Here is a 102,892-nt window from a genome sequence, read left to right as displayed (position 1 = left end):
CACAGCGTAGTGTGCCGGCAGCTGACGACACCGACGAATATTGGCCAAGATTGTTGATTCTTACCCTTTTCTTCTGCACATCGTATCCAAAAAGTAAATGTCAAGAAAATGTAACCGACTGGTTGAAACAAGCGTTTAAATCTCAGTTTTAGTCAGCCCGTGCCATGTTTTCCCAATGCAACCTTAACGGGAGCAGTATCCTACTGCGCATGCGAACGGGGGTTGACTGGCCACAGGCGGACTAAATAAGCGATTTAAACGCTTGTTTCAACCCGTCAGTTAGATTTTCTTGACCGCTAAAATGTAAAACATCTGAGAGCAGGGGTGATTACCGTTACTTTTTGGATACGATGTGCGTAAAAGGGTAAGAACAACAATATATTGGCCAATATTCGCCGGTGTCGCACTCTGCCGGCACCCAACGCAGTGGAACCTCATCTCAGAGCTATACAGCGGAGGGAGGGGTTCCGAATGGAGTTTGAGCTTATGAGCTAGCCTAGGTTAATGGCAAATGGCCTCGCATCACCTTGTATGTGCGTCACCCGAGTGTGGTCTGTCTCACACCAGTCCTCCATCGAACCTAATAACGGATGGGGGAAAATCACTGTCGCTGCTCTACAGGTAGCCTATAGTGCGGAAAGCCTGGTGACGCGAGGTTACTTTCGCTCGCAAGTAGACGCCTTCTCGCAGCTGTTGTTGGACACCTTTGGTCGACCCCGCCTCACATTGTTGCTCATACAACCCGATCAAAACCCTGCAGCCATCATCACAGACATAACGGACACATTTACCCTGCAGCCATCATCACAGACATAACGGACACATTTACCCTGCGGCCATCATCACAGACATAACGGAAACTTATTGAAAAGGGCGGCTAAAAGAAACCATGAAAGACCGCACGCAAGAACTTAGACACGTAAGTTACCGTTTGATTTTTTCATTACCTCAGTTATCAGTTTTGGTAATTGTTTCCACGCACACATTGAAACAATCATGACATTAAATAGCCTATTAAAAGATAATTTGTTTGTTGAATAGTTGGAAATAGGTTGCCCTGTTTGAGCAACAGTTGTGACACATCTGCATAATGTCTACATTTAAGACCTATTATTTTGGACCTAGCCTATTATTATTGGTTTAAGTGAATAAAGTCAACGTGGGATAAAAATAGCCTATGCCCAATCAATCAGTTATTTATGAATACATGATGTTTCTGGTCGCAAAATTTTATGTTTGGGGCTAAATATATAGTGGAACAAATTAGAATATGCACATAGCCTATTAGTTTTAATAATTGGCCTTTGAAGCTATTTATTAGATCTTATCACCCATGGCCCATGGGTGTGTTACTCCACTAATTCATCCCATGAGAGAAGGCTAATCCTAATCCAGTATATTTGGCAACAACAGTGCGCGTATAGACGGTCTTATCTAAAACATCTGTAGTGTTTCAGAGATAACAGCCTACCCCCAGAGTTTAACATGCAAGTGTTCAAATTCTGACAAGATTAGGATTATTATTCTCACTCTACAATAGTTTTTGTTGAGTAGGGTGCGCACCTTCTATCTATCTATCTATCTATCTATCTTTCTATCTATCTATCTTTTCGTGCGTGTGCGTATATATATATATATATATATATATATATATATATATATATATATATATATATATATATATATATATATATATATATATATATATTTTTTTTTTTCATTTATTAACTATTTTGATAAGTGTTAAATGTCTAATTACATGGTAGTCATTGCTATGGAGTTCAGTAACAGCTCTCCCTGTCCCCCTAGCTCTTTACTAAACAGAAAATACATTTTCAGGGTGGAATACCAATTTCATAACTCATGCTGTATATACACTACACAGCATAAACACATGAAGTTGGAAGTGATGGGGAGAAAACAAAAAGCAGACACATTTGATTTGGAACACTATAAAGGTGGAGCTGATACATGGATTTTCCTGATTGGATGAATAGAACCCTGTTACTGTACAACACTCTGTCTAGTGTCTAGTCCAGTGGTTCTCAACCTTTTCAGGCCTTGACCCCCCCAAAATAATCATATGTGAACTGGGGACCCCCCATTTAGTTTGACTTCGTTCCACAGATAAATAGTGAAAATTGAGAAATATCTTCTCAATTTTGGCCTCTTTCTTATATTATTTGACAATTTGGCCAATGTTTTAGTTTGTTGATTACTTTTGATGCAGTATTTGGTCTTTTTCTTTTCTTGAGGTATTAAAAAGGTCTTAAAGTCCTTAAATTGTCACTTCACTGTCATCTGGGGACCCCCAAAAATCATGTGGAGATCCCCCTGGGGGTCCCGACCCACAGGTTGAGAACCACTGGTCTAGTATATAGCAACTTACTATCAGAATATTAACATAAATGTTACCAAAACATCACTTACAGCACCTTTAACATATCCGCAGATGATTCTGTAATTATGTTTAGATGCTTGCCTGACAAGTAGCTATAGCTGCTAGGCCATTTAACTCCTATTTTTCTAACTAATTCTGCTCCTAATGTTGTTGCCGGTTTGAATCCTTCCTATCCTTCCTTTATATTACAATGGCCTTATGGGTGGGCAGATAGTGGAGGTCACAAACATAACATGCTCAATATGGGCACAAAAAGCGTCATAAAAACGTGGCGTCACAAAACAAACGTCACATGCCCACGTCACATGTGTGGCGTCACAAAAAAACAGACTTCACGCAAACACGCATCACAAAAAACAAGGGAACCAGGGGACCTGGTACTGCCAGACCCCTAGTGGTTGAAATCTGAATGGCCGGAAATCTGAATGGCCGACAGAGCACTACTTCACGCTAAGCTTGGCCAATCAAAAAGAGGGACATGTAAGCACCATATATGGACAAAAACGTTGCACCGGGAGGAAAAGAGGAACTCCATAATTGGACAAGACTGGCATGGACAAGACTGGCATGACATCAGTAAAAGGGACCAATATAAGTGGCAGAACACACAATGTAACTTTATTCAACAACACTTGAAGAGGCTGCTTTTATTCACCATTGTCTGTTTGTGAAATGTTGAGGTGGACCGTATGTCAGAAAGGAGGACCAAAACATTGTTTAAATGCTGCTGTTCCCGTGGAACTCGAGATTTACGTCTTTGGAATTTGCATTAACATGAATGACAGTGATCCGATTGAAGTCCATATCTTCAATATATTGTCTTTACGCTGGAGGAAGTTGCCTCCAGTGACGACTGGAAGAGGAGAATGTCCCCTTGTGTGCCACAGATACACAGCTATACTGGTAGAAGATACTATTTACATCTGGGGAGGGAGGCCTTACTGCAACGACAACGTGCTTTATGCATTTGATGTCGACACCCACAGGTGGTTCAAACCCAGGGTTTCTGGGACTGTTCCAGAGGCAAAGTGGGGACACTCAGCCTTTGTCTTGGGGAAGGTCATGTATATCTATGGAGGATCCACCCAGCTGACTAGATACACTAATGACATCTACAAGTTGGACACCACCACATTGGTCTGGTCTTTAATTAACACCAGAGGAACTCCACCACCTGTTTCATCACATCACTCTGCCGCCATCATCGGGACAAAGATGTTTGTATTTGTGGACTACAATAACATCACAGTGTTTAACACAGAGACCAACTGCTGGCTGAACCCACCTTCTATACAGCCTCTCCCAGAAAGACGCTTTGGTCATTTAGCCTTTGCCTACAATGGAGAGCTGTACATATATGGTGGATGCAACAGGAAACACTTGATTGATCTGTGGAAATTCAACTCAGTGACGTTCACCTGGAAGACTGTTCAACTCAAAGGAAACGGCCCTTCTCAGAGGTATATGATGTGCTGTTGCATGGTCGGAGATCGTATCATCCTCTTTGGAGGATACGACACAACCCACACACCCACTGATGGTCTGTACATCTTAGATTTAAGTCCAACACTGAAGACACTATGCAAGCTAGCAGTTATTCACTACGGTGTGGAGCAGTCAGAACTCCCACATGACATCAGGTGGGAACTTGCAGCCATGACTGTAAAAACCACTAGAAAGGTTCACATGCTCAGTGGAGCGCACATCTCTGCCAGCAAGTGTGACCAGTCTGGAGTTTGACTCGGTCGCAGACGGGTGCGACCGACAAACAGGGATGTCTGGTCAAAATAGACTGTTGTGTATTTGTTGCCGGACCCAGGGGGTCTGGCTTACATGAGGCTTTGTACCTGTTTTCTCCATACATGGGCATGGTCACTTTGTCCTTAGGCCCCAGCCATAAAAGTCTGTCCCCCTTTCGTCCATACATGGGCATGTTTTGTACCTGTTTTCTCCATACATGGGCAAAAAACAGGTTTTGGTCACTTTGTCCTTAGGCCCCAGCCATAAAAGTCTGTCCCCCTTTCGTCCATACATGGGCATAGACACAGGCTGACACGTCATGTGAAGTCTGGGTCTGGCAGAACCAGGTCTCCTGGTCTTGTTTCCCTTACAGTCAGATGTGCACTATTAGCCCACGGGTTCTCAACATAGTTTGATACTGTATGCATTAGGCCACAGACCCTTTTTTGCTTTTTACCACTTTTCTTTCCACTTTTCTGTGTGTTATCACTGCTGTTGTATCCTATTGACTCACGTGCCAGTGAGGAGCCCCTGCCGGGAGGACATAGAGCCTCCGTCCTACTCCTCCCGCTCGACACTCCCTGCTGACAGGTTCCATCCCAGCCTGTAGGAATGCATACAGTGACACATATCACCCTTCCTGCCCGGCTTCCCTTCCCCGAACACGGGCCAATTGTGTTTGTATTGAGCTCGACAAAACCGGATGCACCGCGGTGGATTCGAACCCCTAGACTCCATGACGGTGGGCACCACCCGAGCGCCGTACGGACCCCCGTTGTTTTGTTCTTTCTTTTTTTTCTGGGACCCTAATCCAGTGGTTCTCAACCTGTGGGTAGGGGGTCCCCACATGATTTAATGAATTTAATAACTTTTAAGATCTTTTTAATACTTAACACATTGAATGCCAAAAACGGTCCGGACCGTTTTTGAGGGTCCAAACGAGAAGTGCCGAAAACGGTCCGGACCGTTTTTGACCCAATTCTATTTTTATACATGTGGGCCACGTGGGGCGCTAAAACGAAACTTTGACATCACCCAAGCAGTTTCTGAGAAGAAGAGGCTGGATGTGGCTCCATGTCAAAAATCCTTCCGGTCGGCGTTTTCAATGTTATCTCCTTGATTAAAAGCTTAATATCTCCATTTCTTTTTAATGTGGTGGAAACGAGCCGTTTTCGATCGGCGATCACGCTGCAATGGAGGGTCGCGTTGGAAATATTATTTTTCCAGGCGTTAGTCGGGACCCTCCGCCGTCTCGCACGCACGCTTTGTTTACATGCATTTCCGCGTCGGGGCTTCTCACAGCACGAAATGTATAACGCAAGTGGATGGAAGAAATGCTGGCACTCAACGTATAATATTTTAATAAACCTCTGGCACCCAATGTGTTAAAATTAAAAAAAGAAGAAAAATAAAAAGACCCTAACTGAATCAAAAGTAATCAACAAACTATGCTATAAAAACTGGTCAAACTTTGGCCAAATTGTATTCAAATAATATAAGAAAGAGGAAAACATTTTGAAAATAGCCAAGCTTGTAGATCGGCTATTTTCACAATATTTGTCTGTGGAAAGTGCTTGTCAGGGTGGGGAGTCCCCAGTTCAAATGTGATCATTTTGTCAAAAATCACACCCAGTTTGAGGGTTGCATGTGTAGCAATTCTCTATTTTAGTTTTAGTTTTTTTTTTAATCTATTTCTATTTATTTATTTTTATATCTGAATAGATTTTTGAATTCATCATCTTATTGTCTCCGCCAGGCCGAAAGGCATTGCGAGAGAGTATGTTTTGCACCCTGTCCGTCCGTCCGTCCGTCCGTGTTTGTGTGTGTGTGTCCGTCCGTGTTTGTCCGTCCGTCTGTGACCAGCTAATCCGCGTTGGCTTGATCGCAGCGAAACTGTGCACACACACTCCCTGGATGCCAATTCAGAACCTCTGCCCCAGATTTTTCACATGGGCCTGTTATAGCGCCACCAGGAGGCCGCTGTTTGCAAAACAAATTTGTTGACAGTACTCCTACAGATTTTGTCCAAAGTCACAAAAATAAATACACAGAATAATAGTCATTAAACGAAACAGGTTTTTCAGATTTTTCATATTCCATCCTGATTGGCTAAGAATGGCTTCCAATGTTTGCAGGAGTGCTCCGCTTAGAACAAAATGCCTCAAATCATGAACACAGCATGCAATTTCCGTGAAATGTTACACGTATATTCCGACTAGGCCGAGGAAGAAATGCCACTTCAAGTTTTTTAAATCATCCTCATGGTGGTGCTATGACAGGCCGATTCGTGTTTTTATCCGTAACTGCACCGATCTGTTTACAACTTTGTAGGTGCACTCCCTAGAGGCCATGTATCCACATTTAACTCGTTACACGTGATCTCTATAGTCATGAGATCAAGACGGATCTGTTTGATTTTTCATATTCCATCCTGATTGGCTAAGATTGACATCTAAAGTTTGCAGGAGTGGCCCGTATTGAACAAAATGCCGTAAATTATGAACGCAGTGTCCGATTGCCGTGAAACTTTGGAAGCACATTCACATTACGTTGAGGAAAGAATGCCAGTCTTTCAACATTGCCCTATTATAGCGCCTCCAGGAGGCCGATTTTTACAAAACTATTATTCCATTTCATCACGCAAACCGGTACACATTATCTCTAATAGTCAAGTGATCAAGACGGATCAGTCCGATTTTTCACATTCCATCCTGATTGGCGAATTCAGAACATTGCTGGCCCAGACTAAACTACCTGACCTGGCGGAGACCTCACTTTTTCCTAGTTATCATTATTATTATTAAACATTTTGTCCGTGTGCATATTTAGAATGAGTGACCGCCCGTCTAATTCAGTTCAATAGACAGGTGGCACCATCTTTACTTTAAATGGTGTGACATCAAGTTCTCTTTTTATATAGGCACATGTATGCATGCTGTATACAGAATTACGGGGTCCCCCAGGGCTCTATACTTGCTCTATACTTTTCCCCTTTACACCAAATCTACACCGAAAATAGCCTGTTGTCACAAAATATTCGCCCCAGAATATGATGCTAGGGTTCATATGGTTAAATAATGTCTGTTTTGCCATACACATCTCTCAGGTACCCTGGCACATACAGTACACTGAGCACAAAGCCACAATGTCCTGGGTTTGAATCATGTTACACCAACTCTCTATCCTTCACTGTTCTACACTGCTACATCCTCACTGTTCATTTGTATGTTTACTCTCTCAGAGTTACATTAAGCCTCAGGGTTTATGCTGTGATACTGACATACCTTAAAACCATTACGTGATACATACCTTAAAACCAGGGACCTGGTACTGCCAGACCCCTAGTGGTTGAAATCTGAACGGCCGGAAATCTGAATGGTTTCTAAACTACGTCACGCTAAGCTTGGCCAATCAAAAAGAGGGACATGTAAGAAAACGTTTTCGTCCATATATGGACGAAAAGGAGGGCAAAAGGGGACCGACAAAGCCTCATGTAGGCCTGACCCCCTGGGTCTGGCAAACACATGTGTTTTTAACAAGTTCTTAAAACCATCAACTGACTCAGCATTTTTTATCGCCAAAGGCAGAGTGTTCCACAATGTAGGAGCAACTGCAAAGGCCCGGTCAAGGCCCGGTCAACTGCAAAGGCCCGGTCACCCTTAGTTTTAAGTTTGGTCGCGGGTATATCCAGAAGGCCTTTGTCAGAGGACCTGAGAGATCTCACATTGGGCTTTGAGTGCAGTAAGTCCGTGATATAAAGTGGGGGGAGCCCATGTAGTGCTTTGTAAGTTCTTGAAATGATTTTAAAATCAATTCTAGCCTTAATGGGCAGCCAGTGAAGTGCTGCCAATACTGGTGTTATATGTGCTCTACGATTGGTGTTGGTGAGAATTCTGGCAGCGGTATTCTGTACTAGTTGTAGTCGATGAATAGAGGAATGGCTCAGGGAAGTATAGAGTCCATTACAGTAGTCAAGACGGGAAGAGACAAAGGCATGTATGCTTTTTTCCAGGTCTTGAGAAGTAAGGATTGGTTTGATTTTTGCAATATTGCGTAAATGATAGAAACAAGACTGGGTAACCTTCTTTACATGGAACTCGAAGTTCATGTGGTTGTCAAAAAAGACACCTAGGTTCTTTGCATTCTGTGACACGTTGGATGCCAGAGAACCAAGGGACAGCTATTGCATTAGAAATACTCTCCGGGCCTATAATGAGGATTTCTGTTTTGTCTGCATTGAGCTGTAGGAAGTTTTGTGCCATCCAGTTTTTGATTTCTGTTAAACAGTCACGCATGATTGTGATTTTGCTGAGGTCATTTTGCTTAAAAGACAGATACAACTGTGTATCATCAGCATAGCAATGATAAGAAATACCTTCAAAACTGTTTATAAGAGCACCAAGGGGTAGCATGTAGAAGGAGAACAATACTGGACCAAGGATGGAACCCTGGGGGACCCCAAAGGTCAAGGGAAATGAGGAGGAAACGAAGTTGTCGATAGCGACAGCCACGCTTCTCCCTGACAGATAGGAGGAAAACCATTCCAAAGCCAACCCAGTGAAGCCCACCCACTGTTGGAGCCTATTGAGAAGGATGGAGTGGTCTATGGTGTCGAATGCTGCACGTAAATCCAGCAGCAGCAGCACTGAACACTCACCAGCATCGGCCCTCATAATGATGTCACTGGGAACTCTAAGGAGTGCAGTTTCAGTGCTGTGTTTTTGACGAAAGCCTGACTGAAATTTGTCAAATATATTATTGTTATTGAGGAATAGTAAGAGTTGGTTACAGACAACTTTTTCCAAGACCTTTGAAATGAACGGGCGTTTAGAGATTGGTCTGTAATTGCCGTGGATTAGTGGATCAAGGCTTGTTTTTTTCAGGAGCGGTTGAATAATTGCATGTTTGAAGTGATGGGGCACACAACCAGAGGATATAGAACTGTTAATGATAGACACAATGTAAGGGCTTAGGCTATTAAAGACAGCTTTTAAGAGTGAGGTTGGAATAGTGTCAACAGGACTAGAGGAGTGATTCATATGGGAGATAATTGGTGTAAGTCAGATCATCCAAGGAGATCGTGTTTAACTGGCACAGTGAGGAGGATGGTCAGCTATGTTTATACTAGGCGGTGTTATCTTGGACCTTATATTGTCAACTGTGTCTATAAAAAATGATAAGAATTGTTCACAGTCATCATCAGAGAAGACAGGAACTGGGGGGGGAGCTGGGTTAACAAGAGTGTTAATGACAGCAAAAAGAGCTTTTGGCTTATTTTTGTTGAGGTCGATCAAGTTGGAAAAATATGTAGATCTTGCATTATCAATTTTCTGATTAAAGGCAGACAGAAGATCCTTCATGTGGATGAAGTGGACTTTTTCCAGTGACGTCTACCTTTCTGCATTCCCCTTTTAGGCTGCGGATGTGGAGGACAAACATAGATTATTAAAATGGCAGACGAGGTCGTTGGTATCAGTTGGAACTGTCACATCCTTGCTAAGGTCTGAGAAAATAGAGGAGAATTTTTCAGCAGAGCAGCTGTTGAGAGTACGACAGCAGATTGAACATTTGGTGGGTTGAGTCTCGGCAATAAAATCTATATTAAAAAGAATATATTTGTGGTCCGAGAGGAAGAACTCACCCACACGTAGAGTACTGAGGTTCAGACCCAGCGTAAAGACCAGGTCCAATGTGTGACCATGGTCATGCGTCGGCCCATACATGCTGAGTTAGATTTAATGATTGGGTGATACTAATAAACTCATTAGCTGAGTTGTCGGAGGGATTATCAATATGAAAGTTAAAGTCACCTGTCAGCACCAAGTTATCAAGTTTCATAACAACAGAGGATAAAAATTCAGAACATTCTGTTAAAAACTTGCTTTTAGAGTCTGGTGGGCGATAGCACAATAAGATAAAGAGAGGATTAGCAGATCCATTCCTAACTAGGAGTGCTTCAAAAGTATTAAAATTATCAGTGCCCACAGAGCGGCAAGCAAACTGTTTAGAAAATACAGCCGCTAAACCACCTGCACGGCCCGACATCCTAGGAGCATTAATAACACTGCAGGCAGCGGGACAGAGCTTATTCACGGTTACATTGTCTTTGTCTTTCAGCCAAGACTCTGTTAAAAACAAAAAATCAAGGTGCTGAGTCCCTGAAAATGAAGGGCTTGTTACAGGCTGACCTGGCATTAATTAAGGCCATTTTGAATGGAACAGACTTAATGGGGGGAAAAAAGCTATGTAGGCAGTAGAGATGCGCGGATGGGTTTTTTTGTCACCCAAATCCGCGTTAACAAGTTCATTATCCATCCGCCATCCACCCGCGGTAATTATATCATCCTATTTATAGATCCGCACCAACCGCACCAAATAATTGTTATTTTCCTGACGTTAGTTTTCTTATAAACAATGTCACTCACCACTGTCGCGATGCAGTGACTGTATACAATCCACAACCATGGTAACTACAAGCGCACGTCTTCATTCAGTTCATTGAGTTACTTTCGCTTTCAACCACTTTGTTGCCATGTCGGCTTTTAATAAGCTTTTTAACGCACACAGTGAAATTTAGTGCTTTTTAAAAGCTATTATAGGTCTATAGATTGATATCATTAATTTAATTCCCGCATTATTTCACCCGCGGTTTATCCAATATTAATTAATAATTATATTTGATTGACCCAAATCCACCCAAACTGCGGTTAACTGCGGCAACCGCGGCTAAAACCGCGATCCGCGCATCTCTAGTAGGCAGGGGATGTGAGTGAGGTTTGATGGAGTGACTGTGCGAGGGCCGGGGTGATGTTGTTGAGTGAAGAGTGTCTGGTCTTGAACAGGAATGGAGGACAGAGGGCAGACGAGGGATATGGAAACAGCATGACTCAAAGGGAGATGCTCATGATTATCGCAAGGTGAAACTACTGTGGTGGGATCATGCTGGGGTGCATGTCACTTAGATTTGAAAGCAATGAACTGAATGTAGTAGTTAACCACTTAAACCCCATATGGTTGACCGAAGTCCCTCAGGGGTTTATGCAAGGATATTTTCTCTTTTCTGTTATTGTGGGGAAAGCTTTCGCTGAAAATAGCTGATCGACAAGCTCACAACGAGTTGCAATGAAACGTGTGAGTTTGTCGATCAGCTATTTTCTGCAAAAGCTTTCCCCACAATATGAATGATGGGGTTTAAGTGGTTAAAAGCTTGGTGCCTTTTGAATTAAGGTGCAGGCCATTTATTATAGTTAATGTATACTTAATGTATTACTTTATTATTAGATGACTATTTCTATGCATTTGATGTATTATCTTGTGTTGTCCTTGCTTATACTGTAAATCGCTCCGGATTAAGAGCGTCTGCTAAATGCCTAAACTGTAAATTGTGTGTGTGTTTGTGTGAGAGAGAGAGAGAGAGATCTTGACTGAGCTGCCCTGAGTCTCATACGAGAGACAGGCCGTTGTCAGAGCTGCGTAAGTGGTGATTAAACCAGGGAGGGGAACAATCACACCTGCCTCACTTCTCAGCAGAGAGAGAAAGCGAGCTATGAATTGGCCCCAGGGGTGGCATTGATTTGGCCTTCCCTACACAGCCCCTGTAAATTGTGTGTCTGTGTTTATGTGGGTCCATGTATGTTAGCAAGATGTGTTTCTCATAGCTTAGCTTGTCATGTTGAGATGTTGATCAGTCGAGATGTTGTCAGAGTCAAGAAGAGAAATGTTGACAAAGCACCAAATATATGGTTCAATTACCTAGCCACCAGGTTAAAATGGCTTCCATCTGATTGAGCGGGGGGGGGGGGGGGGGGGGGGCATGAACACTGCCCCCCCCCCCCCCCCCCCCCCTGTGTGTGTGTGTGTGTGTGTGTGTGCGCGCGTGTGCGTGTGTGCGTGTGCGTGTGCGTGTGTGTGCGTGCGTGCGTGCGTGTGTGCTTGTGTGTGTCTACTAGTGATGTGCGGGTCGGGTTTTTTCATGACCCGCCCCGCCCCGCCACGGAACCCAACCCGCCTCAACCCGCCCCGCGAACCCATATATAAATCTATGGCTCAACCCGCCCCGCGACCCGCGGTGGGAATATATATATATATATTATATAGCGCTCTTTTAAGTACCCAAAGTCGCTTTAAATGTCTACAGTAGCACAACATTTTCATGGGCTAAATAAACAAGCATGTTGTTCAAAATAGGTTTTTTTTTTTGCGTGTGAGAGCGGCTGACCCGCTCACCCGCAGCCCGCATAATTGCCTCTGAAATCCTGACTCGACCACCCGCGACCGGGTTACGGGTCGGCCCGCTCATCACTAGTGTCTACAGCTCAAGTACTACAGTCCAAACATGTTCATAAAGCTACATTATCTCTAATCTCTCAATAACTGATATGGTCATATGTCCACCTTCTTCTCCTGTTCTCACTCTCCCTGTTGGCCCAGGAATTATTTAGTGACAGATGGCCAGATATGATGCGCAAGTTGCATTTGTCAACTTCCCTCAAGCTCATACCTACCAACGTAGCCCAAGACATACTGATGAGGTTATTACAGATTTCATACTCCACAGGGGTTGTCAATCAATCAAAAGTGATTGTTTATCATTTGATGACAGTGGGTTCTTTTTTACCTCCTGTCTCATGAATGCTCCACCCTTTTTTTCTATGATGACTTCATCTATCGCTCTCTTTCATGTTTATTATTGCCCCTCCTATTCTCTACCCTAGCCTGGTAAACCATCCCGTCGCGTGAATTCACATTATCATGTATTTTCTGCAGACCGGTCTGGCCCTAAGTATATGGGCGTCAGGCTATGTGACCATCCGTTTCTTAATAGCTCTCTCTTTTCGTTCATCCTCTCGGTAACGATAACTTCCTCCATTGTTTGTGATGTTCTGCTGGTGATTCACAATGAATCAGATGGACCCCTGTCCCCCTCAAATCCATTCTTCCTCATTTCCTTTCTGGTGGAACCTTGTTAGAAAGTGTGTGTGAGTGTGCGTGTGAGTGTGCGTGTGCGTGTGCGTGTATGTGTGTGTGTGTGTGTGCGCGCACATGCACGCGTGTGTGTTGAGTGACACATTAACTAAAAGGATCAATGTAGATCCCTAACCCAAAGGCTTGTGTGTGTGTGTCTGTGTGTACAGGTTTGTGTTTGTGTGCCTCTTCAACTCTCCTGCCCTTTGACATTTCATAATCCATTTGTTTCTTTTTCTTTACTTTAGTTCTCTTGCCTTATTTGTTTTGCCTCTTTTTAATTCCTCTTTGGATTTATTTGATGTCTTTTATCTCCAGATCATCTGTTCTTGACCTCCTCCTAGCTCTCAGATTTGATGTTTGATGAAGGAAACATATGGTTGTTGTTGTCCGTGAAATGAACAGAGAGAGCCTATTGCCTAATCTTTGAGGTGCCATGGTTCTATTTCCCCTACACATGGTTCTAAACATGATCATAGGGTATTATTATTAGCCTACATAAGGAAGAAGAACCTTTTTTTTTTTAAAGTGTACAGTAAGTGTTGAAATTATATTTGTATGTGGACACACCCACCAGTTCATTAAGTATACCTGGTTCTCACCTTAGCACCTCCTCCACCACCTTAGCACCACCCACCTGTCCTAGTCCCTCCTCCTCCTCATGCCCACACCTGTTGTGTTATGATAATGAGGGGGAGGGTATATTTTTACTGTCACTAAAGGGCTGTTTTTCTATTGGCACGTTTGACCCTCAAGGTTTCAGCCTCCAGGTAGAAACTCAAAATAGTCAGAGAAGACACAAAACACCATAAAAACACCACCAGGGGGCTTAATGAAGTTCTATCAACCTCATAGACACATGAAAAACTGAAAAAGTGCAAAACCATGGCACCACCTCTTTAAGTATACCTGATTGGTACCTTAGCACCACCCACCTTACCCAGCCCCCCCCCCCCCCCCCCATAAACATTTTAGCAACAGAAATCATGTATGGGGGTCCCTGGCACGAAATATTTTCAGATGGGGGTCCACGGACAAATACATTAATTTGGGAAACAAAGAGAAGTACAACACCCTTCAGCCAGTTAAAGGTAGAAGCAGGCATGCAATGCTCATTTGGTATGTTCTTGCACTCTATTTCACATCGCTTAACACATACACTGCAAGTCACACAATGGACAATTGATATGCATCTAGGCTTATTCCTATGTTAATTCACTAGGTGTGAGTCGGGAGCCGTTGAAAACTTTGTTGAGGTGTGAATGTAAAGTAGTTTTAAATCTATGCGTGTGCCTGCGCGTGCTCCTGGTCAAATAGGTTCATGCACGGCGTGCAAGGCCGTCCTGTGAGCATTGCACCCCTGGGTAGAAGGGCTCGGTGCTCAACAGGGACAACTTGAATAAGAAATAAAAAATTCAAAAATGCCTTAGTTTGACTCTGAGGAAGACGTAAGTCTAAATGTCAGTCAACCCTGCAAAATAATAAAACGTGCAGACCCAGTTGAGTGCTCCAGTATTCTATTTGGGTAGTTCTTTCTTACTTTAATGTGGGGGTCCTTGACATGACAAAGTCTGAGAAAAACTGGTCTACAACAGCTCTGACAGCTGGGTACCGACAGTCTTTACACATTATTTGATATGGCACTGGACATCTACAACAGCAAACAAGCACTTCACAGCCTTTATGTATTAATGCTGTTTCAAATGATACAGTAACTCAGGGGTTTCGTACAGAAGCGATAGAATACAGTATGGGAGCTGATATAAAACATCTCACTGTGCTCTCATTTTGTACATTCATTAGAGCCATCTCCACCATTATTTCCTCGAGAATACACACATTTTCACCTAGTAGGAATACTTTATATCTAAGTCGAAACGTGGAATATTCGTCTTGTGTTTATTATTGAAAAAATGTTAAGTCTCCAACTAGCTCTGGCGACCCAAACGGTGGTTGAAACGCTATGACTTGAGTTGGTCCCGCGTCTGTAAGATCCGGTGAAGCAAATGTCAATTTCCTGCCTTCTTCTGAGCAGTGTATGAAAAATATATAGGTAGTCCCGGTATCTTACAGACGCCTGTAGTTCCTCTGTGATGTGCGCCGCACCCCAAGGTACTTGAAACTGTCCCCCGTTGTTCGTGAGAGGTGTGTAAGAGACCACTGCCTCTGTTTACAGAAGTCCAGGATCATCTCCTTGGTCTTTCCAATGTTCAGGAAGAGGCACCGTACCGAATGATGACTGTCCTCGTTATCATGTGTGCTAGATGAGAATTTATCTGGGGGCAATTGTTTTTGTTATGACTCTCATTGACTTGTACATCATGATCCGACAACATTCACATACACACGTTTATCAACACAAAACAGATTGCATTAATGAGCCATGAAATGAGTGTGACCAATCCTCTCGGATTTCACCAGAGACCTGTCTGCCTTTTTGCAAAGGTAGTGACAGTAACACAGACTCCCAGTATTTACTGTTGGCGAGCATGCAGTGTTTGCGTAATAGTTATTTATTAAATGCATGAACAGATCGCCTATTCAACAGATAAGCACCACACCATCTATAGACGTGCACCAGTGGGTTACACTCTGTAACCGTGGCTCACATATCACAGTTCAATCCGGGAACGCATCTCTGTCATTTTAGATTTCTTTGGCTATTCAAAAATAGCAGATCTACAAGCTCATAGCGCGGCACTCTGTGCTGCGCTGTGAGCTTGTAGATCTGCTATTTTTGAAAAATCGTAAAAATGTGTGCAAATCTTTGCATATATGTTTTTTAAAGCGAACATTTGTAACTCAAATCTTTGCTTCTGGGGGTCCCTGGAACAAAATACTTTACAAATGTTCGCTTTAAAAAATATGCATTCAAAGATTTGCATACATTTTCACGATATTTTTTTTTTTTGCAGATCTACGAGCTCATGGTGCGGCACTGTGTGCCTCGCTATGAGCTTGTAGATCTGCTGTTTTTGAATAGCCAAAGAAATCTAAACAAGAACGAAATGACAAAAGTCATATTCTACCAGGTGCTCTGTGTGTGTGTGTGTGTGTGTGTGTGTGTGTGTGTGTGTGTGTGTGTGTGTGTGTGTGTGTGTGTGTGTGTGTGTGTGTGTGTGTGTGTGTGTGTGTGTGTGTGTGTGTGTGTGTGTGTGTGTGTGTTTTCATAGACCTGATTACTTGTTTTTCGGATTGCTTGTTTCTCGCCAAACCTGGCAACATTGAACGCGACGGTAAACGCTGATAGTTCCCTGAGGCAGCAGCAGTGCAACTTGCACTGTCTGCAACTGTTGCAGTGTGAATGAGGGGAGCGGAGGGCGGTTACTGCGGAGGACAGGCCGTCTCCCCATTGGCTTAAAGGACGGGCCGACGGAGAAGTGTCCCCATTGGCTTAAAGGAGTGAAGGACAGCCATGACAGCCAACGATGAATAGGTGGCGACTAGGTGTCGAATGATGACGATTAGTCTGACTGTTTGTAGACTCAGGCGCTCTTCGAGCACCTGGTAAAAATTACACAGATGCGTTCCCGGTCTTAACGGGTTAAGGCCTTGAGATGTAGTTAAACACAAATCATGTTTGACCTCATTAGGACCTCCTTTAGTAACTCAATCCATCATTTTCTGGTGCTCATGTCAGAGTGGAAAATGAATAACAAACATTGATGATGAAACATCTCTAGAAGCCAGGGGGGCTTCTTGAGATGTAAAATACCAACTGTCCTGATCTCTCTGTCACACTTTGATTCCCTCTTCCCCTCCATGTGAGTTCTCTTTTCATCTGACATGTTATCTCTGTCTTTTCTTTTTTTCTGACCATCCTGAATCCCCCACCCCCCCTGCCCCCCCTCTCGTTCTTTATACCCTCTTCCATTCCTCCACATCATTCTCTCTCATCTTATTTTCCTCGTCTCTATAATTGCGTTAATGGGTCATTGGCACTGTCATCATGATCCTTCATGGTCAGTGAGTCACAGGGTGGGTTGCTGTGAGAATATATATTCCACAGGGGAAGAGGGACAGCCCGTGGGGATGGAAAACGCCATGGCAGGCAAAGCGACAGTGCTTCTCTTTTCCCTGCCTGTGGTCTGTCATTAGGGTTAAATTGAGGCTTTATACGAGATCTCCTCACTCAGTCCCACCAGCGCTGTCGGCAGGCGCAGACCTCCCGTGCAGCTCTGTAGTCTCACCCAGAACAGACTGTTAGGAACAAATAAACGACTCCATGAATATCCCCATCAGCATGCGAGATAAGCGTTCACGTGTGAACTTAGCTGCTGGCAAAATGCCAAACCTGGAACCTCTTTTTTTGATTTTTGATTTTATTTTGAGCTGAGGCTGTGGTGGGGGACTAGGATGACCCAGGGGCAGATAAAAGAAAGATAGATAGAAGATGGGCTGTGGGGGGGGGAAAGAGAGATTGAATGAAGAGGATCGGATGATATTGGATCAATGAAGGCGAGGTCGGTCTTGACAAAGGGTAGATGAAGGGTGAAGATGAGGGTAAAGACAAAGTGAAGGAGGGAGAAGAGAAAGCCAGTCAGAGGTAATCGAGTCCATGTTGTGTGGGCTAGCTAACAAGATTGTGCAGAGAAGCAGAGTACGGAGGCAGAAGGAGAGAGAGAAGGAGAGCGGTAGGACAGAAAGATGGGCGGGGAGAATGGGAAAGAAAGGGAAAGTTAATTAAAGCTAAGTTGAGAATCGTTGGGAAAAGGAAATTAGGGTGTATGCGTTACACATGTATGCGCAAACACACAACTGCACAGTTTCACAGATTGATAGATGTGGTGGCAGTGTGGTGGTACCTGAGACAGTGATGTGCTGTATCTACTGAACACTTCCAAGTGGCAGGCTAGACTGTCCTTCAAATGTTCAGATTTGCAAGGACAAACAGAAGAGATAAGCTCTCCGGGCAGAATTTCCAAATGTCTTTTTCTTTTCTCAGGGACATTTGAAAAACGATATGCTTTGTATTTTTGGTCCTTGTGCGTATTTGAGAGCTGCTTATTCTGTTAACAGTGTTAAATCCTTATTTTCCATTAGTCAGTCAGCCTACAAGTCCTGCAGTCAGACAGTTGGCATGCCCAGTTCATTGGGAGAGTTTACCAACAGCGCAGTGACATGCATAACTCAGAAGCTGTCGTCTTCTCCTAGCCTAACTGAGCAGATTCAATCCTGTGTAATAGGTATTGTTGCCATTACTAATTGACCTCATACAACTATCATGTTTTTGGTGTGTGTGTGTGTGTGTGTGTGTGTGTGTGTGTGTGTGTGTGTGTGTGTGTGTGTGTGTGTGTGTGTGTGTGTGTGTGTGTGTGTGTGTGTGTGTGTGTGTGTGTGTGTGTGTGTGTGTGTGTGTGTTCTCTACACACACACACGTCACACACATGTCATTTCTAATTGGACCTGCTTGAAGCTGCTTGGATTGTCCGCCACACAAAGCTATGGGAAATAATGTCTGCTTTGATATGGAAAGGAAGGATGATGAAGCAGGATTCTATTAGCCTGGCATTGGCCAGACTGATAACGTGGATTCACTCTCACCTCCCGGTATCAGTCTGGACTTCGGCCCATAGGGAGCGAGTATGAGAAATCAGAAAATGATCGGGCCAATCAGTGACTGCGTCCATACACGTACAACAGTGAAAAGCATCAAAATCATTCTCAGATTTCTCATACTCGCTCCCTATGGGCCGAAGTCCAGACTGATACCGGGGAGGAACGTGAGAGTGAATCCACGTTATCAGTCTGGCCAATGCCAGGCTATAGGATTCTATATGGACACGATCGTCTTCTTTACTCTCTCCCCTAGCTTTCTGATCTATTTTCAGATTGTCTTTGAATGTGTGTAGGGTTTGAAAATAGGGTACATACTAAATGTTCACGATTTCATTCACACAAACATAATCTATTACGCATACACTTGACCACTCTGTCCTCTGACTGAACTTGCCATAAGCTGTACTGTATCTTACAGTACCTAAGGGAGAGATGGCATAGTGAAGCAAAGTTGAGTCTGCACTTAAACCAGTTTGTATCCATCCCATTCTATTGCCTTAGATATCTGTTGCTTCTTCTCTTTGCGTGAACCTTAGAAAGGACTTTGCTTGCTACATGAACTGTATTTATTGATTGCTCTTTCTCTTTGCTTACTCTATGCTGGGCTGGCAGGGTGCCAAGAGCAACTCTTTAATCTAATAAACCGTACATAATCAGACCACCACTCCTGCCACGCTCTTTAATCCAAGTGTGAGTCTCAGAGGGGGAGAGCAGTTATGATGAGTTATTATCGCCTACGGGGGCCATACAGTATTATGCCTATAGTGTATGTATGCCTATCTGCATTCTCCACAAACATGTTATCTACATGTGTGGGAATGTGCATGCGTGCTTGTGTCTGACTCAGAGCATCTGCTTTGTGTGGAGAGACCAGTCCAAATGAATTGGGTGAGGGAAGAGTGAACACCAAGCCTTATTTTCCCTGTCTCTGGTTCTGCAGGGGTGCTTCTTGCTTAAGGCTTTTCTGTTGCACTCCAGAGCGAAGCCCGCTAATTACCTGTAGCCCCTATGTCGCTCTGTGGAAGCAGAACCCATGCACACTCTCCCCCCCTTTTCCTTTTCCTTGGCTTGTTTAATTTGTCTTTGGATAGTACAGCGAAGTAATGGGGAGGGTGAGGTAATGACATGCAACACGAGTTTTCAGCTGAATAAAACTCAAGACGGTGCTCTGCCTGGGAGCTAGAATGAATAAAGACACCAAGGTTTCATCAGTGAAAAAAACAAGCATAAAAGTAATTGAGGATATTAATTCATTGCAGAGTGAAAACGGTCCGACACACAGGCACCAGCACTTCCAGGTATACAGACAGTGAGAGCAGAATGTAATAAAGGTCACAATAAAAAAAAAATCCATATGACAAATACAACGGCATTCATAATCAGCGCACGTTCACACATGATACTGTACCTAAATTAAATGTATAGCACTAGTAAATTGCAGGCATTTCAAGCAAATGTGAACCGGGTTTTAGTAGTTGCCAATTCCCCCATGCATACAGTGTACAGGCCCTGTCACTGCCGATATCCACCTGTTGTCCTGGGGAGGGTGTCGACAACCACGTCTCCTCCGATACACATGGATTTCGTCAGCCGCTTCTTTTCATCTGACAGTGAGGAGTTTCACTGGGAGGGAGAAATCCATGCGTAGGAACACACTATCCCTCCGATTTCTGCTCCCTGTTGAACGGAACAACCTGTAGTCACTAGTGCAATGACAGTGAATGCCCTCCCCTGTTGGCTTCCCACCTGCAAACATTGCCAATTGTGTTAGTGGAGTGCCCGGCACTGTGGGGGAACATTGTTCAATGTACTCATGTCACATTAATGTGCTCATATCATGTTGACGTTGTTCTCTCTCTGTGTGTGTGTGTGTGTGTGTGTGTGTGTGTGTGTGTGTGTGTGTGTGTGTGTGTGTGTGTGTGTGTGTGTGTGCGTGTGTATAAGGAGACAACCGGGAAGGAGACAACCGAGCAGGAGACAACCGAGCAGGAGGATGAGGTGGCTGTGGGCATGGAGAAGGGTTTCATGGATGAATTCTTTGAGCTGGTGAGACTTTCTCTCTCTCTCTCTCTCTCTCTCTCTCTCTCTCTCTCTCTCTCTCTCTCTCTCTCTCTCTCTCTCTCTCTCTCTCTCTCTCTCTCTCTCTCTCGCTCCCACTGACCCATTTTGTGGGCTAGTAGTACACTCATATTTTACCATCCGTTTTGTAGAGCACAGCATCATTAGCATGGGCATCATTCCCATGCTAATGATGAATCTATTAGTGTTGGTTTTTCAGAATTCTGTGATCGATCTTTTGCCATCTCTGTCCTCTGGGGAGCATTGATATGATTTATAGCTAATCGATGTTGTTGCTTGTGTGGAGTGGATCGTTGGGTGTTTTATTTCATTTCAAAAAGCCATTATTGATTCACAGCCAACACAAAACAATGCTTCTGCAAGAACCGCTCATGCATGCATTTGGTGTTTGTGAGTGTGTTTTCTTGTACACGCTGTGTGCATATGGTGGGGACACAAAGTGAACATCGTCAAGGCTCTCAGACTGGCGGACTATTTCAATGTACTGTAGCACCACTTGACGTCTCGCCCCAGAGAGACGGAGGCTTGCTGTGAATCATCATTCATATGGAGCCAGGCTAACTTCAACATGAGACAGGTTGCTCTCTGAGAAAAGTGGTCTCTCTAATCCCATTTTAATGGGCTTGTATCTTACATCTCCCCCAGTGAGTGGCTTACATACAGTAGATGTACAGGAAGGATCATTTATTGGGGGTCTTTACTGCTGCTTTGTATCCATCTTCATAATCTTGCATGTTTAAAGATACTAGGCCGTTGCCTGTTAGGAACACATGCAATACCCCCCCATAGAAAACTATGCATTTTGGCACAGTTATACCTATAACATAATACAAACACAACAGGTCTTACATCTGCATTAGGCTACTACATCACACTTACTATAACATGGTTGTAACAAGTTCTAGTCATGCCATAATAAAAAAGGAAATGCTTCAGCCATACATCAGATATGTATTGTGTACGTATGTTTTGCAGTTTGACATTGGCAGTTGTTTTCAAAATGTGAAAAAGTAAATAATAAAAGTATGCTTTGGAAAATAGTATGAAATAATGTTAAGTAGGCTATACATGATTTGAACCCCCAAAATGCACCCTTCAACTTATTGTTTATGCCATAATGACATCCACAGGCTTTATAGCAATTGTTGAAAATAGGCCTTAAATGTGAAATGTTCTACAAGCATGTTCAAATCGGATACAGCAGAGGTCTTCAACAGGGGGTCCGCGACTCCTAGGGGGTCCGTGGAGGTACTGCAGGGGGTCCGCGAAATTGTTGTTAGATTAGATTAAAAAATAAAAATGATAAAACATGTTTAATATATTTCTTATTTTTTCAAAAATGTCCATTTGTCTTTAAATGTTTATGTTTAAAATAAATCATGATTCTGTCCATTTCGAATAGCTTCTATACTTTTTGTGCATTATTGTGCTATTGACAGATTGTTGATAGTATTGACATTGGTTCTCAGTTAATAAGGTATGTTTATAAATGGCATTGGTACGGACACCCTACTCATTGTACCTTGTACATATGTTTAAAATAAAAGCATGAATTCATTAATCTGTAACCTTTTAATTTTAATAGCTTAGTATTGAATGCACAATAACATGGTCTGTTTATACATATAAAACACAATTTTATACATAATTATACAATATATGTTGTAGCCCCCCCACCCTACGAGGTAGGGCAGTGTTATTCAACTGGTGGCCCGCGGGCCAAATCCGGCCCCAGCGGAGCTTTCTTGTGGTCCCTGGAACATATTCCATGTTCCAATGTAAAATTAAATGCAAAGATGTTTTACTAGATGGTTGGTTGTACAGGATGAACATTTTGAATTTTGGTTGTCATGGAAGCGTCTCGTATGAATGAAAGTTTTTTTCATTCGTTTTGAGCACCCGGTGACCCGGGTAATAAGAGCACAAGCTCATATGATGTGTTTGTTTATCTTCCATCTTCTCCTAATGCATCCATTAGCGTGTATGTCTTAGTTTTGTGTGGACTCTCCTTTTATGTACTTTTGTATGTGTGTGTATATTTAATTTTTTAACAAATTGAATTTAACTCCGTATTTCTCACCATTTTCCAAAGCATGCCCACTCTTCTGGTTACCCAGGCCAGTACTAGTTTAGTCATATTGGCATACTACTAGGCTAAGTAAACAACAACCATTCGGTTTTAAAAACAAAATTTCATTTCATTTCATTTATTTCAATTATGTTTTACATGATCACATACATTATTTTTTCTTTTTTAACTTTTTTGTACATATTCCATAATTGAAAAGGAACAGGAAGAAGATAAATCTTATTTATACCTGTCCCTTTGTGCCATTAAAATCATCAAATATCCTACCAACCAATACATCACCATGATTCATCAGAAAATAATGAGTAAACTAAACAGAAAAAATAAAAACAGAAAAAACGAAAATTTAGAGAACAAATAACGAAAGTACTAGAAAATTAAACAGAAATAAGCAAAAGATTAATGTAAATGAAAATTAACATTCCAATTCATACTTTATAATTTTTCCCCTTTTGAACCATTTCTTAAACTGAAACATTGTTGTACAACTCTTCAAGTCCTTGCTTTGCGCATTCCATAACTTTATACCTGTAACAGAGATACACATTTGTTTTAATGTCGTCCGGGCAAACAGATGTTTAAAATAATATTTTCTTCTGTGAAAAAAATCAACATGCTTATTTCACATACCATGTTTTAGCCAGTCTGGGAACTGAGTCAGTGCACCCTGGCTTCTATGCTGCTTGCCTGCTTTTCACTTTATGTTGTTTAGGCTACATCATGGATTCTGAAAAAAACTGCCTGGTTTGTACATAATCTTCTGTCACACTTAATAGCCACCCTTATTTTTTTCCCCACTCAGTTCTATACTTCTGACGTCTCAGTCTTTAGTCTTTCCTTTAGACATTCAACTTAAGTTCTGAGCCTGTCACATTATCACGCTTGCAGGTTTGTTGTGGTTCGAATGGAGGGAGGGTGTGGGGGGGCAGAGACCGTATCTTAGCAACTCTGAAAGCGCTAACTCTCATTGGTTGTGTCATGAGTAAATGAGCCAATGAGCTGCCCGCAACGAACTGAGGGCATTTCCAGACACCAGAGTCCAGACCCAGACTCGCACTGCACAGCTCACTGACAGTCACACAGCAAGGAGAGAGGGGGGAGAGCAGAGTGGGAGCAGGACAGCAGAATTACTGTAATTTCTCAATTAAATCGCCCTGTCATTCATATTGATTCTCCGACCTCAAAAAAACGGAACAAAGTGCGCTCCGTATCAGTTCCGTTTCAATATTCTTATTAGACAAAAAGGTAGACAATACACCACGAGCATGACAGGACATAGGGCACAGCATAGCCCAACATAACAATACAATAAAGACAGACACACAAAAGACAAATCGTAAAAGACTTCACACCAAATACAGTATATGATAATCATCACAATGTTTCTGCCAACAACCTCACTCCCATATAGAGCTCTACCATTTGTATCCATCCCCTGCCTCCCACTTAGTATGGCAACTAGCTGACATCCTCCGTCACTCCAATACACAAGACATTAAGCCACTTCCGTATCAGTTCAATAGGGGACACGTCTTTTAGTTTACAAATATACGGAACGATTCCGTATTTTACGGGACGGTTGGTAACCCTACTCGTACCCATTATCAGAGTAGCCTACCCGTATGTCTGAGCCCCTTTAACGCCCATATATGGAGATCTATGTATATGTCTGCCTGTGTTCATTTTTATGCCGTATAAATATGGATTTGGAGTTCCATGTCGGCCATGCCCAAATATGACATCAGTACTATGACGTCAGGGTACTCCTATAGATGGAGTAAGCGGGCTAAAAGCCCCCGGTCTCTCAGGAACCTAGAATCACCCCTGAGATGATGTCATCAGTGGATCTGTTGGAGTGGGCAAACTGCTGTTGGACCCACAGCTGTGGACCCACAGCTGTGCTGGGAAGAGAGGAGCAGATGTAATCCTTAACTAGCCTCTCTAAGTACTTTGACCAATGTGAAATTAAACAGCAATGTCTATTTGTGCAGGTCTTACGTTTCCCGTTGCCAATTCCATCACATCACTGCCAAACTATACCAATCCAGACACATTTTGGCCCTCTTTTTTTTCCATACAAATTTCCCATCTGTTGGACTAGAGCTCATTAAGGCAAACGAGGAACGAGGGATCACCTTGTATAGTATACAGTATTTTTTTGAGAAGAAGGGCTATCAGTAGGATGGAAAGATGGAGCGTTTGAAAGTAGAACAGTGTCGAGAGAGAGACATACAGAGGTAGAAAAAGAGTGATGGCGAGGATAGCAGCTTGAGGGAGTAGTTATGGGAGGGAGAGTGGGAGTAATCAGACTCTCACCCCAACCGAGCTCGTTAATTAACGATCCAGTGGAGAACTTGGCAGGACGGCAGTCAGCTGAGAGACCACTGTGCTCTGCTGTCCTTCACTCACAACATAAACATTACCCTGGAGATGTGCATAGTAGTGTGCATACACTAGTTACAGAATGCATTTGCCCTTTTCTGCATACTGTACATTTGCATCATGTGTGTTTAATAAAGAGTAAGTACCACTGTGCAGTGTTTGCATGCATACTTTCCATGTGACAAACAGTTTAGAGCAGGGGTCTTCAACAGGGGGTCCGGGACCCCTAGGGGGTCCTCCGAGTTACTACAGGGGGTCCGCCAAATCTTTGTGTGATATTATTTTTTTTACATTAACCACTTGACCCCTAGCATCCCTTTTCTGAGGAGAACTTTAGCCAAAAATAGCAGATCTGCTGCGAGGCGTTGTGAGCTTGTAGATCTGCTATTTTTGGCTAAGAGTTATAGGTGTAGATGGAAAAAAGAGCAGCAAAAATGTATCTGAAACACAATTTTATACAGTATAGAGGGGGTCCCTGCTTCGTCTCTCTCTCAGCTAGGGGGTCCTTGGCCTGAAAACGTTGAAGACCCCTGGTTTAGAGGAAGATGGATATTTTTGAAAATAATTGTGCAACATTGCAAAAACCCTTTCTTCAGTAACAATGGCTATGGGGTTATCAGTCTACAATGAACACAGATGGTAGATGGATGCAGTCATAAATGAGACCTGTAACTTCTGCTAAGCCCCTTGGCTGCTGGCACAACACCTTTACGTGTGCTCTTTCTGGGCGTCCATCTCTGAAAGTGGGCGTGCGTGCGTGCGTGTTTTGTGTCTCTAATTCAGGGTATAGAGATCATCTTAGATACTGGAGGCTCCTGAAATCACATGTGGATTATCTAAAGCAGTTATCACACATAGAAGAGGTTGTGTGTGTGTGTCTCTTTGTCTTCTTTTAAGTATGCATGCATGCATACATACACGCACGCACACGGAAGTGTGTGTTTGACCTCATCTTTTTCTGACCCTGATGAAGACCTTCTAGGTCGATACGCGTTGGTCATATTTTGTTGCCTTGCTCTAAATACATCTATATATTTTTTCACTTACTCCACGGTGCCATGGAATTCTTTTCTTTGTAAGTCTGCAGTTCACACCTTTTTTGGCAAGCAGTACTTCTTTGGAAACCCTTTTTTGATCATCTTTTTCTTTTTGCCCACTCCAAGTGAGATGTTCTGCATAGTAAATTCAAGGGTCAAAATTTTGTTATGGACGCATAAGGGTCCATTTCCATTTGGGTACATTTTTCCACTCAAATTAAAGAATTAAAACAGAGGATTGTATGTAGCCTACTATTGCGAGTTCAAGGTGAGATGAAGCTGAGAAACATACTATGACTCAAGGCATCTTTATTAGGCTTCATCTGCTGCTCATTTGGTGACCGCCCTCTCTTCACCTTCACCACCGTTCATCAAACTCTCTCACTTTATAATTCCTTGCACTTTCACTTCTCTTTCACAGACAGAAACGGACATGGAGACGAACCGCACACACATGCACGTGCACGCATGCACGTACACGCATTCTTCACACAACACACCTAGGCACTCGTGTCTCCCTCTGGTCCTCTTAAACCAATTATGTCCTTATTAAAAATTACAGATCCCAATCATCAACTAATTAAGTAGATGATGGAAGACTAATGACCTGGATTGAGTGGTGGCAAGAAAAGTAAGGCAATCTAAAGAATGTATGGAAGGTGGTATTGAGGGAGAACAACAGAGCCTAGAGTTTGTAGAGAGAGAGAAGGAGGACGGGTGGAATACAAATTGAAATAATAATCGTAATAAACGTTTTTATAGCACTTTTCAAAAACAAAGGTATATGAATAAATTGACATGAAAAAAGGAGCAGCATGAAGGAAGGCCACACCTTTGTTTAAAAAAAGAGTTTTAAGAAGGGAAGGCACAATGCTGGGAGATATTAAAGCAAATCTTCAAATCATCATATCTTGGGTTCTGAACCTTTTTTTCAAAAAAATTAAAATAATAATATTTCATTGGACGTTTAGACGTCCTGTGGCACCCAGGGCTATTTAGACGTCGGACGTTTTAGACGTCCTGTGGCACTGAATGAGTTAAAACAAACAGATTTATCCTGCAGGCAAACAGCAGGAATGCACATTTAGGTGATATCTTGTAACAGAGCAGATGCATGGAGGAGGAAAGTGATTGATGGAGGGGGGTAAATGACAATGATGGATGCAGATATTGATGAGGTCATTGCCAGATGAGGTCATTGCCAGTCGCGTGGTTCTTCCAGCTGTTGGCTGAGCCAGAGACAGATAGCACAGGTGGTAGCAGGTGTGACAGGGACGATGGAGGAGACTGCCTGGCTAAGAACGCTTAACCTGGTGCATAATTGACGCCAGACTCTCAGTAGGCCTCTATTGTGTAGGGCAGCACTATTGGATCAATTTCCTTAATTACACGAAAACATTTTTTATTTATTTAGTTCAAACATTCAGTGGCACATCAAGTATAGGCTAACTGGACAGGACGTAGCTAGCTCTTATAACAATCATTAACAGATGCAGGGCTCTGGAATGTTGTGCTTTGGTAATATTTGGGATTTGTTTTCCCAATGGTGGCAGTAAAATGTTAGCCCGGGACCAAACAAATCTGCCTGTGGGCGAGGCTAGTAAAATGTTAGTCCCCTTTGCCTGCCCCATTCTCTCCATAAATCTTTATTATTTAAAGAGCTTCACTTGTGCTCTGTCTCGCTCTGCATTTTTTAATGAGTATAAATTCATCTGTCTAGTGTCTACTTGCACTGATGGAGAAGTCAATTGAAGCAGGGAGGTCCTTTGTTAATTCACAGTTCAAAAGTTAAACGCAGATCGAAATGTAATATTTTATTAATTTCCAAAAGAATGACTCATCTTGCAGTTCACCAGTCCTGCCACCAAAACAGAAGGGAGACCTTTTTTTTCCCGCTTTGTCATAGTGACAGACAAGTGAGAGAGGCTGTCTAAGGCAGGACAGAGCGTCCTGCCTTAGACAGTCTCTCTCACTTGTCTGTCATCACATGAAACAAAGAGCCTCGGGTTAGATTCAATCCTGGCTGCAGGAAGGACTATAACTTTATTTATGTGCTGTGTGCTCTTACCAGGTGAGCTCTAGTCTAGCCTATCCACAGTCTGGCTCAACTAGGCTTACTTGTGTTTTGTTTTTATATTTCTAAGAAAGAATCCTAAACCTGGAGCTTGAGGATGACAGACGGTTGGTAGGCCCTACTGTGTAAAACTACAAAATGTATGTGACTCACTTTTAGACTAATTTCCTTAATTACACATTGAAATCTCATTTCCTATGTAGGCCATGTGTTGTAAACACACAAGTGAGCACCGGCTTGCTTTCGAGTATTTCCAGTGAGTAAAATAGGCCTACCTGTGCTAATTATATTATTCCCTCTGCACTATGTGCTGTAAATAGTGATTGTCTGGCTGAAAGAACTCCAAATTATTGATTAAGACAAGGAAGCAATTATATAAATAAATGGACATGGCCCAGTTCACATTAATGGGCCTCATATTGATGAGGATGTCTGTAAGTGGGTTAGTTGATAGCATTTCAATCGAATGGGATCCTATTAGCAGCGGAAGCAAATTTGAATTGGGTTAATTAATGTGTCTAATTCCATGTGGCACTCACATGCATGAAAAAGATTTTGCTGGGTCTACTGTTGCAGAGAAATGATGACAGAGGCTAGATCAAATAGACTTCATGAACCTGTGCTACGATGCTCTCAGTGTTTCGCTAGCATAATGACACACGTTTAGCCTTTGTCCAGGGTAAGTGAATTTGTCTGCCTCACTGTATCGTGGCTATTGAAAAGATTCTCATTCCTCTCTCGCTCTCTGTCTGTTTCTTTGACTCCCTCCTGCTCTTTCTTCGCTCAATCCCCACCTCTCTCTCGCTATCTGTCTTGTCTCTCTTTCTCTGTTTGTCACTCTGTCTCCCTCTCTGACCTCCCTACCTCCAGGTGGAGGAGATTCGTGGGTTTATCGAGTCTCTGGCTGAGAAGGTTGAGGAGGTGAAGAGGAAACATAGTGCCATCCTGGCCTCGCCCAACCCTGATGAGAGTAAGCGTGTCCATTTCTATCTCAATATGCCTAATCTATACTCCATCACGCAACAGTGTTAGCCTGGTAAACCCTCCCTCCGGAAATATCATTTGTAATTTATTTCAGGAGTGAGTCTGGCATGATCGCCCATTCTGCAATTTTGTCTGTGGGCTGGAGTTGGGCGGGAGTAATACCGTTGACTGACAACCCCTTCAGCCAATCAAAAGTATCCCACTTCAGCCAGTGCATTTTTACCACTTCCAGACTAATGTGACGCAACGGGACTTTTGAGACGGCCATGCCCAAAATAGGTTGCCTTATTCGGCCTTAAGTTTGAGAGCTTTTTGAAGTTTTAAAACAGCGGAGAAAATAGCGCACAGAAAAGATGGCTGCCGTTCGTGTTTTGTCGGCTGCATTCAGGCTGCACTCGGTGCCATTCGGGCTCACTCGAACTTGCCACCTGATTGGCCAACTTTCGCTGTCAATCACAGAACGATGAGCAACGACGCTGATAGGCTCGGCTTTTTGGTAATGCGCTAGAAACGCCCATACAAGCCTTCAGGCCAGACTCCTTCCTGAAATCAAATGGAAATGAGATTTTCCGGAGGGAGGGTTTACCAGGCTACAACAGTGTTGCTTGCTGACAAAGCTCAGGTCTTTTGTGCAAGCGTGAGAGAAAAATCCAAAGCGTTAATTGAAGACAGTGTACTCTCTCTCATCAAGTGCTGAACACAGGGAGGCTACAATTAACTAAAAATCGATACTTTGATTATGAAATGATTTGACCGATTATACATTTCAATTGTGTTTTAAAGACGAATCTTTATTTATTTTGTCTCGCTGTCAGGTTGCATTCATACACAGTATACATACATCTACTGCTTGCAAAGTCACACATAATTCCCTCTAGTAGCGATCGTTTGATAACATATTCTTGCATTAATTTTTACTAGACCCGCATTGTCTGTTCCAAATCTGCTCCTATAACAGAAACATGCTTTATGAGCCTTTAATGAAAAACTGAATGTTTAATAAGGTCCTAAAAAGACAGTAATGACTCATAGAGGCTTTTAATGGAAAGTAGCAGGAGTATAAATCCAGCACACTTTGTAGCTTACTTATGAATCGCTCACCAGCAGCAAAAAGACTGATAATGGCAGCAGATGCCACAGAACAGAGAAAACATGACTATTATCAGGCCAAAGAAAAAGAGAGACATGGATGATTTGTTGGAAAAAGAGACATTCTTCATTCTTCTCCACGATGCTCTTCTCCACGATGCTCTTTCTGTATACTCTCTTAACCCATTAACACATTCCATGCCAGAGTTTAATCTCATAATGTACTCACCAGTGCCAGCGTTTTATTGTTGTTTTTTTGTTTTTATCATGTCGCCACAGACCTCGCTAAATAAGTTAAAAGTGCGCGTTCATTTGGTTCTAAACACACAGCGGATCCGTGAGAAACGTCCAGCGAAAACAGTTTCCAAATGCGAGCCGCCATCTTGAAGCTACAGCCGATACACGCTAAACAGTGATCAGCGAGGAGAAAAACAACAACCGAGTAAATCGAGTTTTAAACAGGATCCCAGACAGGAAGCGGATACGATCGAAAAAACCGGAACCCGAATAATTCCGTTTCCGACCGGAAACCGGAAACGGAAATGGATCAAAAAAATTCGGAAAGTGCACCTTGGGCGATTACAATGGGAATCGGCGGTTCGCGTAGATCTACGCGACTGGCACGCTGCGGCTTTAAATAGGTTCGCGTAGATCTACGCGATTGGCATTCAATGTGTTAAAAATGACACATCTGTGTCATTTTTAGATTTCTTTGGCTATTCAAAAATAGTAGATATACAAGCTCATAGCACAGCACCGAGTGCCGCGCTATGAGCTTGTCGATCTGCTCTTTCTTTTTTAAATCTTGAAAATGTGTGCAAATCTTTAGTTTGAATTTATATATTGCTTCTGACTTTGTCATCTCTCTTGCTCCATCCCTTCTTCATTTGATCTCTTCACACATATTCCGCCCATGTATGTGGTGACACAAAGGCGATTGAACCTCCTCCATCCTGCTCCTGCAGGAGGATGAAACTGGAATTAATAGTAATCCTCCTCTCACCCACACCCCACATACGGTCCCTCCTAACGGAAGAACAATCGATTTGCTTGCTCCAGCAGACATCAGACGAGCTCTTTAACTAGCCAGGGTGTGACACTCAGGCAGGGTGGGAGCAGTATTTAAGATATAGGGACAAGGCTATAACCTGTCGTGCCTGGGATCAATGTGCTGTGCTGATACGCGTGTGTGTGTGTGTGTGTGTGTGTGTGTGCGTGCGCCTGACTCTGCCTAACAAGTGCACATCAGTCAGTGTCTGATGTAAATGTCAGGGTCGTTCATTATTTTGAGGTCAATATGTTCTCGCCTTCTGCTTGCTGCAGTGTGGCCACCGGCAGCGTAGTATGATCGGAGTAACCTTAATGGAGGGACTTTGTGCAGAGCTGTGTGTGTGTGTGTGTGTGTGTGTGTGTGTGTGTGTGTGTGTGTGTGTGTGCGTGCCAGTATTTATATGTTTTTGAGTGGTGCTAGCTACTCCAAGGACTGACTTTGTGTGTGTGTCTGTCCGTCCGTATGTTTGAGCACGGCCGTATGTTTGAGCACGGCCTCAACAGCTGCGGCTGATTGCAACACAAAGATGCAGTTACACTAATTATAAACAAACAGGAGTGCCACACACACACACACACACACACACACACACAGACACGCACACGCACACACACACGCACACGCACACGCACACGCACACGCACACGCACACACACACACACACACACACACACACACACACACACACACTTTTGGGTAAAAATACTTAAAATGAGTAAAATACTTAAAACGAGTAAAAATACTTAAATATGACTATAAATACTTTAAAGTTCCTAAACTGAGTAAAAATACTTAAAATGAGTAAAAACACTTAAAATGAGTAAAAATACTTAAACGATGTTAAAATGAGTAAAAACACGTAAGTCAGTAAAAACATTTTAAAGTACTTAAAATGAGTAAAAAATACTTTAAAGTCATCAAAGTCTGCAAAAAGTAACTCATTTAAGTCAAAGCACTTGAAAGTTACTAAATTGAGTAAAAATACATTCACACACGCGCGCACACACACACACACACACACACACACACACACACACACACACACACACACACACACACACACACACACACATACATACACACACACATACTAAAACAAACTATCTACAATTTGAGTAAACGTACTTTAAGTACTTAAAAGTAACTTACGTGAGTTAAAGTATTTAAAAGCTGTTTCTGCCAATATAGTTATTTTAAAGGCTTAGGCTAATAATAGCTTAATGAAATGAACTCATGAAAGGCACCACTCTCTTCACACTGGGTATGATTTTTTGTTTTTATCTCCGCCAGGTCGAAACAGTCAAGGGCGGGGAATATGCTTTCGCCCCTGTCTGTCTCTGTGTGTCTGTCTGTGAGCAGCTAATCTGGGACACCGCTTTACCGTTATGCGTGAAACTTTGCATGCACACTCCCAGTAGGACAAGGAAGAACCTCCATTATTTGTCAAACAATCAAAAACATTGTTCCCTGGATTCCTTGGATCATGAATCAACTCCCCATATAGGCCATGCCCATACTTGTCTGCCTGACAAGTATATGCCATTTTGTGCCCTTCTCTCTGGAGTTATGTGATCAAGATAGATTGATCCATAGGGATAGCCACAAACATGAACAGTTGCACCGTCTGTCGTACAAACTTCCCCTGCAACTTCCTCGTGTCCTGACAGCCACACACCACAACTGACACAGATCTGGGTAGGCATCCAGGCCTGGCAGATATCTGCGCACTTTTCTAGTTTTGTTTTAGTTTCTTGTTTGTTTTTTTGCCAGGCAGTCTAGAATAGAACAGGCAGTGTTGGTAACTAACTGACTGATTAGTGATTACCCATGTTACCGTTAAAACACCTACATGAGTCATTACTCATTACTCCCTCATGCAGTGTGCAAACATGCAGCTATTTGCAGGAGCCAATTTCCTCATTGCGCTTTCCCCATTTTTACACATCCATTTTCATTACCTACGGGCAGCGATTTTCAGGCTTTTTATCTTTTGCTCGTTTTAACTTTTATTCTGAACCTTATATGAGTTCTTATATTCAAATGGCCCATCAAATGATATGCATGGCTTTGGCAATTTGTTTTTCCAGTAAAGTTTTTAATTGCTCCCCTTTGCCTGACCCTCCATAAATCTACATGATTTAACTAGAGCTTCACTTGCACTCTGTATCACACTTTGGGCTCTATTCAGAGCCAGATTTGAACAAACCACTAATTAGGGATTTCGGACTAGGCAAGAGGCGTTTCCCCGCAAAATTCGGTATTCTATGGCACCCCCCTCACCCGCCAAACACCTGAGCTACCCGTTACATTATGCATAGGTGTGGTTTGGGCGTTACAATGATAAAACCAATCACCGTGCCAGAAGCCATTGCCTTTAAGAGAAGACTGCGCTAGCCGTCATCCCGATCCAATATATGCTCTAGCCTATCTACCTGTCTGCACTGTTGCCTGGTCTGATTATTATAAGCCACATTGGGCTTGTTTTCCTTCTTTTTTTTTTTTTTATCCAAATACATTTTTATATTAATTTGTAGCCTATTGTGTTCACAATAAGCTTGTCATATTAGTCAGATCCGGAATAGTATATGAAAGCCATTTAAAATATGTATACTATTGGTACACACTGGCTGCTCCCAAATAATTAATTACATCATGTTGCGACAACGCTCCTACGTGGTACACAGACAAACAGTAGCACATGGGTATAATAAATTGGACAGTTTTAGGAAAGGTCTATAGCCTATGTACTCACGTTGGCTGTTATCGTTCTATTTCCACCGTTCTAATGGATTCCAGGGGTGTGTAAACATCTCTGAAGTTGCTCCATAGTTTCCTCTGAAGTGACGCAAAGTTAACTTACATCCATATTGTCCCCGTTATCTTTCATCATCCACCTTTGTTCAGTAATCCCGAACAGAGCTAAACTTTAAGTTTACATCAATCAAAGCCTCTCAAACCCAGACACATTGCTGCGATGCGTATGTGCGTCGCCTACCCAAAATAACAGACATACAAGCTATCAACGGCGCTGCGTCATGTCGTGTCGACAGTTACAGATCTGTTATTTTGGGCAGCATACAATGAGGCGCGCGCGCGCCACGGAGTAGCCTATCACTAAACCAAAAACATTACATTACGTGGTCAACAACATACTAGACATGTAACTTGCTTGGAGCTTTTAATGCAGTGGTTCTCAACCTGTGGGTCGAGACCACAATGGAGCACCCAACGCCTGGCGAGCTTGTAGATCTGCTATTTTCACAATATTTATCTGTGGAACCGAGTCAAACAAAATGGGGGGGTCCCCAGTTCAAATATGGTTATTTTGGGGGGTCATGAACGTAGCGTTTGCATGGGAGGCGTTGTGAGCTTGTAGATCTGCTATTTTCAAATAGCTGATGTATATGTTAGAGTGCTCATGTGGCCCATAGTCGCTTGACTCTCTTCTTTTGGGCTGGTTTTCCTAGACCTGGTTGCTTGTTAGTTGTTTTTCCTCACAACACTGGCACTGATGATAACTAGACGGCAGCCGTCATAGAATCAAAATGACCCCGCTGGGAGTGGTGGTGGCGTTTGTGGTAGAGTGACCATGGGTTTGTATGAAGAGAGATAGCGCATTTGCGGTAGAGTGAGCATGGGGTTGTATAGAGAGAGATAGCGCATATGCGGTAGAGTGAGCATGGGGTTGTATAGAGAGAGATAGCGCATATGCGGTAGAGTGAGCATGGGGTTGTATAGAGAGAGATAGCGCATATGCGGTAGAGTGAGCATGGGGTTGTATAGAGAGAGATAGCGCATATGCGGTAGAGTGAGCATCGGTTTATATGAAGAGAGAGAGCACATTTGCGGTAGAGTGAGCATGGGGTTGTACAAAGAGAGAGAGGCATTTGCGGTAGAGTGAGCGAGCATGGGTTTGTATAAAGAAAGAGCGCATTTCACACACAGATCATTCATATATTACCAAGATTTAATGAGAAATAAGGCTTCTTTAGAAAAATGACTGACGGGCTGGGCTGGGTCTAATTTGTCAATTATTAGTCGAGCCGGGCTGAAATATTTAGGGGATATGAAAGCTCTAGTTAGTAGTTTGAAGTGCTCATGTGGCCTTAGAGTTGCTTCTTTTTGTTTTCATAGACCTGCGGACTGCGGTTGCTTATTTCTCTCCAAGGCTGGCAACACGGCTCATGGTCCAACGCACAAAGCCATTGTAGTGTCTGTGTGCACTTGACGGGTGATTTTATAAACCAGCGGGTGCTTCTAGAATCCACTATCCCCCGTCCCCAAGCCGTACCCATGTGTGTCTGTAGAATTGCAATGTGGGGGATATAGCAACAACACGCCCACGGGCACACCTCCACGCGCAAATAACGCCGTCGGCATAATGGTGACGGGTAGAGCAGGTGCTAGAATAACCTATTGGGGCGGCGCAGGTCCATTATCCCGATTTAACGGGGAATTTTTGGCCTGAGAATGGGGCCCTTTGTCTGGTATCCTCTTCCTCTCTCCCGCACTATGTCAGCAGCCTTTTTACTTCCTTTTGTGACTCGAGAGCTTTTATCCTTCACACAAAGGTCTCTTTCCCTCTCACCCTCATTATAATGACTTCCAGTCAATATAAGGATCGCTCCCAGACTCCCAGTGCTCTTGTATAAAGCTTTTTTGCTCTTTGTTGAAGAAACTTAAAAACACCAAAAAAACGCACATACTGGCCTGGACGGTTGGCGTAACCGTCTGGCCACCTAGGCTGGTAATCCAGCCTGACAGCGTGTTGCGGGTTCAACTCCCAATCCCAGCGGCCTTTGCTGCGTGTCACCCCCCCCCCCCCCCCATCTCCCTCCCCATCTCCCTCCCCATTTCCTGTCAGCCTACTTTCCTATCAATAAAGATGTTACGTTTAATGAGATGAATACACCCAGTGGATTCCCAATCCCACCGGGTGAATTCCTGCCCCCACACACATGCACTGTCTTATGTCGGCAGCATCCCCCCCCCACCACACACACACACACACACACACACACACAGAAAAACACATGCAGCTTATGCATAAGATACCCTCATGCCTTCATCAGCCAATAATCCCATGTCACAATTGTATCCACCATGCAAAAAATGTTTACAATTTCACAAAGATAATTGGAGTGTGTGCAGTTATGCATGCAGGCGTACGGGTGTGTGACTACATAGTTTTGTACAGTACAATTGTGTGTGTGTGTGTGTGTGTGTGTGTGTGTGTGTGTGTGTGTGTGTGTGTGTGCATGCGTGCGTGGGTTGAGTTGAGCTTTCACATGTCTGTGTGTGGGCAGTGATTCAAGGAAAAGCTGTTCAGTGGACTCAACAATGATGACATATTAGGTCATATCCATCAGACCAGAATGTGTATTGACCCATAGACTAGCACATTGATGAGTACAAAGGTATATCTACATAAAATGGAAGAGACAGAGCAAATGCATTGCACTGCAGCTAGAAACCTTTGTGTTAGATATCCTATATCCTATCCATAGTTTTCGTGTTCATATTGGCCTTTCTTTTATATAAATACATTTTATCATGGCACTAATCATCCTCGCCTAGCCCCGATTCTCATCATTTATGATCTATATGGGGTCATGTAAAGAATGTTCTATTTTAATCATTACATTTAGGAGCTGATTGCTCAACCGGTGGCAACGTCCACAGAGTGTCCAGTAAAAACACAAAATTGTCCGTTCAATGAAGATTTATTATTCACACCCACATCCTCTTTCCACCACCCTTTTCTTGTACATTTGTGTGGTTCTGGTAACAAAGGAAATAAAGGCATTCACATATGACTTAACCAAACAATCAACAATTTAGAATTATCCAAAAAATAGGCTACATGAAATATTAATATAAAACTCAAAACAACATTTGCATAAACAAATAGCAAAGTGATTGAAGACACAAATACTTACAATTAGTTGCACGCACACTAGGGAACAAAAAATGTCCAAGGGGGAAAACAAACAGAACTAGAACTGAGATGTTTCTCCAACAGAGGACTAACATAGAATGATGCAACCTTGTTCATACAGCAGGCTCTAATCAGGCATCAGGCACTGATCAAACAGGAGGCCTAATTGACCACACCTGGCCTGTGGGTCACGGTGACATGAGTAGGTCATGGTGACATCAGCCAATTAAGAATGCCTGAACATGCCAAAACATAAAATAAGTAACAAATATAGTCTGAGGGCAATGATTACTGGCCTTCTGTACAGGTCATATGTGAGAGTTGTCATCATGTAAGGTTAAAGGTCAATGATGACTGCTTCCCCTCTAAAGGCATCCCTGGGCATCAGTGGACTTTAACACCGCTCAGCAGGAGATCATACAACTGTGGAAAAGATCAGAGACGTATCTAGGAGTTCTGGTGCTTTAAGTGATATTTTTTGGTTCCAATCCCCCCCCCAAAAGTTAAAGCTCTATTCTGATAGTAATCATATACAGTGTTTGTTCGGTAACAAGGGTCTCCCCGTCTCTTCAGCTCTTTAATAAACAGAAAATAAATGTATCTGCTTCAATTTATAGTGTTCTACTGCTTCCAATATTGTCTGCTGTTTATCTTGTATCCGTATTAGTTCTCTCTACTGATTGTATTAAATCTCTACTTGAAGCTGAACACTGACTTGTAATCATTCTTCCTTGGCTCCAGCAGTTATTTTAGTTTGTTTAATTAACTAAATTCTGGCACATCCAATTGTTTTTAATGTATTTATATTGGACCCATAGTCCCCTGGTGATACGGTTATATAAATGTGTGTGTCGCCTGCGTAACTATGGTAACAGTGTAGTTGTGAGAAGAGGTCTACAGTCCTGGTTACTAGTTGTGTCAGTTATTTCTGTACATTCCAGTTATAGCCTACTCTGAAGACCTCAGATGCAAATACATTTCTTCAGCAAAGCTCTCTGAGGCTTCGTCCACACGTACACGGGTATTTTCATAAACGCAGATTTATCGTTTTCGTTTTTGTAAACCTCCGCGTCTACACGGCCCCGTTTATAAAAATCTCTCTGTCCACATGAAAACGCATTAAGACGGTAAAAACGCAGCTGTCATCGCGAGACTGTCTATTCACAGCGGTCAACAACTGTAGTCTCGCGATGACAGACAAATATATCTTATTATTAAAGATTTATCTTTAATAATAAAATACAAACCAATGCGCTGTTGCGCCTGGCCCAGGAATTAAAGTGCTACGTCAATGCTGCGCCATGCCATTCGCTCCAAATGACACACTTCAGTTTTATTCATGGATTACAAAGGAAATAATGAACTGATTGCAATAATATAAAATTCTCTCAAATCAGTAACAGGTAGGTGATACAGATGTGTCCATCAAATATGGTTTTATTGAAAGGCAATCCAAGGTTAAGAGCTTGGAATCCAACCTTCGGGGAATGTCTGACGTTGTGTTTTTATCACGGGTGCCAGTAGGCTATTATTATTATTATTGTTAATAGACAGGCTACTTTGCAACATATATGTTATAGAGCAACTTAAGTGCTTGCAGAACATAACAAATTATTATATATTATTATTATTTGGTCCCTCCGTCCCTGAGTCCCGATGAGACAGACGAATCCACAGCGCCTATATTTATTTGATTAAAATGTCAATAAAAATATGTATTCTCTAAATATTAATATAATAATATTTCCTGAATTAATGAACTTGGTAAAGTGTCTCGTAGGGTCGGGATGACATGTTGCTATAGTCATTAATTACCCCAACCAACATCGAAGCACCCGTGTGCATTAATCCTTAATTAATCCTCCTTTTATTAAATAAAATAAAAGTTTATATCTGTCTTGTAAACTTTCTATCTAATCTCTGAAGTGTCTATGTTACTTCTGTGTATCAATTATGATTTGATTACCACTCAATAAAATGCTATGTTGAAATGTATATGTTGAAATGTAACTTTTGGATCTGCGGCGCGCACGTGTGTGTGTGTGTGTGTGTGTGTGTGTGTGTGTGTGTGTGTGTGTGTGTGTGTGTGTGTGTGTGTGTGTGTGTGTGTGTGTGTGTGTGTGTGTGTGTGTGTGCGGCCGTGCGCGTGTATGTAGGGGGGGTTGCGAGTTGCGACGTCGCCTGCCAGCTAGGTCGCCAGCTACGAACAGTGTGCCAGGCTCCCGACCGACGCACGGACCGCATCGGCCGTGTGTCCAAGCAAGCTATCCGCGACCCCCCCCCCCCCCCATTAACCCCTCCATCCCGCCCCATTTAAACAATGTTTAAAAATACCCATTTAAGCTCCCATTGTGAGCTTGTAGATCTGTTATCTATAAAATATGGCTGAAGTGGTTGATGTATAGTTTATAATATAATAATTTATATCTGCAAAGTGTAGGATTATTATTATTATATTATTATTCGTTGCCTAGTCCAATACAAACCAATGCTTGAGTGCGCTCCAGCGGTGCGCCCACAGCCGTCTGTCTGTCTGTCTGTCTGTCTGTCTGTCTGTCTGTCTGTCTGTCTGTCTGTGTCTCCGCCTGCCTGCCTGCCTATCAAATGTCCGCGGCCGTAACACACACGCACGCACGCACGCACGCACGCAGTTAACCCAGGCGTTATTACCACACGTACCCCCCCCCCCCCAGGTGAATAAATAATGATAAAAAAAAAAAAAAATGTTATCAAAACACCTATATCTATATGGTATAATGAACGTCAATTAATGTATTATCCCTATCCCCTAGCTGCCAGATTCATATTTACGCACACGCCAAACGCACTGCCTAATAATCAGATACTATATACTATATTAGGCTATATATAGGCTACTGTCAGCTGACATCATAGCTAAAGCATTATGGCTACAGACAGAGCAGTCAGCGGTCTTTAGATGATAGATGCCAGATGAATAGAAAGATATTTAGATAGATTTATAGATAGATTTATAGATAGATTTATAGATTTATAGATAGATAGATAGATAGATAGATAGATACATGGTGTGTGTGTGTGTGTGTGTGTGTGTGTGTGTGTGTGTGTGTGTGTGTGTGTGTGTGTGTGTGTGTGTGTGTGTGTGTGTGTGTGTGTGTGTGTGTGTGTGTGTGTGTGTGTGTACAAGCTGTGTGACGTGCTGATAGCCTATTTTGTGGCCAAACTAGCAATAGAATACATTTCCAATCTTCCAAAAAAAAAAAACAATGATCTCAGACATTTCATAAAAGCTAAATATAAGATATAACACCGGTGATAAAAACAATGTATTGACACAAGGAATTAACAGTCACACTTTTGTGGATTACAGTAAAATTGTAATGACAAATTCCAAGATGAACTCTGCAGCCGCACTGAGGCGATCCAAGCCGTCAGACATTCTCCGAAGGTTGGTTTCCAAGCTCTAACCTTGGATTGCCTTTCAATAAAACCATATTTGATGGACATATGTATCACCTACCTGTTACTGATTTGAGAGAATTGTATATTATTGTAATCAGTTCATTATTTCCTATGTAGGCCAACCCATGAATACAACTGAGGTGCGTCATTTGGAGCGAATGGCATCACGCGGCACAAATTGTCTTCTTTGAATAGACTATCATCTTATATAAACACAATAGACACAAGGAATTGACACTCTCACATCTGCTGATAATAGGAAAATTATAATCACAGACATTCCTGGAGAATTAGAAGATAGAATGTTGTGTGCCAGGCTGTGGGTGTGTATAGATATAACCAACAGCGCATTGGTTTATATTGTATTGGACCAGTGCGCAACGAATAATGTTAATAATATTATTATAATAATAATAATCCTTGAATAGCAAACATTTCTCCACCACAATAAAGAATATGATGAATGCACATATAGGCTATTATGTTGCATAATCCAATTAAAAATGTCTCTAAAAACATGGCCTGAGTACATTTACTCAAGCACTGTACTTAAGTACAAGTTAAGTAAACTCGTCCTAACTATCTTGTGGCCTCAAATTAGTATTTTGTGGGCTCGAAATACAAATTCATCCGAGGCACGCATTAGTAATTTGAGGCTGTCACAGTCACTCCAGCGCAAGGTGACCAGCTCCCCTTAAAGTTAATTAAACCATAACATGACATGTTGTGGATATTCAGCCAAACTAGTGTGATTGAAAACGTAGGCCTGCATTCTTCATGTCCTCAACTCAAAGTAAACGGTGGATTATTTCTTCAAATAGACCGTCGGCGATCACAGAGGCAGCGAGGTTACGAGGTAACATGGGTGATTCACATCCAGTTGTTTTAGTTTATATTGGATGTGATTTCTCCATCGCAATGCTTTCCCATCAAACAAAGTAGCCTATAGGTTAAATAGCCTTGCCTACTGTATAGTATAGATGTTTTACAGACAAACCATAGATAGACTATCTACTTCAGAACGACGTCAGCATCACCAGCTGGCTCCTGCCCAATGCGCAGCTCTCCACCGGAGCACAAACAGTCCTGCAACTTTTACTACACTCACTATTAAATGGTGATTATTGAATTAGCCTACGAGAAGATGCACACATTGACAAAAATATGTTGTGGCTCTTTGGATGCAAAAAAATATTCTATTGTTTCTCGACGTCATTGCTGACATCTCGCACCTGGCTGTAACTTTTGGTAAAGCCTTTTCTGTCAGAGCGCAAACCTTCCTACCTTATTGATTTTTTATTATAGTCCTACAGGGTTTGCCAGTGGGATTACCATATTCTGTGACGGTCACGGTATAAACTTTCTTTTGTCAAGAATGATACCATCACATCGTACCGAATGGATTAGGTTTGTATTTTAATTTAACCCATTAATAGAGCAGTGCGCAATGTGCGCTCTGTTGAGACCTGACTGCTGCTGTTTTGAAATAAAAAGCCCATAACACCATGCACATTCATGAGGGATAGCCTGCCCTGGTCAGAATGTCACAATCTGAACATTTATGGAGTGAGTGATTAATGAATGCTTAAACATTAATGGATAATGGCTGGTGTTTGGTGGGAGTTACCCATCTCCAATCTCCTGCTGAAGTCCTGTGATCAAAAACACACAACGTGAAGAAGAGCTCCTGCGCTTATGTCGGTTATATATAACTGTAGGATACCCAAGTTGAGAGACCGCTCTCTCCATGAAAATATTCCAGCTAAATCCTTTAGATCTGTATGACTGTTATGGCACCTTTTAAATGGGTGAATGATTAACCATCTAACTTATAACATTGTAAATATGTTAGATTGTTTTTAAATCGCTTGATTTTAATTGCTTGTAGGCCAATTATGTAATTATGTCACTTGGAAATATTTGATAAATGAGTGCCTGTGTCCCACAACCCAGTAGCCTATTAAATGGCGATTTTTTTAAATGATAAAAATGCAGATTTGAATGCACATCACTTGTTGGGGTGCTGGGTTAAAAAGAGCAGCATGAAAAGGTCATTGTATGAAATTTACTGGAGCGACGAGTCTACACGTTTGATTTGATTGTTAATTATGATTGACAGAGTAACATAAATTTTGCAAAATGTTTCTTCGGTGCAAACTCAATTTTGTTTATTCATAGGCCTACAGAATATAATTTGTTCCTATATGTAGAACATAGCCTACCATTAATGGAAGACAAGTGTATGCGCGGTCAACATGCAATGACAGTGAGGAAAGGAATATTAAATAAATGATGTAGGCTATAGGCTAATTATTATATCATATTATATTATATTACAGTACTCTCAACTGCGCATGCTTATAATGTGAAAAACTCCGTTTACGCCGCCCACACGGCGACGCATAAACGCCGTTTTTAGAAATCTACACTGTGGCCGGAGTTTTCAAAAAGATGCGTTTACATGGACCAAAAACGCGTTTGCGTGTGGACGAACCGCCCAAAACGCATATAAAAAGCTACGTTTATGAAAATACCCGTGTACGTGTGGACGAAGCCTGAGAAGTCTTTTATTCAGGGTATATTATGTTCTTGTTTTCCATTTGAGTTTTCAAACTTTTTATAATTTTTTTATGAATGCAAGAAAAATGGCTTTTATTTCAGCATGCTAACTTTCCAGGAAGAGAAAGGCTGTAGTTTCTATTAACTTGGAATCCCCATAGATGAAGAAATTTCTAGGCAGGTTTCTGAACTGTACATAGTCCAACCCCAATGAGCACCTACATGTTCATGTTACTGATTATAGAGAATGTGTTATTATTGTAATCCGTTCTTTATTTCCTGCGCAATGGATTAATAAAACTGAAGTGTGTAATTTGGAGCGAATGTCATTGCGCTGCACGCAGCACAAATCATTGTCTTTGCATAGACTATCATCTTATAAACACAATTGACACAAGGAATTGACACTCTCACTTCTGCTGATTATAGGAACATTTGATTCACAGAGATTCGTTGAGAATTAGGAGTGAGGGAGACCTCTTAATGTTGTGCGCCCGGGCATTGCAGGCGCGCTCTACCAAACAAATTTGGCATAGCGGGTGATTTTAGAATCCGCTATGCGCTTTCCCATATGTGTGTGGGCAAGATAGCAATTTTAGGGATAGCGCAACAACACGCCCATGGCCACACCTCCAGGCGCAAATAACTGAGTCGGCATCATGTACTGTATAGCGGGTAGTGCGGCCGTAAGATAATGTTTGGGGACAGCGCCAGCTGCCTTGTGCGTAATTAACGGGTAGCGGCAAGTGCCAAGGGATGGTGCAGGGCGGAAGATAGGGCACTGAGACTATCATCTCTTACATGCCTCTCATTTAAGTATTTTTTTTACCACTGTTGCTTCATCAATTCAATACTCTGCTATTCTAATCTAGACTGCCTCAGGAGGTGCCCGGACCGCTACACCAGCCGTCCGGGCCCTTCAATGTCATTTTAACTAAAACACATCTTTAATCTTAATTTTCCAGTAGAGTGGGTGTCTTGGAATGCTCTTCCTGGCTTTGTGTGGAAGTGTCCTTGAGCAAGACACTTAACCCCTAACCACTCCCGATGAGCAGCTTGGTACCTTACATGGGGCGTCAGTGGCTCAGGGGTAGAGTGGCCGGGTAGAGTGAACTGGAAAGCGCAAGGTTCCCAGTTCGATCCCGGGCTCGGGGGCTCCCCCAGAGTTAGTGTCGAAGTGTCCTCGAGCAAGACGCTGAACCCCTAATTGCTCCCGATGAGCAGGTTGGTGCCTTGCATGGTTTCCTCCGCCATCAATGTATGGGTGAATGTAATGCACAATCTATGTAAAGCGCTTTGGATAAAAGCGCTATATAAATGCACCATTTACATGGTTGGCTCTACCGTCGGTGTGTGAATGACATTTGCAAAGCGCTTTGGATCAATCAAGGTGCTGTAGAAATGCAGACCATTTAACATCTATGTCCGAGTCTCCTATTTCGGACTCATAAATTGCTTTGATTGAGATGTACAAGTGGAGAGGCTTGTTTAAATTGTATCCTTGAGAGTGTTAATTTAGTCTCCCTGCTCTCCCACCCTAGCAGTGTATAGTAGTCTGTCTGTCTGTCGGTCTGTCGGTCTGTCGGTCTGTCTGTCGGTCTGAACAAATATGCCCATATAGCCATGCTTGTCGCCCAGCCTGGCCATACCTGACGTCACAGTACCGACGCGCGTGTGTGTGTGTGTGTGTGTGTGTGTGTGTGCGTGCGTGCGCAGGTCTGTGTGTGTGTGTGTGTGTGTGTGCGTGCGTGCGTGCGTGCGTGCGTGCGTGCGTGCGTGTAAATAACCTCTGCAATGACATGGCAAACTGAAAATAGCATTTCAGTTATGTTCTGATTTTTAAACAATAAATCAGATTGTATGAAGTTACTCAATAGTTGAGTAGTCTTTTCCACTACAACAGCAAAGGTTGTCGGGATCGGGATTCGAACCCGCGTCACGCTGTACACTAGCCTTCTGGGCCCTTCAATGTCATTTTCACTGAAAAACATCTCTTTAATCTCCATTTTCCAGTACCTGATATTCCATTAGACTCTATCTCATATTCAATCTCAGTTTTGTCGGGAAATACAGTGCCTTCATCTTGCAGTGATGTTTGGTGATTTGTGGTATAAGTCTCTGCCTGTCCCAAACAGCAAACATTATGGACTCTGGTCAATCAATGAGAGGAGCAAACACACTGAGCACTGTCAATATGTTTACTGAGGGAGGCAGACACAAGTAGAATAGAAAGGAACCAAAGGACAGTTATGGGGGAAGAGATAAGGCCTGCAAGCCAGAGATTGGAATGACAGCACTGACTCTGTATTAGAATCTGGGGGAAAGATTTTGTCTCGCTGTCTTGTTAATGTCACATCACTGTGACATTGGCTCTTTGACTGAATCACACACTTTTACATGCACGTGTGCACATACAAACATGCACACATGCAAACATGTGCACGTGTGTGTGTGTGTGTGCGCGCGCACACACACACACACACACACACACACACACACACACACACACACACACACACACACACACACACACACACACACACTGCTTGTCTTCTATATAAAGTTCAAGTTGCACTGACTGAGAATTTTATTTGCACAGTTCTGCATTCTAAAATGCTAATGATAAATGTTGTAACGTTAATTTAGTTTTTTCTTTTTTTCTCTCTATGAAAAAAATAATTTTGCCTTTTGATGGCAAGAATGAAGAATTTTGTTTGCACAGTTCTGCTACAATACTGATACTGTTATAACTTGCATGAATATTCACAGTACATAAGCACACTAGCACTTCATATAATTTGTTCACTTCAAGTGTGTTGATTTAGTTTGTTTGCTATGAACAAAATAATTTCTTATGGAAATTGGTTTTGTGTTGGATAAAGGACATCACAATTACATTTGTCAAACCAGATGCATTGTTTGAGTGTTATAGCACAAGTACTAATTTTCATCAGGAGGCTTTTATAAATAGAATGACACTAATATAAAAACCAAATCAAATTCAAGGAATTAAAGGGATACTTCACTTTCGGCGGGGGGAAACATTTAAAAAATATATTAAAAATAAATGAAAAAAGTAATGGAAAATTCATGGCCCCCTCACGCATTAGAGTGTCCTACTAATGTGTGAGGGGGCCTTTATTTTGCCATAACTTCTTTCATTTTTTTTTTATATATATTTTTAATGTTTATTTTATGTGAAAGTGAAGTATCCCTTTAAACATCATTATAATCATGTGAGGACTTTTGATGAGCACTTTAACCATCATTTGAGTCTTCTGGATTTTTGTTTTGTTATTTGTTATTGTTACTGATGCCAGTAGCCAAAATGAAATCTGGATTTACTCTCTTATTTGACTGAACCCAATACTGTTGGATAAATGCTAAGAATGGAGCTAATTCCATTTGGAGAACAGTGAACACCCAGGACATCCAGAAATGTATTTCCAAAATATATTGCATGATTGCAATTTTAGCTCATCACCATGCTTTTTCAGCCTTCATCCCCTTCTCCTCTTTTGAATGAGAAAATTCACTTTTGACGCGAAGTGCTCTTCAATTTGCTGTCCCTGAAAAGTATTCCCTAATATCTTTCTGAACTACGTATATTCACACACTGTTTATAACTTGATTTGATCACATAAACTTAACACGCAGTCTCATTATTTGCATTGCTTCTTTTGCCTTCACATTTCTTGCATTTTCATTGCATTGCCCGATCCTTTCTGTCTGTCTCTCGTGATAATAAACATACATTAACCACTAAAAATAATAAGCACATATGTTAATCCATGAGGAATTATTTATATCATTATGTAAAAGTCATTCATTTTGATTATACAGTAGTTATCATTTTTATGTTATTGTCGTTTTTATTGTTTTTATTGTTCGTGGTGTTTGTCCAGTGTTTGAGTGCTGAATGTTTTGCTGGACCGCAATGGAAACAACAATGATATTTTTAGTTTTTTAACCACATTGACGTTTTTCAATTGAAGTTGTGTAATGATGTAGTTTAAAATCTTCAATAAAATCATCAATCAATCAAAAATCAATCAATTAAGTGAAGATAACTCTCTGTTTTCTCTCGCTGCAACTTGAAACATTAAAAAAATAGTATCAGTGATACATGCCATGGTGATACACAACATCACCATGGCAACACAGTCTTAATGATCATGGCAACAAGCGTGAAGATTGAGAATCACTAAAGAGGCGTGCAGTGTGTGACTTCTCTGTGAAGTCACAGCTCAATTGACTCTAATGGTGCCCTCTAATTTCAGTTCTCCCTCATTCATCAGTGTCTCCTCTCTTCCTTTGTTCAGACAAGCAGTAATGATGTTGAAGAGGCACTTGATTGGGTAGTTTGCACTCTAATGTGTAATACAAATTGGAAATACTCCAGTAAAGTGAAAAATACCTCAAAATTGTACTTAAAGGAGTAGTTCATCCAAAAAATGGCTTGTTTTCTATCAATTGCTCACCCCATGAAGCCTTGAATTCATGGATTCTTTTTTGTTTTTGTCGCATTCCTAAGCCAGTAATTTGATTACCGTCTCCTACTGGCTAATGTATCCGGTAGGAGACACAAAGTAGACTCTTTGTGTCTCCTACCGGAAATACACCCGGTCATCAAATTATTGGCTTAGGAATGCGACAAAAAAAAAAAAATCCATGAATTCAAGGCTTGTAATTGATAGAAAATAAGCAAATTTTGGGGTGAACTACTCCTTTAAGTACAGTACTTGAGTACATGTACTTAGTTACTTTCCACCACTGCCCGAGATCCACATGATTAGATTGTTTTAATGCTACTAGCTGTGTAACGCCCGGAGCATTTGACCTCACAGACCAGGTTAGAGGTTGCTATGGTTACAGAGAGATGAGTGAAACACTTTTCTATAACTTGACACCCAATACTACAGTGTACTGTGTGCAGAATTCTCATATCTACACATGTGCACAACAATAATGTTGTGGAAAAGCTGGTTAAAATGACTTGTAATGCAATCATTCTGACATGCCTTTACATGATCAATGTAATTTTTTTGTTTTGTTTAGTTTTTCTTCACATTTATTTATTTTTTGCAATGGTTCACATTCCTGCCGCTATTTAGGCGTTCACACCGAAAGCTATCAAATTAACAATACTGAGATGGAGTAATCCACACCATTAAGAGGTAATTTATTACTAACTAATTCAATTTTGAAAGTAACCTTGCGCACGCACACACGCACACGCACACACGCACACGCAGACACACGCACACGCACGCACACGTACACACACGCACACACACACACGCACACACAGGCACACACAGGCGATACAGATACCTACTTATACATTCCATCCCATTCCCCAGAGCTTCAGCTCACTACTCACCGCTCCAGATAAAGCTGACCCTGAACATGCAGCATTCTAATTGTAGTAGTCCTTTTCTTTTTTACCACAACACATGCTTTTTTTGCTACACCACTTAACTGGGTTTCATTCTTGCTCATTTCCCCAAAGCTATTCTGACTTGATTTGCCTTTTTCTTTTTTTCGCTCCATAAGAGATTGTTTAAAATCACCGATTGTTCTCATCCCATTGAATCGTAAATCATATTTTGGGAAAAGCGTTAGTCCCAACTGCCAATCAAAGTGACTACTGGACAAGAAAGAAATGTAAGCTATCTATATATAAATACACATAGCATAAAAGGCAGCAGGTACTGTATGTACATGAGGTTAGACATAAGGTGCAAAACGTAGCAACAACAGGTCCACATAAGAAAGGTTTGCTGCACACCTTCATGATTGATGGAGGCTGAACCCTATTGGTTTTGATGACCCCATGACCTTTCCAGCATCTCATTGGTGGATTTTAATGAAACTTGCTGAGTGCATTCAGCTCCCTAGAGGATGAACGCCAACCACACGAGTGAGCCCCATGGTCTTTTCTCTAGTGTCAACCTTAGGCCAAAAGGCACTTTGCAGCCCTGAATGGCGTCTACAGAAGAACGCTACGAATGGCACTTGATGTCGCATGGAGCAGACAATTAGAAACGTGGATCAGAGGTCTCCCACGGGTCACAGACAAGGTCAGAGAGAGAAGGATGAGGTACTGTGTCAGGTGCCCCCGGAACTGGTATAGCGAGCGAATGAACAGTGCTGGAGCCGAGCCAAGGCATAGCTAGGAAGGGAAAGAGGTGCGCCACCTATGTCATTGGTTCTCAAAGTGGGGTCCAGGCACCAGGATACCAGCTGGGGTTCCCCCAGCAAAATGTGTTTTATGCATTTTAACCACTTTAACCCTGTAAGACCTGAGGCCGATTCTTAAAATGTTTTCTAAATCCTAACAGTTTTTTGGAAAAAATTAAAATGAAATGTTTTCAAGATTTTTCAAAAATAGCAGATCTACAAGCTCATAGCGCGGCACTCGGTGCCGCGCTATGAGCTTGTATATCTGCTATTTTTGAAGAGCCAAAGAAATCTAAAGTGACAGGTCTTAATGGGTTAACCATATTTTATGCTTTGGCTATTCAAAAATAGCAGATCTACAAGCTCATAGCGCGGCACTGAGTTGCGGCACTATGAGCTTCTAGATCTGCTATTTGTGCAAATCTTTGAATATGTATAATTTTAAAGCGATTTTTTTTTAACTCAAAACTTTGCTTCTGTAGGTCCCTGGCACAAAACCTTTTCAGATGGGGGGTCCGCCGCCAAAAATATATGAATTTGGGGGTCCTTTACTTGGAAAAAGTTTGAGAACCACTGACCTACATAGACAGTGCAGTGTGACAGCAGATCGCCAAGAGCGGACGATGTAAAATGATCTTGGGAAATCTTATATTAACCCATATTAACCCATTGAAAACGCATCTCTGTCATTTTAGATTTATTTGGCAATTAAAAAATAGCAGATATACAAGCTCATAGCGCGGTGCAGGTGCTACGAGCTTGTATATCTGCAATTTTTTGAATAGCCAAAGTATAAAATAATGGTTATAGCTGAAATCTAAAATGACACAGATGCGTTCCCGGATTGAATGGGTTAACAGATGCAGTTAATACTGTACGTCTGGCATTGATCCTATGAGAAGTGTTTCTCACTCCCCATAATGAACCTCTCCTCCCACACCAGCACACAGCGAATCCCCCAAAGTACCGAACTCATGCAGGGGGGGGGGGAATACATGGCACTTTATAGCTCCCGGAAATTGTCATTTTGCCCGTCTGCTGCACGGTAATACCAATCTGCCTGCTCCAGCATTCGTCTTGACATATGCTCATATCATACTTGCAAAAAATGATTGGTTTCAGATACCTGCAGCATGCTTTTAGGCTTTCCTCTCCTTCTCTTTTCTTTTCCTTCTGTGTGAGTTTTGTTGTCTGAATCAAATGAATGCAGAACCATGCGGAAATAAACAGATTATAGTAATAGTCCTTCTGGCAAGCTGGAGTGCATGTCTGGTTGAATATTCTTGAGTGGAATAACTTTAACAACCATATGTTCTGCCTAACCTTGTTTGCATATGTAAATTTCCTTCTCTTGTGGCGTTAAGATGATACATTTCTTTTTCAGTTATATGTCTGGAAAAGTGTGTGAGAGAGACATGTATTTTAGAAAGATCCGTCTTCTTTCCGCTTTAACACCCATTTCCATTCTGCCTACTTCCTATCTGTCTTTCCCTTCTTCCATTCATCATGTCTATTTCTCCGTTTCACGCATGCTCATGTCATGTGCTCTTTCTGTCTAACCACTTGTATGCAGATAGATAGCTTCAGGCTTTTGCACCAGCACAGAAATAAACTCCTCTAAATCTACCTTGTTAAATGGATTATCTTTGAACTGAATTTATTAGCTTTAATCTGTGCCTTTCTTACACCTCCAGAGCTTTTAGTAGCTGGTTACAAGGACATTGTGTTGGTCCGTGTTTGTTCGTTCTGCCTTGTATAGACAACATCAAAGGGCACCTGTAGCTGTGCACCTACTGTACAGTATATGACTCACTAATGATGTGGAACTGAGAATTACGGTGAACTTGGCTGCCTCTTGTCAGATTAGGGCTGGCTGAGATAATCATCCAATTAGTTCTCAATTGTAGGATGGGATATTTGGGGTAAAACTGCATTGGGACTCATTGGCTCATCAATTATGAGCCAGGTACTGTACACTGGGTAGTTAATAAGTAACAACTATTTTAGTGTTTGGTATCTCTGGTAATGTCAGTATTAGTTTATTCCTTCAATTAATTGTATGTTTGAGGTATCCGAGTGGCGCAAGGGTAAGGGTTTCTACCACCATGGGGTTTGATTCTTCCACGATGCCCCAAGCGTCCCAACAAACGCAATTTGATGTGTTCGTGGGTGGGAAGCTGGCAGGGGAGGATGATCTGTGTCGCCGTGCTTGCGACTCCCACAGATTGGTTGGTGTGCCTGTTCAGCAGGGAGCAGGACTGGGTGTTACTCTGCATGTTGAACAGTGAAGCTCCTCGCTGTCAGGTGAAAAGAAGCGGCTGGCAGCTGAGGAGATACCAAGACCCCACATCAAACAGTAGGCGTTGGCAGTGACAGGGACTATACACATGGGGGAATTGGCAATGACTAAATTGGTGAGAAAAAAAATATATACATACAGTATATAAATTATGTTTGGAAAAGCTGAGTGAATTCTTGATTATCATTTTTTTATAATTTATTTTTATTCCCTCTTTTCTCCCAATGTATTTGTTATGCCAATTCCTGAATTACACATACATTTTTGTGTAGTCTTGTCACTGCTAGCGCCTAATGGCTCACCTGCGATTGAGGACATAGTGTTTGTGGAGAAACACATACTCACTGTTCAACACGGAATGAACTGTTCCTCCCCGTATGGACGTTCGGCCAAGCCAGAGGCACCGCGACTCAAATTAATGAGGGACAGAACTGGGAGCAGACAGTGACAGATGCAGGGAGAGACTGTCACTGTCACTGTCACTTTCTCTGTCTATAGTGAGTGAGCAAGAATAAGACCAAGATACCACTGCTGGGGGTGGCTGGTGGCTCAGCCATTTAATGAACTGATCATATGCTTCTTGTGAGTCGCAAGGACCTGAGTTTGAATCCATACAGTTAAAAAGTGGGTGAAAATCTTTGTCGTAGTAAGCTCCCACCATTTACTGTTTTCAGGAAAATGGAAATAATAGAGAGAAAGAAAACAAGTCAAACAGGTTGGGTCAAATATTCCTAAAATGAGTAGAGTGAATTTACAAACATTCTGTATTTACATCGGCTAGAAAATGAAAATGGCAGTGTGATGCGAGTCTTTCTCATAAGCATAAAGCGTTACATGCCAAAGAAAAGTGTTCCTTTTTCTCCTCTCCTCTCCTCTCCTCTCCTCTCCTCTCCTCTCCTCTGCTCTCCTCTCCTCCTCTTTTCTTTCTTGCAGAGACTAAGGCTGAATTGGAGGATCTGATGGCAGACATCAAGAAGTTCGCTAACAAAGTGCGCTCCAAATTATTGAGTAAGTACAGTATGCTTTCATCTCATCCCCTCTACTCCCATGTTAACTCCTTCCCTCTCCTTCCCTCCTCTCATCTATCTATATCTATATCTATACATTTTTTGTGTGCTTTTTCTGGTGTTTCGATATAACTTTTTTTTTATTGTTTGCTAATTTCTCAAAGCAGATCAAGTATACCAGTAAGCCAGAAACGTTGGTGGTGAAAGCAAATAAACCAAGCATCAATAAATTATTTATTTTCCTTCAATGATTAGTTTCTTATTTTTATCTGGTGTATGGGCGACCCTTTTTTTGTACTAATAACTTTACTTTAATAACTTAACTTTATGCCTAAAGTAAAAAGAAAAAAAAACAGAAAGAAAACCTCTTATTCCTTTGCATACTACTTTGCCCAAGCAACTGGGAGCCACGGGAGAGGGCCCAAGAGCCACATGCGGCTCTAGAGCCGCAGGTTGCCTACCCCTGCTTTAGTTTATTTCAGTCAATTTTGTGGTAACATTACAGTCAGGGTGGGGGGTCCTCAGTTCAAATATGATTATTTTGGGGGGTCACAGCCTGAAAAGGTTGAGAACCACTGGCTTAGATGAGGAGTTATTTTGTTGCATTGGAATTGCTGAGGTTTTAGACATATTTTTGTTTGTTCAAGACAGTATATTTAAATTTAATATTTTGTGGTTATTTGGTTATTTTGTGCTGCACCACTAGACTATAAAGATATTAATTTAGTTTACTCGTTTTGAACCAATGCTGCACTAATTTGACTTGTGATAAAAACAAAAGCCATATAAAAAATTACAGCAATTCATTGATGTGAAAAATAATAAATTTACTTTTACTTTTACTTGTACTTAAGTATTTTTAAAAGCATGTACTCTTGAATACTTAAGTATATTTAAAAGCAAGTATTTTTTTACTCTTACTTGAGTAACATTTTGACTGAGCTACTTTTACTTGTAGTTGAGTAAATTTAACCAGGAGTACTCTGTACTCTTACTCAAGTACTGGGGTCGAGTACTCTGTCCACCTCTGATAATATGTTATGTATAATTTATGTGTAATTATGGCTCACTAGCTATCAGTAAGCCCTTGTAACATCTCGCACTTTCATTTCTCCCACCATATCCCTCTGCATCACTGCCTGTCTCATTCACTCAACACTGTCTCCCAGTCTCAATAAAACATGATTTCACTCTTTTCCACACGCTAGTATTCACTGTGTGATTAACTATACATGGATTTCCACTGCTTGCCCCTATGTTTTCCTCTTACTCCTAGGGCTGCAACTATCAATTATGTTATTAGCGATTCTATTGATTACTGTTTCGATTTATCGAATAATCGAAAGGTTTTTTAATGTATTTCAAAACATTTTATATACCAACTGTGAAATTCTGAATCTAGTTCAAAAGGAAGATGGGTTGTGAATGAGCAGGTCCTCACAGCATGGTGTAATTCAGTTTCCTTTAAAGGTGATGATTGATGGCCTTGAGCCTGTAGAGACAGCTCCTCTACTAGGATTGGCAGGCAAAAAAAATAACGTCATGAAACCTAGCGCCCCTGTTCTGGGGCAAACATTCGCCGAAAATACATTGCATTGCGACATTCCCTTTCTGGTATTAATGACATTCTGTCACATTCTGTCACTTTGGATGTGTGATTATTGTGCTTAGGCAATATGTCACACTCAGAGCACTTAGAGCACCAAAATAGGATGTTCATGCTTCAAGCAATAATTGGAATGCAATACCGAACAGCCATTTTCATGTGAATTATGTGCAGTCAACTTCATTTCTTTTTTTCACACACCAATGCATATAGGCTAGTAACTGTCTCAGCACTCATTTCTCAGCATCACCTTTGACCCAATGATTCAATTTATTTTCACTGGTTCATTTTCAGATATCCTGCATACCATTGAACAGGAGGAGGCGCAGAATAGATCCTCGGCTGACCTGAGGATACGCAAGACACAGGTATTTTATTATTTTTTTCCCATTTCACCTGACAGAACAGAATTGCACAAGCTTTATTGATCCCTGGAGAGAAATTCAGCAGCGACAGCAGCCAGGTTGCAACACAGGAAAGACAAAGGTAAAACTAAAATAAAACAAAACCATATAAACAACTTAAGATAATGGGGCTAAATCTGTCTGTCTGTCTGTCTGTCTGTCTGTCTGTCTGTCTGTCTACAATTAATGTATGAATGAATTCAGTATATATACCGTCTCAAAAGTATATCAACAATATATTATGTACAATATATGAATATGTACTGTAGACTAGACGCAATTAACATATTTTAAGGATAGTAAGGTTATTGTAGCTCGATCCAAGATGTTACAAGACATGCACAAGTGTAAGCTGCCAAAGCTTGTTAGCTGCCGTACAAACTTTATACTATCTTATTTCAGCATTATTTTCTACATACTGTACACCATGTCTACTAAGACTTCTCATGTCTTTTCTTTCTGATCATTGTCAACCTGCACTGTACATATAGCAAGTGTGCATAAGTGAAGAGTTGTGTTTTGTTGCTCCCTCCAGCACTCCACACTGTCCCGCAAGTTTGTAGAGGTGATGTCAGAGTACAACGCCACCCAGTCAGACTACAGGGAGCGCTGCAAGGGACGCATCCAGAGACAGTTGGAGATCAGTGAGTAGACCTGGAGGGATACGTTTCTTTTCTCTTTCTCTCTTTGTTGCAGAAACATTACTTTTCCAAATGATGTACAAATGATCTCAGGAGTCATGTGAGAATGAGCATTAAACAGGGTTCTGATATTCTATACTGTTTGCCGGTAATTGGCTTCCAACATTAGTGGGAGCGGCACATTTCTTACAAAAAGTGCCATATAGTGTTCCATCCAATCAACCCCAAATTGAAATCGGCATGTTGAGGGGCCTGTGTAGGGCACACCTCCAAAAAGAAGTTTCACTTCAGCCCTTAGGGGGCTCCACGAATGCAAAAGGTTGCACCATATGTACAGCTAGTAAGAAGAAGCACGCACATCTGTTACCAAATAAGGCAGATGCTGAGCTGAAGAAAAACCGCTCGCACACTGCTGGACTGGAAAAAATATTCCCCAAGATTCAAGAAGTTTTTATTTGTCACTGACTTACACAAGTACAATCGGCAAAATGTTGTTGGGACTTGTCCCGCAGATTGTGCTACATACATAACATACAATCTATTAAAGCAGGAAAAGAAGAAAAGAATAGAATGACAAAATAAAAAATTATATATACAAATGTACATTTAACAGTAACAGTAACTTATCATAATTAGCAGCGTTTCAGTGTGCAGTCAATTTCAGATCAAAAACTGAAATGTTCATCCAAATGTGCAAAGTGAGCATGGGCAACCTCAGTGAAGTTAGCACCCCATATGATGAAAATATGAATAAAATGGTGTCATCATTCTTTAGTGCTGGATTTGTGCTGCATTGTGCCGTAAATTGTATGCTGGTAATCAGTGTTGGGGAAGCTACTTTGAAAGCGTAGCTTGTAAAACTACAAGTAGTTCACCATGGCAGTAGCTTGATTAAGCTACATTTCTACCCCTGGAGGAATGTAGCTTGTAAAGCTACAGCTACATAGAAAAAGTATCTCAGATACTTTTTTTCCCCCCCAGCGTTAAATTGAGAATGTACATGAAACAAAATATAATATCCTACAAAAAAGTCACTTGCCAGCAGAAATATTCCTCTCAACTGAGTTTTATTTTAAAAAGTTTGACATTTTCTATAGCAAACATCTGTGTTCCTAAAGATGACCGCTCATCAACCCTTGGGCATGTGATGGACATTTTCCTCACTGTATTTTTGCCAAGAACATAAATGAGTGGTCAATAATATTACCATCAATAAAATACTAATGCATACTAGTCCAGTAGACACGATGGAGAACACATGCTGTGTTTTTAAAGAGGGAGAGTGGTTAGTCATCATCCTTCTGAACTTTATTTTATTTTAAAAATATAGTAAGTAGGAAAGCTGAGAGGGAAGGCGTAGATGGAACAATTTGTAACCCATTTTCCAAAATTGCTTTAAAAGTCAAGTGTATTATTGTTATTATTTCCATGACCATCTCTGCACTTTTGTCTACTTTCTACTTCAATTTCTCCACTTTCTAAAATGAGATGGCTTTGAACTTTTCAAAGCGGTAAAGACAATCGGAAACGGTGAGAAGAATTGTCATGTTGACATCATCCACCGGTCATTACTCATAAGCTTAAAAAACTCGGGCTCAGACAGATTTTTCCAGGCCCAGTCATAAAGCACGTATCCGCCACTGTTCGGTACCTGGTTTAACAAGGTTTGAATACCTGTCTGGCAGTGTCTTTATTAGAGTCTTAATGTCAATGGGCATTTGGGAAACCCAGCCAGCTCTTATCATGTTAAGTCAAAATCAGGTCATTCATTGGCATGGAAGACATTTTTTTTAATGGTTCTCTGCAGTGACATTTCTGGGTGGGGTCTGGGGACCCCCAGGGGTCCTTGAGGGGGTTCCAGGGGGTCCCTAGCAAAATTGCTTAATAGCCTCAAAATATGTTTAACCTAACCACTTTAAACCTATTTTATACATCAGCATACAACAATGGACAGCAGGCATCTTGATGAGAGTGCCTGTTGTGAATATGAACAGTGTGGATAATTCAATATCATGACGACAGCGGCAGACTGGCCATTTGGCGTACCGGGCAAATGCCCGGTGGGCCACTGGGCCAGTGGGCCACTGGGCCAAAAAAATATATATTTATTTTTATTTTTTTCGCTCCCGTTTTAGGATTATTACGGTCATTTCCGGGTTGCGCGGCCCAATTACTAGTTACTTTAATGTTTTGGCTGGGATGCTTTCCAGCAGGGGCCTCAGTGCGGCTTCAGAGTTCATGTGCAGGACTGTTCTGAAACAGTGAAAACCCCCCCCCCCCAACTGGGGCGCTCAAAACCATATAAATATTGATATTAAAAAAATTATACCAGCACAAATTCTGACATAATTTGTATTCATATTTCATCATATGGGGTGCTAACTTCACTGATCTCATGTGTAGATGTACTGTACAAAGCAACAGGATCAATCAATGTGCAAGTGTCACATATATTACATCATATATATATCAACATGTAATTCCCGAATTACGTGTTGACCTATACTGTATGCTCTTCACCAGAGTCTGATGGAAAAAAAACATGAGAACAATGCATTTCCTCCACACACCAGTAGCAGATGTGTCCTGTTCATGAGCTAACTACTGTATGCATGCTGGGAAAAGGAAGATGCTTTCCTGTCAAATTTGACTTTATTTAGTTTGACTTTGATTTGCAGTCATTCGTCTGCTATAATTTGGCAAACCATCCCCTACCAACAGAGTCACTTCACTGAATTACTGAGTCATTACAGTAACACAAGACAGTGAGATAGAACTTCCCTCTTCCGTCTCTCCTCTCTACATGTCTTCATGTTGTCTGATGTGATGCAGATGTTGGTCACGTTAATATGACAAAGAGCACACGATTTGTACTGTATGTCTCCGTGACAGAAGAAGTGGGGAACACTGTTTTGTGTGTGGGGGCTTCACAGGTGTGTGCGTGCGTGCTTGTGTGCATGTGTGTGTGCGTGCGTGCGCGCATGCGTGCGTGCGTGCGTGCGTGCGTGCGTGCGTGCGTGCGTGCGTGCGTGCGTGCGTGCGTGCGTGCGTGCGTGCGTGCGTGCGTGCGTGCGTGCGTGCGTGCGTGCGTGCGTGCGTGCGTTCGTGTGTATATCCATGCAGGCATGCAATTGTACAGTATGTATGAGTGTGCACTGTGCACATAATGAGCCCATGTGTATGCCAATGCCCATGATGTAGTTTGCACCAGCTCTGATCCAACCCCCTCTCATTCCTGTCACACTGCATCATTAATAGGATTTGTCAGGTATTATCTTCTATCCCCAGGTTCCTGGACTCGGCACTCTGCTACCCTGGAGCTACCTAACTAGCTAGCTGGCTGAGTGGCGGGCAGGATGCATAGTGCCAGGCCAGCTGCCCCTAGCAGGCATTGGGACAGTCAGCTCATATATAAACATACAGTTGTACACACACACACACACACACACACACACACACACACACACACACACACACACACACACACACACACACACACACACACACACACACACACACACAGTGTGACTCATGTGATGTAATTTCAGGGGGAAGTCAGTTATGTTGTGGGCAGAGAGTTGGTTTATTTGCTCTTGTCATCTGCCTAGTGCCAAGAGTGGACTCAGGCAACCAAGTCTGTATGTATCTAATCTTTCAAGAACAGATTCTGCTCTAAAAAACAGCAGAGGGCGCTGTTTTTCCTTTTCATTTGGCGATGGGTTCCCAGATAGTGTGCGTGCGTGCGTGCGTGCGTGCGTGCGTGCGTGCGTGCGTGCGTGCGTGCGTGCGTGCGTGCGTGCGTGCGTGCGTGCGTGCGTGCGTGTAGACATACAAATCCTGCTCACTGTATACACTTAAGGCTACTAGTTCACTTTGCACAAAACAAGATGCTCTAAAGACGTTATTATACTAATAATATGTATTCCAGTGTGTCCTAGGAGAGCTTATTAAGTTCTCACCTCTTTTCTCACTGGACATCATGCCACACATAATTGTGAATATTATTTGCATTACCACACAAAAATATAACTCTGACAGAGTTAAATTAACGCTCGGAACGTTTGTACCACTATGGTATTGCAGGCCAGTGTTATAGCATAATGTAAACTTGCCAAGGACGCATTAATCACATACTTCCCGTGTGAAGTGAATCACAAAGCATGTTTGCACCTCTGTGTGGTCTGTGTCCTCACTTTCTTCCTTGAGGGTCTCGCTCGACTACGCTGTTACATAACAATGGAGCTGAAATACTAAGGCTACTAGTAGCAGCATCGCATGAATGATTTAACAGCCCATAAACGCTATGGGTGAAGTGACACTTCTCTGCTTCATATTAGGTTGTCTCCGGTTTAAGGTCTCCATGGTAACCACCAATAAGAGCCTCCCTCTGCGCCTGTCTGAAGAAGCCAACAAGGATTAGAGTGTGTGTGTGTGTGTGTGTGTGTGTGTGTGTGTGTGTGTGTGTGTGTGTGTGTGTGTGTGTGTGTGTGTGTGTGTGTGTGTGTGTGTGTGTGTGTGTGAGTGTGTTTTAATTTCAATATATATAATAATAATACAATTTGGAGTTACGATTCAAGGTTTCCACCCAACAGTAACGATATTAGTTTGAATGAAATAACTACACCATGCTGCATACTGTATGTACACACATACAGTACACATGTAGACACACATTCACACACTATTAAATTAGTATTCTGTTCATGAAGGCAATCATTGGCCCTGTGGGGGCACGCACAGCCCTCATCACTCACCATCAACCTACCTGCTCTGTGACCAAACCTCCAGCGTAGCCCGCACGCACGTACGCACGCACGCACACACACACACACACACACACACTCACTCATTCTGATTAGATCTCAAATATCGATTAGATTCCATCAGGTGAACTCTGAGTGGCACTACTTCTGCTGCCGGGTGACAATTGCATGCTGTCTGTCTGTCTGTCTGTCTGTCTGTCTGTCTGTCTGTCTCTCTCTCTCTCTTTCTCTCTCTAAAGAGAATATGGATAAAGTAAGAGATGTCTGTCAATATGTCTGTCAATTTGTCTCATTAACTCCCTGCTACACGTTCCTCTAGCACTGTTAGTAGAGAATTCCTTGTCCTAGAGACCTGGTGGCGATGAGGACATGTCGATCATTCTCCCTTTAACCACTATTTCAAAAATAGTGAAAATAGCAGGTCTACAAGCCGACAGATTAAAAATAAATATATTTGTTTGTAAAAATAGGGATGCAAGTTGAAAGTGTTTTGATTGATTGATTGATTGAAATTTTTATTAGGCAAAAGAATGTAAAACAACACAGTTACATTAATAATGCTTTTGTCTAAAAGGCCCGGCCAAAAAAGTCCTTGCGGACTTGTTTCCGTTGGGGTCCTTGAGTTAATTTCATAGACATATATAGTAGCAACCAAACAGTTCAAAAATCAACATGAAAATACAGATAATACAGAAAAAAATACCACTATGTACAAAAAAAAGCATTTAAAAAATATATGTACAAAAAAGGGGGGGGGGGCATGGAAAAATAAAAATTATATACAAAAAAAAGCATGAGGAAATACAAAATATGTACAAAAAAGAGGAGGGGGGGGGGTCGTCTGTCTACAGGGAAACTGGTACTAGCTCCTCTTTCGAAGGAGCTAGTTTTTAAAGCTACTTTTTAAAGTCAGACCAATATTCTCACCGGGTTCTTTGGATAGTGATGGATGGATACAAATGCTGGTGGAACCTGCTGGGCAGATGGATAGAGGGCAATGAGCATAGCTATCATCATCCTTTAATTAATCCCCAGATGGGCACAGAGGAGAATAGGGTGTGGCTATTCACTGAATTTTTATTAATGTGCTCATTATCCCTGTCAGGTGTAGCTTGAGGCACCTGTTGAATTCAATGACATGGACACTGCACTGCTCATTGCCTGGGTCTTTAGCTAAGAAGTCACATTCCTACCAGAACCCTCTGACATTTGTTTTTACAGCAGAGCCTTAGGCCAAACCACCTAGAACAGGGTTTGTATGTATGTTTCCCCTCAAACGTAGACCAATGCGCCAATCTGCTATGTGCATGGCATCACTAAACAGAACCACCTTTAGCCATGAATGCCCGGTGAAGTAAAGGAAAAGTGAAACTCGAAGATTGTGAAAGTTGGGGTGTAGTTGAAAATCTATGCATTTTTCTTTCAGTTACACCAACATTGTTCTTGTGAAGCACTTTTGTTCAACTTCACAGTAGTTGTGCATTTATAAAGATCGCTGATCGCTATTTCCATTTGGCCAACTGACCTTCACCACACTAGGACATGCACACAAGCAGCCATCCTCCAGTGCAGCCTCGCCTCTGAACACTGCATTGCGATATGTGTGGGTTCACACACATAGTACTGTAACTTATATCAATAGCTAAAGGTTGGACAGGAAGGCCACGCCTTTGTTAGACTATATGTCTTGTTTTTGTTTGCACAGCTTTTTTATTATTTAAAATGTCTCCTCAATTGAATCGTTCTGTCAATTCCCCTCATGTGTACAGTGGTCAAAAAAGCATTATTTTACACGCTATTCAAAAATAGCAGATATACAAGCTCGTAGCGCGGCACCGAGTGCTGCGCTACGAGCTTGTATATCTGCTATTTTTGAAAAATCGTGAAAATGTGTGCAAATCTTTGAATATATATATATATTCTTTTAAAGCAAACATTAACTCAAATCTTTGCTTCCGGGGGTCCCTGGAACAAAATATTTTGAGATGGGGGTCCGTGGCCAAATTCATATCATTTTGGGGATCCTTGACATGTAAACGTTTGAAAACCACTGATATAGAAACCGTTTTCAGAAAACCGTTAGTGATGTAGAAGACATTTTGCAGAATCGGAACCTCAGGCCTCAATGGGTTAATTGGAGCACCTTGCCAAGCCAGAGGCACAGGTACAGGAATCGAACCCGGGACTCTGTGGTGGTGGCCCACTGTTTTAACTCTATGTCACCCTGACCCTGATATTTAACTCTATGTCACCCTGATACCCCAGCCCTCTGACATTTAACTCTATGTCACCCTGATACCCCAGCCCTCTGACATTTAACTCTATGTCACCCTGATACCCCAGCCCTCTGACATTTAACTCTATGTCACCCTGATACCCCAGCCCTCTGACATTTAACTCTATGTCACCCTGATACCCCAGCCCTCTGACATTTAACTCTATGTCACCCTGATACCCCAGCCCTCTGACCTTTATGACAACAATACACTTATCCAAAATGTAGATGTTTATGACTCTGTGTGTGTGTGTGTGTGTGAGTGTGTGTGTGTGTGTGTGTGTGTGTGTGTGTGTGTGTGTGTGTGTGTGTGTGTGTGTGTGTGTGTGTGTGTGTGTGTGTGTGTGTGTTTGCACTCTTTAGCTGGGAGGAACACAACAAATGAGGAGCTGGAGAGTATGTTGGAGAGTGACAACCCAGCTATCTTCACATCAGGGGTGAGTAATAAAAACAAATTCACAGAGATTCAACACATGCACGTGGCACTTACACTCTCTCATCTCTTTCATCTTCTCTCCCCCACCCATTTTCTTTGTCCTTCTCAACCTTCTCAGATCGTCATGGACAACATCACCCAACAAGCAATGAATGAGATAGAGACACGGCACACTGAGATCATCAAACTGGAGAACAGCATCAGAGAACTGCATGACATGTTCGTGGACATGGCCATGCTAGTGGAAAGCCAGGTGAGACCCAAGAGGTGGCAGGGCCTCGACGTAGTGAGGCCAACCAGTGGCCATGTAGATTTGCCACATACCTCTGCATTGAATCCAGTGGGAAAGTAGTGAACAGTGCCCATGGAGTAGTTGGGGTTCAGTGTCTCTTGCCCAAGGACAGGTTACAGCCAGGAGGAGCCCGGGATCCAACCAGGAACCTGGTTGGATCCCTGGTTCTTAAACGTCCGGTCTACCTCCTGAACCATTGGTTCCGAGGCGTTATGTTGGCCTAGCAAAAGTCTGAAAATTCACAATGCCAGTGTAGTAATCAATCAATCAACAGCAATGTCCACACTTTCAAATTCATTCACAAAATTCATTCAAAAGTGTAGATTACTTCAGAGCTATGTAGGCTAGTTAAGAAAGAAGACAATGTTGTGCCAAATGTACGCAAATTACCTCATTTAAATACTTGCAAATAGCACCAGAGCACCAAATTAACTTGGCAGCACAGTGCATTTCTCTCTTTGCACGTGCCTTGAGAATTACGCATTTTCTTTTTGACTTGTGCAGATTGTACTGTGGTACTGGCACTACATATACGATTGAGTCCAAATAGATGAAACACACACCTGTAGTGATGGGATTCCAGCCAACTGAACTCCAAAAATGCTCCAGGGGCGCTGTGTGCTGTGACTTAATTAAAGTGGGCAGCTACACATTTCTACCATTAGGTCTGCAGTCTATTTGTGTTGCTGCATGACTGTGTGGGGAAAATCCCTGGAGAGAGTAGAGACCAATTGTTTTTCTTGTCAGTAATACTGGGTCTGAAATGAATCATGCAAAGGATACTGAAATAGAAGAGTTTATGTGAGAGAATAGATGAATGAGAATGAGCATTGAGGATGAATATGAGATCACACATATGAAGGGCATACCCTATGTATTGTAATGACTATGCACCAGTGGATTTCCCTTCATAATTATAGTGTGGGAGTTGTTTTTGTATAATGTCTACTGCAGTGTTTATGTGTATATGGGGGTGCATATGTATCCATGTTATGCCTATGTGAGAACCTATAACCATAAAGAATGTATGTAATTTAATTATTGATCAAACTAACACACTTCCATGACTAACATTGAGTATTACATCAGCTTGGACTTTGCCTTTATATACTATTTTTGTCTTCCTTAGCTGTGATCTTTGTCGTCCCACCTGCATATCGTCCAAACCCATTTCTTTCTCTTGTCATCTTCCTCTGTGGTCATTGTCTTCCTTTTTTCTCTCCCATTTACCTACTGAATCTAAGTTGCGACCTCCTGCTACTATGGCAAGGTAATTTCAGTGTGATTTTCTTTTTCTTTATTATCTACATTAATAATATTGTGGCATGTATAGTGTTCCTTTTTAATGTAATACTCATTCACTGAAATGATGATAAGACAACAACCAGTGATACGTTTGATCAGCTTTACTGCAGGTTTACAAGGGGTAGCATTAAAAACTAGAAGAAGTGCTCCTCGGAGCACAGGTCTCTGCTAGGTTAGGTAGGTTATTGTAGGCCAGCAATGTTCGGAATACAGTCATTATAGAGGTGAGTGGAATCTGTAGACGTTGAGGGATTAATGTTAATGAAGTTTTCACATGACTATGGACATAATGTGTACCGATTTGCGTGATGTTTGGACAAAATGTGTAGGAGTAAAAATCGTTGCTGGTGGCGCTATAATAGGCCAATGTGAAAAGGGTGCCATTTCTTCCACAGCCTTTCAATGCAATTGGACGCTGCGTTTCACGGCAATTGCACGCTGCGTTCATGATTTGAGGCATTTTGTTAAAAACGAGCCACCCTGCAAACTTATGATTCCAATCTTAGCCAATCAGGATGGAATATGAAAAATCGGACAGATCCATCTTCACATCCATCTTCAGGCCGATGTGAAAAATGTGGGCAACTGGTTCTGCTCTGGCCTCCAGGGAGTGTGCGTGCAGTTTCACGCCGATCGGTCCAACTGTGCCGGAGATTAGCTGTTAACAGACGGACGGACGGACGAACACACACACACGCACACACACACACACACACACACACACACACACACACACACACACACACACACACACACACACACACACACACACACACACACACACACACACACACACACACATGGACGGACAGGGGCGAATACATAGTCTCGGCCACGCTTTCGGCCTGGGGGAGACAATAATGAGCAGAGCATAAAAAGAGTAGAGCAGTAACAGGTGCATCCAATAATTGCAATAATTATGCAGCATAGCCAATCACTACAATGCTCTAATTAAATGTTCTCACAACATTACAGCATGCACGCATGAGATCATGAAACTGATTGTCTAAATGTCATTTGGGAGTTCCCTCTGTTGTTGACTCCAAGCTACTTTTAATGATAGTGGTTTGATCATTGATATCGTCGCTGTTGGGTGGATACCTTGTAATTCCAAAAGTATTACTTTTCAGGAAATAGAAAAAAGAAAACTGTGTTCCAATGGATCTAATGTATTTATTATTTAGTCACAAGCTTTTGTTAATACTTTTCATTGGTTCAATAATTATAAAACCCACAGACAGATTTAACTTTGTGAGCTATTTGTGCTATTTTTGTGAGGCACTGTAGTATGACGAAAGGGGCATTAATTTACACAAAAACTGTGGGGTAAAAAAGTAGAAATATGGAGATACAAGGTTTCAGCTTGACACGAATGATATATGCAATAATTGTGATTGTTTGTGATGAATGCTGGTTGAGAGAGTACTGCAATAGTTTGAGTACAATTATACAGCACCGTCAAAGGAAGCGCTATACGAATGTAGAAAGGACAGAAAAGCAATAGGGGGAAATGGAAGCCTTAAAAAAATGCATACTTTTTTTCACTTGAGAATCAGAATCACCTTTTTTTGTCACATCACAGGTTTAGCGGTGTAAAGAAGCGGGTGATTTTCTTTCTTTTTTTGTGCGCACTCCATTTGTATTTTGTTCATGAGAAGGGAAGAGAATAGAGGAAGAGCAAGGAGAAAAGCACAGGATAGAAACAGGTCAAATAATCAAAGATACACATACTGTTATGACATACGTATGTCACAGTTATATACATGTACTGTTACTGTATGTACATGAGGTTAGAAAAGAAAGCATCATATGCAGATGTGTATGTAAGGTGCAGCCATAAGGCAAGGTTAAAAGTAACGGGTGCAATAGCCTACATAAGGTGCCGTTCCTTAGAACAGTAACAGGTATGAGACATAGGTTTTTGTACAACAAGGTAAGTCCACATTATGTAAATCCACATGAGATAAATCCATCAAAGTAAATCTACATGAAGGAATGTAATCTACTTTTCACTGTCTGTTCTTTTGAATTACTACTGACTCTGCACATACTGTAGACTACTAGGATGTACTGACGAGAGACTTATAAAAAATATGTCTTGTCTTGTCTTGTCTTATCTTATCTTATCTTATCTTATCTTATACTCTCTTCCTGCAGGGGGAGCTAGTGAACAACATTGAGCACAGTGTTCTGCAGGCCCAGGAGTATGTGGAGCAGGCCAAGGAGAGCTTTGCCCAGTGCAAAAAGACCAGGAAGTTCAGCAAACGGGTGAGACACAAGATGCACACAGTCTACGACTTGACTCTCACCACGTTTTTTTTCTCTGCTCCTTCTCCCCTTCTTGCTATCGCTTCTCTTTTCTTCTCTTTCTCTGTATGCCCATTGCCCGCCCCCCCCCCCCCCCATTGCTATCCCTGCTACCTCCTACCCCCCCCCCCCCCCATCACATGCTGCCACATCCTCTCTAACCAAACGCTTCTAGGGGGAGATGATAGACCGTATAGAGTACAATGTGGAACATTCTGTAGACTATGTGGAGAGGGCGGTGTCTGACACTAAGAAGGCTGTTAAATACCAGAGTAAAGCACGGAGGGTGAGTCTTATCAAGCATGGCATTTGTACCACAGAAAATGAGTGTCATTGCGATGTCTGCATGATCAGTAAGCGCTTATATGTAGCATGCGTGTGGTGGTCTCATTTTGCATAATATATACACCAACAGCATTATCCAAAAACGCAGTTATCAACTGGATCATTACCCTCATCATTTAGCAACCTGTTGCCACAAATAGTCAAGAGATGCAGTATAATTGGACGGACAACTCTGCCACCTCCTGGTTCATATCTGTATTGTCGCTCATGTATCTCATAATCCAAATTGACTGAGATTGATTGAATATAATGTTCATGATTATCTCCCCCATAACCTGAACCAAATTCAATCTTATGATTATAGTGTGTAATGACATTGTTTGTTTCATCGCTTGTAACATTCTTTGGTTGTTTCTTTTTTCTTTTCTTTACACTCACTTGATCTGTCCTTCGTCCATTTATCATCTACTTAACTCATCCCTCTCTCTCTCTCTCCCCCTGCCCCCTATACAGAAGATGATCCTGATAGGAATTTGTATTGCAGTCTGTGTGATCATCTTCACCATTGCCCTAGCAGCTGGACTCAGTTAGATCCCTCAGAAATCAACAGATCTTTTAGTTTAGATTGTGAGACAGGGTTTAGAGACCCTGTGCCCTTCGTGGTACAAAGGCCCAAGACCTTCTGTCCATCATGGGTCTGTCCCAGTCTACCTCACAGGAAACGCATTACGCACTCCCATAATCTTATTTATTCAGTCATTTGGGTGTATAGTTTCCATAATATGGACAGTAGTCAGTACCTACAGTACTGATAAACAGCATGTTACAGTATACTTGATTGCGCACTGGTATTGCGTACTGAAAACAGCAGATCTACAAGCTCACAATGCATCCTGCTGCAACTCATTGTGAGCTTGTTCCCCGCTGCGCAACGAAGTATAACGTGGCTTAACCTGTGACAATTTGCAAGCGGGAGCCCCATAGTACTATTACAGGAACTCTCTGCACTGCTTGTCATTCATTCATCAATTGTATATTCATTTTCTAAGATGTCGGCATGAAAGAGTTGTTCACTATGAGGAACTCCTCTGCTGTTTTTGGTGCCTGTGCTTGTGGTGGTTGTCATGATTTATACATAGATTTGTTATGATGCATGTTCTATCTACATAGCTTATTTCTACAAAGCCATAGATATCCAGATTAGGCAAAAAATGTAAGATAACTTTGTAAGATAAGATAAAGCAATATTTACAAAATGCAGGTACGGTATGTCACTTACAGTACTTTTTTTTATTTGAGAAAACCAAACCAACACATTTTTCTTCCAGTATTTATATTCAGACTATGCTGATGAGAAACCTGATAATAATATTGTCTCTGTGAACACAGGTTTCACAAAAGTAAAAGTTAGTTAGTTTGTAATTAGCAATAGTAAGACCAGTGACAAAGACCAGCAATAGAGGTTTACTGTTACTATCTAAGAAGTATAGATGCTAAAATATAGAAACTGTCCAAAGTGAAGTTTACTCTAAATGCAAACATCACTGTCACTCCTCCATAATAATCATTGGCACAAATGGTTTTCTTATCATCTTTTTGGTCTTCTTACATTTGATTAAAGTATTGATTGATATACAGCAAAATCTGCAGTGTTCATTTAACACATGTGAAAATTGTCCTGGCCCATTTGTACACTCCCAGAGTAAGACTGAGGATTTGACTGTGTAACACATAATTTAGTTGGATCATTCTAATCATTTTTTTCCTACTCCCCATTTGCTGCCGTGGATTAATTGTTTCTCTTCTTGACATGCAATGCAGAAGAAAATAATGATCATTATATGCTGTGTGGTGCTAGGAATTGTTATTGCCTCTGTTATTGCAGGGACAGTGGTCTAACACCCCCCCTCCTCTACACACACACACACACACACACACACACACACACACACACACACACACACACACACACACACACACACACACACACACACACACACACACACACACACACACACACACACACACACACACACACACACACACACACACACCTTAATATCTCTATACGTAAAGAAAGAGTATAAGCTGAAGGCATACGCAACACAGAATTCCTGTTGTCAAGAATGCAATCTACAGTATAAACCTAGATATACACTCTACACACAGTGTACAGGGCAAGAGGTGTTTTTCGCATGAGTTCCTTGTAAATCTGTGATGCTGCAAAAATGTGATTGTTGATTGTTGTTCAAGGTACGATGTTTATAAAAGTTTAATAATTGAAGGAAACTGTAAAAGAAAATGCTATGTAACAAAATAGTATTACATTCCAACTTCCAGATATACATTTATTTGGTTGTAATGTCTATTTTGTATTTCAAAGGCACAGTGACACGTTACCTGCAGTGTTTCCAAAGCCACGGCTATAGGTATACCTTTGCTGAAGCATCTGTTGGTTTATTTTGTATTTATTTTTTATTTTTTTACCCACCCAACCTAACTTTATCTGGTGACCTCTACCTCCCTTCAAAAGCCCTGCATGGTTCAGTTGATGGTAACTGTTTTGTATTCTGTGGCAAGTGGAAAAGAGGACAATTATGCTGCTGTGGGTTGTACTGTTTTATTGTCTAAATTTGTCACCCAGCCAAATTGTTCCACATACTGTAGGTGTTGATCTCATGCCTACTTGGCCCTTGGAAGCAGTATTCCATCTGGCCTCATCACTTGCAGAGTGCATGTGTTGTGTGTGTGTGTGTGCGTGTGCGTGCGTGCGTGCGTGCGTGTGTTGTGTACAGTGTGCGTGCGTTTGTTTGTAACTGTGTGAGTTATGAAAACGTAAGCAAGTGAGTGCTTGTTACTAACCACATGTGTCTTTGTTCTCTATAAAGTGTACATTCCTTCAAGGTTACAAAGCTCTTTAACACTGCCAATATGTTCAAATGACATAAGAAGATTAAAATGGTTGGTTTGATACAGTAGTTCTGTAATGTATGTGAGAAACTCTTATTTCGATCTTGTTCAACCCTATTGTAAGCTTTCAAACCGACTGTATCTTTTTGCTGTGCTCCTCTTTTTGTTTGTCCGTACATTCAATCAATCGCAAAAACAAGCATGAATTCAAATTTGCCATGTAAAAGTCTTTCATATAAGTTTGCCAAATATGGTGACCAACTACAGCCATGTTGCCTACTCAACTTGTTGCCTTTGTGTTGTGATGACATGGTTTTATTTACTCTGAATATTTGCTTGTTTTGATCTTATTCGTTTTTTCTGAAGTAAAGTTTGTCTTAACATTTAATGTTGATTTTGCGCTTAGTTTTTAATTCAAAGTCTGAGACTGAACAGAGATTTGGTTCTTCCTTGGCCTACTGGGAGAATGCCTTCAAAGTTTCTCGCCGATCGTATTTCGTGCAAAATGGAATGGGCCCCTACCTCAAACTTTGAAAGTCAGTCGTAGACACTAAAAATAACATTCTTTGTATGTAGTACATTAGTTTGTGGTTTCGAACCCAACCATGGTCTTCTTGCACAATTTAGGCTACAAGATGGCTCCTTGAATAGTGGTTAAACCACATTGACAATTCAATTAAAATCAACTTGACTGACATATTACTGACACATGTTTCAAATAGTATTTTTGAAATTAGGGGTTTGAATGTTGGTTTGGTGGGGCAGTCAGGACAATTAGTGGGGCACTGCCCCCCATTCTTATGCCTAGAACTGGCCCGCTTGCTGGGCAACATTCATGTTCCTCGGAGTCTAATGTTATAGCCTACTAGGAACATTAAGTATAGTTCAATCAACCTATTAAAATCGATTGAAGTATTTTTGCTTAAAAATGCTTACATCAACTTTAATGGGAAAATATTCAATATTATTATTTTGTAAAAAAGAAAAGAAAAGTTCATTGAGGTAAAATGTGCATTGATGAAACATCCGAGGATGATAGCAGTCAGGCAACAGGTCAAAATATGGACATGAACAAATTGGTTCTGTTGTGTCTGATGTCACATACCCATAGGGAGAACCCTGCCCCCCTAATTTAGTCATTATGGCAATTAATTCCTCCCCACACACATTTATGTGTATTGTGCTGTTGTATCCTATACCGGCTGGCTCACCTGCCAATGAGGAGCCGCCGACGGGAGGACAATCAGGACAGAGCCTCCGTCTTACTCCTCCCGAACAACACTCCCCACTGACAGGTGCCGCCCCAGCCCGTAGGAATACGTGCAGTGACAATTATCACCCTCCCCGCCTGGCCATTTTGTGAACGGAATCGATGTCATGTGAGCGTTTGACTTTAATTTAAATGACTATAGTATGAGATTTGGGGCATTTAAGTATAGTATGTAATAGTATTGTATGTTTTTGGCTAAATTGTATACTATTGTGTATTTTGGGTGACATAGAACAATATGTTTTTGGATGACATACTGCACACATTAATATGGTAGTAATATGGTATAGTATGTCAGATTTTGGGTGACATACTGGTAGTATAGTATATTCTTATACAATACTGTTTTCTTGTATAGTATTGTATAACTATTTTGGACAAATAATCAAAAACATGAAGATAAAGGTCAATTTCAATCACATTTTGTGAGTATTGAATTTGGAAAATATTTCAGTTTGATTTAAAATATTTAATATTTTCTTGCAACACCACCCACCTACCGACAGTCATGGTAAATTATATAAATTAATTAAAACTGCTGAGAAATACATGCCTTTTGAGTTTTTATTTTTGCTATTATTATTCACTAACACAAACCCATGGATGCTAATAAAATAACACGTCCCGAATAAGTTATATTTAAATAAAACATGGCATTGTCTAACTTATTCCTCCATAATACAATAACAAACCTATAAGGTTACAATAGTTTTGTTTAAACTTCAAAAATACCTGATGAATGGTTTCTGCATACAGTGCAATAGTCAGTTATTCAAGCTTAATACATTAACTGAATTAAAAGGAATTTGGCAAACTATACTTTGATTGCACCTGCACACTGACTCCACTGCCATACATAAATTAAAATGTTAAGTCTATTTATCATAAGTACAAAAATAAATAATCAGAAGACGAACGTATCCTTTTCATTTCTTAAAGAGAAAACTCTGGACATTTCCATTACAGAATCTCAAATACATTCCGTTACTACCAAAGAAACAAACTGCTGGGAAATATCAGTTTACATGTTCTGGCGACATTATGGTTTCATGGTTGTAACTTCCTTCATTAAAACACACTTTGAGAGCTAAGATCATAAAAGCTTAAGCTAAACCAAGCTTGATAACAGGCTGCTGCTCCTGTCAAGCAATAAGCTATTCAAGAATGAATACATGTCTATAGATTAAGATTAGAGGAATATTACCATTTACGATTTAGGCATTTAGCAAACAGTCCAATATTTAGAATTAATGTCTGTATATGATGTTCATAAGCATGATTAGTACTGTAAATATTACAGGAATAATGTCTCCTATTGCATCCAGAAGAAATTCATACCCACTACTGTAGCTGTATAGAAAAATAAAATCACTTCTCTAAACCCAGCTTATGACTGGAGTGAGAGGTCTTGTCACAAAACAAAACATTATTTACACACAACTGTGGTAATGAAATGGATAAACATGTCCATGCAAGCAAACCAACATGCACTCGTATTCTCCCCCCTCGCTCTCTCTCTCACGCACACACACACACACACGTATGCAGAATAACAGAGTATAGTAGATACAATTCACATCAGTAGCATTAGTTAGAAGGGCATTTCTTAACATTTTCAAGCATTAATACCTCATATCCATTGCCAAATATTGGTTTTACTATGCTGTTTGGAGGAAAATATCTTGCCTGAATAGTTAAAGGGAAATTCGACATTAAATACATATATACGCTGTATAAAAAGAGCAACTGAAGATGTAGAGGTCTTCTATTTCCACATTTGTGGTGGACAGCTAGCAAAAATGTCTAATGGTGATGTCATCACAGGATATTCCTGTTGTAGTCACAATGGAATATTAACAGTGAGCTTTCATACCAATGCACATCTTTCCGTGGAGGTCTCTTTGAATTGAAGACTAATGGTAAATGTTCACACAGCGTTTATTTACCAACTGCCACTGACTTTAACCAAAGGGGATAAGGCCGTAATGATGAATAAATAAAATATTACTCTGAGCAATCTGAATGGTAGAGTATGTTAATAAAATACAAATATCACACCTGCAGTGGTTGAACATCTCTCCCAACCACTTCTGGTTGGTCTTCTCTTCTATTGAGAAATGTCAACTCTGGTGTCCACCACAACATCTCATACCTATTGGTTGACAATGGCAATAAAGTTATTTGAAGCAGACGGCCATAGATTTTCAATCTTTTTTTCATGTCAGCACAAAATGTGCTCCAGGCGGCGTTTTTAAGAAAGCACATTATGTGGACATGGCCTATAGGTTTCTTTTTAAGAGTCTCCATTTTGCACCTGCACCCAGTGATCAAGGATAAATCTATCATTACGTATCTGATTTTCCAATATCCTCAGACCTGAATAGCCCAGAATCATCACCAAAAGACATGTTATGTGTGGCTGTGATAATAAGCATAGGTTTTTGGGGGTGGATGACAGAAACATAACTGAATCACATCAACCATTTATATTATCCACATAAATGGGGAAAGAATGACGGACAATGAATGCTGACAGGTACTGAGGAGCAGAGAGAGAGGGGTTGGAGAGTAAAGCGTTAAGATGGGTTTTCAGCTGTGCTCGTGCATCACCCAGCAAACAACTGCGGTGTCAGTGGTGGCGGAAGGAGGTCGCTCTCCACATTATCAGAGTCAATTGCTGATGCTGCTGCCGATGTCTCAGGGTCCGAGGCGGGATTCTGCGTCTCCGATGGAGACCTCTCCAGGAGGTCCTGCACCTTGTGCTCTACTCCATCGGTCCAGTCAATGAGATCGCTCTCGAGCTTGTGAGCCCCCTCCATGACCCGCTCCTGTCGCACCCCCAGCCCCGTCAGCAGGTCTAGTCGCTCATGGACCTGGTTCAGGGCCGTGGTGCTGCTTGAGGGATTGATTGAGGAGGCGTCTGAAGGCCCTGGCCGCTGGGGAGATGTCTGGCCAGACATATAGAGCTCAAAATCCTCAGAGCTCAGGTTCAGAGACTGGCCGTCCAGCTTCTCAATGAAGGCCACGGCACAGCACTGGAGGAGGTTGTCGGGTGCAGGGGAGATAGATAAGATTGTAAACATCAATCAAAATGGGCTTTTTCTTAAAAATGTATTTACACACCAAAAGGTGAGGCCCGTAAGCACATTGACACATACAGTCTTACCAAGTTAGTGAAGTAGTAACCATCTTCTCCAGTCATGATTCTGCTGGGGTTGCAGTAGCGGGTGATGTACTGGATGTTGGACTGAAGTCGTGGAGGATTTGCCTTCAGCACGATGTAGATGAGCGTGGGGAGGAAGTCATCTGCAGATGCTGCCTCATTCTTGGTGGCATTGATGGCATTGAAGATGTGCTTGCTGCAGCGAGTGATACATGCCAGCTTCTCCTTAGGTACACGCTTTGAGTCCATCTCAATAACATCTGGGGGAAAAAAACTTTTTTTTCAACGTGTTGCTGCACAAAAAAGTGTTGTTTAACACTTTTTACAGTTGAAAATATATATTTTATCAATACACAGTGTTGATTGACAAAGTATATAGCCTTAATATACAGGTTTCAGGGGATGAAAAGAAACCTCACCTGTGATGGCTTTAACAACACTATCAGACACCGCTGGAATCTCCTCATCCACAGGAACACACAGCATCTCAATGGTGACCCAGTGCAATGCCCTGTGACATGGCAAAAGTTGGGATTAAAATCTCCCCAACCTATATTTAGTCAATTTGCTTGTAAACATGTTGTATTTGGACGAAAGAGTATGTTGACAGCTGATCCACTTAAATAACATAGTTTCCTTTCCCCCTTAATTGTTTTTTTTATTAAAATCGTGGGACACATCGGTAGATGACCAGAAAGTGTGTCGACCACAAACATGCATTTGCAACATCTCGGTTTGATTCAAGCTGGAGATCTGGGCTGCACATTGTTCTCCATCTCTACCCTCAGTGTCCTGTCTCAATACACTATCTACAGTAAATCAAGAGCCTAAAACAAATAGAGATGAGGTTCTTATGCGGGACAAGAAATGTATTCATTCATGCCACAAAGGAAAATCCTTGACATAGTAGTTCACTTTTCCAGAAGGTGGCATTCCCGTTTTCCTGTTCCAGGTCAGTTTCTCGTCATTTGATTGGAAACACACAACGCCTTCATGTGTTTCAGGTTCAAATCTGCTGCTGAGCCAATCAAATTAACATATAAGAAACTGACCTGGAACAGGAAACGGGAATGCCACCTTCTGGAACAGGAACTACAGTCATGTACAGAGGCGATTATCATCATTAAAGGACAACTTCACCCATTTTCCACCGATTTTCAACCTCTTCATATAATAGGTCCTCTAATGCTCATTATAATATGGTAATGGTACTATACCATGAGCATTAGTGGGGACCAGTTATACGTATGAAGATGGGTGAAGTCGTCCTTTAAGTGAAACAAGCAAACCTTTAGCACCAAATCTGAGCTCACACAGCAATCAACAGAAACACATCTGGGTAAAATGTGTGTGGAACCGTGGCTAACATTGGCATATCCAAGAGAGACTTGCTTCTATTTAGCCAATCTCAAAATAGATTAGATAGCTATTCACATGTTTTCACGTGTTTTACCGCTATGGTGCAACGTGCCAATCACATGTTTCACGTGTTTTTGATTATTTTTTTTTAACTGGAGAAAAAAAATTCAGAACCCAAGATATCATTATCTGAAGATTTGCAGCTCCATCCACTCCTTGTTTAACTTATAACTGAAAAAGGCTGTATCTCGCTTCCTAAGCACTTTTTTTTTTACTTTGAAAAAATCTCTGGCACTGGGACAACATAGACAGAAATAATTCTGGCACTCAGTGAGTTAAAAAAAAACTGGTTTGTGTAAATACAGGCACATTAATTCCCCATGTCTTTGAAATCATGCGAAAGGCAAAAGGTACAACTGGTCTAGGATAAGGGAGTTGATAACACCATGTTTCTGTACGGTAAGGCACCTGATTCTCTTCTGAGTGGTCAGGTCCTTCTTCTCGTCATCTGTGGTTTCAGGACAGAAGGCTTCCTCGTATAGACGAGTCATCATATACTTCTCTACTTCATCCATAACACTCTCCACATGATCCGACGAACCTGGGGGCAACACATATACACACACGCACCATGAAGGACCATTCACTCTTTGCCACTCATGTGTGTCAATAGAATTCAGACTTTCATACACAGGTAGTCATAAACAGGACAGCCTGTACCTTTGAATTGGCCCAGCAGGCGTTCTGAGAGGTTCTGGTAAAAGTCCTGGACACATTCTGACAGCTCATCAGCACCCACGTCCTAGAGAAATGAATGGTTCAACAATTAACTCTGATCAACTATTTGTTACAATCATAGCAATAGTAAACATGGGTAATAATATGTCATAAATAGTTTTTGCATCATTTTTAAGACTATGTATTGAGGTATTTCTGTTTCACAGGACAGTGAAGACAGAGAAGATGGGCAAAGATTAAGGATTTGCTGTGCGGTGTAGGTCCAGTGTAGGACCTGTGGATAGTGCATGAACTTTTGGAACCACCAGGTGTCACCCCTGAATTTAGTACATGACAAATAGCCTGGGATCAATACCGTTTTTTACCGGCTTTGAATGCTATCAATGCATTGAATGGGAGATTATCACGTTTTATCAGACCATTGAATGGGTGAGTAGGTGACGAGTAGGCGATATACTGACCTACCCGCGATTTATCAGACCATTCATTGGGCGTAATCAGGAGCTACTGACCTACTCGGAGGCGGAGCAGTCTCCACAACATGATTTACGATTCTGTGCCTATCGGTACATAACTCCAACGGCGCTGAGTGGGCTCAAGTGAACGTCACAGCGTTCGGGACGGCAACTTGCTCGCTTTAGCTCGCTCGGTGGTCCCTCACGTGGTTCCAGTTCGCTTGAGACTGCGCGCCTCCGTCATGGTCCGAAACCAAAACCCAAACTGAACTTTTTAAGTCATCTCCGTTGGTAGGTCATTATGTCTTGATAACACCCAATGAATGGTCTGATGAATCACGGGTAGGTCAGTATGTCGCCTACTTCGCCCATTCAATGGTCTGATAAAAGGTGATAATGTCCCATTCAATGCATCGATAGCATCCGAATGGGGTGACCGTTTCGTGTTTCTGATCCGGTCTGGAGCGGATATAACTTTACGTCATCAGGCTGCCGGAACACAGGAACAGAACCTCCGGTGCTGTGCACCTCCAAAATGATTCCACTAGTTTAATATTTCTCGTTTCTTTTGGTATAATAATCGTTTGGTATGTCCATCTTTTATTCTAACTCGTAGCGCGACTAGCGAGACTTAACTAATTGATTCGCATTATGTGGGGAACAAAAACAATGCGACGCCAACCGGAACACACCACCGGAACACAATTTTATTTTATTTTATTTCTAAACCGGATCACACGGCTCAGTTTTAGAATGAATACCAGGCTCCGTGGTGGAAAGGATGGTGACGCGAGGTTACATGACAATACTTTTTCCATGACTTTTGTGAATTCAGGACCGACTTCAGTCAAACCAGGAGCGGAAGCTTTTTCATCGCTGTTTTATTGCAAAATAACATAAAATGGTCCGAAGTATGAGTAACAGCCTCATGAATAAAGCGAGTTGTGCTCCAGCAAGAGCTCATCTCTGACAGCTTGTTTGCAAATTACCAATACATTTTAGGTAAGAAACAGGCCATGCAGTTGCTCAATCTTAAAGTAATACTAGGTAACGTTTTCAACAAAACTAAAGTTAAATTGTATATCTTTTGTCAGTGGCAAAAGTTTCACAACACCCACTCCATGAATTTCACCCCCGGAAGCCTTTTATTTATATATTTTCTATTGAACGGTGAAGGGGGGGACTTTCCCGGGAAAATGACGTTCCTGGCCAACGTCATGACGTCGTGGCCGACGTCCCCAGGAACTACCGCAACGGTTTCCTGTTTGGCCAGGAACTACCGCGGTAATAGCAAAAAGGAACCTCACGCTGATGTTAAGAGAATGTAGGATTGGAAGATCGAAAAAGAACAGAAAAAGAAAGCACAGCTCATGGTAACTAATGCTCCACTGGCTAAGAGAAACGATCCGTAGATAGTATAAAACAATTAAAAGATCGCTTTTTGAAACGCTTCCGGCTTCCGGTGAAAACGAATGGAATTCTGGGTAATCGAGGATTACGGAAATTGTATGCAGTGACGGTAGTGACCAGCAGAGGTTGCTAAAAATCGTTATTTGGGATTCTGCATTGTACAACTTTAAACTATTCCACAAATGGAAACACAATTGGAGTGGTTATTAACCATTCGCATGACAGTTCTCTGGTGCCATGGAATTCCTAAATGTAAAATAAATAATAATAGTATAATATGATATTATTATTGCATGGGTTCAATGTGATCATTACACCCTTAATTTCTGACACTCAAACTTTCTAAAAAGTTGATCCTCGCTCCAGGCAAAATGATCCACCCTGCACTCTATGCAACAAACAGGCATTTTAGGCCAGTGTTTCCCAAACAATGGGTCGGGAATTTTTTTTGAGGGTCGCGAGTACATTTTTCAAAAGAATTTCAGAGATAAAATAAAATGAATAAATCCATTTAAGACAAAGAAGAAATAGTGAAAATAGCACAAGCTCACGATGTGTTGTGAGCTTGTAGATCGGCTATTTTCACGAATAAATACTGCTTAAGTGGTTAATTCATCATGGATTTTGGGTGAGGTTTGGGGTTAGGCAAATGTATCTTTTGGGTCTCATCTGAAAAGGTTTTGGGAACCAATCGTTTAGCTCACCCTTTTGTAGACCATACTCTCAGTGAAGGCCCGGCACTGTTTAAAGATCTCCCTGCCTGGCTTCAGGGTTTGAGGAAGTCAATGAACTCCCGAGTGGTGCGGTCTGTATCCACTGAGGGTTGTCTGCGCTCAGCAGAACTGGGACAGGACTGCGTCTCCACAGGGACCGGGTCTACATGAAGAGAACTGATGTTAGATTAAAAAGGTAAATATACCTGTATCTCTCTCTCTCTCTCTCTCTCTCTCTCTCTCTCTCTCTCTCTCTCTCTCTCTCTCTCTCTCTCTCTCTCTCTCTCTCTCTCTCTCTCTCTCTCTCTCTCTCTCTCTCTCTCTCCTCTCTCTCTCTCTCTCTCTCTCTCTCTCTCTCTCTCTCTCTCTCTCTCTCTCTCTCTCTCTCTCTCTCTCTCTCTCACCCACCTAACCACACCTCTGTCAATACCGTTTCTGCTAACCTCTCTAGACACAAACACCAGCCCCTGAGAAACACACCATCCCCTGAGAAACGGCTCCAAGTGGCTGACAGGCCCAGCTTTATGCACAGGCTTTAGGGGCTGCAGACCGGGGCACCAAGCACTGGAGGGCAAAAAAAAAGACCGGACTATTACAGTAACAGCGGGGGGAAACTAAATCGGTGCTGAAATGCTCACCCACTAATGAAGCGACTTTTTCTTCAGCAGCAGCCACTTCAATACTCCTCTCCATAATTTTATCAGAAAAAAATAGATTAAATAATTAACAATTCTCTAATAATTAATTTGACTAGGGTACCAAATGCAATAAATGCCTGGTAGTGTGCCTCCTGTTGCATAATTACTACAAATAAATAAACAACAATATATACCAAAGAACTATAGGTTGTGAGCTTCTTGGAAGCAAACATCTGCTCTGGTGATTTTTTCTTATGAAATAAACGTACTGTCTCCCATCGCTAATTAAAGTGAGCCATCACAACTTGTTCCACACAAATGTATATAGTGGGGAAAGCTTCCACATGTTTAGTAGAAAGTCTACATCAACCAACATAACGATGATTAAAAAACAGACTGCCAGGGTATAGTGTCTGATTTACAACTTAACAATAGCATAGTTACAAGCCAACCATTTAGTCGTTATGCCTCCCCACACACATTTCTGTGTTGTCACTGCTGTCGTATGCTACTGATTCACCTGCCAGGGAGAAGCCCCCACCAGGAGGACGTAGAGCTGACAGGTGCCACCCCATGCCCAAAGGAACACATGCAGTGACAATTATCACCCTCCCTGCCCGGCTTCCCTCCCTCGAACACGGGCCAATTGTGTTCACACACAGACGCCCGACAAAGCCGGGATGCACCAGTAGGTGGATTCGAACCCACAACCTCCGTGGTGGTGGGCCGGGACTTTGCCACTGCGCCACCCAAATGTCATCTTCCAACACAAGTTCTAAACTCCTAATTTCTATTATAAGACACTGACATTTTGAAAATATGCCTGATCAGATAGACCTGGCTCTGTGCAAAGTGTGCATGACTTGTCACATGCCATTATCAATGGTTATCTTCATGGTTAACCATGTGACCTCCTCCCCAATAGCACGAGGATCTAAGAGCTGTCTCAACAAGAGGAGAATAAAGTAACTATTACCAAACAACATCAACTAAAAACCCAAATTTGATATTTGATCAATATTTGAGGACACAAACAAGCAAAGGAAGCAAACGACAATCATGTAAATGATCTGCAATTGGTAATGTAGTAAATGTACAACCCGTTATAGATTAATACAGTAGATCATTTGTGTACCTCTTTTGGGTGGCGTTTTTGAAGATGGTGTGAAAAACTTTGTGACTGTATTAACTTTGCTGGACTTCTCTTTGGTTTTTCTTTCTTCAAACTTGCTGAAGGGGGTAATGGCGGCTGGCTGTGCTCTCTGTTGTCTACTGCTGGCATAGGCCTCTTCCTCTTCCTTCTGCAATCTGACAGAGAAACATCAAATGGTCACTACATCAGTTTGATGGACAAAGTGTCCAGTGTCCAGAGAAAAACATATTAACACAAATACACACCTTTCAGCCAGTGCCATATCTTCTTGAATCTGTTTCTGTCTGTCTCGCTGATTGTCCTCTCGCCAGCACTTTGAGCACAGCCCATGTGCTGTGTTGCCGTAGAAACCGCATCCCTTCTTGCACAGTAGTTCCGACTGGTCCAGATGGAAGCCACGGCGTTCTGACAGCTGGCTCATCCTCCCTTTCTCAAATCTAAGAATAATGATGTGAACGTCAGTAGACTGTTTTGAGAAGTATTGAGAAGCCACATCATCATAGCAGCCTTCTTCAAAAAGGTCATGTAGACCAGGGGGTTCTTTCTTTGGAGTGTAAAAATGAGTAATAGAATTACCCAAGTCTTCTGAAGCCAATCACACTGTGAGTTGAAAATACCTACTCTGTATATTTACACCATGATTTATTGCATGCTCTGCAAAATCTTCCCCACTTCCGTGTTTACAACCACAGGGTCTGTATACACTCCTGTGTACACATTTTCAGAAATGTAATAGGAGTCCAAATGTTGTATTTTTATATTTTCTTCTTTTCTTTTTTATGTACAGTAGCATAAATTGACCATGAAGTCCAATAGGGCTGCAACAGTTAACCACCTTTCCTGGCATCCCTATCTCAGGCATGTCATAACAGGCAGAAATTTCGTTTTAAAAAAAGTCAATCTACCAGCTTGCAGATGGGCTAATTTTTGTATTTGCATTTATTAAAAGACACCACATAATGCACCCTTTAGAATAGATGACAGAATTATTATAAGCATTTTTTTAAAGAAGGGAAAAAAAGGATGCTAGCAATGTTCAAATATCAACGTGTATTTTTATTATATTATATATTATTCAAATAAATATAGGCCTATCAATTCAGGGCAACCTTTACACGTTAGCATGCCCACTGCCAATACTTGCAATTATTTAAAACATGATGAACTTGTTTACTAAGTCCACGTGATAACTATAGTCTTTAACCAAATAACGGGGATATATGCTGCTGTCAAAAAAACAACTTATATCTGGTTTAACGTGAAACGAAGCGAGATTACCAAGTAATCCTGTATGGCAGCCACTATCCAGTGGTGGAAGAAGTACTCACATTTTCTACTTGAGTAAAAGTATCAATACCTCCATGTAGAAATAGTCTGTTATATGTGGAAAATAGCAGATCGTGGTGAGCTTGTAGATCTGCTATTTTCAAATAGCCAAACTAAAGTATATAGGGCTGTATGTTTTGTAATAATAATCTAAATCTACAAATTAACTAGTAATTAACATTCTCAAATAATTGTAGTGGAGTAAAAGTACAATATTTGCCTCTGAGATGTAGTGGAGTAGAAGTACAAGTATTGACAATTGGAAATACTCAAGTAAAGTACTGTCAAGTGACAGTAAATGGTACAGTACTTGAGTAAATGTACTTAATTACTTTCCACCACTGCACTTGGCGTTAGCCAAGGTTAGCTATCTGACACAAACTTGACAACAACACCGTATCAAACAAACTCCTCACCTCTTCAGAAGGTGTGTGAAGATGATGTCCTTATGGATAATATTCTATAGGTTCGTGCTGACAGATGTATCTAATCTCACACACACACACTGGCCTCTTCTCCACAGAGTATAAGCTACGGCTAATTAGCTTGTTGTGTGTCAGTTAACGTTACTTTAATGCTAACAACACCAGATGGTATTTTTGGGGTTCGTGTTGTCAGTCAAATATGTTCCCCATAAAACCGTCCGCACTGTCAGTGAGCTGTCAGCTAGAACTATAGAGCTCTTCTATTCTAAACTGTTGATGTTATTGTTACTGAAGTGGAAGGTTAGCTTCACAGCCATTTTGCGTTCGCCACTGCGCCTGTCTCTCTCTCAGTCTCTGCTGTTTTCTGCTGGGTGGGGGTGGGGGGCGGTGTTGCCATATTTTGTGAGAGAAATAAGCAACCAACAAGCCCAAAAGAAGCAATTTAGGGTTTAGGCTAGCCGTAGAATATGACTCTCGTAGATGTATTTTATGATTCTGATATAGAATGAAAATGTCAGAATCATAAAATACGGCTAGGTTAAGGTTTAGGCTAGCCCTGAAAAAACATGACTGTCATACAAGCGTCATGTGATGTGAACCATGGCTAGGTTTAGACCATGAGCACTTTCGTATGGTTACTTACACACACACACACACACACGCACGCGCGCGCGCACACACACACACACACACACACACACACACACACACACACACACACACACACACACACACACACACACACACACACACACACACACACACACACACACACACACACACACACACACACACACCAGGGGCGTGCTTAATGATCAGGCAACCCCTAGGCAAACCCCAGTATGAGGCCCCTGGGTCGAGAGAGAGAGAGAGAGAGAGAGAGAGAGAGAGAGAGAGAGAGAGAGTGTGAATGTAGATTAGATTGTGCTGATTCAAATGTAAATGCAGCGTTCAAGAGTTGTCTCCTCTGGTTTGAGGGAGGCCCTAGTGTTGAGATCTCATGGGGCCCTCTGCCTATGTGGTGGCCCAGGCGGCCGAAAAAACATTTGAGAACCCCTGCTTTAGAGACATTCTCCAGCTCTTTTGTTTTCTTCTTTTAAATCCTCACATTCATTTGTTTTAAAGGGATATTTCGCTATCAAAAAAACGTTGGGTCATTTTATCGTCTACTCAGGCTTTTCTGAGACAGTTTTTAAATTGCTTGATTCAGTATTTAGATATTTGATATTCATTTTATCAGACACGCCCCCTTCCTATACAAACCCATTATAACTTCAAACTCCATTTTTAATCAGGTGACTCTGAGGAAGGTCGAAAGACCGAAACGTCAGTCTATACTTGCACCTAAATAAATAAAAGGCTTAAAAAGTCTGTGTTGCTCCAGCGTTGATCTCTTCTCCATTTTTAATACATTTTTTATGTTGTATTTAATTCTTTTCATTTTCCAAAGAATATATTAAAAATAAATGAAAAACAGTCTAGAAGGACAATATCAGTCACCAGAACCAAGGACGGGTGTTTCCGATGAATCTAACATGGTTAAAATGGTTTGTATAGGAAGGGTCTGATAAAATTAATATCAAATATCTAAATACTGAATCAAGCAACTTAAAAACTGTCCGGGGTGCTCCCAAAAGCCTGAGTAAGACGATAAAATGACCCAAAGTTTTTTTTTAAAGTGAAATATCCCTTCAAGTGTTAACGGTAACAATTATGCTGTCCGGCAGAAACCAGCTTATGCCATGTTGACGCTTTTGCATGTTTTTCCATAAATCAGGGCCATTGAACACCCTTTACGTCTGTGTGTTGGTAAAAAAAACAGGACCAGGTCATGGCTGCCAACTAAAAATGTTTTTAAAAAAAGAGATCAAGCAAGACTATAACCAGGGGTCATCAACATGTCCGTACACAGACAAATGTGTCCGTGGCAAAGACTATTGTCTGTGGCATTTTTTTAAATTTACACACCATTATAATGTTCTTATTTAGTTTTCTTCAGAATATGTATGACTCTGATTTACTATGACACTATGTATGGCACATTAGGAGTCCTATAGTACTAGTGGTTCACAAATGTTTTATTTGCAAGGACCACCATAACTCTGAGAGTGTACAAATGGAACCAAATGGGGGTCCATTTGGTTCCATTTGTACACGCTCAGAGTTACAGACCTGGTATAAGGTCATTCAGGGCTCTTTCTGGTAATATTATTGTCCACTCATTTTGTATGCCCGTGGCAAAAATGGAATTGGAAATGGAAGAAAGCATGGTGATGACCCCTGCTATAACTGAAGAGAGATACCTCCTCCACCAACCAACCCCAGCCCCCATCCATCCTGAAAACTTGACCTCATAGCTTTTTAGATGTTGAGATGCTGAATTTCAATTAATAAACATGTCAAAACCTCTTTAAAAGTTGTTGTTTTTGTTTTGGTTGTGTATTAATAACATGTCCAAAATAGGACTGCTGGACACAACCATCCACAGGTTGAACTTCAATGTTAATGTTAATTTTAATACATTCTCAATGTGCTCCTGTGTGCTAGCCCACAGCTTGATAAACCTGGTTTAATGACTAGTTCTCACTGATAACGACCCCCCCCCCTCCGGGGACCACCAGTGGTCCTTGGGGGGTAGCCTACAAGCGGGGGGCAAAATTAGTTAACATAGCGTCACAATCATTTTAACCACTTAGCTTTGGCTATTCAAAAATAGCAGATATACAAGCTCATTGCACGGCACAGAGTGCCGCGCTATGAGCTTGTAGATCTGCTATTTTTGAAAAATCTTGAACATTTGTGCATATCTTTGAATAAAGCGAACATTTTTAACTCAAATAATTGCTTCTGGGGGTCCCTGGCACAAAACATTTTCAGATGGGGGTCAAATGTATATCAATTTGGCATGGTCCTTGGCATGAAAAATGTTGAAACCCACTTTTGTTCAGTAACAGGTGTCTCTCCAGCTCTCTATTAAATAGAAGATAGCTACAGTTTCAGGTTGGGATACTAATTGTTTGTAATGCTAACTAAGGATAATTCCTTTAACTAAATGCCTCAACTCCTACAATGCCAAGTGCTTAAGTTGTCAGGGTGAGGGGTCCCCATTTCAAATGTCATTATCTTGGGGGTCACGTCTGAAAAGTTTGGGAATCTGTAGTGCCACATTTTCTTATTCTTCTCCTGCCCAGTAGGCGGCGCGCCTGCTCATTGGAGTCGGACGCAACTTCCTTGAAATGCCAGACAAGAAGAACAACAAATCAGGGTTGCCATGTCTGCTTATTATAAGTAAGGTTTCTTGTAAATATTAAACGTTGCGGCGAGTTGCGTTTTTTGTGCCAGGGAGGACCCCCGCACCAGATTTGTGTTGTTAAAATGTTTCAAAGATAATAGCAGATCTAGCAGATCTACAAGCTCACAGTCACAACGTGTTGTGAGCTTGTAGATTGGCTCTTTCCAAATAGGCTAGATCATATAGGTTTAAAGTGCTCATGTGGCCTGCTTTTGGGCTTGTTTTCCTAGACCTGGTTGCTTATTTCTATCACAAACCCTGGCAACACAAAGCTAGTACCACAATGCAGTAGTGAAAACAGCATGGTGTGTTGACTGACTGTTGTTGACACTTTAAAATACCATAGATTTATATCAAAGTAAAATGCAAAGAAAAGTAAAACGTGTCGTTTCTAAACAGTGTCGTTGTTAAGCAGCAGGAGGACGTTTGTTAGCAGCTCAACCGCTGAAACACAGCAGGTATAAAGATCAACTCATTCAGGTTGTTTTGCATCTATGTTAGCCATGGTTCACATCACGTGAACCGAGAGTTCCTGCTTTAGAGTGGTGTTCGATTTTTTTACATTTACAACTCTCACATGTACATAAACGTTCACATTTCAAATATAAAGTGCTGACCCATGAGCCACGGATGTTACAAGTTGATCCGTTCCGCGATAAGTACCCGTATCTCCCGTATTGTTCAATAAAAAGCATTTTAATCCGATTGTCGGCCATTTTCTCAAAATGTTCTCCACTAATGGTTGGGAGGTGTATTGCACTCTGATGATCGGATTAAAATGCTTTTTATTGAACAATACGGGAGATACGGGTACTTATCGCGGAACGGATCAACTTCTAACATCCGTGGCTCAGGGGTATAAAGCACTTCTGAACGTTTATGTACATGTGAGAGTTGGCAATGTAAAAAAATCGAACACCACTTTAAACCAGGAACTGTCGGTTCCATGACTGTCATGTTTCAGGGCTACCTCCATAGCAGCAGTATACATGGTTTTGTTGTTGTTGACGTCACGTCACTATTGTCATGGTAACCCTATAGTTACATCAATGCTACATCATTACAGTGGATAATCTCCATAATAAGCAATGAGGTGCAAAGCAAACGTATCCTGTAAACCAGTGTTTCTCAAACTTGTTCATGTCAAAGACCCCCAAATTGACCCCTTATTACCCCGCGGACCCCCATTTGAAAAGATAAGCCGGAGACCCCAATAAGAGAAGGTTTTTACGGCTCTCTAGCAGTGATTCTCAACCATTTTAATTTCAAGGACCCCCAGTTTGACATGCATTAGGGCTACGGACCCCCATTTAATGGCATTCATACCTCTGGGACCCCGATTCATATTTTAAAATCAATGTTAATTTAACTCTGAGAGTGTACAAATGGAACCAAATGGACTCGTTAGGGTCCATTTGGTTCCATTTGTACACTCAGAGTTACAGACCCATAAGGGTCCATTTGGTTCCTGTCCATCATTTAGCTGGGGACCCCCTGGAACCCCCTCAAGTACCCCTGGGGGTCCCCAGACCCCACTTTAAGAACCACTGCTGTAAACCACCAGTAGTATCTTTACTCTGTCAGACAGAGTCTGTCTGTATAGTCCATGAGCCAGACAAGATTTCATTATCGAAAGAGTGGGCAAATCCATACCTATATTAAATTGTTCATAGGGTCAATACGAGTAAATAAATATATGATAACCTCTCCACAGGAGCAGCTTTTTCATGGTTATCACACATTTTGTTATTTTCCCCATACGTACATGACAGGTGAAAAAATGACAAAATTAAAAAAAGAGTTATCATAATGAAACTTCCTGAGTTGATTACTTACATGAAGACAATGATTTATCGTATTACAAGTTTTCTGAAATTGTATATTTAAATATGCAAATTAGGCATTAGGAAAATATGCCTGAATTTGCATAACTTTCCAGAATCAACTTTGGAACATTGGACAAAGCCAGAGTCAACATTCTTATTTAATTTTGTTAAGATGTTGGAGTCAAAGCTTTTTAACGAGGGAATATTCAATATCTGGCTCAATTTTGGGGCTCTGGCTCATGGACTAAATGCCTAATTTGCATATCTAAATATACAATTTCAGAAAACTTGTAATACGATAAATCATTGTCTTCATGTAAGTAATCAACTGGGGAAGTTTCATTATGATACCTATTTTTTAAATTTTGTAATTTTTTCACCTGTCATGTACGTATGGGGAAAATAACAAAATGTGTGATAACTATGAAAAAGCTGCTGCTGTGGAAAGGTTATCATATATTTATTTACTCGTATTGACCCTATGAACAATTTAATATAAGTTTGGTTTTGCCCACTCTTTCGATAATCATTGCTCAATTTTGGGGCTCTGGCTCATGGACTAGTAATGTTAATGTGATTGTCAAGTGAAGTTAGAGCTCCATGTCTTCATGCACCTTGAATCCTTATACCAACTAAATATCTGTCATGCTGTATAGGGTGTACCAAAAAATCCTAAAGGGGCCGTCAACATGTGTAACTTGGTAGCGGCGGCCATTTTGGGGGCTGGAGGGTTGGGGTCCGATGGTACATAAACAGCTTGTAAACATTGACCCGACCGTGTTTGTTTTTTAAACTCACAGTCACAATGGTGAGGACTTGCTCAGTTCATAAGTGCCATAGCAGGTCGGGTCGAGGTAATGTGGTAGATAAAGCAGTACAATTTGTCAGCTTTCCAGCATAGAGGCAACATCACGGAGCTCAAATAGATGTGGTATGGCTTGGATCTCAGCTGTACGACGCACAGAATTAACATTCAACCTGCCCAAGTACAGCCGTGTATGTTCACTTCACTTTCTCAAAGGTATCTTTTTTTTACCAAAAATATGAAACTGCTATTTTGTCTCTGCTAACTGAAAGTAACTAGGTAATGTAACTAGGATGGTCCAGAGTGTTAGTGACTTTTTTTCCTCTCTAACGCACTGACAGGCGCGCTGCTCTGCTCATAGACCGAACATTCCACTACCGTGCAAGGTCTCCAACTTTAATAAAAATAAACAAAGCTATTTTGCTACTCACCGAAACTTTCAACAACACAAAACTGCCTTTGTTTCGGTGAATAGTGAAATAGTTTTTTTTATTTTTTTTATTAAAGTTGGAGACCTCACACGGTAGTAGCAGCGCGTCTGTCAGAGCGTTAGAGAGAGAAAAAAGTCACTAACACTCTGGACCGCCCTAGGCTATCCTAGTCTAGTTACATTACCTAGTTACTTTTAGTTAGCAGAGACAAAATAGCAGTTTCATGTTTTTGGTAAAAATGTACCTTTGAGAAAATGACGTGAACAAACACGGCTGTACATGGGCAGGTTGTTGAGCGTTAACTCTTTGTGTGGTACAGTACAGCTGAGATCCAAGCCATACTAGTCTCTTCTCTTGAATACATTGTTAGCCTCACACTGTATTCAATCTTCAAGAGGAGAGCTGCGACATGTGAACAGCTTTCTCATAGACCAGCAACACATGTACAGTGTGCACTGATCACTATGTAGTCGGCAAAGAAGTTAATGTTTACAAACACAAACCACTGTCACTCTCTAGTCTTAAGCGCGTCTCTATGTACAGTCTGACCCACAAAGGGCTGTAGCGTCGAAAAGGGGGTGTGGCAAACTTTTGGTGACGCGACGTTGGTACACCCTATTGTGTCAGACCTAGAATGACCATCCAGGTAATGCATGGAATTGGAAATGATCTCCCTGTCTTGTTCATGGGCTGCAAATTGACAGTTTAGCTCCAAACTCACCTGTCTGCTGTTATTATAATTGACAATTATAATCTGCTTATTTTTCAAATTATATAGAGTGTAAACTTTATTGTTACATCACAATTTTACGAAAACGGCAAACACGCAGTGGGAATATTAATTCAGCTCTAAATGCTGAAAAGAAAAAAAATCGGTTGAATTTGCATCATGTCTATAATATGCATAAGCCTACGAGCAATAGATCGTTTGACATAGGGCCATAATAGGCCTATATCTTTACACATTTATGTGTTGACAAATGTTGTAATGTGCACATACATATTTTATTTGAGGTTTGGCACTATCGTAATAGATTTTTCATGAAGAATAATGCATTCTAATGACATACCCAAGCTTTGGTCCTATGTAAGTCTGCCTTCGAGCAGACGTGAGAAAGAGCGAGCCTCCCGCAAAATTCACACTTCACAGACAAAAGAATGAATGGATCAGACTACTAACATTGGAAGTTGCGTAAATTCCTTTACGTAAAAAATATGGGCGTCAACAGCGATAGTGAATCGGGGCCCAATGTGTCTCATCGGGATGCATCATTATTCAATACCTTGTAGATCTACTATTTTCAGATCACCTACGTATATAAATTAGGTTTAAACTGGTTACAGTGATTTTGATGCTATACATTTTGCAGGGGTCCCCTGGAACCCCCTCAAGGTGCCCTGAGGGTCCCCGGACTTCAGTTTGAGAACCACTATTCTAATCTAGACCCTTTTGTAAACAACTGTGCAGAACCATGGGCTGTCCTTTCATGAGGAGGGATGAGGGGGACTAGCTAAGTGGGGTCAGGAGGGATGAGGGGGACTAGCTAAGTGGGGGGTCAGGAGGGATGAGGGGGACTAGCTAAGTGGGGGGTCAGGAGGGATGAGGGGGACTAGCTAAGTGGGGGGTCAGGAGGGATGAGGGGGACTAGCTAAGTGGGGGGTCAGGAGGGATGATGAGGACTAGCTAAGTGGGGGTTCAGGAGGGATGAGGGGGACTAGCTAAGTGGGGGGTCAGCGTGTCGTTTCATTACCCGATCGTTGTAACTTGGCAACGCCCCCTTCTGTGACGCACGCGAAACTGCCTCTCACATGACCACTTTAAATAAATCCCAAAACCCTGCAATACCACTAGGGATGGGACGATATGAAAATTTCATGTCACGATTATTGTGACCAAAATAATTGCGATTTACGATATTATCACGATAATCAAAATATGCTTTAAAACTCTTAAAATGCCTTTTGTTAACCACTTGAACCCAAGCATCCCTAGTCTGGGGTGGAACATTTGCCAAAAATAGCAGGTCTACAAGCTCACAACGCGACGCAACCCTAAAGTCCTTATTCAATTCCTTCATTTCAGACAAGTGTGTGGAGTCCAGACTAAAGGTGAAGATGAACTCTCCAGACTCAGCCAGTGCCATTTCTATCAAACAGGAACCTGAAGACCATCCACACCTCGGTACGTTTAATGTTCTCTCTCTTTCTTAAATATTTTTCTGTTCTGTTGTAGAGCTGTCGCAATATGAACATTTTACTATGCAATAGTCATGACAAAATATATGATAATATCCCGATGATTAACTCTTTCAGTGCCATGCTTATTTATGGAATTTTGGTTCTGAGTGCCAAAACCAAAATTAATTGTAAAAAAAAAAGTGCTTAGGAGCCGAGATACAGCCTTTTTCAGTAAAAAGTTAAACAAGAAGTGAATGGAGCAGCAAATCTTCAAATCATCATATCTTGGGTTCTGAACATGTTTAAAAAAAAAAAAAAAAGATTTTTTTTTCATGACGTATTTGACGTCGGGTGTGTTGGCTAGTGAGGCGCTTCCTAGCAAGACCTGACAGAATGGGTTTCATTGCGCGCATACTGGTTGCACGCATACTGGTTCTTATCAGTGTGACGTCGTCTGTTAAGGGGTCTAAGGGGTTTAAGTGGCAAGTTTCAAGTAGGCAAGTATAGAGAAAACATTTGTATAGCGTGAAGTTGAGCGGAGATGGCCAACAATGTAGTGTGGAGTTGGAACGGTGGCATTGGTCTACTCTGCAGGGTAGCTTGGGTTTGAGCGATGGCAGCCTGCAGAGTAACGTAGAGTTGAACGGTGATGTGTGGGCCTCAGGAGTAGAGCGGGAAGGACTGGCGGTTGGTGCCGACTCCTGTGAGGAAGGTGGTGCTGGTCTGTTGGCTACAACAATGCTCCCTGGTCAGCTGGAAGGCAAGCCTACGAAACCGATGACATCAAAGGGCCACAATGAATTATTACACAATAGGGGTAGGCACCCTTACGCACGAGTGCCAACATTGGCGCAGGGGAGGGTGATCATTGGGCACACTGACATAAGTGTGAGAGAGAGTTTTTTTTTTCTTTTAAAATTAAATATTCAAAAAAGGTTTAGTCAGTTAAATTAAGTCTCCTCAGATCTATATACAAAATACATCCTGCACATCATTCTACATTCATTCAAACTGATAACTCTGACTGGGGAGGCAGTCTGGGTGATAGGTGGGTCATTGAGTCTAATGTTTGTTATGTATAGCCTATGGACAATCAAAATCAGGTGGAAATACAACATTTTGATGTGGTGTCATACTTAAGCTTAGGGCACACTGACTATCAAGAAGATAAAAACATGGCACTTCATGTCGAAAAGTTTGCCGACCCCTGTTCTACATGGACAAAGGAAGAATAGTGTTACATTTTAGAAATCCATTGTTCAATATCATGTTATTGTTCTGCTTCTAGACATCCTGCACCTTGTTGTGTGTAAAGAGGAGGATTCTTCTGAACAGGAGAGGAGCCCCAGTCTGCTCCACGAGAAACCAGAGCCTTCACACATTAAAGAGGAACAGGAGGAGCTACTTCAAAGACCAGAGGAGCCTGATGGATCAATGTTGACATTACTAGCAGTGAAAAGTGAAATTGATGAAGACATCTCTTCACACTGCTCTGAAGTTGAAGTTGAGCTTGAATCTGACACTGAAGTCACTGAAGACAGTGATGATTGGGGTGAGACAAGTGGAGGTGTCCACACTGGAGAAAAACCATTCCAGTGTAAACTGTGTAACAAGAGTTTCAGTGAGTCAGGTTACCTGAAGAGACACCAGCATGTCCACACTGGAGAAAAACCTTTCCAGTGTAAACTGTGTAACAAGAGTTTCAGTGAGTCAGGTAATCTGAACAAACACCAGCGTGTCCACACTGGAGAAAAACCTTTCCAGTGTAAACTGTGTAACAAGAGTTTCAGTCAGTCAGGTCAGCTGAAGACACACCAGCGTGTCCACACTGGAAAAAAAACATTCCAGTGTGAACATTGTGACAAGAGTTTCAGAGAGTCAGGTGACCTGAAGACACACCAGCTTGTCCACACTGGAGAAAAACCATTCCAGTGTAAACTGTGTAACAAGAGTTTCAGTGGGTCATATGACCTGAAGAGACACCAGCGTGTCCACACTGGAGAAAAACCATTCCAGTGTAAACTGTGTAACACGAGTTTCAGTGGGTCATATGACCTGAAGAGACACCAGCGTGTCCACACTGGAGAAAAACCATTCCAGTGTAAACTGTGTAACAAGAGTTTCAGAGAGTCAGGTAGTCTGAACAAACACCAGCGTGTCCACACTGGAGAAAAACCATTCCAGTGTAAACTGTGTAACAAGAGTTTCAGTCAGTCAGGTCACCTGAACAAACACCAGCGTGTCCACACTGGAGAAAACCCTTTCCAGTGTAAACTGTGTAACAAGAGTTTCAGTCAGTCATATGACCTGAAGAGACACCAGCGTGTCCACACTGGAGAAAAACCATTCCAGTGTAAACTTTGTAACAAGAGTTTCACTCAGTCATGTGACCTGAAGACACACCAGCGTACAGGGGCGTGCTTAAGGATCAGGAGGCCCTAGGCAAACCCCAGTATGAGGCCCCTGGGTCGAGAGAGAGAGAGAGAGAGAGAGAGAGAGAGAGAGAGAGAGAGAGAGAGAGAGAGAGAGAGAGAGAGAGAGAGAGAGAGAGAGAGAGAGAGAGAGAGAGAGAGAGAGAGAGAGAGAGAGAGAGAGAGAGAGAGAGAGAGAGAGAGAGAGAGAGAGAGAGAGAGAGAGAGAGAGAGAGAGAGAGAGAGAGGATTAGATTGTGCTGATTCAAATGTAAATGCAGCGTTCAAGAGTTGTCTCCTGGTTTGAGGGAGGCCCTAGTGTTGAGATCTCATGGGGCCCTCTGCTGTGTGGTGGCCCAGGCGGCCGAAAAAACGTTTGAGAACCCCTGCTTTAGAGACATTCTCCAGCTCTTTTGTTTTCTTCTTTTAAATCCTCACATTCATTTGTTTTAAAGGGATATTTCGCTTTCAAAAAAACGTTGGGTCATTTTATCGTCTACTCAGGCTTTTCTGAGCCCCCCGGACAGTTTTTAAATTGCTTGATTCAGTATTTAGATATTTGATATTAATTTTATCAGACACGCCCCCTTCCTATACAAACCCATTATAACTTCAAACTCCATTTTTAATCAGCTGACTCTGAGGAAGGTCGAAAGACCGAAACGTCAGTCTATACTTGCACCTAAATAAATAAAAGGCTTAAAAAGTCTGTGTTGCTCCAGCGTTGATCTCTTCTCCATTTTTAATAATTTTTTTATGTTGTATTTAATTCTTTTCATTTTCCAAAGAATATATTAAAAATAAATGAAAAACAGTCTCCTCACGTATTAGAAGGACAATATCAGTCACCAGAACCAAGGACGGGTGTTTCCGATGAATCTAACATGGTTAAAATGGAGTTTGTAGTTACAATGGGTTTGTATAGGAAGGGGGCGTGTCTGATAAAATTAATATCAAATATCTAAATACTGAATCAAGCAACTTAAAAACTGTCCGGGGTGCTCCCAAAAGCCTGAGTAAGACGATAAAATTACCCAAAGTTTTTTTTTTAAGTGAAATATCCCTTCAAGATGGATCCCGTTCGTGAAATTGCATCAGCTATTGAATCAAAGTCATCAGGTCTTTGCTTCTTTCATGCATTCAGGGGATGCCACACAGTTTCGTCCTTCCATGGAAAGGGAAAAAGGTCAGCATGGCAGACAACTTCTCCAAATTAGGTTCAACACCTGTTGCAATAAATGATAAACATATGCAAGTCATTGAGGAGTTCATAGTACTCATGTACGATAGAACTTCATAGAAGTAGTTCCTACAAGGAAGTGAATGCAAGTGAAGTGCATTCCAAGCAGGACATATATGGGGCCAGTCACTCTTGTGCAGTCCTGTTTGCCAAATTATGCCAGAAGCTGACACGATGTGGATGTAAAAAAGCATGTTCTGGACACTGCAAATGCTTTAAGTTTGGACTTATCTGCACACCCCTCTGTGGTTGCAGTTGCTAGTACACTGGCCTGTCACTTGCCCAGCCACCATTGTAAATGAGAATGTGTTTATAATGACTTGATAACAAAACAAAAAGTAAGCACTAAGCTTTACCAAGCTAATAAATCACTTTCAAATGTTCCATAAATGGATTCTGTTTATGGTAATTAATACAAATACATGTACTACAAGCTCATGTGGATAAACCATAAGCAGATGAACATTTCTGCAATTTATCGGCAGCAATATTGGAAAATATGCCGCCATATTGGAACCTAATGTTATTTTTTGGGCGGTGAAACCGCCCCTATATGTGAGGTTTGGATATTTGCACCCCCCAATCCTGCGCTGTGATTGGCCACCAGTGTACCCCCCTAACCCTGCACCGTGATTGGCCAATCACAGTCTATTCAGGACTGTGATTGGCTAGTGAAACATGACAATTGTGCATAGCCCTGTAAATAGGACTATGCACTTAAAAACAACACATTTATGTTATTTTAAAAAAAAAACACATTTATGGGTTTTTTTAAGTTAGGGGTGTTGGTCCACAATATTACTTTTCTTTAAGTGAACTTCCATCACTGTGATGACCACTGTGACCACACCGCCCACTTCACACTGGACTTATCTGCACACCCCTCTGTGGTTGCAGTTGCTAGTACACTGGCCTGTCACTTGCCCAGCCACCATTGTAAATGAGAATGTGTTTATAATGACTTGATAACAAAACAAAAAGTAAGCACTAAGCTTTACCAAGCTAATAAATCACTTTCAAATGTTCCATAAATGGATTCTGTTTATGGTAATTAATACAAATACATGTACTACAAGCTCATGTGGATAAACCATAAGCAGATGAACATTTCTGCAATTTATCGGCAGCAATATTGGAAAATATGCCGCCATATTGGAACCTAATGTTATTTTTTGGGCGGTGAAACCGCCCCTATATGTGAGGTTTGGATATTTGCACCCCCCAATCCTGCGCTGTGATTGGCCACCAGTGTACCCCCCTAACCCTGCACCGTGATTGGCCAATCACAGTCTATTCAGGACTGTGATTGGCTAGTGAAACATGACAATTGTGCATAGCCCTGTAAATAGGACTATGCACTTAAAAACAACACATTTATGTTATTTAAAAAAAAAAACACATTTATGGGTTTTTTTAAGTTAGGGGTGTTGGTCCACAATATTACTTTTCTTTAAGTGAACTTCCATCACTGTGATGACCACTGTGACCACACCGCCCACTTCACACTGGACTTATCTGCACACCCCTCTGTGGTTGCAGTTGCTAGTACACTGGCCTGTCACTTGCCCAGCCACCATTGTAAATGAGAATGTGTTTATAATGACTTGATAACAAAACAAAAAGTAAGCACTAAGCTTTACCAAGCTAATAAATCACTTTCAAATGTTCCATAAATGGATTCTGTTTATGGTAATTAATACAAATACATGTACTACAAGCTCATGTGGATAAACCATAAGCAGATGCACATTTCTGCAATTTATCGGCAGCCATATTGGAAAATATGCCGCCATATTGGAACCTAATGTTATTTTTTGGGCGGTGAAACCGCCCCTATATGTGAGGTTTGGATATTTGCACCCCCCAATCCTGCGCTGTGATTGGCCACCAGTGTACCCCCCTAACCCTGCACCGTGATTGGCCAATCACAGTCTATTCAGGACTGTGATTGGCTAGTGAAACATGACAATTGTGCATAGCCCTATAAATAGGACTATGCACTTAAAAAAAACACATTTATGGTTAAAAAAATAAAACACATTTATGTTTTTTTTTAAGTTAGGGGTGTTGGTCCACAATATTACTTTTCTTTAAGTGAACTTCCATCACTGTGATGACCACTGTGACCACACCGCCCACTTCACACTGGGTGTGATTTTTATCTTACTTGGTAGGAATACCTCCAGAACATATTCTCTTATATTAAAATAAGCCCCAGCAAAGCGATATAGTCCAACACATTGGCCCAGTTGCAGCCATTTTGAAAACTGGTGGTGGCCATCTTGAAATCTTAGGAATTCTGCGTGGCCAGAGGTTGATTATCAATTAGGGTGATATGAAGGTCATCTGTGCCAAATTTCGCGCTTGTATCACCAAGTGCACTATGGTATATATCAATTTTCCGCCTTATTATTGTCCGTGGCATTTTTTTTAATTTACACACCATTATAATGTTCTTATTTAGTTTTCTTCAGAATATGTATGACTCTGATTTACTATGACACAATGTATGGCACATTAGGAGTCCTATAGTACTAGTGGTTCACAAATGTTTTATTTGCAAGGACCACCATAACTCTGAGAGTGTACAAATGGAACCAAATGGGGGTCCATTTGGTTCCATTTGTACACGCTCAGAGTTACAGACCTGTTATAAGGTCATTCAGGGCTCTTTATGTGTTTCTGGTAATATTATTGTCCACTCATTTTGTATGCCCGTGGGAAAAATGGAATTTTGACCAAAATGTCCACCACAAGAAAGCATGGTGATGACCCCTGCTATAACTGAAGAGAGATACCTCCTCCACCAACCAACCCCAGCCCCCATCCATCCTGAAAACTTGACCTCATAGCTTTTTAGATGTTGAGATGCTGAATTTCAATTAATAAACTTGTCAAAACCTCTTTAAAAGTTGTTGTTTTTGTTTTGGTTGTGTATTAATAACATGTCCAAAATAGGACTGCTGGACACAACCATCCACAGGTTGAACTTCAATGTTAATGTTAATGTTAATACATTCTCAATGTGCTCCTGTGTGCTAGCCCACAGCTTGATAAACCTGGTTTAATGACTGGTTCTCACTGATAACGACCCCCCCCCTCCGGGGACCACCAGTGGTCCTTGGGGGGTAGCCTACCAGCGGGGGGCAAAATTAGTTAACATAGCGTCACAATCATTTTAACCACTTAGCTTTGGCTATTCAAAAATAGCAGATCTACAAGCTCATTGCACGGCACAGAGTGCCGCGCTATGAGCTTGTAGATCTGCTATTTTTGAAAAATCTTGAACATTTGTGCATATCTTTGAATATTTATATCTATAAGCGAACATTTTTTACTCAAATCATTGCTTCTGGGGGTCCCTGGCACAAAACATTTTCAGATGGGGGTCCGCGGCCAAATGTATATCAATTTAGGGGTCCTTGGCATGAAGAATGTTGAAACACACTTTTGTTCAGTAACAGGTGTCTCTCCAGCTCTCTATTAAATAGAAGGTAGCTACAGTTTCAGGTTGGGATACTAATTGTATGTAATGCTAACTAAGGATAATTCCTTTAACTAAATGCCTCAACTCCTACAATGCCAAGTGCTTAAGTTGTCAGGGTGAGGGGTCCCCATTTCAAATGTCATTATCTTGGGGGTCGCGTCTGAAAAGTTTGGGAATCTGTAGTGCCACATTTTCTTATTCTTCTCCTGCCCAGTAGGCGGCGCGCCTGCTCATTGGAGTCGGACGCAACTTCCTTGAAATGCCAGACAAGAAGAACAACAAATCAGGGTTGCCATGTCTGCTTATTATAAGTAAGGTTTCTTGTAAATATTAAACGTTGCGGCGAGTTGCGTTTTTTGTGCCAGGGACCCCCGCACCAGATTTGTGTTGTTGAAATGTTTAAAAGATAATAGCAGATCTAGCAGATCTACAAGCTCACAGTCACAACGTGTTGTGAGCTTGTAGATTGGCTCTTTCCAAATAGGCTAGATAGATAGATCATATAGGTTTAAAGTGCTCATGTGGCCTGCTTTTGGGCTTGTTTTCCTAGACCTGGTTGCTTAGTTCTCTCACAAACCCTGGCAACACAAAGCTAGTACCACAATGCAGTAGTGAAAACAGCATGGTGTGTTGACTGACTGTTGTTGACACTTTAAAATACCATAGATTTATATCAAAGTAAAATGCAAAGAAAAGTAAAACGTGTCGTTTCTAAACAGTGTCGTCGTTAAGCAGCAGGAGGACGTTTTGTTAGCAGCTCAACCGCTGAAACACAGCAGGTATAAAGATCAACTCATTCAGGTTGTTTTGCATCTATGTTAGCCATGAGAGTTCCTGCTTTAGAGTGGTGTTCGATTTTTTTACATTTACAACTCTCACATGTACATAAACGTTCACATTTCAAATATAAAGTGCTGACCCATGAGCCACGGATGTTACAAGTTGATCCGTTCCGCGATAAGTACCCGTATCTCCCGTATTGTTCAATAAAAAGCATTTTAATCCGATTGTCGGCCATTTTCTCAAAATGTTCTCCACTAATGGTTGGGAGGTGTATTGCACTCTGATGATCGGATTAAAATGCTTTTTATTGAACAATACGGGAGATACGGGTACTTATCGCGGAACGGATCAACTTGTAACATCCGTGGCTCAGGGGTATAAAGCACTTCTGAACGTTTATGTACATGTGAGAGTTGGCAATGTAAAAAAATCGAACACCACTCTAAACCAGGAACTGTCGGTTCCATGACTGTCATGTTTCAGGGCTACCTCCATAGCAGCAGCATACATGTATGGTTTTGTTGTTGTTGACGTCACTATTGTCATGGTAACCCTATAGTTACATCAATGCTACATCATTACAGTGGATAATCTCCATAATAAGCAATGAGGTGCAAAGCAAACGTATCCTGTAAACCAGTGGTTCTCAAACTTGTTCATGTCAAAGACCCCCAAATTGACCCCTTATTACCCCACGGACCCCCATTTGAAAAGATAAGCCGGAGACCCCAATAAGAGAAGGTTTTTACGGCTCTCTAGCAGTGATTCTCAACCATTTTAATTTCAAGGACCCCCAGTTTGACACGCATTAGGGCTACGGACCCCCATTTAATGGCATTCATACCTCTGGGACCCCGATTCATATTTTAAAATCAATGTTAATTTAACTCTGAGAGTGTACAAATGGAACCAAATGGACTCGTTAGGGTCCATTTGGTTCCATTTGTACACTCAGAGTTACAGACCCATAAGGGTCCATTTGGTTCCTGTCCATCATTTAGCTGGGGACCCCCTGGAACCCCCTCAAGTACCCCTGGGGGTCCCCAGACCCCACTTTAAGAACCACTGCTGTAAACCACCAGTAGTATCTTTACTCTGTCAGACAGAGTCTGTCTGTAATGTTAATGTGATTGTCAAGTGAAGTTAGAGCTCCATGTCTTCATGCACCTGGAATCCTTATACCAACTAAATATCTGTCATGCTGTATAGGGTGTACCAAAAAATCCTAAAGGGGCCGTCAACATGTGTAACTTGGTAGCGGCGGCCATTTTGGGGGCTGGAGGGTTGGGGTCCGATGGTACATAAACAGCTTGTAAACAGTGACCCGACCGTGTTTGTTTTTTAAACTCACAGTCACAATGGTGAGGACTTGCTCAGTTCATAAGTGCCATAGCAGGTCGGGTCGAGGTAATGTGGTAGATAAAGCAGTACAATTTGTCAGCTTTCCAGCATAGAGGCAACATCACGGAGCTCAAATAGATGTGGTATGGCTTGGATCTCAGCTGTACGACGCACATAATTAACGTTCAACCTGCCCAGTACAGCCGTGTATGTTCACTTCACTTTCTCAAAGGTATTTTTTTTTAACCAAAAATATGAAACTGCTATTTTGTCTCTGCTAACTGAAAGTAACTAGGTAATGTAACTAGGATGGTCCTGAGTGTTAGTGACTTTTTTCCCTCTCTAACGCACTGACAGGCGCGCTGCTCTGCTCATAGACCGAACATTCCACTACCGTGCGAGGTCTCCAACTTTAATAAAAATAAACAAAGCTATTTTGCTACTCACCGAAACTTTCAACAACACAAAACTGCCTTTGTTTCGGTGAATAGTGAAATTGTTTTGTTTATTTTTTTTATTAAAGTTGGAGACCTCACACGGTAGTAGCAGCGCGCCTGTCAGAGAGTTAGAGAGAGACAAAATAGCAGTTTCATGTTTTTGGTAAAAATGTACCTTTGAGAAAATGACGTGAACAAACACGGCAGTACATGAGCAGGTTGTTGAACGTTAACTCTTTGTGTGGTACAGCGGAGATCCAAGCCATACTAGTCTCTTCTCTTGAATACATTGTTAGCCTCACACTGTATTCAATCTTCAAGAGGAGAGCTGCGACATGTGAACAGCTTTCTCATAGACCAGCCAGCCACACATGTACAGTGTGCACTGATCACTATGTAGTCGCAAAGAAGTTAATGTTTACAAACACAAACCACTGTCACTATCTAGTCTTAAGCGCGTCTCTATGTACAGTCTGACCCCCAAAGGGCTGTAGCGTCGAAAAGGGGGGCGTGGCGAACTTTTGGTGACTCGACGTTGGTACTAGCCTGGTAAACCCTCCCTCCGGAAATCTCAATTCCATTTAATTTCAGAAGTGAGTCTGGCATGATCCGCCTGTCTGCAATATTGGCTGTGCTGGAGTTGGGCGGGAGTAATACCGTTGACTGACAACCCCTTCAGCCAATGATAATTTTTCCCCTTCAGCCAATCAGCAGTTCACCAGTCTTAATGTGACGCGACGGGACTTTTGAGACAGCCATACCCAAAATGGGTTGCCTTTTTCGGGTACAATGGTGTCACTGCCCGCCCCTACCGGTTCTCAATTTTTTTTTTTTTAAATAGGCTTTGTCATGATTAATTGACCACATATATGAAGTTAAACAACTAAATTCTATCCAAACGATATCTTATAAGTAAATTCCGTGCCTCAAAATAGAAGTTATAGAGCTTTTTGAAGTAAAAAAATAGCGGAGAATTGGCCGCACAAGAAAAAGATGGCTGCCGTTCGTGTTTTGGGCTCACTCGAACTCGCCACCTGATTGGCCAACGTAAGCTGTCAATCACAGAACAATGAGCGACGACGCTGATAGGCCCGGCCGTTTGGCATACAGAGCCAATATTGCAGAAAGGCGGATCATGCCAGACTCACTTCTGAAATTAAATGGAATTGAGATTTCCGGAGGGAGGGTTTACCAGGCTACGTTGGTACACCCTATTGTGTCAGACCTAGAATGACCATCCAGGTAATGCATGGAATTGGAAATGATCTCCCTGTCTTGTTCATGGGCTGCAAATTGACAGTTTAGCGCCAAACTCACCTGTCTGCTGTTATTATAATTGACAAAGGATTTCTGCTTATTTTTCAAATTATATAGAGTGTAAACTTTATTGTTACATCACAATTTTACGAAAACGGCAAACACGCAGTGGGAATATTAATTCAGCTCTAAATGCTGAAAAGAAAAAAATTGGTTGAATTTGCATCATGTCTATAATATGCATAAGCCTACGAGCAATAGATCGTTTGACATAGGGCCATAATAGGCCTATATCTTTACACATTTATGTGTTGACAAATGTTGGGCACATACATATTTTATTTGAGGTTTGGCACTATCGTAATAGATTTTTCATGAAGAATAATGCATTCTAATGACATACCCAAGCTTTGGTCCTATGTAAGTCTGCCTTCGAGCAGATGTGAGAAAGAGCGAGCCTCCCGCAAAATTCACACTTCACAGACAAAAGAATGAATGGATCAGACTACTAACATTGGAAGTTGCGTAAATTCCTTTACGTAAAAAATATGGGCGTAAACAGCGATAGTGAATCGGGGCCCAATGTGTCATCGGGATGCATCATTATTCAATACCTTGTAGATCTACTATTTTCAGATCACCTACGTATATAAA

At 41.6% G+C, this 102,892-nt stretch overlaps 2 protein-coding genes across 2 annotated transcripts; one reads left to right on the top strand and one right to left on the bottom strand.

Moving 5' to 3' along the window:
- Positions 1-781: 781 nt before the first annotated feature.
- Positions 782-67,781, top strand: stx1a (syntaxin 1A (brain); the record flags this gene model as incomplete). Its single annotated transcript, XM_080429149.1, has 11 exons — positions 782-919; positions 20,609-20,710; positions 29,196-29,295; positions 52,803-52,877; positions 54,777-54,850; positions 55,422-55,530; positions 62,929-63,002; positions 63,120-63,254; positions 66,756-66,971; positions 67,081-67,191; positions 67,704-67,781. Exons 1-11 carry the CDS (start codon positions 890-892, stop codon positions 67,779-67,781), a joined length of 1,104 nt encoding a protein of 367 aa, XP_080285275.1. The 5' UTR covers positions 782-889.
- A 4,139-nt stretch (positions 67,782-71,920) lies between these two features.
- rabgef1l (RAB guanine nucleotide exchange factor (GEF) 1, like) lies at positions 71,921-83,089 on the bottom strand. Its single transcript, XM_080429673.1, is given in 10 exon segments — positions 71,921-74,405; positions 74,537-74,793; positions 74,953-75,044; positions 76,361-76,493; positions 76,613-76,694; positions 79,200-79,267; positions 79,270-79,371; positions 80,982-81,154; positions 81,245-81,436; positions 82,742-83,089. Coding segments are annotated over 9 exon segments (1,512 nt in total). The 5' UTR covers positions 81,421-81,436; positions 82,742-83,089; the 3' UTR covers positions 71,921-73,976.
- Between the last annotated feature and the right edge of the window lie 19,803 nt (positions 83,090-102,892).

This window comes from Gymnoscopelus braueri, assembly GCF_963280865.1.
Source record: "Gymnoscopelus braueri genome assembly, chromosome: 5".
NCBI lineage: Eukaryota > Metazoa > Chordata > Actinopteri > Myctophiformes > Myctophidae > Gymnoscopelus > Gymnoscopelus braueri.
The sequence above is the reverse complement of the archived record's forward strand: the minus strand, read 5'-3'. Positions and strand labels throughout refer to the sequence as shown.